The sequence below is a fragment of the Bubalus kerabau genome, chromosome 1 (genome assembly GCF_029407905.1).
Source record: "Bubalus kerabau isolate K-KA32 ecotype Philippines breed swamp buffalo chromosome 1, PCC_UOA_SB_1v2, whole genome shotgun sequence".
Classification (NCBI taxonomy): Eukaryota; Metazoa; Chordata; class Mammalia; order Artiodactyla; family Bovidae; genus Bubalus; species Bubalus kerabau.
Genome location: NC_073624.1, coordinates 168,712,726 through 168,840,499, shown reverse-complemented (window position 1 = coordinate 168,840,499; position 127,774 = coordinate 168,712,726). Strand labels below are relative to the sequence as shown.

Sequence of the window (127,774 nt, the reverse complement as noted above, 5' to 3'; positions counted from 1 at the left end):
TTTTAATGTGGCATATAAACCAAAGCAGTTGTCACCATTAACAATTTTAGTGTTTTTCTAGGGATGATAAGATGCAAGAATTTGGGCTCAAGGAAATCCTTTCATGAAAATATCTAACTATCTGAAGGCCTGTTGTGTCCATTTTTCCAGAGCACAGAGTGAGTGTCTAATTTGTGATATCCACCCTGAATTCCGCTCAGGGGATATTGAAGGTCAGCTGCTATAGAGGCTGCTATAGAGGGAACCTTTATGGTCATAGTTTGACCATGGTTTGGCAGCATTTCATGGCCATTTTGTCCCACTGTGCTGGGAATGCTTATTCCCAGGTCTGGTGAAGATTTCACCAATTTGGTCACTCAATGTGGTATTCCTGGACCAGGCCCATGAGTAGCAAAAGTCTCTGGATCATACTATCTTACTGGCCTCTTGGTCCAGGAAAATATTCCCTCTTGTTGCTTCTTCTCCTGTCTAGAGTCACATAATTACAACCATTGATCTCATATGGAACTACATGTCATCATTTTATCAGTGGCTCAGTCACGCACTTGGTAATGTAAGGGGCAACACTTTTTGAAATAGGCAATGTAAAAACAGTATAGCTAGCAGTAATAGTAAGATCATAAGTAAGAACTTAGGAACAGCCCAGTAAATACCTAAGTTATAGGTATAGCCCAGTATATACCTGTTATTTGACTTAGTCTGTTCTGTGTGTGGCAAAGTAGCCTCAGTTGTGTCTGACTCTGCAATTCTATGGACTCCAGCCCGCCAGGCTTCCCTGTCCATGGGATTCTCCAAGCGAGAATACTGGTGTGGGTTGCCACGCCATCCTCCAGGGAATCTTCCCAACCAAGGAATCAAACCTGCATCTCTTGAGTCTCCTGCATTGGCAGGTGGGTTCTTTACCACTAGTGCCACCTGGGAAGCCCCTGTCCATTTTATACTGATCCTTATTTCTTAGGGAAACTATGGTTGGCATTGCCCATGAGGCAAGCCTAGTTTATGAGCGTTACTAGATTGCTTATCCTTAGTATGATTTAATTGTTCTCAGCACAGAGGAGCCTTTACATTTAAATTACCATAAATCCATCCCATAACTGTGGGAGGTTTTATTCCTTGGTTGAAATTTTGTTTGTTTCTCTGATTGAACTTGAGTAATAGAGAAAAACTTATATTTATGGCCAAGATCAGAGAAGGAATTATTAATTGGTTGAGTGAGGGGATCTCATCTAGTAATACCAACATGACTAGTATTCTAGTAATGAATATGACTATAATTTTTCTTATTAAGATACATTTCCTAAGAGTCAACCAATTAGAGCCTTGGAGCGAAGAAATCAACCAAGGTAACCCAGAAGTGCTAGACTATTTAATTAGCCACAGACCCATTAGACTGATTTTTAAAACTAGCATAGGATCATGTCTATGATAGAAAATTATTTGATAAATATGCAAAGGTCAAAGAAGTGAAAAAGAAATGTTATAAAAAGTCATACAAATCAGGTCAAGATCTTTGGCAGGTTGTCTACTCCTGATGTCACCTTTTTATCCTCATGTGAGTGTAATTCTTCCTCTAAGTGTTGTTTGAAGGTGGTTTTGAGATCAGCAGTCCTCTCTATAGGTTAGTCCACTGCAGGGACCTTTTTTGAGGGGAAATTAATCCAAGAGTTACTTCCCTTCAGTTTCACTGTGTGTGAGCTAGTTAAAAGTACCTGATAAGAGTCCTTCTGTCCAGGCTGGTGATAGTGATAGCTTATACTGAACGGTGTCAGAGTCCCGATCTCTGAAGAAGACAATTTGGCTTTGGGACCAGAGATGAGGCTTCAGGCACTCAGAGCTTTGTGTGGCAAAAGTTTTATTACTGTGAAAAAGGGTTGGAGAAAGCTTCTGACATAGACATCAGAAGGGGCCAGAGAAAGTCTTATCAAGGCCTTATATACTTTTGCAATTGGTTACTAGCAATAGAAAGGTCTTACCAGACCCACTCCCACAACATACATTTTAAGATAACAAAATTAGTCAGAAGGTTCTTAAGGAGAAACACGTCCTCAAGCAAGATACTTTGTTGTCATATAACCATTAATATAACCAAACCATTAATAACCCAAAGAAAGGCAATGCCAAAGCATGCTCAAATTACCGCACAATTGCATTCATCTCACACACCAGTAAAGTAAAGCTCAAAATTCTCCAAGCCAGGCTTCAGCAATACGTGAACCGTGAACTTCCAGATGTTCAAGCTGGTTTTAGAAAAGGCAGAGGAACCAGAGATTGAAATGCCAATATCCGATGGATCATTGAAAAAGCAAAAGAGTTCCAGAAAAACATCTATTTCTGCTTTATTGACTATGCCAAAGCCTTTGACTGTGTGGATCACAATAAATTGTGGAAAATTCTGAAAGAGATAGGAATACCAGACCACCTGACCTGCCTCTTGAGAAGTCTGTATGCAGGTCAGGAAGCAACAGTTAGAACTGGACATGGAACAACAGACTGGTTCCAAATAGGAAAAGGAGTACGTCAAGGCTGTATATCATCACCCTGCTTATTTAACTTATATGCAGAATACATCATGAGAAACGCTGGACTGGAAGAAGCACAAGCTGGAATCAAGATTGCCGGGAGAAATATCAATAACTTCAGATATGCAGATGACGCCACCTTTATGGCAGAAAGTGAAGAGGAACTAAAAAGCCTCTTGATGAAATTGAAAGAGGAGAGTAAAAAAGTTGGCTTAAAGCTCAACATTCAGAAAACAAAGATCATGGCATCTGGTCCCATCACTTCATGGCAAATAGATGGGAAACAATGGAAACAGTGCCAGACTTTATTTGGGGGGCTCCAAAACCACTGCAGATGGTGATTGCAACCATGAAATTAAAAGACACTTACTCCTTGGAAGGAAAGTTATGATCAACCTAGAGAGCATATTAAAAAGCAGACATTACTTTGTCAACAAAGGTCTGTCTAGTCACGGCTATGGTTTTTCCTGTGGTCATGTATGGATGTGAGAGTTGGACTGTGAAGAAAGCTGAGCACTGAAGAACTGATGCTTTTGAACTGTGGTGTTGGAAAAGACTCTTGAGAGTCCCTTGGACTGCAAGGAGACCCAACCAGCCCATCCTAAAGGAGACCAATCCTGGGTGTTTATTGGAAGGACTGATGCTGAAGCTGAAGAAAGTCCAATACTTTGGCCACCTGATGCGATGAGTTGACTCATTTGAAAAGATTCTGATGCTGGGAGGGATTGGGGGCAGGAGGAGAAGGGGACGACAGAGGATGAGATGGCTGGATGGTATCACCGACTCGATGGACATGAGTTTGGGTAAACTCTGGGAGTTGGTGATGGACAGGGAGGCCTGGCGTGCTGCGATTCATGGGGTCGCAAAGAGTTGGACATGATTGAAAGACTGAACTGAACTGAAGGAAAAACTTGCCCTTGAGCAAGATGTATTGATTTATTGTATAATCATTAGCTCTGGGCTTAAAGAAAGTTCGTTTTAAGGATGGTTGTCATAACAACTCAAAACACAAGAAAAAACCTTTTATGTGACTAAGACAAAGGAATGGGGGGGGGGGGGAATTGTCCTTTTCTCCTCCTGGAGAGCCCGGGACCCCTTTCTCTTCTTTTTTTTTTTTTTTCCCTTTCTCTTCTTCTAGGGTCCTGGACTCCGTATCAACATACCTAAGAATAAACTCTCACAATAGTCCTTTGAATTCTTTCTTTTCCAGAATGTATAATCCTTTCGTGGCAGGTTATAAGGCATCTGATGTTCATCCAAAAATAGATTGCTGATATAAACTTTAGAAATAAACTTAAGAGTATCCCTTAATAGATTGGTTAAACTTTTTAGCAATATAAGGTAACAGCAAGGAACTAACTGGAAAGTGAGCCTTGGCAAACACAGGCCTTAATTTCCAAAGCCAGAATGCAATATTTAGTGAAACATAAAAAATTTTTTTCCATTGTGAGAGCATTAATCCTGAAGCCAAGGAAGGTTTTATCCCATCAAATAAAGGAGGTTTGTCAGGGGGCCAGAAAAAAACCAAGTAAATTTTTCATAACCCTAACTGATTTACAGCTATTGTTTACCCATTTTAAATTCCCTGATTTTGGAGTAGACTGCTGCCATGTTTTAAGGACATCAGGATAGCAAAAGTGTGACAATGAGGGGTTAATTTTTTTTAATTAATTAATTTATTTTAACTGGAGGCGAATTACTTAACAATATTGTAGTGTTTTTACCATACATTGACATGAATCAGCCATGCATGTACATGTGTCCCCCATCTTGAACCCCCCTCCCATCTCCTTCCCCATCCCATCCCTCAGGGTCATCCCAGTGCACCAGCCCTGAGTACCCTGTCTCATAAATCAAACCCTGATGGGCAATCTGTTTCACATATGATAATATACATGTTTCAATGCTATTCGCTCAAATAATTCCACCCTTGTCTTCTCCCAAAGAGTCCGAGAGACTGTTCTTTACATCTGTGTTTCTTTTTCTGTCTCTCATATAGGGTCATCATTACCATCTTTCTAAATTACATATATATGCATTAGTATACTGTATTGGTGTTTTTCTTTCTGACATACTTCACTCTGTATAAGAGGCTCCAGTTTCATACACCTCATTAGAACTGATTCCAATGCATTCTTTTTAATGGCTGAGTAACATTTCATTGTGTATATGTACCATTTCTTATCCATTTATCTGCTGATGGACATCTAGGTTGCTTCCATGTCCTGGCTATTGTAAACAGTGCTGTGATGAACATTGGGGTACATGTGTCGCTTTCAATTCTGGTTTCCTCGGTGTGTATGCCTAGCAGTGGGATTGCTGGGTTGTATGGCAGTTCTATATCTAGCTTTTCAAGGACTCTCCACAATGTTCTCCATAGTGGCTGTACTAGTTTGCATTCCCACCAACAGTGTAAGAGGGTTCCCTTTTCTCCACACCCTCTCCAGCACTTATTGTTTGTAGACTTTTGGATAGCAGCCATTCTGACCAGCATGAGATGGTACCTCATTGTGTTTTTGACTTGCATTTCTCTGATAACGAGTGATGTTGAGCATCTTTTCGTGTGTTTGTTAGCCATCTGTATGTATTCTTCGGAGAAATGTCTGTTTAGTTCTTTGGCCCATTTTTTGATTGGGTCATTTATTTTTCTGGAATTGAGCTGCAGGAAGTACTTGTATATTTTTGAGATTAATTTTTTGTCAGTTTCTTCATTTGCTATTATTTTCTCCCATTCTGAAGGCTGTCTTTTCACCTTGCTTATAATTTCCTTCATTGTGCAAAAGCTTTTAAGTTTAATTAGGTCTGATTTGTTTACTTTTGCTTTCATTTCCATTCCTCTGGGAGGTGGGTCATAGAGGATCCTGCTGTAACTTATGTCAGAGAATGTTTTGCCTATGTTTTCCTCTAGGAGTTTTATAGTTTCTGGTCCTACATTTATATATTTAATCCATTTTGAGTTTATTTTTGTGTATGGTGTTACAAAGTTTTCTAGTTTCATTCTTTTACAAGTGGTTGACCAGTTTTTTCAGCACCACTTGTTGAAGAGATTGTCTTTTCTCCATTGTATATTCTTGCCTCCTTTGTCAAAGGTAAGGTGTCCATAGGTGTGTGGATTTATCTCTGGGCTTTCTATTTTGTCCCATTGATCTATATTTCTGTCTTGTGCCAGTATCATACTGTCTTAATGACTGTAGCTTTGTAGTATAGTCTGAATCAGGCAGGTTGATTCCTCCAGTTCTGTTCTTCCTTCTCAAGATTGTTTTGGCTATTCAAGGTTTTTTTGTATTTCCATACAAATTGTCAAATTATTTGTTCTAATTCTCTGAAAAATACCATTGGTAGCTTGATAGGGATTGCATTGAATCTATAGATTGCTTTGGGTAGTATACTCATTTTCACTATATTGATTCTTCCAATCCATGAACATGGTATATTTCTCCATCTATTAGTGTCCTCTTTGATTTCTTTCATCAGTGTTTTATAGTTTTCTATATATAGGTCTTTTGATTCTTTAGGTAGATTTATTCCTAAGCATTTTATTCTTTTCATTGCCATGGTGAATGGAATTCACCTTAATTCCATTAGGTTTCCTTAATTTCTCTTTCTGTTTTCTCATTGTTAGTGTATAGGAATGCAAGGGGTTTCTGTGTGTTAATTTTATATCCTGAAACTTTACTATATTCATTGATTAGCTCTAGTAATTTTCTGGTGGTGTCTTTAGGGTTTTCTATGTAGAGGATCATGTCATCTGCAAACAGTGAGAGTTTTACTTCTTCCTTTCCAATCTGGATTCCTTTTATTTCTTTTTCTTCTCTGACTGCTGTGGTTAAAACTTCCAAAACTATGTTGAATAGTAGTGGTGAGAGTGGGCACCTTTGTCTTGATCCTGACTTCAGGGGAAATGGGTTCAATTTTTCACCATTGAGGATAATGTTTGCTGTGGGTTTATCATATATGGCTTTTATTATGTTGAAATATGTTCCTTCTATGCCTACTTTCTGGAGGGTTTTTTTTTTTTTATCATAAAGGGATGTTGAATTTTGTCAAATTCTTTCTCTACATCTATTGAGATAATCATACGGTTTTTATCTTCCAGTTTGTTAACTGGTGTATCACATTGATTGATTTGCAAATACTGGGTTAAGTTTTGTAGAAGTAGAATAAGCTTCATCTATGTGTGCTGTAATCTTTATAGATCATTGTGAAATAATATTTATTTACTATATCAAAGTAATAAAATATTTTAAAAACAAATATAAATCACTTAAAGGCAAAGAAATTCACAGTCTGTTATAAAAAGCCACACTACAAGAAAACCTTGTTCTCTTAACAAAGAGAGAAAACCAGATTCCCGTTTGGTGTCAGCTTATTGTTAACTACAAAATTTGTTTACCTAGTTAATTTCAATTTAATCTTGCAAAACATATTTAAAAAATAAATCTTGTAGAAGTAATACTTTTGCAAAGGCATCAGAGGTTAAACCATAGTCATCTGTAATGACAGGCTTAAGAAGACGCATTTGAAATCTGATTACAATGCAATAGCTTGGTTACTGCTGTGACATATAACACTTTAAAACAGCAGTTAGAATTATGACCGGCAACGTTTGCCAGGAAATATCAGACCTTTATGAATTTCATCTAATTGTTAAAACATCTGCATTAGTGATAATACCACACAGCATTCACTGTGAAACAATAGTTATTCACTTAGCCTAAGTAACACTGAAGGGTTTCAAAGGCCGTTCAAATCTTAAGAAAACTTGTACCATGTAAAGAACTCTTTTCTCAGTTTCCACTTTCCACAAACCTTCCTTTTACTTTCTATATCCATCAATTTTCCCAGTCAGAAACAGTCATCTGTAAGTCACACCTACTTCCTTTTTCCTTAATAAAGTGTAATTCCATTTCTCATATCTTATTTACCAAAAACATGCAACTAACTCTCTTTAAGCAACCATGAGCTGTCCTTTATCAGCTCTCTATAGATTGTTAAACATAGATCACCCAAAGTTCTTATCTTATTTGTATTTTTTTCTTAAAAGTCTCTTCACATCAAATTACTTTCCTTGGTGACAATTTGTAACAAATATAGCATCCTATTAGTGTATATTAAACCTAGGCACAATAAAAGTATTACACAGTGTTGATGACTGAAGACATGTCTCTATTGATTAGATCAAGCAAACAGAATAGAGTTCATTTACAAATGCACTCTTGCCATCTCCTGTTAGACAACTTCCAGTTTACCTTTTTTTCATGGACCTAACAATTCAGGTTCCTATGCAATATGGTTCTTTATCACATCAGACTTTACTTCCACCACCAGACATACTCACAACCAGGCATTGTTTCTGCTTTGGCTGAGCCTCTTCATTCCTTCTGGAGCTATTTCTTCACTCTTCTCCAGTAGCATATTGGGCACCTCCTGACCTGGGGAGTTCATCTTTCAGTGTCACATCTTTTTACCTTTTCATACTGTTCATGAGATTCTTAAGGCGAGAATGCTGAAGTGGTTTGCCATTCCCTTCTCCAGTGGACCAGAACTTTCCACCACATGACCCATCCGTCTTGGGTAGCCCTACAAGGCATGGCTCATAGTTTCATTGAGTTAGACAAGGTTGTGATCCATGTGATCAATTTCATTAATTTTCTGTGTGTGGTTTTCATTCTGTCTGCCCTCTGATGGATGAGGATAAGAGGCTTGTGTAAGCTTCCTAGTAGGAGGACTGAAGAAGTAAAGTGAAGTCTCTCAGTCATCTCTGACTCCTTATGACCCCATGGACTATAGCCCACTAGGCTCCTCCATCCATGGAATTTTCCAGGCAAGAGTCCTGGAATGGGTTGCCATTTCCTTCTCCAGGGGATCTTCCTGACCCAGGGATTGAACCCAGGTCTCCCGCATTGCAGGCAGACGCTTTACTGTCTGAGCCACCAGGGAAGCCCTGGTTGTGGGTAAAACTGGGTCTTGTTCTGGTGGGCAAGGCCATACTCAGTAAATCTTTAATCTGCTGATGGGTGTGGCTGTGTTTCTTCCCTGTAGTTTGGTAATGGAGGTAATAGCAGCCTCCTTCAAAAGAACTTATGCCAGCACACTGCAGCTCCTAGGACGGTTGTAGTCAGTGCCCATGATGCTGCAACAGGACACTGTACACTGTTAACCCACACCTCCGCCAGAGACTCCTGGGCACTCAGGCAAATGTAGCTCAGTCTCTTGTGGGGTCACTGCTCCTTTACCCTGGGACCTGCTGTGCATAAGGTTTTCTTTATGCCCTCCAAGAGTCTGCTTCCCTGGGGGTTCTCAGTCCTTTTGCCAGATACCGAGGTTGGAAAATCTGTTGTGAGCCCTGGAAATTTTGCAACAATGTGAGAACTTCTTTGACATAATTGTTCTCCAGTTTGCGAGTCATCTGCTCGGCAGCTGTGTAGTGGAGCTAATGGTGACCTCCTCCAAGAGCACCTATGCCACATGTCACGCCTCCCGGCTCTGCTGAAGTCAGAGCCCCGTCCCCAGGGCAGATCACTGCTGACCCGTGCCTCTGCAGGAGACACTCAAAGTCAGCTCTGGCGCAGTCTGCTGGGTGGGGGTGGGGGTGGGGTCGCTGCTCCTTTCCCTTGGTGTGTGTAAGATTTTGTTTTCTCCCTCCAAGTGTCTCTGGTGGGTCTGAGATTGGTTTTTAAACATGATTGTGCCCCTCCTACCATCTTGTTGCAGCTTCTCCTTTGTCCTTGAATGTGGGGTATCTTTTTTTGGTGGGACCCAACAATCTCCTGTCAATGGTTGTTCAGCAGCTAGTTGCGATTTTGGTGTTCTCACAGAAGAAGATGAGTGCAGGTCCTTCTACTCCACCCTCTTGAAAAAAAAAAAATGTAGGAATCAGTGAACTAAAATGGGCCAGAAAGGGTGAATTTAATTCAGATGACCATTATTTCTACTACTGTGGGCAAGAATACCTTAGAAGAAATGGAGCCACCCTCATAGACAACAAAAGAGTCCAAAATGCAATACTTGGGTGCAGTCTCAAAAATAATGGAATGATCTCTGTTCATTTCCAAGACAAATCATTCAATATCACACTAATCCAAGCTTATGCCGCAACAACTAATGTGCAAGAAGCTGAGGCTAACTGATTCTCTGAAGACCTGCAAGAACTTCTAGAAGTAACACACCCTCAAAAAAGATGCCCTTTTCATTATAGAGGACTGGAATGCAAAAGTATGAAGCCAAGAGATACCTGGAGTAACAAGCAACTTTGGTCTTGGAGTACAAAATGAAGCTGGGCAAAGGCTATCAAGGGAATATTTCATTTAAAAATGGGTACAACAAAGGACAGAAATGGTATGGACCTAACAGAAGCAGAAGAGATTAAGAAGAGGTGGCAAGAATACAGAGAAGAACTATACAAAAAAGATCTTAATGACCCAGATAGCCATGATGGTGTGATTACTCACCTAGAGCCAGACATCTTGGAGTGTCAAGTCAAGTGGACCTCAGGAAACACCACTAAGAACAAAGCTAGTGGGGGTGATGGAATTTCAGCTGAGCTATTTAAAATTCTTAAAGATGATTCTGTGAAAGTGTTTCACTCAATGTGCCAGCAAATTTGGAAAACTCAACAGTGACCACAGGACTGGAAAAGGTCAGTTTTCATTCCAAACCCAAAGAAGGGCAGTGCCAAAGAATGTTCAAACGAACACACAATTGCACTCATTTCACATGCTAGCAAGATAATGCTCAAAATTCTCCATGCCATGCCTCAACAGTAGGTGAACTGAGAACTTCCAGATGTACATGCTGGACTTAAGAAAAGGCATAGGAATCACAGGTTAAATTGCTACATCTGTTGGATCATAGATAAAGCAAGATAATTCTATAAAAACATCTACTTCTGCTTCATTGACTATGCTAAAGCCTTTGACTGCGTGGATCACAACAAACTGGGAAATTCTTAAAAAGAGAGGAATACCAGACCACCTTACGTGCCTCCTAAGAAACCTGAATACAGGTCAAGAAGCAAGTTAGAACTGGACATGGAGTAACAGACCGTATAAATGTATAAATTTGCACACAATTACACCTGTCCTTTTTACTTGTCCTTCCTCCTGCTGAGTCAGAGAATCAGCTTTAAAATAGAAAAGCTATATTTATTTTGCATAATACTGCTACAGCAATGGCTAAAAATAACTCTGATATGCTCTTAATAATTAAGGCTGCATACCCTGCTCTAATTGAGAAGTAATTCATAAACTAATTTGGATATCTGGGAACTAGTAACATGCAATAGAGCCTTCTTTCTTATTTTTCTCTCCCTTTCATCCTTTTGCATACTGTTTTAAAAGGCAAAACCCTGTGAAGTGATAAAGACCCTAAGTAAATAAAAATGGTTTGAAGGAAAAAATTACACATGCAGCTTTCTTCATATATAATTCATTAAAATCTTGATTTACAGGAAAGATAAGCTAGGAGATATTCAGATTATAATTTCTTTCTTGTAGTGCTCAATTAATTGTTATACTTCTATAATTTGTGTGTGTTTAGGAGTCCAGAATTACATCTATTCCTCGTGCTAAACCTATTTGATGATTGCTCCTGTTGTAGCTGTATTATTTATCCACTATAATTAGAAAAGCAACACTGCTTTCTCTTAGGAATATTTTTTCTCCAGGTGATATCTATATATCTAACTCTGTTATTCACCAGGAAATTATCTTGGTCTCTGACTGCTGCTGCTGTTTACTGGTGCTACCTTCAGCTTTACCACTGTGCAAGTATCAATAAACCACGATCACTGCATGATGAACATCATATATATGTTCCCAAATTTTACATGGTTCTCATGTACCTGTCCCTTTCACACATAACTGTCCCTTCTATCTATTGGCAAACGATACTTTTAACAGGTAGTTGATTTTTTCTATGGGGTCAAATTGGTATATAAATAATTTGTGCAGAACTAATCTTTTTACATTTTTTATCTCCTTCTTTGTCTCCCTCCCTCCATCTGTCCATCAACCATGTTCAATGTATCAATACTACGCTAATACTATAGGGAACAGAAAGAAGCATAAGACTTAATCTTGTCCTCAAGTATAGTTTACCATTGGGACCTCCTTGGTGGTCCAGTGGTTAGGGTTCCATGCTCGCCTTGCAGTGGTCCCAGATTCCATCTCTCTTTAGGGAACTAGATCCTGCATGCCAGAACTGAAAGAAAAACAAAAAAACAAAAAAACCCTATATTCTGCAACTAAAAAGATCCTACATGCTGCAACTAAGATCTGCAGCCAAAACAAATAAATAACTTTTAAAAGTATGGCTTACCATCCATTGAGGGAAAAAAATGTGCATATGTGCACATAAAAGATCAACAACCAGAATGCTGTATGATACGTCACAAGTAACCAGCACAAATCACACAGTCTAGAAGATCCAAGGAAGATATCTGGGGCTGGAATGATGTGATGTGTTGACTGAGTCTGAGGAATAGTCTGATATAAAGGGAAAAGCACAGGCAATAAATTGGAAGACCAGGTGTTCACTTCCACAACTGACTATTGTAACCTAAACTTAATTTCTCTCATCTGTAAGTTGGGAACCATGATTATAATAATACTTCTCTTCTACTTCAATTTATGAATCATACAATCAAATATGATTATATAAAGATGTTCTGAAAACATTAAAAAAATTCCAATCTAAGGGTGTGTTGTTTTAATTTTCATCACCTACCATAGTGTTTATGTTCAAACATCACTAATAATTAAGAAATGTTAAAAGTTCAATAGGAAGAGGGGAGCAATGCTGATATATATGTTATTTAATTGGGAGAAAAAATGACAAAATAAAAGACAGGGCTGTCATAAAAATATGACTTTTTTTAGGTACAATCCATACTATATTATACCTATACTTAATTAAAAGTTAATAACTGTTATGAATAATGTGGGGATAATGATAGGCAATACTTACTGAACTTTCACTATGTGCCAGGGGCTGTGCTAAGAACTTTTTATGTATTGTCTAATTTAATCTTCATAACAATCCTAAGACTCTATCATCATTGTTCCCATTTCACAGAGGGGGAAACCCTGGGTCAGAGAGATTTTCATTTGGCAAAGTCACACAGCTAGTAACAAGCACAGGGTTTGAATCTAGATCTGTCTAACTTCTAAGCCTCTATTTTTGTTTTAATTATTTATTTATTTTTGGCTGTGCTGTGTCTTTGTTGCTGCATGGGCTTCTCTCTAGCTGTGGCTAGGGGCTGTCTCTTGTTACTCTAGGGTGAGGGTTTCAGTAGTTGTGGAAGGTGGGCTCAATAGTTGCGGCTCCCTGGCTCCATAGTTGTGGCACACAGGCTCAGCAGCTCCGTGGAATGTGGGATCTTCCTAGATCAGGGAATGAACCCATGATTCCAGCATTGGCAGGTGGATTCTGTATCACTGAGCCACCAGGGAGGCCCTAAGCCTGTATTCTTATCCAGCAATTTTCATAACTTTGGCATGTCACACAAAAGGCAGTGATAAAGTCAGAACCAAATTGAAGTGCTTTGATGTACTTATTAAATCAGATAAGAAATTGATATTTAAATAATAAATTATTACAAGCAAAGGTGAAGTGAGGAATGAAGCTTTAGAAGGAAGAGAAAGGCCAGTGCATAGATGACCTAATTTGCCATGTATGACAATTTAAATTTGATTCTGTGGGTAATAAGGAGCCACAGAAGGTTTTAAGTACAGAAATGTGATCACTGCCTGCCTGGCATAGTGTTGGTGCTCCATACACACTTCATGAACAAATGAATGAATGGAATTTGCCTTTTAGAAAGACTGACCTAAGGACATTGTGAAATATGGTTTGGAGGGAACTAAGACTGAAAGTAGAAAAGCTCCTGTAAAAGTTTGGGAAAAGCAGCAGAGCTGTACTGGAGCTGACCAGCACTGGTTTGAAGAGGCAATCGTGTATACTTCTTCCCAACCTCAGGTTCAGTGACATTCAGTGGATGGTTTGAAACCAGCCCTGGTGGGGTTATCTACACCACAGATCTCAGCAAACACTACAGATCAGGGCTCTCTTTTTGGAGAGCAGATTTACCAACACACTACTGACCTGAACAAAAGCTACAGCAATGAGACAGAAGAGGAAAAAATACTTACTAGAGGGGTTAATGAAGTAGAATCAGCAATACCTATCATCAGCTGGTTGATGGGTGAGGAGGCTCAGTGAGGGAGATCACACAATGGTTTATCAGGTTATTGGCTTGCATGATTCCAACAGGATACTGGTGCCTCTTACCAAGAAGAGGAGTTCAAGAAAGGCAAAAGATAGTGAATTCTGTTCAGGAAAAACTGAAGTATTTGTGAAACATGATGGTAAAGATGTCCAGAAGACAGCGGCTACATAGATGTGAGAGTACAAGGAGAGGTATGGATTCAATATGATATATGGGAACCATGAGGCTGTAACTGATAGTGGAAGTCAGTTGGAACTGAAACACTGGGAGTAGATGAACTTTTAAAGCAAAATAAAGGGACAGAACCCTGAAAAACGCTGTGGTAAGTCTTCAAGTTTTATAAAGTAAATATACATAAAGCCACATGCTCTTTTGTACAAAGACAGTTTGGGTAAGTAGGTAGAATTATATTTTCTGTGTAAATACTGAATTGGGAATTAAATTATCACAGCAATGTATATGAGTCTTAAAGAATATTCACATCTGATAAAAACAGATTTATAGATCAGATTTATAAGAACTTTATAGCAAGGTTTATCAAAATGACACTTTAAAACAACAAAGACTTTAAATATTCAAAAAAATTTTTATATCTATCAAACATCTGAAAGAATAAAAACTCTAGAAAAATGTAAAGAAAAGTTGCAGAAATCAGCTAAAATGTAATTATAGGGAATTCTATCCTATACTTTTAGCTTGACATTGTAATGTAACTGTTCATTTCTTTGCCTCTGCCACTAGACTTCACTGGTGGTGAAAAGAAGGCTGTGTTTTTTATCTAAGTTTGTGGCTTTGTACATAATGTGTACTCAGAAAATAATCAAACAAACAAAACCCAACCCTGTCTCTCCCATGACAGAGTGAGAGATTTGGACAGATGACCTAAAAGGTCCCTTTCAATCCTGAGAATCTTTGAAGAGGAAGTGGTGATAGTTGCTTACCACTTAAAAGTGGGCTTGGTGGTCGCACCAAAGGGCCAGTGAAAGACTCTCAGCTCAATATGACACTAGTAAGAATTTTTTTACAAAACTATCCAACAGAGAAAAAGCTGTTTCAGGAAGTGGCTCTTTGAAATAAATGGAACCTGAGAGCTAGAAGTGTCCTTAGATAGCTTTAGATTAGGTTTTCCCAATCTTTTTTCATGCCATTGTCCACATGGAAAATGGGGGTACTGCACATCGATCAATATCTCAAGGCATAATTGTCACATGTTCTCAGAGCTTTGGTTGGGAAGACTGATCTTGTCCAACATCCTCGTCTGCAGTGGGGGAAATTAAATCTTACAGCGGGGAAGTGATATTTCCAGATCAAGACGTTAATGCAAATGATGGAGCTAGAACTCTAGTCTCCTCCCCACCAAGTAAGCAGTGTTGGATATCAAGTTTGACGATTAGGTCAGCGATAGTCTCAGTGGATGGGGCTATGGTCTGGATCTGTGTTGCTTTAAATGTGGTCCTATAACCACTGGCATCAGAGCTTGTTAAACCTTGAGGAACTTGTTAAAAAAGCTGAGACATGGGACCCACACAAACACTGAATCAGGCTCTGCGGCAAGGCCCGGGAATCTGCATTTTAAGGTTTGAAACCGTGATCCACCCCACCTCCTCTACGGTAATTTTGGACTATGCGCTCCGACTTGAACTGAGGGACTCTGCTGGGCGCATATCGCCCAGCAACCTGACCTCAGAGCAGCGTGGGCGGCACAGCTACCGCCGTTCTAGCGGTAAACTGTCTGTTACGTACTAGCCTTTCCAGTCGTCACAGACCAGCCAGGGCCCTATCCGTGTGAGGACACCGCCGTGCCTCCATCAGCCTCCTGGCCGGGCGGCTGAGCAGGCTGCCGGAGGGGTGGGGGGGTGGGGTTGGGACAGAGGCGGCTCGGCTTCGCCCCCTCGAGGCCAGCTCCCTCCGCAGGCTAGCTGGGTTGCGGTTTCCCTTCTCCGCCTTCGAGCGCCTATTTCTTCGTAGTCCCGCCCACCAAGGAAGCCAGTACAGCGCCTGCGCCTTCTACCTTGCCCCGCCTCCTATCTAATCGCAAATTAGCCGATTTCCCATAGTGCCTCGCGAGTGGCGGGCATGCTAGTACATCGGGTAGGCTCTCTCGGGGGTTTAAGGCGGCTTTGTTGCGGTTTCTCTTGTGCCAGGGCGCTGTAGGGAATTGGGGCCTGGTCAGTGCTTTGTCTGCGGATGCAATGGCGCTTCTCCGGGGCGTATGGGGCGTGCTGAATGCACTGGGAAAGTCAGGAGCGGATCTCTGCGCGGGCTGTGGCAATCGACTGCGCTCTCCCTTTAGGTAAGCCTGCTTGCCTACACCTTCGGAGGCGGAAGGGTTCAGGACGCCTTGGGGTTAGAATGTAGCCGCTGTTCTCCGCTTTCTGTCCCCCCTGAAATGGTCAGGACTGACTTGGCCCTGTGATTCCGACCTCGACCTTGTCAAGGGGATGATAGCTTTGAGACCAGGCCTTACTGCATCAGTACCCCTTGCCTTCCTTCCGGCCACCTTTCCCCTCCTCCCGTCCCTCCTCATTCTCGTACCTTGGAGCACCGGGTTCGTTGTCCCCTGCGAAGTCGCTCCAAGAGTCTCCTGCGTTCATCGAGCCATTGAGGCAAGGCCCAGGAGATGGAGATACATGCTTTCCTTCACTCTCTGCCCTTGCTAGGAGGTTAGGGCTTTGAGACTTCAGTTTTGCAAGCTCTTTCCCGTGGATAGGACAGGATTTTAAATATCATTAGTGTTTTTGCCGAAGGTGTTAGGTGTCAGATACGTAGCATCTTCATATCTTGCTTGGCATCTGTGTTCACATAATTATGAATACGGGTACTTAAATGTTTAACACTGGTTATTTTCTTTTTATTTATATGTAGTTTTGCGTATGTTCCAAAATGGTTTTCATCCAGCTTGAGTGGTTATCCAAAGAAGCCTATGACTTCATACGTTCGATTTTCTAAAGAACAGCTTCCCCTATTTAAAGCTCAGAACCCAGGTAAGGAGTTTGGGTTATATACTCTTCTCTGATGTAGTAAAGATGCTACTAAGCAGTTAAATTGCAGACTTGATTTTCAGTATCAAGGCATCTATTGAATGCAGAAACATAACCATTCTGTTTGATGGCCTGTAAAATAGATATAACATGGGACTGTATGAAAGCCACCTGCCAATGCAGGAGACATAGGAGTCGCGGGTTCAATCCCTGGGTGGGGAAGATCCCCTAGAAAAGGGAATGATGAGCCGCTCCTTTATTCTTGCCTGGAAAACTATGGACAGAGGAGCCTGGCAGGCCACAGTCCATGGATTTGCAGAGTCAGACACGACTGAAGCGCCCTCGCAGGCGTGCATAAGAAATCAGTGTACGCACAGCAGCAAGGTAACTTTACCAAATAAAAATGCTTTAAATGCAATTGAGAACTGCTGAAAGCTATTTTAAAAATAGCATGTAGAATGGAAAGGACTCAGAAAAGAGGATGAAAAAGCTAAGTTTGGGGCCTTGTGCCCATTGGCCCAGAGGACCATTGACGAATCATTTTACCTCTTGCTTAGCTCCTGCTTCTCCCACTGCAAATTATTAATAAAGTTGCAGTGAAATAATTTATGTGGATGTGTTGCATAAACTTTAAAGCTGAATACAGGTTATTGTTAATTTTAAGAGCTTTTTGACTGAAGGCCAGTTCTTGAATTTCTGAAAGATTTCCAGTTAGGTTTGTTGACTCCCTAGAAAGACGGGGTCCTTATTGGTGCTGTAGTGTAAAGATAGAGACCAAACTAGTAATGGCTGAGCTTTCCTTGTAATTCCTGAAGCTTTTTCGTATGTATTACCTCACAGGGCACTTAGGAAACCGTGAGGGCTGTAATAGGCATGTAAAGGGCTGGTTTAAGAGACACGCTTCAGTACTCACATCTTTTGAAATGTACGAGTTGAAACTAACAAGTGGTTTGTTAAATCATTTATACCTTGTCATTCCAGTTAAGATGGGAAGGAGATGGAGAAAAAGGATTTGGTTCTAGAATAATTTAGCTTGTTTGCAAACAATATTTCTCTAATTTAAATACAGGTGGTATTATATGAATCAAGACTATATTTTGTTGTTTAGTCAGGTTTTATGAACTTGGTCATTCCTGAAAGACTTGAAAAAAATGTTTTTGATTGAAATATGAAGTAGAAAACTTGTAGACAATGATTCCCCAATTGCTTTAACTTAGTAATCAATTCCTGAGGACCATTTTGGTGGTAAGTGATACTATTCCTTAATTTAATCATTAGATAATAGACTTTAACAATGTTAGATAAAATATTAAATTATTTATTGTACTTAAATTAGTTGGTTAAAGAAAAACTAAATCATTTTAAGTTGTGTGTGGTAAAATGTCTGTAAGAATACTTAATTTTAGAGCTAATGGATTATGCTTTCCTGAAAGTCTTTAGAAATTGATCCTGAGATGTAAAATGGTGATATCAATTTTTATTTCATTTCATAGATGCAAAAAATTCAGAACTAATTAAAAAAATTGCCAAGCTATGGAGGGAACTTCCTGATTCAGAGAAAAAGGTAAGCATATAAATTTTCAACATTGCTGACCAGTTATTTTGCAGGTAAGGACAACTGTTATGTCCTTTAAGGAACCAGATGCCCCAGAGGTTTTTTTTTTTTTTTTTAACGTTTGTTATCTCAAAGGAATGTCATACTTTCTCATCCACATACATGATGAGAATATGGATAAATGGCAGTGGTGATGAAGCGTTGGTTTTTGAAGCAATTTGAAGTTGGAGGCCAGTTGCTAGACCTTCACCTTGGATAACATATTTGAAGAACACGTGATTTATAAGTGGGATTTCAGAGTACATTTTCCACTTGGTGGTTCAGTCACTTTGCTGAAGTTATGCAGTTGTCCTTCCCTGTCAGGTGTGCTGTGTTTAATCGGCCGGCAATAGTTTATTACCTTCTTACTTGGATTTTTTTATAGATATATGAAGATGCTTACAAGGCAGACTGGCAGGTATACAAGGAAGAGATAAACAGAATTCAAGAACAACTAACTCCAAGTCAAATGGTATCTTTGGAAAAAGAAATCATGCAGAAACGTTTAAAAAAGAAAGCATTAATAAAAAAGAGAGTGAGTATGGTTGAAATAGTCTTTTCCTTTGGCAAAAAACTGAAATTTAAATATCTATAAATACAGGTTTGTTTTTTTTCCCTTATTTTGCTGATGTGGTAGAGAATGTACTTCAGTTAGGAAAAAACAGGATAGTTTCCTTCTGCCACTAGGACCACGTGCCTTTGAGTATATTGTAAACCGTTTTTGCTCCTTTTGGATGTGTCTGAGTTCCAGATACATAATTAGGACCGGTGTGAAAGCTGTAGGAACAGAGTTAGGAAACAGGAAAATCAGGAATAGCAAAAGTCTTGCTTCTGGGTCTTTTCTAGAGTACCTTACTGATTTGAATTGTTCTATGGGGGATGGTGAATTTGATTCTGAATATTGCTGAATGGACTGAATTCATTAACTTATCAATGTTTTAAAAATACCTATTGTAGCTAATAAAGTTAAAGTGCCTTTAGGATGAAATTCAATTTTTCCTCATTAAAAATCCCACATGGTTCAAAATTAGTGGCTTCCAATTTAAGGTATTAGTCCATATAAATTCTATTGTTTGACAGACTACATCTTTCCATACTATTAGGTGTGAGGTGGTGAACTTGCTGATCCAGTATATGTACCATAAAAAATGGTCATCAGAGCAAAAACTTACTTCTCTGAAAAATTAGATTCCAGCCTTTAATATGAAGTGATGGGATCTCTCTTCCTGATCCCTGTGTCTTAAGCCCTCCTAGCTCTTGGGTTGAGGACTCACCCAATTTCAAGTCAATGATAGTAATCTGAGACTGCTAATCCAATCAGTAAAAGGAAGCCAGAAAAAATAGGGATGGTATTTGGAGGGTGGAAAACTAGGGTTTATTCTCTCTCTTGAGTGTTCCCTTGCTCTTTAATGCACCCAGCTAGTACTTTGAGTGGGGAGGACCAGAAATGAAGATTGAGCAGATATAAGGAGTTTCTTATTCAGGTATTTCTGTTCCTTTCTCTGTTCTCCTCTATTCCAGTTCAGTTGCTCAGTTGTGTCCAACTCTTTGGGACCCCATGGACTGTAGCACGCCAGGCCTCCCTGTTCATTACCAACTCCCGGAGGTTACTCAAACTCATGTCCATTGAGTTGGTGATGCCATCCAACCATCTCATCCTCTGTCATCCCCTTCTCCTCCTACTTTCAATCAGGGTCTTTTCCAGTGAGTCAGTTCTTCGTACCAGATGGCCAAAGTATTGGAGTTTCAGCTTCAGCATCAGTCCTTCCAGTGAATATTCAGGACTGATTTCTTTTAGGATGGACTGGTTGAATCTTCTTGCAGTCCAAGGGACTCTCAAGAGTCTTCTCCAACACCACAGTTCCAGACATCAATTCCTGAGCACTCAGCCTTCTTTATGATCCAACTCATATCCATACATGACCACTGGGAAAACCATAGCCTTGACTAGACGGACCTTTGTTGGCAAAGTAATGTCTCTGCTTTTTAATATGCTGTCTAGGTTGGTCATAACTTTCCTTCCAAGGAGCAAGCATCTTTTAATTTCATGGCTGCAGTCACCATCCGCAGTGATTTTGGAGCCCAAAAAAATAAAGTCTGACACTGTTTCCACTGTTTCCCCACTATTTCCCATGAAGTGATGGGACCATATGCCATGATCTGTTTTCTGAATGTTGAGTTTTAAGTCAACTTTTTCACTCTCCTCTTTCACTTTCATCAAGAGGTCTTTAGTTCTTTACCTTCTGCCATAAGGATGGTCTCATTGGCATATATGAGGTTATTGATATTTCTCCCAGCAGTCTTGATTCCAGCTTGTGCTTCATCCAGCCCAGCGTTTCTCTTGCATGTGTGCTATATATATTGTAGTTGTCCAGTAGTGGTTGGATGTTCTTTTTTTTTCCCTCTTCAGTCTTTGTTTTCTTTACTTTCGGATTTTCAAGGATTTTTTTTTTTTTTAGCCATGCTGTGTGGCTTTTGGGATCTTAGTCCCTTGACCAGGGATTGAATGTGTGCCCCCTGCAGTGGAAGCTTGGAGTCCTAACCACTGGACTGCCAGGGAATTCCCTTTATCTCTAGCACTTCTTTTGGGTTCTTTCTTATGATTTCCCTCTGCTTACAATGCCTCTTCTTACAGGCTGTCTAGAATCCTTACCATATTAATCACAGTTGTTTTAAAATCCTGGTCTGATAATTTTGTATCCCTGCCAGTTCTGATGCTTGTTTTGTTTCTTTATGTTAGGCTTTTTGTCTTTTAGTATGCTTTGGGATTTTTTCTTGATAGTTAGACATATGATGTGCTGGGTAAAAGGAACTGCTGTATATGGGCCTTCATAATGTGGTAAGGCATGGGGCAGGGGAAGCATTCTACAATCTTATGATTAGGTCTTGGTCCTTTAATAAGGGCTTCCTTGGTGACTCAGTGGTAAAGAGTCTACCTGCCAATGCAGAAGATCAGTCGGGAAGATCCCCTGGAGAAGGAAATGGCTACCCACTCTAGTATTCTTGTCTGGGAAATCCCATAGACAGAGGAGCCTGGTGGGCTACAGTCCATGGGGTTGCAAAAGAGTCAGATATGAGTTAGCAATTAAAACACAAAAAAACCTTTAATGAGCCTGTAGCTTTGCGCTTAGGTGGTACAGGATGGCTAAAGTAAGCTGCAGTCTAGTATTTCCTTTCATTGAAGTCTTTTAGCTCTTGATAGTATAACAGCAGGTTAGGTTCTAAATGTTTATTTATGTGTTTATTTTTTATTTGACTGCACCAGATCATTAGTTGCAACACGTGGGATCTAGTGTTCCAACCATAGATTGAATCCCAAACCCCTGCATTGGGAGCACAGTCTTAACCAGGGGAGCACAGTCTTCCCCACCAGGGAAGTCCCAGCAGATTAGGTTCTGATTAACTAGTTTCCCTTGAGGGCAGGCCTTGTTAAGAATAATAAAGTACTCTGGCATTTCAAAATGATTCCTTTTCTTCCTGCTGAAAGCAAGAGGGTTTTTTTCCTTTGATGTTTACTCTGGGAATCTGGTCAAGTTCCTGGAGAAAAACCTCACAGTATTATGAGGCTTTCCTCTGAATGGTGGTAGCTCTCAGAGCTGTCCACATGGAGCTTCCAGCAGTTAGTCAGCTGTGGTTCAGTTTCCTCCACACCACTGGTTTCCATTCCTCTATCTGTTCCAGTAAGTCTCGACTCCCTGTGTTCACCTGTCTGTGTCTGTCTCTCCAATCTTGGGAGCAACAGTTTGCCCTGTGTCCCCTCTTCAGTGGATCCAAGAGAGTTGATTTTGCAGTCTGATCAGCTTTATACTTATTGGATGGAGTGCTGACTTCCAAACTCCTTACATGTAGAACCAGAAACTTGAAAGTCTGAGTGACTTTTCCCTAAGACGTCCATTTGCTCTCCCTGTTGGAATTTTTCTTCCCATTAGATTCCCAGTTCCAACTGCTGACAGTTTAGGTGAGAGGTGTGGGGACCAGGAAGTTGCAAGTAAAGCACCTAGAAGAAATACGTAGCGGTAGCTCTAGAAACAAAAGGGGAAATGCAGAGTTAGGTTGGGAAATGCCTCCTCTCCTGAGAGGTTCAGGGCTGAGAAAGTGATCTCTATATGTCAATCAGAGGAGCCCTGCTTATGAATGAAAGTTGGGTTTGTTATTGACTGTAAACCAAATTGCCATTAAAACCCCCATCATTTTATAAATTTCTGTCTAAGCTTAGAAACTCGGTAGGTTAGGATGGTGCCGTGTCCTTTGTGAGATAATGCGGCAAATGCGCTAATGTTCTTGAGCTGTCACGTGGAGGTACGTAGTGCTTTGTCCAAGAAGTGGTGCCTTACAAAGATAAAACAGTTTTTTTAATGTTTAAAAAGATTTTGTACATACTGCTCATTTATTCAGTTCATGGAGACCATGAAAATAATATGTAAAGAAAATGTTTCTGTATGAAAAGTAACTCATAAAATCTGTTAGAATTTTCAAAACAGTACTATCAAAAATTCTGATCCCAAGAGGGAACAATCGCATACTCATAATGTTCATTTTAAAGAATATTCTGTAATTCATGGTAGTGAATGAAGTTTCTCTAGGTAAAGTTAAGTATCATAGAGTTTAAAACTTTATCTCATCTTTCATTTTTTTTACTCAGGAGTTAACAATGCTTGGAAAACCGAAAAGACCTCGCTCAGCTTATAACATTTTTATAGCTGAACGTTTTCAGGAAGCTAGGGATGGCACATCACAGGTAAAACAAAACTCTGTATGTTTTAAAAATGTTTATTCTAGTTTTTAAAATAGTATAGACAGGAAACTTTAGGGGTGCAACCTCTCAAGTGCTGAAAAAAAGTGGTAAATTACTATAAAGAAATAGTATATATAAATAAGACCTAAAAATCCTTTTTCTTACCACATAAAATGTTTAAAATTTGAATGTGTATATATACATATTCAGCTATATATATACATAGTCAACTTTTTAAATTAAAAAACAAAATTTTCACCTTTATAGGAGTGTTCAAGTTCTGGAGACTTTTCTTATCCAGCACTTCTGAATGGTTTTACAATCACTGGGAGAGAATGAGAGATAGAGGTATAATGTTTCATGCTGGGATTTGAGTGTGGCTTCATGTTACGCCCTTTAAACATTTTTGGTTATCCCATGGTAATGAATGTATTATATTACACATATGAATGGCATCTATGACTGCAGAAAGAAGAAAAAAGCTTGTCATTCTTGCTGTGGCTTAGTCTTTCCTTTATTTCCTTTTTAGAGGCTCCAAATTGTCAGTTGTATTATTCCTCTTATAATATGCCACGGTAAGAAAAGTTGTCTGCTTGGATTCCTAATTCTTGTCAATGTGAGATGAAGGTTTTTGCCACTCTGATTCTTTGGGTTATTTAGATCTGTAGTTCATTTCACAAATCCTGTTGGACATATGATTAAATGATGTATATATGTAATGTATTTTTCTGGCTATATATGATTTCACTGATTACGTCCCTTGGGATTTTATTTTCCTTTTGAAAAGTAGTACCATTTTATTTAGTGTTGTAGGACATTGTAGGTTACTTCTGAAAAACAAAAAGGGGATCTTCTCGGATCAGGGATTGAACCCATGTCTCCTGCATTGGCAGGTGGATTCTTACCACTGAGCCACCAGGGAAGCCCTGGATTTTAAATTTAGTTTCCATGGCCCTACATTACTAAAATAGCAGGCCTGTTTATTTTTTTAGTTGGAATTTGCTCAGTCACTAACTTACCTTGGATTTCGTTTTATTAGTATAAGAAGGTTTTGTGTTAGAGAATCCTTCTGAATCAGTAGTTCTCAACTCTGACTGCATCTTGGAATCACCTCAGAAGCTTCCTGGCTGGCCTTTATCTCTGAAAATTAAAATTAATTTAATTATATCATTTTTATTCATGTAAAAAAGTGCATACTCATAGTTTTAAAGAATCAAACTGAGGCTTGTTATGAAAGATGCACGTTTTACTGTGCTTCATATTCCTTACTCCAGAGCAAATGCATCTATTTTAGCTGATTCTGGTAGGATTTACCTCCATATCTCTAAACAATATTCTTATATTGTTACTTCCTGATTTTTCTAAAATTCTAAGCATTACCTATATTTTAGGCATTATCTCTCACTATGTAAGATGAACATTTAACTCTATCTCATTGCACTGTTCACTCTTCTATCACTCTACCTCCCAATATAGTTACCATAATTTTGGATAGTTCAGTATTGAGTACTTAATACTATTATGTGTGCATGCTCATTTGCTTTAGTCATATCTGACTCTTTGTGACCCTGTGGACTGTGGCCTTCCAGGCTCCTCTGTCCATGGGATTCTCCAGACAAGAATACTGGAGTGGGTTGCCATGCCCTCCTCCAGGGGATCTTCCTGACCCAGGGATCAAACCAGTGTCTCTTAAATCTCCTGCATTGGCAGGTGGATTCTTTACCACTAGCGCCATCTGGGAAGCTCAGTGGCTCAGCCGGTAAAGAATCTGCCTGGAGAGGAGAGCCGGGTTTGATCCCTGGGTCAGGAAGAATCCCCTGGGGAAAGGAATGGCTACCTACCCCAGTATTCTTGCCTGGAGAGTGCCATGGACAGAGGAGCCTGGAAGGCTATGGTCCATAGGGTTGCAGAGGTGGACACAACTAAGCGACTAACACCTTCCGCACTTGGAGCGTGGGAGGAGCGCTGCTTTTCTGCTCCGCAAATGCTCTGTTGGTAGTGTCCTTTCCCATTGTCTTTGTCGCTGTGGGTTTTATGCCTTTAGAAATTTTAGTTGTTTAATTAAAAAACATAAATCACAGAAATGAATTGCTTACAGTTCTGAAGGTTAAAAGTCCATGATCAAGGCCACATCCTGGTGAGGGCCCTCTTCTGGTTCATAGCTGGCACCTTCTCTCTCTGTGTCCTCCCATGGTGTGAGTGCTCATTTAATGTGATTTTAGATAGCACCAGAAGTAAATACCTTCCCATCCCTTTAATTTTTTTTTCCATAAATTAGTTTTTTAGGTGAAAGATTATTTATGCATGCAGCTTCATAAATTATTGTTTAACACACGGAATATGAAACTTATGGATTAAATATAAGCAAAAAGATACATTATGAAAGAACTAAAAGCATGAAAGCAATTCTTTCCAAAGCTAAGAGAGCAGTTATTTAATGAGTAACTATCCCTGAATATACTAGATGTATTTATAAAGGTAAGCTTAAAATACTCAAAATAGGCTCAGATACTAATCTGGGTACCTCACTTTTTGTTGATAGGAAAACAAAATTCAGTGAAAGTTCTGGTCAGAATAGTGAAGTTAATAGTTTTAACTCTACTTCTTAAAATCACTGATGATATCCTCCTGCCTTTCATAGGCACTTTTCATCCCCCTCTCCCTCACATTCTCCGCCTGTCTCTCTCTCTTCTGTGCTCCTCATTCTCCACCCGCCCATTTTCCTCTTCAGTCTTTGCTCTCTGGTAGCAACACCACAGGCTGTGTGAGGTGTACTCACTGTCTCTCTGCCTCTCCTCCAACTGTGGGATTCCTGCATCCCTTTAATTTTGTAGATTAAAGCTCCCAAACCTAAGGGAGGTCATGGAGCTTTTTCCGGGTCACATAGCTCAGCTCAGCTGTGTAGGAGAATCTGTGCTGTGTGGCTCCTGTGATGAGAGCTGGAGCACAGCGCACAGGCATCAGAGCTAAGAGAGCACGTGCACCACGGAGGGGACGGAACGGTGTTTGAGGCGAGTCTGTGACAGAGGAGCTTATATTTTAATATTAATATCTTTGAATTCAAAAAGATAAATATCTGCACAAACAAAGGAACCATCAACAAAATGAAAAGTAATCCTACCAAATGGGAGAAAATAATTTGCAAATAATTTAGAGAACTCATATGACTCATTCCCCCACCCCAGAAGAAAAAAATCTGATTAAAAAATGGGCAAAGGACCCGAATAGATATTTTCCCAAAGAAGACATAGAGATGGCTAACAAGTATATGAAAAGGTGCTCAACATCATTGTCAGGGAAATGTAAATCAAAACTACAATGAAATACTCCCTCATATTTGTTAGAATGGCTATTATAAAAAAACAAGTATTACTGAAGCTGCAGTAGAAGGGGAACCCTTGTGCTGAAACGGTAACTCAGAGAGCACGTAGACACGAGCAACACGTTGGTGACTGCGCGGCTGCTGGCTGGGGTGGGAGGGTGGGACGGGCACAGGCGGTCGAAAGGCACAGACGCCAGTAATCACTGCACTGTGCACCTGAGCGTATTGTTACGTGTCAGTTACAGCTCAGGTTTTTGAGGAGTCTTTGCCTGTGATTCTTGATATCTGAGTGTGTGTGGTTGGAATGATTAATAAAACAGCATCTTTCTTTAATCCCTGAAGTCCCTATATCTGGTACTTAAATGTATATTGTTTTACAGGTAAAGCTGAAAGCTATAAATGAAAACTGGAAAAATCTCTCTAATTCTCAAAAGCAAGTAAGTAGTATGGTTTTAGTCCCAAATGCCTAGTTAGGATATCTGTGAGAATATATTAGGGCAAGGCTTGATTCATGTGAAAACAACTTTATATTACACAGTGTTTTAAAATCATTGTCATATTCTTGGAACCAGTTGGGCTTTTTTCTTTTGGTAGTTTTTGATTCCATATCAAACTGGTGTTTAAAACAGTGACCCTCGTGACTTGGTGTCATCGTACCCAGTGATGATCACACCCTGCGCCTGCTGCTTTTCCACACTCCAAACCCTGAAATTGTAGCAACTTCATTAATACTTAAAAACCTTTATCTCTTATCTGTTTCTCATCTAAGTTTTATCTCACAAGAATATTTCTTTCCAGCCCCCCTTTAACATATAGAATAGTAAAATAATTTCTAGAATATTTTTGGAGAGCATCCCAGAAATTAACTGCAAAGATTCCGCTAAAGAAATCATTTTAACAATTACACTCTTTCTCAGGTATATATTCAGCTTGCTAAAGATGATAAAATTCGTTATCATAACGAAATGAAATCTTGGGAGGAACAAATGATGGAAGTTGGACGAGAAGATCTTATACGTCGCTCAATTAAATACCCAGCAAAAAATGACCCTGAGAAGTTTTAAAATAGAAGATTGAGTTATGTTCATAATGGATAGACATAAGAAACCAACTAGGTCTCAATACCGGAAGCTGTTGTAAAATTAGAATGGATAAAGTTGGTGAACATTTATATTTAATTCCTTTTCTGTAGCCCATGGACTTCTGCCAGCCAATTCAATACATTTTGTATTGGTGTCTTGCTTTTGAAAACCCAAACAGATAAGAGTGCATGTGGAATTTATTTTGTGTTTAGGAACTACTGAGCATCAAAATAATCCATGCAATGTAGCAGTGAATCATTTTACCTTTGATAAAGGTAAATCAGACTGTGAAGTTTTTTTATATTTGGTGATTATGGAAAAAATATTCTTGTTTCCTTATATTATGGAAGCAGGAGTTTCCTATTCATAAGTATCTCAAAGTTTGTAGAAGCCATAGTGTTCTATGATATAACTGCATTTTTAAAAGATCATCCAGAACTCATGCTGGTAAATTCCAAATCCTGGGTATAATTCATATTATAATCAGAGTTGATGGTTGTACATTTGAGGAATTTCTGGTGTCAGTTGCAGCTTTTATAAAAGGGATAGATTTATAAACCTTTTCCTTATTATCTTTTTCCTAAATTAAAAACTAAAAAATTATGTACCAAATCTATGCATATTGTTTTATATTGCATAGAATAAAAATTATGTGTTTCCTAATTATGTTTTAAGGTGAAACATTCATTTTATAGCTTTCTGGGATTTTTGTTTGTTTTTTTAAACAAAGTAGGAGTTTGTATACTGAATTATTTTTTATCTTATGTAAATATATTTATCCAGAAAGTAGAGAACTTACTTGGTGTAAGTTTTAAAATGAGAGATCTAAAAAAATCATGTCTCCAAAGTCTCTCAAATTGGAACCTATAATTTTTAAACATTTGCATAACATATAAAAGCCTGTATAATAATTAATAGCCAGTTCTAGCCTAATGCGCACATCCAGCCCACTGCCTGCTTTTCATGGCCTTGTCAACTAAGAATTGTTCACAGTTTTAAATAGTTAAAAAAACTAAGCATACTTCAAGACACATGAAAATTAATATGAAATTCAGTGTCCATAAAAAAATGTTTTATTGGAACACAGCCACACTCATTGTTCATGGCTGTTTTTGTACAATAGTGCAGTTGACTTAGTTGCTAGGGAGAGGTGCAGCCTGCAAAGACTGACCCGTATAGTGTGGAATGAGATGCTCTTAAGTTACTTGCTGTGGCTCAGTAAAATACATCTTAACAGTTTTCCAGTTAGCATTTAAACCTTACACCTTCTAGCATTTGATTATCTTCTTAACAAGAGTCAAAGGTTTTCAAAATCCACACCAGCTTTTTGAGCAAAATATTCAACTGTCATCGTCAGTTCACATGAATTTATAACTCAAAATTTATATATTTACTTTGTATTTTGCAAAATATGCAAAAAAAAAAAAAAAAGTGTGTATTCTAGATCTCCAGAAAGAAGATTTTTGTAGTTTGTGGATAGAAAGTAAGTAAAAGAATCACTAAAAAATGACTTGTTACGTACTGAACTTGGCAAAGGTCGGGACTGTAGAGGAAACTACAGCTTTAAGAGGACTAGCCTAAGATTTAAATATATGGAGTTGTTTGAAGTTTTCAAGCAGCTTTCCTTTGTGAATGGTAATGCAGGACAAAGCCTGCCATTATGTAAATGACCCTTGGTCTGAGGCTAGAGTGTTCTGGGGAAGAAGAGATAGGGAAGAAAAGGACATTTGCTAGTGTCTCTCTCAAGCTTTCTCAATTAGGTTTCCAGGAGAGAATTAAGCCCTAATTCCCTATGGCTTCTAGAATGGTACTGATTTTGTACCAGCCTTAGGAGAATGGAGAAAATAATCACTCAAATAATTTACTGTATTCTGTGCTTCAGATGAGCCCAGGGAGCACATGGGAGTCAATGTTCATAATATTATAGAATGGGTGAGAAAGAGAAATGAATTATAAACTCCTGTAGCACAAATGTATAAAGCACGTCTTTGTACCTACCTTCCGAGCTCTAGGCATTTAGCTGCCTGTACTGTTTTACACCAAACACATTCAAATATCTTCTTGAATATACTGGGAAGTTCAGTGTCTACTAAGTTCTCATGTATATACTTCTTAATATAGGGAGGACACGTATGAAGCAGTAAAAGGAGATATAGCAAAACCGTTTTGTTTCTAAAAGGGTGTCATTGTTAGTACTTTAAATATTAGGATAATCTGATTTCACACCTTTCTTAATAAACTTCAGTACATGGCATACCATGTATTAAATGCCATCCAATTTAACAGTATATACAACTACTCTGTTATGAAGAATGAGAGCTTATATCAATAACCAGTGGCTAGGTGTGTAACCGGTGGCCATTCTTAAATTGACTGAACAAGAAACTAAAAGCTAAAGAATTGTGACCCGGGAAAAGAAGCTTAAGTGAGAACAGTGTTTATGCTGTCTGAGCAGTCAGTCACAGAGACGCTTGTGTTCACTAGAGTACCAATATTAGATTTTATAAAGTAGTTTGACAAGGGTGTGTGTAATTATTTTCTGATGTTTAAGGTATATGTGCAGATTCAGCCTACTGTAATAATGTAATTTTGCCATTGCTTTTGGCTAACTCCTTTTTTGGAAATGCCTTTTTTTTTTTCTTTTTTAAATAAGGTATATGCTTTTTTAAATAGTTGGCCATGAATGTGTATATTTACATTTCTGAATTAAAATGGAGTTAAAGTAACTAGCAAATTTTATTGATATTTCTGACATTTACTGTACCTGAAATTAATCACCACCAGATTGTGCTAAAGCAGCAAGAACTTCTTATATAGGTAAGTAATTACTTTCCATTATTTCTCTTAATTTTACCAGTCTTTTTACTGTAAGAGTACTCCAACAACAACAAAAAATACTCTCTTCCTTCCTTTTCTCTCCTCACAGCCACTATTCCTCTTCCTTTTCAAAGCACCAAGCTCTTACAGACAAATTTGAAATGTTACAAGTGCAGATAATATGTTTTGAAATTTTAAAGCAGTAATATTCTTTTAAATTGAACTTTTGGGAAGAATAAGAAATGAACATATTTATTATTATTTTCAATATAATATTTTCCAAATAGTAAAACTGTACAAAGTTAGTATCATCATTCTCTCACATTGTTCACAAATAAAATATTTTTGGTAATTAAATCCTTGATTATATTTGATGGGAAATACATAAAACATGAAACCATCTTCTAGCACATTAAAAATACTTAAAAAAATTTTTACTGGCTAAGAAACTACATACTTAAAATTGACTGTAAACAAAAATTTTAAATAGGCTAAACATTTAAAAATTACCCTAATGGCAGAAAGTAAAGAAGAACTAAAGAGCCTCTTGAAGGTGAAAGGAGAGTGAAAAAGCTGGCTTGAAACTCAACATTCAGAAAACTAAGGTAATTGCATCTGTTCCCATCACTTTATGGCAAATAGAAGGGAAAAAATTGGAAACAGTGACATGTTATTTTCTTGGATTCCAAAATCACTGTGGATGGTGACTACAGCCGTGAAATTTTAAAAGACACTCCTTGGAAGGAAAACTATGACAAACCTAGACAGTGTATTAAAAAGCAGAGACATTACTTTGCTGACAAAAGTCTATAGCCAAGGCTGTTTTTCCAGTAGTCAGGTACAGAAGTGAGAGCTGGATGATAAAGGAGGCTGAGCACTGAAGAGTTGATGCTTTCAAACTGTGGTCCTGGAGAAGACTCGCGGACTGCAAGGAGATCAAATCAGTCAATCCTAAAGGAAATCAACCCTGAATATTCATTGGAAGGACTCATGCTGAAGCTGAAGCTCCAATACTTTGGCTACCTGATGTGAAGACCTGACTCATTGGAAAAGACCCTGATGCTGGAAAAAATTGAAAGCAAAAGGAGAAGGGGGTGGTAGAGGATGAAATGGTTAGAATCCAAACTGTCCGATGAAATTCATCCACCTCTGAGCCCTGCAAAGAATTGCCTGTTGAGTACAGTGCTGTTGCATTTTATGGAAATATAAATTATGCATATTTAAAATAATATGAATAAATATTTGAAAGTTGTATATTATGCACGATGTTTGAAATAGTACAATATTAAAATTTTTAAAAATGGCTTGGAGTCATAGAATTTCAAAACACTCTTGAGAAGCAAAGTGAGGGTAGTGTTTGATATTACTATATGCAGTCACCTTTAACACAAAATTTAACTATCATGTGTCAGTTTCCTATATATGTTGTGTATGTGCTTTGAAAGTTTTGTAAATGATCTGCTGACTTGTACTACTATTTTAATGTTCAGTGTTGTTATAATTCAAAAATTTTTTTTAAAAATCAGCTAACCCAAATATTCATTTAGGAGTGGTGGTAATGCTTGTGCTGTAAAATATTTCTAAAAATTGGTAACTGGAACAGAATAATGTTTGTAATAAAATTTAATTCTGATGCACTGTTTAGTTGGATTGATAGATAATAGCTTGGGATACTTAGAACCTATGGAGCAGATTAAAGCAAAACTCTATCCTATTTGTAGATTGTGATTTTTTTAATATAAATTTATTTTAATTTGAGGCTAATTACAATATAGTAATTGTAATAAAGTAATATTGGTTTTGCCATACATCAATATGAATCTGCTGCGGGTGTACACATTTCCCATCCTGAATCCTACTCCCACCTCCCTCCCCATACCATCCTTTTGGGTCATCCCAGTGCACCAGCCCTGAGCATCCTATATCATGCATCGCACCTGGACTGGCGATTCGTTTCACATATGATATTATACATGTTTCAATGATGGACTCTGTGGGAGAGGGCGAGGGTAGATCTATGGTTTTTAAGAATTCTGTCTCTGGAACCCTCCTGGCAGTCCAGTGGTTAAGACTCTACAGTTCCATTGCACAGGGCATGGGTTTGATCTTGACCTGAACTAGACTCCTGCATTCTGCCTGGCACAGCCAAAAACAAAAAGACAAAAAGGAATACTCTCTGCACTTTTTTCCTATGGGAAAATTAGTACTTGATGAGTGAATCTTGTCCACTCCACTACTGTGTATTATATAATACATGGGCTTGTTGAATCTTGGTTTTAAAAAGACAGCTTCAAAAACCTAACACAACCTCTGTAAGACACTCTTAGGATGAGGCACTTAGAATATGGACTTTGTATTAGATGCTGTTTATGGTTAAATTTTCTAGGTGGGATAATGGTATTGTGATGATGTAAAAGTATGTCCTTAGAAGACACGGGATGGCACATGTAGGGCTCCGGTTTCCTCACAAGTGAAGACACATCAGATAAAGCCAGAGAAAGATACCAACATCTGGTGATTCCAGATGAAGTATGCCTGCTCACTGAGTCTTCTAAATTTTCTGTTGAAATTGTTGAAATATTTGGACAATTTTAAATATATTGGGAAATATATTGACCAAGAAAATGTTTATATTGCTTACTGAAATTCTTATGGCTTGGAAATCCCATTTGGGTAAAACATCAAATGGTTGTGCATGTTGGAGAGATGATACTTTTTTTCAGTTGTGCATTTTCACTCATCGAACAGTTTTGTGTATTGCCAATGTCAACCAAAAAAGAATGCACAACCTAAAAGTTGCGAGTTGTTTTATACAACAGACATTCTTAGGACTTCAGGCCTGGGAGGCGGCCTCTCAAGTAACCTTTGAAAAATTGCTCCAAGGAGGCGAGGGCGTTAGCTAGGATATACAGGGGTTTTGCACAAAGGGTAGATAGTCTGAATGACACAAAATTATTGTAAATTAAAGGAAAACCAAACATCTCAAGGAGTTTAGCGCTTTTCTAGGCATGGGAAGATAGAGGACTCTGGGCTCAAACCAATCCTTTGATATGCACCTCGGCTATGGGCCAGTATCCTGAGCTTCCTCAGGGTGCAGGGGGTGTGGTTGCAATCTGAAGGCTGCCAGAAGACAGGTATTCCTTGTTTCCTTTCTGGGTTCCCTTCAGTTCCGTTCAGTTCAGTCGCTCAATCGTGTCCGACTCTGGGACCCCATGAATCGCAGCACACCAGGCCTCCCTGTCCATCACGAACTCCCGGAGTTACTCAAACTCATGTCCATCAAGTCAGTGATGCCATCCAACCATCTCATCCTCTGTCGTCACCTTCTCCTCCTGCCCCCAATCCCTCCCAGCATCAGAGTCTTTTCCAATGAGTCAGCTCTTCTCATGAGGTGGCCAAAGTACTGGAGTTTCAGCTTTAGCATCATTCCTTCCAAAGAACACCCAGGACTGATCTCCTTTAGAATGGACTGGTTGGATCTCCTTGCAGTCCAAGGGACTCTCAAGAGTCTTCTCCAACACCACACTTCAAAAGCATCAATTCTTCGGTGCTCAGCCTTCTTCACAGTCCAACTCTCACATCCATACATGACCACAGGAAAAACCATAGCCTTGACTAGATGAACCTTTGTTGGCAAAGTAATGTCTCTGCTTTTGAATATGCTATCCAGGTTGGTCATAACTTTCCTTCCAAGGAGTAAGTGTCTTTTAATTTCATGGCTTCAGTCACCATCTTCAGTGATTTTGGAACCCCCCCAAAATAAAGTCTGACACTGTTTCCACTGTTTCCCCATCTATTTGCCATGAAGTGATGGGACCAGATGCCATGATCTTGGTTTTCTGAATGTTGAGCTTTAAGCCAACTTTTTCACTCTCCTCTTTCACTTACATCAAGAGGCTTTTTAGTTCCTCTTCACTTTCTGCCATAAGGGTGGTGTCATCTGCATATCTGAGGTTATTGATGTTTCTCCTGGCAATCTTGATTCCAGCTTGTGCTTCTTCCAGCCCAGCATTTCTCATGATGTATTCTGCATAGAAGTTAAATAAGCAGGGTGACAATATACAGCCTTGACGTACTCCTTTTCCTATTTGGACCCAGTCTGTTGTTCCATGTCCAGTTCTCACTGTTGCTTCCTGACCTGCATAGAGGTTTCTCAAGAGGCAGGTCAGGTGTCTGGTATTCCCATCTCTTTTAGAATTTTCCACAGTTTATTGTGATCCATACTGTCAAAGGCTTTGGCATAGTCAAGCAGAAATAGATGTTTTTCCGGAATTCTCTTGCTTTTTCAATGATCCAGTGGATGTTGGCAATTTGATCTCTGGTTCCTCTGGCTTTTCTAAAACCAGCTTGAACATCTGGAAGTCCACGGTTCACGTATTGCTGAAGCCTGGCTTGGAGAATTTTGAGCATTACTTTACTAGCATGTGAGATGAGTGCAACTGTGCAGTAGTTTGAGCATTCTTTGGCATTGCCTTTCTTTGGGATTGGAATGAAAACAGACCTTTTCCAGTCCTGTGGCCACTGCTGAGTTTTCCAAATGTGCTGGCATATTGAGTGCAGCACTTTCACAGCATCATCTTTTCAGGATTTGAAATAGCTCCACTGGAATTCCATCACCTCCACTAGCTTTGTTCGTAGTGAAGCTTTCTAAGGTCCACTTGACTTCACATTCCAGGATGTCTGGCTCTAGGTGAGTGATCACACTATCGTGATTATCTTGGTCGTGAAGATCTTTTTTATACTCTGTATATTCTTGCCACTTTTTCTTAGTATCTTCTTAAGTTCCTGCATTCCCTTAGGGCTCACCAATTAATGCTTAAAGGTGGCCATAACCACGGATGACTATGACGTCCTTTGTTTACTGATATGGCAGGCAGTATTCCATTTCTCACAAGTAATTCTGAGAAGCTGGCATATTTTATCATGATTACTACAATTGTGAACACCACCACACTGAACTGCTGTGCCTCCTGGGAGAAGCCCTATTGCCAACAGGTTTTCAAATTTTGCATTCTAGGTCTCTTCTCCCATCATTTCTTCCACCTGCGTCAGGATCTCAGCTAGAGGAACAGCCACCTCACATCCCCGTCCCTACTCTGATCGACGGTTTAGGTCTCACTGCCAGCTGGCACCCCACTCCAGTACTTTTGCCTGGAAAATCCCATGGACGGAGGAGCCTGGTGGGCTGCAGTCCATGGGGTCGCGAAGAGTCGGACACAACTGAGCGACTTCACTTTCACTTTTCACTTTCATGCATTGGAGAAGGAAATGGCAACCCACTCCAGTGTTCTTGCCTGGAGAATCCCAGGGACAGGGGAGCCTGGTGGGCTGCCGTCTATGGGTCGCACAGAGTCGGACACGACTGAAGTAACTTAGTAGCAGCAGCCGGCTTGTGGCCAGGACACCGCCTGCAGGCCAGATGTGGAAGTGCCCTTCAAGTCGGACAGGCGCTCTGGCGCATGCGCCGCCTGGCGCGCAGCCTCAGTCCGGTGCGGCGGGAACGAAGCGCTCTTGGGGGTGGCCGGTGCGAACGGCAGGTCGAGCTTGCGTGAGGGCCTGCTTAGGCCTTCCCTTTTCCACTCTAATAGGTCAGGAAAGATTCAGAGAGGCCAGCTAGTGCCTCAAAACCGCACCGGCAGTGGGAGACGGCGCCAGGATGCACATCTACGTTAGTTTCCTCCCCACAAAACCATCTGCTTAGTCTGGCGTTGTATTTGTCCCTACACTGAGCCAGAGGACATCACTTGCTGTATAACGTGGACTCTTACCACGGGGCACTTGTATTTCTAGGTTTCTGGGTGTTCCTTAAGGGCTCTGGGATCACAATTCAAATGAGTTATGGGCCTGGCCTGATGTGTCCAGCCTGTCTGTTTTCAGAAGTCCTGATTTGAATTTATTGAAAGACCTACCTGAGATGTGGGGGCTCTGGAAGTTGGATTCCTCAAGTAGGTTCCAACTAAAATGATTTTGTCCCTTAGGTTCAGCTCCTGGTTCAAAGCCGATCTTATAAGGTTAAGAGGAATCTCACCTGGAAAGTGGCTCATCCGAGTGGAGACCTCCCACCAGGACCGCGGAACCCATGAGGAACAAGGCCAAGAAAGCAGATCCTAAATTGGCACAACGGATAGCACAAAGTAACCCTTGTGCTCTCCAAGCCTCCCTTCAGACTGTGACAACCTGTTTGAACTGGAGAGGAGAGATGAACTGGGCTAGGCAAGGGGAAAATTTGCCTAGGACATTACACTTTTGAGGGTTTGAGAGAGCATAGTATGGGGGAAAGATATACCACTTACCACTAAGAAAATGTTATCTCAGACATTCTTAAAAGCCCTTGACTTATTTCAGATTCTCCACTCTTTGCAGTTCCTGAGGAGGCCTCACAACACGCCCCTTATCACATGGAGCACTGAGAGCTGTGTATGCTTCCTTCATCCTCACTTCACAGACACAGGAAGTGAGTGAAGGAAAGAGCTTCGTGGATTACTAGTTTCTGCCCAGCACGAAAGATGAAGAAAACTCAGCCCCAGAGGATGAATGTCCAGGTCATCCCATTCTTAGCAGCCTAGCCAGTAGTCAGATTTTCAGACACAGTTAAGTCAAACTTAGTTCCTATCAAAAGACTGAGAAACTACTGCCAACGTAGTTAAGGACCAAAAGATGTTTCTAAGGAGGACATTTCATCTAGCTAGTGTACGGAGCGTATAGGTAAGAGAACCAGGAAATGCAAGGCAGGTCAGATCTCTTGTGATCTATTCTTTCTCCTCCAGCCCCACTCTTGTTCTCTACATGTAGTGTCCTTGATCCCACAGAAAATAACAGATCTAAAGTGAGTTAATCTTTTTCTCCTTTGTTTAGTGTCTTATATGAGACTTTTTAGGGTGAGTAAGTTAGAATGGAAATACAGAAATAGATGAAAACCAACTTCAAGGATAATATACAGGAACACATCAGTACCAGGATGAAGTAATATGCAGAAATACGCAGGTTCTATGCTGTTACTATTCTGTGCTATTGTTGACCCAGTTTGTGTTTTCTCATAGTCATAGCAAAAATGCAAATATTGTTACATGATTTGTGTTGGCCCTTAAAGAAATCATCATGCTAATTCCTCATGAGAAGGTAAGAATCCTAAAAACAAGTTTCTTTCCTAATCTTCCTGTAGGTATTACAGTAAATAATCTTTCAGTGACTATGGGAAATGGGTGCAACCAGCTGCTGCAATTGCCCCTCCGGGAAGCAGCACTTTGTGTTGAAGGAGAGTCCAGTCAGTTCAGGTTTCCAGGGGATGCAAGACTGGTCTTGCAGACCTCTTTGGCTTTGGTATGTAGGCAATGTTGGCTCCTAAAATAAGTTGGAATGCGTTTATTCCTAGAAGAGTTCATATAGATTGTTACTATGTCTTCCATAAATGTTTGGCAGAATTCACTTGTACCGTCTGGCCTGTACTTTGTGTGGAAAGGTTGTCAGCTACAAATATTAGTTTAATAGGGCTATTCAGTTTTCTCTTTCTTCTTGAGTGAGCTTTGGTAGTTTGTACCTTTCAACAACTTTTTCTATTTCAACTAAGTTGTTGGATTTATTGGCATAATTAATAAAATTTTATGCTACTTTAGCCACACCCCACACATTGTTATAATTCAAAATATTTTCAGATTTTCCTTGTTATTTTCTCTTTATCCCATGGCTTATTTAGGAGTCATTAACTTAAATGGTGACTCTGTATCTGTTAGCAATTTCTAATTAAGTTCTGATCAGAGTGTATCTTGTATGATTTCCATTCTTTTAAATTGTTTGCAACTTTTTTTTTTGCCCATAACATCATAACATGTACACTTGGAAAGAATGTGTATTATGCTGTTGGAGTATTCTATAAATGTTAGTCAAGCTGGTTGATAATCTTATATATCCTGATTTTCTGTCCATTTGTGCTATCAATTACCAAGTGTTGAGATTGATAATTTGCCTACAGCTATTTCAATTTTGTTTTTATTTCATGCATTTTGAAGCTCTGTTATAAATGTATTGGAACTAGAAGATAACTGTTTTTCTGTTGGACTCACAACAGTAGAATGCAGGTCTGTCCCTAAGGGCCATTTGATTTCTACAGAGAAGAAATTTCTCATCTTCTGCTGGTTGACAGTGCACATGGGTTAGGGGAGGAGGACAAGTGTGTTTGGAATGAGGGGACTGTCCCAAATACAACTGAACATTAAGTTCACTGCTTTCCCTTTCATGTCTCATGTTCATAGTATTACGCATTTCTGAGCCTGCAGCCAAACTGGTTCCTTTTTGTCCTTAATGTAAGCCATATAAATGGCCCCTGCTTCTGCTCTGATACAATAGTTGTCTTTCATATTTCAGTTTTTTATTGAGACCTCCTATTTACTGGTGGTTTTTCTCTTGTTCACTTCATTGCTGTGGTTTTATAAATGTAAAGTTTCTAGCATTTTAATGCTGTCCAGAGAGATGTTCAACACAGCACATTTTCTAGTCCTTTCCCCTTACCTTTTTGCTTAGCTGACCAAACCCTGAATGACTTCTGTAGCGGCTGGAATCAGCTGCCGCACACTCCCTATGTATTAGCTTTTCCCAGCTCTATGTCTTGAAGCTGCTTGTCAGTATCACCTACTCCCAGGTACCACTCCAATGCCAGTTTTACTCTCACAACTACTTTAGGCATGTTGCTTTGGACTTTCCCTGGCTCTCATTACCTACTTTGCCTTCATGCTCAGTCATGACTCTTTTTTGCCAATGAAAGTACAGTAAGAAAGGTCATGAAGCTGCGAATGTGAACTTCCAAATTTCTCTCTGGCTGTGCTGGGTCTCTGTAACTGCACAGTCTTTCTCTAGTTGTGCTAAGGGGGCTTCTCATCGTGGTGGCTTTTCTTGTTGCGGGGCATAGGCTTGAGAGTGGACTTCAGTAGTGGCGGTATACACGCTTAACTGCCCCTCAGCATGTGGAATCTTCCCAGACCAGGGATCAAACCCTGTCCCTGCATTGGTGGGCAGATTCTTAACCACTGGATCACCAGGGAAGTACCGCATTTCTTTTTATCCCCTAACTCTGTCAGTGGTTTAAAAGATTATAATTTAGAAGTGTAACTGCAAGTAGTAATCATATATTCACCAGTATTCTGAACTTAAGATCTTAAACAATCCATATAGAAAGTAAAAGCACCTACTGAGTAGGTAAGAATTTTAAGAATTTAGTCTGTAACCTAGATTCTTTGCCAAAGGTCTTTGTTCAGGTACCAGTAAAGGACCAATTTTAGGACAACCCTTGAATTCTGAAAAGAATCATTTTGAAACACATCTGTTTTGTTTTTGTTTTTGTTTTTTTTCATTTTCACATGTCTGAAGTTGAGATGTCTTAAAAATTAACAAAGTGTTTTCTCTTTGTCAATCTATGGCATCTTTAGGACTTCATGAAATGTGAGACATGCCCTGTTCTTTCTGCATTTTCTTTTTAAAATAATTTTACTTTTGGCTGTGCTGGGTCTTCGTTGCTGTGTGGGCTTTTCTCTAGTTGCAGTGAGTAGAGGCTACTCTTTGGTTGCAGTTCGAAGGTTTCTCATTTGCTGTGGCTTCTCTTGTTGCAGAACACAGGCAATAGGGCATGCAGGCTTCAGCAGTTCTGGGCTCAGTAGTTGGGGCTCCTGGGCTCTAGAGCACAGGCTTAGTTGGTCCAAGCCATGTGGGATATTTTCAGATCAGGGATTGAATTCATGTCTCCTGCATTGGCAGGCGGATTCTCTATCACTGAGCCACCAAGAAGGCTCCTTTTCCTGCATTTTCATGCACAAGTTCCTTTTTCTGACTTTCCCTCCAAACTTCCTTACCACAATCAGCAAAATGCTTCCCAAGGACTCTGACCACATTTCAATTTTTTAAGAAAGCTAATGCTTAAAAGAGAACAATAAAAGCTAAACAGAGTTAAAAACATTGATAAATTAAGGTATGTATAAAAGGAGACTTGGAAAACAGGCTAGTTTATAATCATTTGAGACTTGGACTTTAGATCTACTCTCTGTACTCACTACACATGGATTCTTATGATCATATTTGGCTCTAAGTCCCAAACAGATTATACATATCAGCCAATTAGAAGACATATGTGACAAACAAGAGTCAAATCCAGAAGAGATGTTCACATAGAATCTTATGAGGCCAGGAGGAACTGGGAGGGATTCATAATTCTAGCACTCACCAAAGCAGAATCACATCAGTTGTGATACCATCTTATGGTATCCAAACTAGTGAGGGTATTATGCAATGCCAAAGCACAGATGCTCAGTCACTACCCTAATCATTCTATGTGGGCTCCTCTGAGTTGGAGTCAAATATTCTGGGATTGCCTCTTGAAGGAAAGCAAGTCTCAATCTGTCACCTTCCTCCATTTCTTATTAGACATTAGCTACATTTCCTCTAAATTTAACATGTCACTTTCCTGTTATCCATGTCCAGTTAACTGTTTCAGGTTAACTTTGATCAGGATGTACCAGTTATAACCCCACCTCCTCAAGGTAATAAATATTGCATCTATATTCCCCCCACCATTTTTTCATGTATGGATACTAGTCACTGGTGAATAACTAAACTATAGGTGACTAGGGAGCCTCTTAAGCATCACTTGGGGAATCAGTCATTGTTTAGAAAATCAGGGTTGCAATTAGTTCATTGTATAGTAACTTCTGCTTTACTTATGTATTCACTAAAAAACAATTAATTTTCTCTCAACTATTTTACAAGCTTACTGTTTTACCTTCTAGGAGATGATCCTTAACCCTCTGAGGTGTCCTAGCTCCACACCCCAATTGAATTATGTGTGGTAGAGTGCATATTTTAAGCCTTGTCATCTCAAAACATACTCTCCAAGCCTTCCTCAAGTTCCAAAGTGTAAATTTAATCAGAGAAGAGAGAAAATACAGAAAGAAAGGAAAAAAGCCAAGCAAAACAAAACAATAATAGTTTAGCCATTAAGTGAAGCAAGGACCTGTAATTCCTCTAGAATATAGATAATATTCTGAGCCATGTCATTTGAGCTGTTTTGCAGATACTGAAACTGCCACCAGATGCAAGAAGTTGTTTGCTGCCCATAAGCAAGCAGACCCCAGATGGGTTGATGATATTGACTCTTAATTGCCTCACCATCAACCAATGAGAAGAATGTCCATGAGCTGATCATGCACCCCACAGTCCCCTGTTCCTCACCTTATGTTTCTCTGAAAGCCATCAGTTTGGGTCTGATGAGCACCAGCTGCTTGGACTCCTTTGGTGCCCTGCAGTAAATGGTGCACTTCCTTTACAACCCAGTGTCAGTAGATTGGCTGTACTCTGCTCGGCCAAGAAGACCCAAGTGTGGCTCAGGAACAATGTTGCAAAAGCAAATGACTTTTGGGGGTTATAGCAAATATTAAAACATATTGTGCAATCATAATTTAAAGAGGGCTACTCAGGGCTGGAAGGAAATATGAAAAACACAAGGCACACGATTTGAAGAGAAAGCCAAAGTCCCAGATTCTCAGAGAGTGTGAACAAAGGAAACGTGTTCTGCTTAGACAAATATAAGGTTCTTGCACTTAGAAATGCTGAGTAGGATATGTAGCTCTAGTAACACTGGGTGAATGGCAAAGTACAGACGTTTTCACTCTACACATCTAAGCAACAAGAACAATCAATTCACTGTGTAGCATAACAAAGTGCTTGGTACTTAAATACCTTGAGTGAATGACTTTCAGTGAGGGAACATATCTGAATAACTCTTACTACATCCTGAGAATGTGAAAGTAAGAGTGATGTTAGAAATATTGAAGTCTTTGGAGTAAGAGCATGTGATTGAAGACCTCATTTAATGGGGATCTTTCCTGTGGACCCGCTGGTGGATGTGGAGGTTGGAGCTCTGGCTGAAGCCCTTCCCACATTTGTTGCACTCGTAGGGCTTCTCTCCAGTATGGACTCTCTGGTGGATGAGGAGTTTGGAGCTCTGGCTGAAGCCCTTCCCACACTTGCCACAGTGATAGGGCTTCTCCCCAGTGTGGACTCTCAGGTGGATGCGGAGGTCTGAACTCTGGCTGAAGCCCTTCCCGCACTCATAGCACTGGTAAGGCTTCTCCCCCGTGTGTGAACAGCGGTGGATGTGAAGGTTTGAGCTCTGACTGAAGCCCTTCCCGCACTCCCCACACTTGTAGGGCCTCTCCCCTGTGTGGATGCGCTGGTGGATGTGCAGGTTGGAGCGCTGACTGAAGCTCATGCCACACTCCCCACACTCGTAGGGCTTCTCGCCGGTGTGCACTCGCTGGTGGATGTGCAGTTTGGAGCTCTGAGTAAAGCCCTTCCCGCACTTGTCGCATTTATAAGGCTTCTCACCTGTGTGGACTGAGTGATGAATGAGCAGACTTGAACTCCTGGTGAAGCCCTTCCCACACTTATCGCACTTATAAGGCTTCTCATCTGCGTGGACTTCACGGTGGATGAGGAGACTTGAGCTCCTTGTGAAGCCCTTCCCGCACTGATCACATCTGTAGGGCTTTTCTTCAGTGTGGTCCCTCTGATGAAGGACTAGATCTGAGCGCTCACTGAAGTCCCTGCCACACTGACTACATTTGTATACTTTCTCTGAAGGGCGGATTTTCTCACCAGGGTGACCACCTGGGCTGGCGGTACGTGTTTTCCCACAGTCTTGATGGCTACAGGGCTTCTCCTCTGTATGAGCTCTCTGATAATGATGACTGGCCATCCGGGATTTCCAACCACAAACGTCTTTGTGGTTATAGTCAAAGGGCTCCAAGGATTCTTTCAACTGGCCAATATGGCAGACTGTCTCCCCTTTGAGCAATGGCAAGACCACTTCTTTCACATCAGCCACAAGTTTATCTTGAAGGTTCTCTGAACAATGCTCAATGGGAGGACTTTTTGCCCCTGTCAGTTTCCTCTCAGTGCTTTCTTCAGTTACAAACAGACTTTTGCTTTCCTGAGGATCCTGGGGCTCTTTCTTACAGAATGAGGAGTCCTGGGTGGCCATCTGGATTGGGACTTTCAAAGATGAATATTCTTCACTCTCCATGTTTTTTTAAATCATCACTCTGAAGAGTCACCACACTGCTTGTGGTTCCTGGAAATATTAGAAGATACTTTTCTCCACTTCTGACAAGTAGAAAGATCCAGTTCAGGGTTACTTACACCTCCCTGTGAATATTCACAATTTAATTCTGACTCCTCGTTACTGTACTAAGCCACCTCTTCCAAAATTTGCCAGCAGGAAGGCTCTTGAGGTAATAGATAATGTAAGTACTTTATCTTCATTTTCCACAAAATTTTCATTCAAGTCTCCTAGGAAACAAAGGGAATTCAGTGATAACAAACAAAATTTCAAGATTTCAGAGCTGCCTAAGGTAACTAGCAAAAAGTTCAGTCTTGTCCTTTACTCATGTCCTTTGGGTTAATGTCAGGAAGGGAGAGGGCTGGGTACACAAAACAGAAGTCTTGTCTCTGCTTTTAAGTACTGCCAATAAAAGCATTTGTACCTTAGCCTTGTAGAAGGCTATGAATCCCACATCCTTGTTATCCCACAATTAACATTTCATTCCATTTTATCAATTAAATGTCAATTAAAATAAAATGAAGTACTTGACTTTAATAAGTGCTTGGGATACAAAGAAGAAAATACAAATCCTTTTGCTTGATAAGCTAGAATCTACTGGGAAGAAAGACAAATAGGTCAACAATAATGCCACGTAAGTGCTTCTATATAGATGCATGCATAGCTAGTCATGGGGACATAAAAGGAAGGGCAGTTGGCTCAAACCTTGGGGAAGATTTCTGGGAGCAAATGTAAGGGGAAAAAAAGTGGAATGTGGAGAGAAAATATGACATGTTCTGGAAAAGTATAAGTAGTTTCTTGTGAAGGAAATAAAACAGGTAACAGTGATTATAAATACCATCATAAATGAGCAAGACTTTAAGGTGGAGAGAGAGCTGCTGTAGCAAATCAGGAGTGTGATGAGGAGGATGGTTACGGACAGAAAGGGAGAGATATGTTCTAAATCACATGACAACTGACTAAACTCAAAAGGGAAAGCAGGCCCCAAGCATGACCCTCAAGTCCCTTGAATGAGTGACGAGGTATGGGCTACTATCTCATAAGACAGGGGATCTTAATCTCCAAGGCTAGAGTAGGGAAGGGGACAGAAAACAAACTCGGAATCTCACTTTTTAAATTTGTGGTGCTGGTGGGATATTCTGTTCAGTAAGTGAAACATGTGGGTCTGGAGCTCCTGGGAGAGAACTGTGCTAGGAATATAGATTATAGACTTACTATAGATGGTCCCTGACTTACGATGGCTTCACTTACAAATTTTCAACTCTATGGTGGTGTGACAGTGATATGCCTTTGAATTTTGGTCCTTTCCTGGGCTAACAACATGCTGGACAAACCTCCCTCATGATGCTGGGCAATGGCAGCAGCTGCGGCTCCAAACAGCATGCTTCCAATCATGGTCTTTCACTTTCAGTACAGCGTCCAATGAACTACATGAGATACGCAACACTATTATAAAACAGGCTTTGTGTTAGAGATTTGGCCCAACTTTAGGCCAGTGTAAATGTTCTGAGCATAATTAAGGCAGGTTAAGCTAAGTTATGATGTTCAGTAGATTAGGTATATTAAAGGCATTTTTGACTTAAAAGTATTTTTCCATTTACAATGAATTTATGGGGATATAACCCAACTATAAGTTAAGGAAGATCTGTAGTATGTATGTTAATCAAAACAATTAGGGTAAAGATCCTTATATTACACTGAAATGACCAAAATAAGAAAACCCACAATGGTCTTGGAAAAAAGGAAAGACTGCCATTACTAGAATAAAATCACTAGGGAACTCCTTGTGATAAAGTGCAGATGGATGAGGTCTAATGGAGAAACACACAAACAAAAAACAAATGCACAGCTCAAATTACGTACAGAAAAAGGCTCCTGAAGAAGATGGAGAACGTCTGAAGAAGTCCAAGAAATTAAAATTCCAAGCTTAGAATCAACTATTCTGAAGTAAGAGGTTTGTTCTGGAAATAGGTTTATTATATCGTGCTGGGCATTTCTAATGTCTTGACTAGTTGTTGCCATTAGCAGCGCCACGGTCCCAACTACCCTCTTCCCCACAAAAAAATGAAAAACTAGGAGGTTAAGGGTAGTGGCCCCATATAAAGCTTCAGAAACAAACTGTGTGCAAAGAAGGGCTCCTAATAGTATGATCTGGGCTGAAGACAGCAGCATAAGTTGAGGAAACGCCAAACCTGCACAATGACAGGGCTGAGGTACAAAAAGAAGCAGCCGGCGCCACGTGTGCCCAGGATAAAGCCGCAAGCTGATCTGTGAGGCGGGATTTCTGACAAGAAGAACATCCCAGAGCTGGAAACTGAAGCAGGGCATGTCCCAGATAACATACTGGCCTTAAGAGGCAACCTCAAAAAAAGGGTCTACATCGTAACTCACCATCTGGATTCTTATTAGATTCATGCCAAGCCCAGTCAGCAGAGGTGTCCCCTGTGAGCTGAATACACGTGCACCAAGAAAGGGCTGAGCATCAGCTGAGGGTGGTGGACTCCAGTATCATGCTGCGAACATAGGACTTTCGGAAAAAAAAAAGAGACAAGAAACATAAGGAAACAAACAAGAAAGGTAGAAACTAACGTCAATAAAGAGAGGTGCAAACTCATGAAACAGTAAACAGAGGTAACAGAATTTAAAAGATTCATAGTGAAAATCCCAGAGAAATCTGAGGGGATATCACATCTAAAAAAACTACGACCTAATAATAAAATATAAACACAGTGCTATAAAGAATAATTAGAATTTTTCTAAATTAATAAAAAGATTGAAAACAATGATAATCATAATATTTGAGACTTGTTCAGACACCGAGTTGTGTTTGACTGCAGCACGCCAGGCTTCCCTGTCCTTCACTATCTCCCAGAGTTTGCTTAAACTCATGTCCACTGAGTTGGTGATGCCATCCAGCATTTAAGATTTACTGTCCTCACTTGGAGCACTCAGACAGCAAATGCATGGTCCTACGTGAGAAAAACTGTTAGGACACTCGCTCTGCACTGGAAGAACCACGGTTAAAATGGCCGAGTAATTTGTGTCATAGCTACTGTCAGGCAGCCTGATTCTAAGGTCTGCAGTCTAGATGGGTTGAATAGCTAAACGAATATCCACCTAAAATGAAGACTGAGGGGCACTCAAGGAATGCAAAGTAAAGGTAGACAGATGGATGACAAAAGCCTGCCTTGTGCGAGTTTGATGAATATAGTGCAGGCAGAATGAAGAGAAAGAAATGATCAAAGAATTAACAGGGAAAAAAATTTTCTTAGAATTCAGGAGTCAGGGCTCACTAAATGTTAAAAATTGTGAAACCTCAGGACTTCAACGAAACAAAAAAAACTCAAAAAACCCCCCAAAAAACCCAGAAAATGCTAAACGTATCTAAACAGAAAAGCCAAGTTATGTGCAAATACAAATGAGAATTATATTGACAGTGAACTACAGAACAGCAGTATTGTATACCTGAAGATAAATGAGCAATATCTTCTAATTTAGGAAATAAACTGACTGTAAAATTAGCCTTCTATCTCATACCCAAGTCAATCAGTAGACTGGCTACACACTTTTTCAGGTAAGAAAGGATTTTAAAAATTACTGAAACAATTATTCAGTAGTGTACGGTAGTAAAAATTTTTTAATTAAGAAAAAGATGACATATAAGAAATAGCAGTGAGCATTAAGAAATCAGTAAAATAGACAAGCTGAATCAACTGTTGATATACAAAAGAACACAGTAATTAACCAAATCAACCAAAATGCTCTAGAAACAGAATGGAAAGGGAAAAACCTCAAATTAAATATATTTTGAAAAGCAAAAATTAGTTGTAGGAAAGGGAAAAAACAAAAAGAGGAACTGTAATCTATGTATACTATTTGACTCTGCAGGAACAAGAGTTATGAAGTCAAAGCAATGTAAGTATTAATCACTGATGTGACTCTGACGTAAACTCTCGGGATGATGGGCATGTTGGGGGAAATAATGAAGTCAATACAAAATGTCAAATATTGATAAACTGAAAAAATAGCAGTATATCATAATATAATAAATTAAAACTAAAACTACCTGTTAACACTGGTTAAAAACCCAAAGCCCGCTGACACATGTTGCTTGTGAATGTAAATTGGTATCACCCCTCAAGAAGGACATTTTAACAATTATGTCTCAAAATCACAAATCTATGCACTCAGCAGTCCAGCTCGGGGGTTTTACTCTTCAGATTTCTTGGCACAGTTGTGAGTGCTACTTGCACAAGATTTATTCACTGCAGACAGCTTGTGACAGCAAATGATCAGAACTCGAAGTATAGACCCCACCTTTACTTTTGCCTCTCTGCACACCAGTCTCTTATCAAGCAGTCCCAGTGATACTGGGTAAATAAGTTCATACCATTGTATTGTCCCAATGGCTTCCCACTGAACTCAACACAAATTCACATTTTTTTACCAATGCCTTCAATGCCACGAATGAACCAACCCCCACTCTGTTCTTCCCAGACGCTTGCTGTGTTCTAGCCACACTCCTTCTTTTAGGTGTCTGGGTCTCCTCATGAACTATTCTCTTGCCTGGAATATTCTTCCCCTACCCAGTCACCTGTTTAATGCCCACTAATGCTTTAGGTCTCAGTTTAAACACCACTTCAGAGGCTTTCCTTGAACCTCTCAACAACACATTTATCACTCTTGTCCCATCCCATGCCCTCATTCTCTCAGAACACAATTCTCCATCCTTCACAGACTTAATGAATTCACAGTAACACGCTGTGTTTACTATAATGTCTCTTTTACAAGACTATAAGACATATTTCTTTGCTGCTAAACTCCACAGCAGTCAATTTTTAAATCTTGATTCCCTGGTGGCTCAGACTGTAAAGAATCTGCCTGCAATGTGGGAGACCTGGGTTCAATCCCTGGGTCGGGAAGATACTCGGGAGAAGGGAATGGCAACCCACTCTAGTATTCTTGCCTGGAGAATTCCATGGGCAGAGGAGCCTGGAGAGCTATAGTGCATGGGGTTGCAAAGAGTCAGACTCGATTGAGCGACTCACACACACATGTGTACATAAAGCAGTGGAGTATTAGATACATTGCTTTCCCTCCAGAAACCTGGCTGGAACCAAAGAAAATAAATCAGACTTGCAGATCTAATGGTTAAAATAAAAGTATACAAAAATATGTAATCAGGTAGGAGCCTGTGAGATATAAATTGAAAGTTCCGAGAAAAGAAGGAGATCGAGGACTTCCCTGTTTGGTACAGTGGATATGAATCTGCCTGCCAATGCAGGTGATACAGGTTTGATCCCTGGTCCAGGAAGATTCCACATGCCACGGAGCAGCTAAGCCATGCACCACAACCAATGAGCCCATGTGCCTCAACTACTGAAGCCCACGTGCTCTAGGGGCTGTGCTCCCCAACAAGAGATGCCACGGCAACGAGCAGCCTACTCACCGCAACGAAGAGTAGTCCCTGCTCCCTGCAAGTAGAGAAAAGCCGGCACACAGCAACGAAGACCCAGCACAGCCAAAGATAGATAAAATTAACAAAAAAAGGAAAAGAGAAGGAGATGGAATGGGGGTGGTCGAAGATCTCACACAGGTAAATTACTTCAAATAAAATCTTAACAAACAGAATTCACAAGAAACCAGAACATGGCAATCAAGGGCCCCAGAGCAAGGAAGCATGGAGACCTCAGGAAAACAGGCTTAGCTGGAAAGGAGGGCGACCGTCGGGCAGCAGAGAATAACGCTCTGTAGTAAAAGTAGAGCTTGAAAGGCTCTGAAGGCGAGGGGGAGTTTAGAGGCTCTACCCCAGCAACTAAAGGTGATGGGCATGGAGAGTTCTCCATTATCCTACAACCCTCAACTTGCTCCAGCTGAGAGAGCACATCGGAGACACACAGGTGTGGGTGACTGTGCAAAAAGAAAAGCAGTCTCAAACTCTGGCTTATAAAGGGTGGACCACGTACGGTTTCTTGGACAATTCTCCAAGTAAGGCTACCATTCTCCAGTTCTCACCAAGTAAAGCTCTTTAGGGTTTTCCAGGTGGCACAGTGGTGAAGAACTCACCTGCCAGTGCAGAAGATGCCAGAGACATGGGTTGGACCCCTGGGTCAGGAAGATCCCTTGGGGCAGGAAATGGCAACCCACTCCAGTATTCTTGCCTGGAAAATTCCACGGACAGAGGAGCCTGGCGAACTACAGTCCATGGGGTCACAAAAAGCTGGACATGACTGAGCACACACACACAAAGTTCTTTAGCTGCTTAGAATAATCAAAAACATCCTTTTCTGCCAAAAAGAAATTAAGAAAGTGATTCCTCAACTATAGCTCCTGGGGCCCCATCGATATTTAAAACTGAAGAAACAGAGACTCCCAGGCACTGGTGTTCAAGTTCATGTTCTTACCCACTGAGGCCAAGTGGCTGTAGTTCTCCAGCATCACAGCTCTGTGCAGCTTCCTCTCTATAGAGTCCAGCAACCCCACTCTTTCTTGGTGAAGTCCACAGAGGCATCCTTGAATGCTACTGGTTCCTAAAACATTAAGACATTCCTCCTCAACTGACAACCATCTGAACAAATGCCCCAGAAGGAAGGTGAGGTTGGGAGCACCGGAAGAGGGGAGAAGGATACAGAGGAAGGGTGCAGTTCAGGCTGATCTCAGTCTAGTCTGGATGGAGAACCTTTCCTTTCTCATTTCCTTGCTGGGCTGTCCTTTTGCCTCGTTCCTACTATTATCCTGATAACCTTAACACTCAGGAGAACGATTTACCCAACATGCTAACCTCACATTTCTTAATCTCTTTAATGCCAATGATCTTTGCCTCATTTCAAACTCAGGAACCACAATTAGGGCCATTTCACTATTTGGATCACTCTGTTTTTGAAATATTATCTCAAAATGCACACCTTAAAAACATCTTCCTATTTTTTCTTCTCTTCCTCCCTCACATCTATTTTACCAAGATCATCATCCTTTACTCCTCCCTTTTTCCTCTCAGCCAAAGTATACTTCTGAGATCAATTTTTCCCCTAGTCATATAAATCATATGTCCTTTCTTCTTCTAAACTACGTAGTCGAACATTCCTAGAAAAAATAAAATAGCACATTTACCCACAACCATAGAACACCCTCCTTAAGTATTCCCAAACATTTATCTCTAGTCCTAATCTTTCTTCTCAATTCCAGGCTCCAACTTCCCATCTACACTTGGATGTCTAAAAGGCACTTAAAACATACCAAGCCCCAACAGAATTTTTTTTTTTTTTTTAATCTTTTGGCTGTGCCGCATAGCATGTAGGGATCTTAGTTCCCTGACATAGGATCAAACCCATGCCCCCTGCTTTGGCAGTTCGGAGTCTTAACCACTGGACCACCAGGTAAGTCACCCCAACAGAATTCTTGCTCCCACAGTCTCCATCAGTATCTGCTCTTCCCTTGTTGTCCCCCAAGTGCCACACAACCTACTAAATTGCTCAAGCCCAAATCCCAGAAGTCCTTTTGATTTTTCTTCTCACTTCCTCACATTTTATTCATCACCAAGTCATCTCAACTCTGCCTTTAAAACATATCTGAAGCCACCCACTTCTTTCCAGCTTGCACTATTATCATTACAAGTCCCAGCTGTCGTTAACTTTCCACCTACACCAACCTCCTAAATTTGTCTTCCCCCACATGATGAATCTTCCACACAGCAGAGAGGGTGATCTTTTAAAACACGTACCATGCCAGGCATGAAACTCTCCAAAGGCTTTTCCATGCACATGGAATAAAATCCAGACTCTTCATTCTGGCCTGCAAGGCTTTACAGACTGGGGTCCTGTCAATTCTTCAAGCTCAGCCTGCGTCCTTCCCCCCTTACATTTCACCTGGCTTCTGTGACCACACTCAACTAATCTTTAAATCCTCAGCAAACAGCAAACCTGACTCAAAATCTAAATGACAAATATTTATTTATAAATTCACAATTAAAATCATGAAATGATACAAGTAAAAGAGAAATCTCGAGATCATCCAACTCGGCACTCAATTTACAGATGAGAAAACTAAGGTTCATAACTGCAAAGTGACTCATTCAAAGTCACAGAGGAAGAGAAGGGTTAAATGGGACTCCTACCTTTCAGCAGAATCAAGGACAATGTCTGGTATACAGAAAACAATAAGTACTGATGGAATGAAGTCCTTTCTTTAAATTAAAAAAATTATTAACATATGCCAGGATCTCAAAATGTCACTGTTCTAGCAATCCCCAACTTCATCACAGTGCATAATCATTAGGGAAGAGATAGAAGAAAGAAAAAAAAAAAAGAGCACAGGTTCTTATGTCAATCTTTGCTGAAGTTCTCAATTATATTCAAGACACAAATATCATGCTTTCAATACTTTGAGGCAGCTTACCGTCCTCTAAAGAAACTGATTTTTATAAGAACTCATGGTACCTTTCTATAGATGTGGATGTGAGGATGGTTTTTGCCAACCAAAAAGATGGTCTTGCCGGTGGTGCTGTTAAGAATTAGTTTGTTTCCCCCCCCACCCCTTAAAATCCAGCCTGTATGCCTGAAACACTATAAATCAACTATACTTCAATTTTTTAAAAATCATCTAATATTAAAAAAAAAAAAAACCCAGCCTGATATTTTATTCAAATAACTCCTGGTGTGATGACCTGTTTAGTTACAGAGAAGAAACAGCACGAAGTTAGAAAACATGGGGTTGACTTCTGACTTTGCTGTTCTCTGCAATAACACACACGAATTCTGCTCCCTCAGAATTAGAGCTCTCCTCTGTAAGATGATGGCACCAAGGCAGAGAGCTAAGAGGGGCTTCCCTGGGGGCTGGCTAATCCCTTCCTTTTCAAACATTCTATGATACTAAGTGTCAGTCTTGACGTAGCTTTCTAGAAGTGGTTTTGTGCAGACAAATGACAAGCTTTTTAAAACAGCCTACGTGGTAATTCAACAATTCATTGTACCAATTAAAATGTAGATACGTTGATAAAGGGAACAAAACAAGCAGAACTCAAAAGATGAGCAACCCATCCTATCTACCTTAGTGATGCTCACATCAAGTATGCAGAGAAATACTTCACAATAAATACAATAAATCTTTGGGTTGTACAAAGATCAGAGATAAAAAAGAAGTGAAATTCTCCTTTCAGGTGGTCTAGGGGAATGTTGCTTAGGAACCTTTAATTTTTAAAGAACACCACAGATAATTCTGATGCACAGCCTGGCTGAGGAGGATTTCTGGGAGTGACATGGTAATTACTGAGATGTTATGTAACACATTTTCTCATGTCTTTAACTCAAGTTTAATAAATGATTATTGTTAATGTGCATACTTTTTTCCACACACATCACATGCTCATGAAGAAAAGCACTGCAGTTTATAATTCTATTTGCTTTCCTGAGACCACTTAGCACTAGACTGAACATGTAACAGCTTTGGATGACTTTCAATGTCAGAGAAATGTCTGGCAGGAAAAGGCATGCTTCCAGAGATTGGACCAAACATGCTGTGTGAAGTCTTTCAATAAAACAGCATAGCCCAGTCCTCTGAGGAGTGAATCAAACTCAAGGAGGCAGGGTAGTTCAGTGAAAACAGGGGTAGAATTTAAAGTCAGCAGATTGTGCAGACCCAGGTGACATCATTTGATAGCTATATGCTCTTAGTATCTTAACGTTCCTATACTGACATTGATAAACACTATATGTCTCACGCCTAAGTCCGACAAAGTAAAAAAAAAAAGAAAAAAACAGAACCAAGACAGGACCTGACACCAGATACACACTCAGTTAATGCTGATGTCCTTCCCAAAAAAGAAAGGATATTTCCATTCTCAGAGAAGAGAAACCCCAACTCACCTGGAACTTGGTCATTTTCTCCTTTCAGGAAGGACAGATTCCTGGAAAAGGGGAGTTAAGGGAAGCGAAAGAGCCATGAAAATCAGGTCCACTTTGCTGGACACAGACTAGCCAGTCCAGCAAGACTGCCGGGGGAAAAACGTTATCAGGTCCTGTTGCCTTTACACACCCTCTCCTGGGATGCTTTTGCTGTCTCTTCACGCTGCGCCTCCCTCGCCTCTCTCCACGGGGCTCTGGATCAAATAGCCCAAACCTCCCTCGCAAACCCATGAAAGTAAGAAAATCCCACTGCCCCCAGCAGCTCTAAGATGTGCCTACTTCCCCAGCCGTTGCCCTAAAGTTCTAGTTAGAGCAATAGCTCTCCGGATGAATGTGTCGCCTCTCGGAGATATTTCGGCTGCTCGAGACGCCTGAAAGTGACTCTATCGGGGATGCAGGGGCTCTGACGCAATCTCTTTTCAGCGAGGGCAGGACTGTGGGGACGGGAGGGTTGGTCCCTCACAGGGGCCCCTCTCGGTCCCCTAACGTCCACCGAAAACCTCCTTCGAATAAGGCCAGTCATCGGCGTGTAAAAGGCCGGTGTGGCCAACTGCGAAGCTCCCAGGCCGGCCAAGGCCGAAGCTCAGGCAGTAGAGAGGAGGACCCCTCGGAGCCACTGCCGGCTCAGAGCTTGGGTCCGCCTGGTCTCAGTTGATCACCGCTATGTCTGGGGAACGCAGCGCCGGCCGCGGCGCGCGGACACACGTGCGGCCCTTGATCGCACCTCCGCCAGGGCGCGCGCCCTCCCACGGCCACCCGCCAGGCTTCCGGGCCCCCGCAGCCCAGCGCCTCCCCCGGCGACACTCCCACGACTCAAACGCCAGACGCCTCTCAGCCGGCTGCGCAGGCTGCGCTGCTTACCAGGCCTTTCTCACCTCTCACGTGGAATCCGATACCTGGAAGCTCAGGACTCGTGATACTGACCCGCGCCAGCGCCTAGGGCCCCGAACTACAAGTCCCAGAAAGCCGCGGGAGGGCCACGCCCACTTCCGGCGCCATTCCCGGGGCTTTGCCAGAAGCTGCGCTGGAGGGTAAGGTGCAGTTCCCTGTAAAGTGTTCTTTGAAATTCGCAACTAGTTCCTTCAAGTTATCCTCATATGTGGTATTTTCTTTATTTCTTTCTTGTATTTATTTTCAGTTCAGTTCAGTTCAGTGCAGTCGCTCAGTCGTGTCCGACTCTTCGCGACCCCATGAATCGCAGCACACCAGGCCTCCCTGTCCATCACCAACTCCCAGAGTTCACCCAAACTCATGTCCATCGAGTCAGTGATGCCATCCAGCCATCTCATCCTCTGTCGTCCCCTTCTCCTCCTGCCCCCAATCCCTCCCAGCATCAGGGTCTTTTCCAATGAGTCAACTCTTCGCATGAGGTGGCCAAAGGACTGGAGTTTCAGCTTTAGCATCATTCCTTCCAAAGAAATCCCAGGGCTGATCTCCTTCACAATGGACTGGTTGGATCTCCTTGCAGTCCAAGGGACTCTGAAGAGTCTTCTCCAACACCACACTTCAAAAGCATCAATTCTTCGGCGCTCAGCCTTCTCCACAGTCCAACTCTCACATCCATACATGACCACAGGAAAAACCACAGCCTTGACTAGACGGACCTTTGTTGGCAAAGTAATGTCTCTGCTTTTGAATATGCTATCTAGGTTGGTCATAACTTTCCTTCCAAGGAGTAAGCGTCTTTTAATTTCATGGCTGCAGTCACCATCTGCAGTGATTTTGGAGACCCAAAAATAAAGTCTGACACTGTTTCCACTGTTTCCCCATCTATTTCCCATGAAGTGATGGGACCGGATGCCATGATCTTCGTTTTCTCAATGTTGAGCTTTAAGCCAACTTTTTCACTTAAGTGCTACTGGGGGAAAAGAACGGAAATATCACCTGCAATTTCTTTCTCTTTAAAAACATTCTGAAATGAGTATCCCCCTTCTCACCTCTGAAGTTCGTTCATTTAGCAAACATTTGAGATCCTGCTATGTTCCAGGAACTGTCCAAGACGCTTACGCAAAAAAAAATCACCGTGGATGTTAAATTCTAGTGAGATCTCCCACTAGAGCAGTATACAATTTTGATAAAAGGTATAGTGTGTTATAAAAGTTTTATGTGTTATGGAAAAAGCGGCGTTTAGTCGGGGTATTGAAGGTGTTGGGGATGTGTGGATTGAGACATGCTGGAACAAAGACTGAGGAAAGAAGGGAATCAGTCAGTTGTGTAATACTCAGGGGTTCGAACTCTTTCCTAAATGTACACAGACATGATTGTACAAACAGATACACTTTTTAAACAAAAATGGGGTCATACTGTGTATGGTAGTACTGTGTATCATTGATTTACATGGAAACCTTGCTGCCTGAGACCCTTTTAGTTGTTAATGCCTTCAAAGAAATGGCACCATAATTCTCCCCAGTGGTGTCTCCATTATTTTCACTCCTCACTGAGTGACACAGGGCGTCTCGGTCTCTCCAGAATACTTTCTCTTCAGATTTATCCTGGGGGTGAAAGAGCTGTTGCCTAGACCTCTCCTCTGTACCTTTCCCCTTCCTGATGTATTAGCTTCCAATTGCTAGTGTAGTAAGTTACCACACATTTAGTGACATACAACAAACACAGGTTTATGCTCTTACAGTTCTGGAGGTCAGATATCTGAAATCAGTTTCACTGAGCTAAAGTCAAGACGTGGACACTGTTGGCTCCTGGAGGCTCCAGAGGAGGATCTGTTTCCTTGCCTCTTTCAGGATATGTTATCGCCTATATTCCTTGGCTTGTGGCTTCTTCCTCCATCTTCAAAGCACATGACTCCAGTCTCTGCTTCTGTCAACACAGTATCTTCGGGGCTGATTCTTCCTGTGTCTGTCTTTTGAGGACTGATGTGATTTACATTAGGCCCACCTGGTCAATTCAAGATAAATCTCTCCACTTCACAACCTTTAATCACATTTGCAAAGTTCCTTTTGCTGTATAAGGTAACAATCACAGTTTCTGGGGATTAGGACATGGAGACACTTTTGGGAGGCCCATGACATGTGGAGAGGCTCCTCTTCAGGGATACTCTCCTACCTTTTGTCTGAGGAACACAAACTATCTCCCCAGGACTCACTGCTTGCTGATTCATTGATTCTATCACTCTTGCTCTGATGCTCATGCCTTCATGTTCTCACATCCCTCCTAACCCAGTTTAAAGATAATCGCCCATCATTATGATCAGTCTTTTGCCCCATCTTACCTGGTTTTATTCTCCTGATAAAACATTGAATCTAGTTGAATCCAGCTCCCTGCCTGTTCCATACTTGTACCTGTGTAGCAGATGTGGCCTGAGAAAAATGCAAGGCTCTGATGATTGGTCTCACTTTCAGTTTATGAGTGCTAAAGTCAAGTGGGCCCTTAATGCTGTCAAACTATCCTATTACATCTTCTTAGTCCATCCATCCTCCTCAATGACTATCTCACAGTTTTTCCTCTTTCTTCATACCTCCAACAACTGCTTCTTCCATCTTGCTCACAAGTGATGACTTGCTTTCTATGGGAAAAGAGAATTTTATACCCTCACACAAGTGCATTTACCCGCATCTCTCCATTGGAGTCTGTATGCTCTACTTTCCATTCTGAATGAACAGCCCCCATTTCTGTTTAAGAAAACCCTCTGTTTGTCCCTGAATCTTATCCCTTTTCTTACACATGAAGGCATTCTCCTCTCTCATCTATATGAACAGTTTTCATTCTATAAAAATTTGGGAGGTCTTAATTTGTGGCTTACATCTTATGCATGTTAAGGTCTTGGGATCCGGGGAAGCACTAGTTAGGGAGCACCTGAGGCTTTAGATCTTATCTGGGGAGCCCTTGGGTGACACACAGAAAGAAAGGGGAAGACACGTCCATTTCCTTCTGGGTGACCTCCTCTGGGCTTGCAGTCCAGTGTTCATCCTTGCCTATGAGCAGCACTGTGGAGTAAGGGTTCTTCCTCACTCTTAAGATGAAGTCACAGAGGATGAGAGAAAGAGAGGCAGTGACTTGCCCAAGATTCTGCTTCTGGCAAATGGCCAAAGCCAGGGACCAAGCTCAGCATACTGCGTACTGAACTGGGGTCACTTCCACTATAGCGTGACTGTTGCCTCCTCTTTTCAGGGCATCACAACTGAATAGGTCAGGTGAGAGATGAAGAAAGGAGTTTAGGACCCCTTGGGCCCTGCCTCCAGTCCAACCTGCTGGGGGATTACTCCAGACGAAGGTGGGCGCTGGCAGATGCAAGTCTGCCATGCTGGACTGCCTGGAAAGCTGGAGAAACCACAATTGGAGCTCGAAAGGGGAGTCCAGGTTTCCTATGTAGATATGAGCCCTGTCCCCAGCAGGCTGGCTCCTGACTGGAGCAAGGGCACACAGAGCTGCCTCCTTCCAGATCTTTGTAAGTTCAAAAAGTGTCTACAGCTCTAGTACCCAAACTGTTGTCAGGATGTTCTCAAGAGCCATGGAAATGGGGAGGGTGATAAGGAGGGTCTCATCCAGTCATCTTCAGTTTTCAGACTGAAAACTGAGGCCCAAAGAAAAGAAGAGACTTGTTCAAGGGCACCCAGGCAAGCAGCAGGGGCAGCAGGAGAGAAGTTAATCTTGCCGAGTAATAAAGGGCTCTTGGTGCTGCCCTGTGAGGAGCCCAGGGAAGATGGCCTCAGGGCTGCCGAAGCCCACTGTTACAGCGTACATACTACTAGAAGCGGCTCGGTGTCATTCCTGCATCTACTCATCCAGACGTGCTCAGTGAGTATACTCAGTGCATCTAGTCACGCGAAAGGCTGTCTCTCCACAGCGCTTGCTCCACCAGCGATGGGAATGAGGAGAGTTTCAGTGGTTTTCAGCATTATGAATCCTCTCTCCTCCCCCATCAGCCTCTTCTCCCTGACTGGGCTGTTCCTTCATTTCTCACCTTTATTCATACTCCACCTGTCCACTTTTTGAAAGATGCTGGGCACAGCCAACTAAGTCCTCTAATAAGTAGGTAGCAACTTAAAGGGTGTCCCCCTCAATCCAAGGTTAAATGTATCATAGGGTATCCCAAAATATCTAGAAATCTTAAAACTAAAAAAACTGTGGCTTTTTAGATATTGTATTAGGATAAGAGAGATGTTTTTTAGAAAAGATCTATATGGAATGAATAGGGTTGGGTTGCCAGATTTAGCAAATAAAAATATAGTATGCCTAGGTAAATTTGAATTTCAGATAAACAATGAGCAATTTTTAGGAAAATATGTGTCCCCTGCAGTGTTTTTTCTGAAATTCAAGTGTTACTGGGTGTCCTGTATTTTATCTGACAACTCTAGAGGAGCGGTATGCTTCCCACAACTCCTGGAAAGACTAAGTAGGTAATTGACCTCCTGTAAGCCAACCCAACGGAGAAGGCAATGGCACCCCACTCCAGTCCTCTTGCCTGGAAAATCCCACAGGCAGAGGAGCCTGGTAGGCTGCAGTCCATGGTGTGGCGAAGAGTCGGACACGACTGAGCGACTTCACTTTGACTTTTCACTTTCATGCATTGGAGAAGGAAATGGCAACCCACTCCAGTGTTCTTGACTGGAGAATCCCAGGGACAGGGGAGCCTGGTGGGCTGCCGTCTATGGGGTCGCACAGAGTCGGACACGACTGAAGCGACTTAGCAGCAGCAGCAGCAGCAGCAAGCCAACCCAAAAGATGTGCTAAGCCCTGCCTTCAACTCAGTCACATACTACAGAGAAAGAGGATCTGAGGCTAGCCGCCCAAAGCCCCTCAACAGGAGGAGACCTAACCAGCCTCTTCTGGCTCACCCTGTCCTCTGTCCTCTCTTCATATTTAGTGAAAATTCACACTTTCATTTCAGGAGCCAACCCAGAGCAGCTAAAGGGAGGGGGTGTGGATGAGACAGTCTGGGTTCAAATACAGGTTCTGCCAAGAGAAAACTGCACCATCATGAACAAGTTTATCAGTCACTAAGCCCTGATTTCTTTCTCTTTAAAATGAGGCTCACAATACTCGCCTTTTTGGCTGTGGTGAGGACTGCATAAAATAACGTGTAAGGTACTTATCGACATGCGTGCTCAGTCACTTCAGTTATGTCCGACTCTTTGCAACTCCGTGGACTGTAACCCAGTGGAGTTCTCTGTCCCTGGGGATTCTCCAGGCAAGAACACTGGAGTGGATTGTCACGCCCTTCTCCAGGGGATCTTCCCAACGCAGGATTGAACCTGTGTCTTTTATGTCTCCTGCATTGGCGCGGGTTCTTGACCATTAGCACCACCTGGGAATCCCACTTAGCAGCGACCTTGACAGGAAAAGTTAGCTGTGCTGTTCTCATTATTGGCCTCCAGGTGGCAGCAGTCACTAGGGACATGGCCTTGGATGTTTTGCTCACAATTCAGGCCTTGCTTGTCATGTGAAAATACATAGTGGAGAGAAGCCTTAAATGTAATGAATGTGTGAAAGCTTTCAGGGATAACTGAGCTGCCTTGGAACATCAGAGAATACATACTGGTGAGAAAGCATATCCTTGTAATGAATATGGAAAATCCTTTTGGAAAATTCCAAGACTTATTAATCATCAAAGAATGCAGACAGGAGAGACACTGCCACTGTACCAGATGTGGAAACTCTTTGAGGTACAGTGTATGCTTCCTGGGCATCAGAAAACTCATAGTGGGGATAAAGCCTGTCAACATAATGATCATGGGAAAGCCTTTATGAGGAGCTCAGCCCTTATTGAACATTGGAGAATTCATACTGAAGAAAAACCCTATCGCTGTAAGAAACATAAGAAATCCTTCAGGCGTAACTCTGGCCTTGTTGAATATCTGAAAATCCATCCTGGAGAAAAACCTTATGAATGTAATGAATGTGGGAAGGCTTTCCCTCAGAATTCAGGCCTTAAATGATATAAGAAAATTCATAATAAAATTCAGAATTTGAGCTATCAAATGTGGTTTGGTAAATCATGCAGAGATAGTTTATTTCTTTTTGACCATAAAAGAGACATTCAATAAATCCCATACTTAACAAATGTATTCTGTGACCCTCTGTCCTGGAAAACGTCTCACTAGTGATGACATTCATTGCAGTGTTTACTACTATCTGGTTTATACCAGTGAAATATTTGAAGAGCCTAAATGTCTGTATGGAAACATTTACTACAGAATGCTATGTAGCACGGAGAAGGCAATGGCACCCCACTCCTGTACTCTTGCCTGGAAAATCCCATGGATGGAGGAGTCTGGTGGGCTGCAGTCCATTGGGTTGCTAAGAGACAGTCACGACTGAGTGACTTCACTTTCACTTTTCACTGTCATGCATTGGAGAAGGAAATGGCAACCCACTCCAGTGTTCTTGCCTGGAGAATCCCAGGGACAGGGGAGCCTGGTGGGCTGCCGTCTATGGGGTCGCACAGTGTCGGACACAACTGAAGCGACTTAGCAGCAGCAGCAGCTATGTAGCAAGTGAAAGCAATGAGGCACAGGTCTATTTACAATCATAGAACTATCTACATGATACCTTGTTAAGTTAAAAAAGCAAGTTGCAAAGAATTAATATTGTATAAAAATGGCCATACTACCCAAAGTAGTCTACAGATTTAATGCAATCTCTACCAAATTACCCATGACATTTTTCATAGAATTAGAACAAGTAATCCTAAAATTTACATACAACCACCACAGACTCAGAATTGTGAAAGCAATCTTGAGGAAAAAGAACAAAGTTGGAGGCATAACCCTCCCATACTTCATACAGTGCTACAAAGCTACAGTAATCAGAACAGAACGGTGTTGGCACAAAAACAGGGATCAGTGGAACAGACTAGCGAGCCTGGAAATAAACCAACACAACTATTGTCAATTAACCTTTAACAAAGGAAAGAAGAATGCACAGTGAAGAAAAGACCGTCTCTTTAGCAAGTGGTGTTGAGCAGGCAGCACAGTCGATGCAAATCAACGAGGTTAGAACACTCCCTCACACTGTACACAGTAATACACTCAAATGGCCTAGAGGCTTCGATGTAAGACATAACATCTTAAAAATCCCAGAAAAGAGCATAGGCAAAACATACTCTGATACAAATCATAATAATATTTTCTTAGGTCAGTCTCCCAAGGAAAAAGAAAGAAAAGGAAAAACAAGCAAATGGGATCTAATGAAACTTTGCACAGTAAAGGAAGCTAAACAAAAGGAAAAAAACAATCTATGGACTGGGAGAAAATATCCGCAACCGGTATGACCAACAGGGGCTTAATTTCCAAATATATGAACAGTTCAGACAGCTCAATAAAAAGTAAAAGCCCAATCAAGAAAATGGGCAGGAAACCTAAACAGCTATTTCTCCAGAGAAGACATCTAGATGGCCAACAGGCACGAAAAGATGCTCAGCATTGGCATTTATTAGAGAAATGCAAATCAAGAATACTGTATGCACATATATGCATGATAAGTGAATCACTTCTGTCGCGCAAAGCAGGAACTCTCTGCATGAAAGCACAGCCACTTTTGACACACTTGGTCACAGCATCTCCATACACTGTACAATGTTTTGTTTGCATTTCAGTTTCATTTTTACCGTTCTTGAAATAATAAAGCATAAGATGCTGAAAAATATTGCTTTTTCCCTTCTGTCTTCAATATTAAAATGGCTACACAAAAATTCACTGATGTTGACAAGTTTTTAAAAAAGGCATACTGATATGACAGCTATCACAATACAGTCTAATAAAATTGCTCTGAGTGAAGTTACAGACGACTAAAGCACTGCTAGATCCATCTTATGGGAAAAACCAAACAAACTTGTTGGCCAACTCAAAACTTCTTTATTTTGTAACTTGGATTGCATCTGTGTTAGCTGATCTAAACCTTACCTCCTGTTTTGTCAAAGGGAATGTTTATTTTTAAACCTTGAGCTTTCCTGTGAACCATAAAACATAGTTTCCTGTTTTTATTTAATCAGTATTAAGTTGCTCCCTAGACTTTTCATTTTTTCAAAATAGTTTATCCTTAAGAAATATCTTAATATTGCTGTATAGCAAATAACCTGAAAATTTAGTGGTGTAAAACATATCCTTTAATTTTTTGCATAATTTTCTGTGTTTGGAAGACACAGAACTAGCGGGTTTCTCGTCTAGTTTTCATGAGATGCCATCTGCGGCTTTAGTCCCTCTGTAGATTCTCCTGGGCAGGCATCTACTATGGCTCGCTCACATGGCTGAGAGTTGATGCTGACTGTTGGGAAGTAAGGTGAACCTGTCCACTGGAGCACTTACATACTGTTTGTCCAGCAGAGTGGCCTTGAGATAGTCGGGAGTTTTTTACTTAGCACCTGGTTGTCTCCAGAGTAGGTGTCCTGAGAATCATGCAGAACTTTTCAGACTTTTAAAGGGCTTTTTAGACCTGTTCTGGGAAGTCATGAGCATCACTTCTACCATGTTTTGTTGTTTGAAGCTGCCACAGGCCTACCTGGATTTAAGGGGAGATGATATGGACATGAGATGGGTATCAAAGAACTTCTGGGCAGTGTTTTAAAATTATTTCATTGTTAAACTTTACATACACTATACTTTATCTATAAAGTGTACTTTACATATCTACATGCATGCATAGGTTCTAAGTGTTAAGTTCAGTTTTGACAGCTGTATAGACCCATGCATCTATCACCTGAAGGATAGAATATTTTTTCTTTGTGAGCTTGCCTTGTGCTTCTTTCAAGTAAGTCCCTCCCTCATGTCCATAGAGGCAACCACTGTTTGATGTGTTTTAACACAGATTAGTTTTTTTCTATTCTGTGAAATCATATAAATGGAATTATGTATTTTTGTGTGTATGTTTGGGTTCTTTCACTCAACACAAATTTTTGAGATTTTTTTTCTATGTTATTGCATTTATCAGTTTTAAAATTGCTGAGTGGTATTTTATTATATGACTGTACCATAGTTTATTACCTTGCCTGTTATTGGACCTTTGGGCTGTTTTCAATTATAAATAAATAAGGATGATATGAACATTTTTATATGCATCTTCAAATATTATCAGGGTACTTTAGGAGCAATATTGTATTACTGTTGAAACCCAAGGGGTGTCCCTGGTGATTCAATGGTAAAGAATCCGCCTGCCAGTGCAGGAGATGTGTGTTTGACCCTTGGATCAGGAACATCCCCTAGAGAAGGAAATGGCAATGGTATTCTTGCTTGGGAAATTCCATGGACAGGGGAGCCTGGTGGGCTGCAGTCCTTAGGGTCGCAAAAGAGTTGGACATGACTGAGCAACTAAACAATTCAAACCCATAGTGTTTCTATGTTCAAAGATCTTTTGATAAAATTTGCCTATTTTCTGTCAAGTTTCTTGGGATTAAGGAGCCTCCAGCCTATTAGGATCTACTAGAGGAAACCTATAGTTTATAAAAACCTACAGTTTATAGGATAAAGAAAGAATGATAATCTTATCAAGAAAACCATTCTATTTACATCATTAATAATTTTAATTACATAAAAGCTCACAATGAAAATTTAGAGATAGCTAAATTTAAAAAATAAAAACGGAAATTCTCCCTTAAAAGTAACTTGTCTTCTCTAATATTCCTCAAATCTCACTACTAAAGGTTAAAACAAGTTAATAGATTATCCTTCCAAATTTTCCTCCCTTGTGTCCATGCGTGTGTGCAGGTAGAGGACTGTGCTGTTGGAGGACTGGATCTTCATTACTGACTACAAATCAACTTAGTAACGAGGACACTTATGCCCTTACTGGGCTTACCAGGTGGCCTAGTTGGAAAGAACCTGCCTGCCAGTGTGGGAGATGCAAGAGTCATAGGTTTGATCCCTGGGTTGGGAAGATCCCCCGGAGGAGGAAATGGCAACCCGCTCCAGTATTCTTGCTTGGAAAATTCCAAGGACAGAGGAGCCTGGCAGGCTACAGTCCCAGGGGTCGCAGACTCGGACACAACTGAGCGACTAAGTGCACACACACGTGGCCTTACTGGGTGATTCTGAGATATTGCTACTGCTGCCAAAGGGGGGTGAAAGTCATCGTATCTCTTCCCAACCTTTAGATACTTTTCTGCTCTCTGGCTATAGGCAAGTAATCTCTATCCTAGTTAGGAGTGGAAGACTGAAGTGATCCACAGTGCAGACTTAGAAAGGATTCTGTTTTGTAAGGAAAGGTTAGAGCCTCTGCTATGAACATGGGTGATTTGTTAGAATATGCTCTGGAGGCTATCATCCAGATAATACAGTGTTCAATATGAGGAATTATTAAATTTGCCTCATAAATTCTGCCCACTGGTCTTGGTAAAACAAAATTAATTTGAATATGTAGAGAAGAAAAGAATCTTGGGATTGGTAAGGGGCTGCATTTTTTGAATAGGCCAGTGGTGTCAATTGCAAATATAAAACCTGTATCTGCTACATAAATCTCCAATTGTGTACTAAATTAATGGAGGTACTTTGGGAAATCAAGTCAAAATAAATGGACAGAAATTATGAACCATACGTGATAATGATAATAAACAAGACATTTATTTTTCATACTCATTTGGGGGGAAAAAAGAAAACTCAGTTTGCTCTACCCAGTGATGGTCTTTCTGAAGGAGTCTCCATTCATTCCATAAAATTGGATAGGCTGTTTAATCTCAGATGATTTTATGCTGTTAATTCATAAAGAGAACTTCCTCTGAAGAGAGTGGTTACAGGGTGAGCCTTTGTGAGCAGCTTCGCTGGTGCACAGCCAGACTCCCTCTCTGAGTGAAGCTTTTCCCACACTGGCCACACAGATAGGGTGTCTCTCCTGTGTGGATTTTGCCGTGCAGAACACAATTCCCCCTGGTGTGGAAACTCTTTCTGCATTGTGCACAGGCATAGGGTTTCAGGCCTGTGTGGACTCTGATATGAACAATTAAGCTTCCTTTCTGACTGAAGGCTTTTCCACACTGATCACATCTATAGGGCTTCTCACCACTATGAACTCTTCTGTGAACAGCAAGGTTACTTTGATTCCTGAAGCTTCTCTGACAAATAGCACACTCATAGGGTTTCTGTCCCGTGTGGAGTCTTTCATGAACGGCCAGACTACCTCGTTGACTAAAGCTTTTCCCACACTCCTTGCACTGATAGGGCTTCTCTCCTGTGTGTATTCGTTGATGTGTAACAAGATTGCCTTTGGCCCTAAAGCTTTTTCCACAATGGGTACACTCAAAGGGCTTCTGACCAGTGTGGATTCTCTCATGTAATGTTAGACTACCCTTCTGCCTGAAGGATTTTCCACATTCCTGGCACTCATAGACCCTCTGTCTCACTCCAGGTGAATCTTCCTGTAGTGTCTTAGAATCTGGGGATTTTTGTTCCAGCTTCTCTCTTCTGAAAGAACTCTGGAAATCCCAGCTTGAGGATCCTGTGGCCTCAGACTGATCATATTTGTGGTGGGCTTCTGTCATCACATCTGGTAAAATGAGAGGGAAGTCATGTAAGATGCACCAATATGCTGAGTGAGAAGAACAGGGAAAAAAGAAACAATGCTTTGAGTGCTTATTATGTGCCAAATATTATACTATAAACTTTGCATAGATAATTTAATCCTGAAAACAATTTTTTGTTACAGTTAAGGAAATGAACGTATAGGGAGGTTGTCAAAGATCACTTGGCTAGTTAAGCACAGAATTAGGATTCTGACACAGGCATGCCCTGTAACAGTGTACTGCCTCTAAATCTAGTTTAATTTAGCTTCCCAAATAGTCTTGTGTATAGACATGATTATCTCCATTTTACAGATAAGAAAACAAGCCAGAAAAATAAAACTATATAAGATCACATTTAGTCCCATACCGAAGTTTTATCTGACACCAAGACAGGTGTGGATCCAGGTTGTATGGGGCCTAAAGTTTTAAATTTCGGAGAGATTCCCATTAAAAAGCAGTATAAAAGAAGGGATAGGACCTTGAAGAGACCAGTGTAAGGGAAAGCTCCTGAAGCTTAAGTTTTATAGGCTTCATGAGAAATCTACCTCTGCTCTAGTCTGCTCTTCCTAACAGTGGAGTAGAGTAAGCCTATGCTGTCAGGATATATGTAGCAAAATCCTAGGTACTTTCCATCTATTAATTTTAATCACTGCAGACCTGCACGATAGAGCTTATTGTCCCATTTTGCAGATGAAGAGCCTGGTACTCAAGAAGGTTAAATGACTTGTCTGATACCACAGATCCAGTCATGGCAATCATAGAATTTGATCCAAGGAATTTTCCCCTTTAAAATCCATGCTGTTTCAATCTGCTAAGCTATGGTGAAACTGAAGTCAGTTTTGGTTTGGAAGTTTTTCTCAATCCTTCCTATGCAGATATTGACAGTACTTCCCAACATTGCCCTGTATATGAGCCTCCTACTGCACTTTAAATATGAGTCCATTCATCACTAATAATAGTTTCCTTGGAGTCATCCTAGGTAGATTTCAACTTGTTCCTCTGTCTTACCATTTCTCATTAGTGACTGTGCTGAGATTTAAAACTGCTCATTCATTTTCTCAGATACCACCTCCATATCAAGACTGTTCCCTTGCTGTTTCTAACTCAAGCTTGTAGGCTTTCCCTGTAACCCCTAAAAATAGTGAGCTTCACCAAAGGAACATCTTCTCTGCATCCCCAGCCTGTTGTCCAGTGCTGAGAACAGGGACACTGATTATTGTGACTTGGCATCCCAGCAATCAACAGACTCACTGAAAAAGGCTACATTCTGGGCATATCTTCCATGACAGTCCAGCAGGGTAGCTGTTGGAAATCCAAACATGTCCACTCCTGCTGTATGAGCTTAATCACCACCTCTTCATATGATTCTTCCATGGGCTGTACTTGAGTACCTAGGGAGGGAAAAACAAAAACAGGAATGGATAAGAGAACCTATAAGTGAGAACAGTCAAGAGGAGCTCTGGTTTGGGGTATGAGTGAATGGAGGAAATCTTGTTTGCCTGATACAATACCAGTCATCTATAACATAACTGCTAAATGGGCCAAGAGGTACCATAGCTACTTATAAATGAGTCCAGGAGGAAGCAAGAAGTGCAAAAGCAGAGAAGACAAAAAGCAAACATGTTTCTCTTCCTGCCAGTGCCAAGAAAATGGTCCTTACTATTTGTACCTTAACTTTCGCACGGGATTGGAATCTTCCACTTCCTTCCCCCGCCTAACTGCCTGCTATTTTATCCTCCAAGTTCCAGAGGAATTCAGAATATAAAAAACAACATTTCAGCCTTAATAATTGGTTCTGTGATTGAAATGTCTGACTCTCCTCTCCAGTCCCCTCTAGATTATTAGGACAGAACAAGAGCTTTCATATTTCCTTTTAGCACTTCTTTGGAGGCTCTTCAAGATATGAGAATACTGGTTCTGAGGAGGCATACTACTTGTCAATTCTTGGAAAAAGAAGAACTAGTCCAGATTCCAAATCCAAGTAACTTGCCCCAAGTCCCAGAGCCAGTATGGAGTCAAGGTGGAGCAAAGGTTCAAATCCAAGACTTCTTGGATCCAAAGCCTATGTCTAGACTAATCTTTACTTTCTCATCACTAAAAAGTGAATGGAACAGAGCTTGACCAGACTTTACTATTCTTCCAGATCCTAGGAATCCTCCTGCTCCATATTATCATTTTCTATTTTGGGGGGGGAATATTCTTATTTCTGGACCCTAATTACTGAATTCTTATACTTAATGCAGTGGTTCAGTGTGTATAATCTTTGTTTCCCTCTAACATATCCCATGAACACGCTGGCCTCCTGATTTAATGAAATTAGCAGTGTGATGCTACAGTTCTTTGTTAACCCAAGGATCTGGTCTTCTTGACAGCTGCACTTTCTGTTACACGTTGTGATGACTGTAGAGACATTAAAAACTCTAATTTGAAAGACTCAGCTCCAGTTTGCATTGCAAGCCACAAAGCAATGCCCTATTGGTGTCAGGACATCATAGCACCATTCACTTGGAAGTCCTAGGTGTTACTGATGAACCACACATCCACCAAGAGTCACTGAAAAGTACATAGGTACCTGCTGCCCGAGGCTGGACCCTGTCCTTGGTGAGTCAGCAAATAGTTTGCTCAGAACACCTTGGATAGAATTTCCAGCTGTGCCTCTCCACATGCTGTGAGATATTCAAGTAACAGCTCAGCTATGTTTCAAGAACCTCCTGATTAATGAAGGGAAATTTCCATATTTTTCTCCATAGATTCCACAGGTGTGCGGAATCAAATTCTTGAAGATTCTGTAGAAAGACACTTTATAATAGAAAATAGTGTTTTTTCCTATCAAGAAAGCCCTTATATCCTGCTCACAATGAGGCTATGAGAGACAAATCCTACGCTCTGTCTCCCCTTAACCGACACTGGGGAAGTAACCAAACAGCCCAGACCTATTCACTACTTAATAAATGCTGTAATATCCAGTAGCTTCTGGGAGGCTCAGAGAGTCCAGCGTGAAGGGCCTCTGACATGACCTAACAGACCTAAGGCCTAAAGTTGCGAGTCCTCGGTGAAGGACCAGGACGGGGGACCTCTGCTGTACCCGGGGCATAGTTTCAGGACTAGGCGATTCTGGGGAGGGGTGATTCTTTTCCCCGCACACCGGAATTCACTTTGTCCTTTCCCATTTCCCCACTCAGAGGAATTTGTGCTTTCTTTCACCCAGCCTAGAGACTGCACTTCCCGTCTCCATCTTCTGAAGCCCTCCCCGCGGGCCCAGAGGCACAGCTGCCCGTGGTCCCTCCCGCGTCTCCAGCTGCGGGGCCTTCCCGCACGCCCCGGCCCGCCTTGCGGAAGAGGGGCCCCTGCTCCTCCCCAGACTCTCTGCCATTCCCGCCTCAGCGGTTTCCCCACCCGGACCCGCGCCGGACCTCAGCACCCCGCTCTCCGGTCCAGCTAGACCTTGTCTTGCGGGCCGCAGACCTCTCGCCTCGCAGCTGGCCTCTCTTGGGAGGCTCCAGGCTGGTCAGGCCTGCTCAGGGACGCGAGGGGGTGGGGGTCGGAGGCGGCGGCCTGAAGGCGGGGCCCTGCCTCGTCTGGGTGTACTGACCCAGCCAGCGGCCTCACTCACCACAGCCGCGCGCGCCCGCAGACAGACAAAGGCCGGCACCGAGCCCTTAGGAACGCCGGCGCGAGCGGACCGGACTACAACTCCCAGGAGGCTCCGCGCGAGCCCTAGCCCCGAGCCTTGGCGGCCCCGGCTTCCCCGAGCACTGTGGGAAACGTAGTTCGGCGATGCGACCCGCCGCTCGGGCTCGGCGGGTCTAGGCGAGCCCTGGGCGCTCAGGTCACTCCTGTTTGGACCGAGTAAGAGGCGCCGACTTGTTCGCGGTCGTAGAATGATGACCAAGAGCGCCAAATGGCCACTCAGATTAGCCAGGCATGGGATGGCAGCTTGGTGAAGCCATCCTCCGAACCAGGGTTCTTGCATGGCATTGTGGAAGGGAAGCGTTGGGAAGAAATGAGTTGATCAAGCCCGGAGTGCTTAGGGTTTTGTGTCGAGCAGTTTCCTGAGCCAAGACTAAGTGTTCTGAAATTAGAGTTCTGAAGCAAGGAGCAAATATTTCAAACGAAGTCTGTGGGAGAAGAGAATTTGAAACACCACTGGAGAACTCCAAGACGTAGTGTCGGAGAAGGAAATGGCACCCTACTCCAATACATGGAAAGGCCCATGGACGGAGGAGCCTGGTAGGCTGCAGTCCATCGGGTTGCTAAGAGTCGAACAGGACTGAGCTACTTCACTTTGACTTTTCACTTTCATGCATTGGAGAAGGAAATGGCAACCCACTCCAGTGTTCTTGCCTGGAGAATCCCAGGGACGGGGGAGCCTGGTGGACTGCCGTCTATGGGGTCCCAAAGAGTCGGACACGAAAGAAGCGACTTAGCAGCAGCAGCTTGGCAAAGATAATACAAGCTGGAATCAAGATTGCTGGGAGAAATATCAGTAACCTCAGATATGCGGATAACACCACCCTTATGGCAGAAAGCAAAGAGAAACTAAAGAGCCTCTTGGTAAAAGTGAAAGAGGAGAGTGAAAAAAGTTGGCTTAAAACTAAGCATTCAAAAAACTTAAATCATGGAATCCAGTCCCATCACTTCATGGCAAATAGATGGGGAAGCAGCCGTGACATTAAAAGACGCTTGCTCCTTGGAAGAAAAGCAATGACCAACCTAAACACCATATTAAAAAGCAGACATTACTTTGGCAACAAAAATCTGTCTAGTCAAAGCTATGGTTTTACCAGTAGTCGTGTATGGATGTGAAAGTTGTACTATAAAGAAAGCTAAGTGCCGAAGAATTGATGCTTTTGAACTGTGGTGTTGGAGAAGACTCTTGAGAGTCCCTTACTGCAAGGAGATCCAACCAGTCCATCCTAAAGGAAATCAGTCCTGAATATTCATTGGAAGTACTGATGCTGAAGCTGAAGCTCCAATACTATGGCCACCTGATGCGAAGAACTGACTCATTGGAAAAGACCCTGATGCTGGGAAAGATTGAAGGCAGGAGTAGAAGGGGATGACAGAGGATGAGATGGTTGGATGGAATAATTGACTCGATGGACATGAGTTTGAGTAAGCTCTGGGAGTTGGTGATGGACAGGGAGGCCTGGCGTGCTGCAATCCATAGGGTCGCAAAGAGCCGGACACGACTAAGTGACTGAACTGAACTGAACAGATATTTTGGGGTCTTTCTTTGGTTTCACTAATGACCACCAGAGGGCACAATAAAATAAAAATTTTTTTCCCTTCCCTTTTCTTTGCTGAGAAGTCCTGGATGAGTTCTGGGCTGTTTATTTGACAGGCGATTCATGGGGTCGCAAAGAGTCGGACACGACTGAGCGAGTGAACTGAGCTGAACTGATGGGGTTTGTGGTGGTGGGGGCGGTGGAGTGGAGGAAGAGCCAGGCTGCTTAAATGTTAGTTTCAGAAGGGATCGAGGAGATTTGGGTTTGCCCACCTTCCATTGGACCTAGTGCATGAGTGCTTGGTGGTGTTTGACTCTTTGTGACCCCATGGACTGTAGCCCAACAGGCTTCTCTGTCCATGGAATTTTCCAGGCAAGAATAATGGAGTTGGTTGCCATCTCCTTCTCCAGGGGATCTTCCTGACCCAGGGATCAAACCCATATCTCTGTGACTCCTGCATTGGCAGGTGGATTCTTGACCAACTGTGCCACCTGCAGATTTTTTACAGTCTGAGCCACCAGGGAAGCCACCAGGGAAGGCCACCTTCTGTTGCAGGGAACATCAAAATGAGGATCCTAAAACCCTGGCGGGAAAAGAAAAGAAAATGACATAATTTATAGCAGGAATTAGTAAATGGATATAATTTCCAGGAAAAAAAAATAATGGATTTCTGAACAGGAAAATCTGCTAGCTCAGATTGCAGTTGAAGTTCACTCCTGGAGCACCAGAGAGGGGGGGGATTTTGCTTCTCTTCTTTGTGTTGAAAGTGCTTCAGAAACTCAGAAGGGCAGAATTAACCGATTCTAACTCATCCATGCCCCAAGAGGGCAAACAATCCTTCCAGAATAACAGTGCTAAATTAGAAAAGAAATTTATCAAAGTTCCTTTCCGGCCCAAAGATTTTTTTTGAAATCATTAAATAACTTCCAAAGGCCATCTTCGGCCCTATGGTAGAAAGTGTACCAATATAAAAGTCACACACCTGTCATAAACCCATCCTTTTGCGACTTTGGACAGATCACTTCAAATGACTCAAATAATGACAACGATCTTGCTTGTGTCATGGAGTGGTGAAGGTTAATTCTGGTAGTAACGTTTTGCTTTTTGAAAACATAAGACAGTCAGTGTATGTAAGGGTTTCATGTTGCCCAGGGGGCCTAGAACTAGTCTCTCTCCCTTAGACCTCCCACAGGGCTGTCAGTATGCAGTTTATGATCCTTACACCCTTCTCTGCTACATCAGCAAGTTATATACATGTCTCCTCTTGACTATGAGAGCAAGATCTTGACCCGGGGCATTTGTGAACCTCTATTCCTGAGCAGTGTCATACATGTTCAGTTCAGTTCAGTTGTTCAGTTGTGTCCGATTCTATGGACTGCATTACACTGGGCTTCCCTGTCCATCACCAACTCCCGGAGCTTACTCAAACTCATGTCCATCAAGTCAATGATGCCATCTGACCATCTCATCCTCTGTCATCCCCTTCTCCTCCTGCCTTCAATCTTTCCCAGCATCAGGGTCTTTTCCAATGAATCAGTTCTTCGCATCAGGTGGCCATAGTAGTGGAGCTTCAGCTTCAGCCTCAGTACTTCCAATGAATATTCAGGACTGATTTCCTTTAGGATGAACTGGTTGGATCTCCTTGCAGTCTAAGGGACTCTCAAGAGTCTTCTCCAACACCACAGTTCATAAGCATCAATTCTTTGGTGGTTAGCTTTCTTTATAGTCCAACTCTCACATCCATACACGACTACTAGTAAAACCACAGCTTTGACTTAGACAGACCTTTGTTGGCAAAGTAATGTCTCTGCTTTTTAATATGCTGTCTAGGTTGTTCATAACTTTTCTTCCAAGGAGTAACCTTGGAAGACATCTTTTAATGTCATGGTTGCAGTCACCATCTGCAGTGATTTTGGAGCCCCCCAAAATAAAGTCTCTCACTGTTTCCATTCCTTCCCCATCTATTTGCCATGAAGTGATGGGATTGGATTCCATGATCTTAGTTTCCTGAATGTTGTTTTAAGCCAACTTTTTCAGTCTTCTCTTTCACTTTCATCAAGAGGCTCTTTAGTTCTTCTTTGCTTTCTGCATGTCTGAGGTTATTGATATTTCTCCTGGCAATCTTGATTCCAGCTTGTGCTTCATCCAGCCCAGCATTTCTCATGATGTACACTGCATATAAGTTAAATAAGCAGGGTGACAATATACAGCTATGATGTATTCCTTTCCCGATTTGAAACCAGTCTGTTGTTCCATGTCCAGTTCTAACTGTTGCTTCTTGACCTGCATACAGATTTCTCAGGAGACAGGTCAGGTGATCTGGTATTCCCATCTCTTTAAAAGTTTCCAAAGTTTGTTGTGATCCACACAAAGGCTTTGGCATAGTCAATAAAGCAGAAGTGGATGTTCTTCTGAAACTCTCTTGCTTTTTCAATGATCCAGTGGATGTTGGCAATTTGATCTCTGGTTCCTCTGGCTTTTCTAAATCCAGGTTGAACATCTGGAAATTCACAGTTCATGTACTGTTGAAGCCTGGCTTGGAGAATTTTGAGCATTACTTTGCTAGCGTGTGAAATAAGTGCAATTGTGCGGTAGTTTGAGCATGCTTTGGTATTGCCTTTCTTTGGGACTGGAATGAAAACTGACCTTTTCCAGTCCTGTGGCCACTATTGAGTTTTCCAAATTTGTTGGCATACTGAGTGCAGCACTTTCACAGCATCATCTTTTCAGGATTTGAAATAGCTCCACTGGAATTCCATCACCTCCACCTCCAGTGGCATACATGCAGCAGATACTCAAAGAATATTTAGTAAGGGAGTCCATGAAACTTTGCTCAGTAATACCAATGACTCTTCTCTTATTCTAACCCTAGAGTAGCAAAGCATACAGATTGGGAAAAACGTGTCATCAGTCACTGTCATGGTGATATATGTAGAAAATCCTGTAGAAAATAAAAGTAAAATCACTAGAAAATACTTTGAATTTTGTATGGTCACAGGACACAGTCAGTTAACAATTGTATTCATACATAATGACAACACAGAATTAGAAAATGAAACAAAAGCACTTTTTATAATAGTGTCAAAACATCAACTATCTATGAAGAAATTAACAAAATACATACAAGATCTCTATACTAAAAGCTGCAAAACACTGCTGAGAAAAATTAAGGCAGACCTAAGTAAGTGGAGAGCTATATTATGTTTATTGATTCAGTTAAGATGGCATTTCTCTTGAAATGGACTTATAGGCTCAGTGGAAGTCCCAGCAAGACTTTTTAATTTATTTAAAAAAATTATTTTATTTTTGGTTGCGCTGGGTCTCCATTGCTGCACCTGGGTTTTCTCTAGTTTTGGAGAGCAGGCTTCTCATCGTGGTGGTGCCTCTGTTGCAGACACAGGCTCTAGGCTTGAGGACGTCAGTAGCTGCAGCAGGAGAGCTGAAATGTGAAGGCTCAGTGGCTGTGGCGCCCGGGCTTCACAACTGCTGCTGCTCCGAGGCATTTGGAATCTTCCCAGACCAGGGATCAAATCCACGTCTCCTGCATTGGCAGGGAGATTCTCACCCATTGTGCCACCAGGGAAGTCCCCAGCAAGACTTTTTAAGACGTAGACAGCTGATTCTAAAATTTACAGAGAACGGCAAAGAATCTAGAATAACTACAGCAATCTTAAAAGAGGAACAAAGTTAGAGAACTTATCTAACCTGATTACAAGAGTTATTATAAACTAAGTAATAAGGAGAGTGTTTATTGGCATGAGAATAGACAAACCAATGGGACAGAATAGAGAGTCAAGAAACAAACTCACACAAACAGTCAATGAATTTTCTACAGCAGCACCAAATCAACCCAATTGGGAAAGAAGTTCTAATAAACACAGTGTTTAACACTGAATAATTGTACTTAAAAAAAAAAAAAAGAAACTCAATCCCTATCTCACTACATACACAAAAATTAAGTTGAACCATAGCCCTAAAAATAAAAACTAGGACCACAAAGTATCTACAAAATTACACAGGAGATTGTTTTTATGACTTTGGAGTAGGCAAAGTTTTCTTAGATAGGACAGAAAAGCACCAATCATTGAAAAATAATAAATTAGCCTTTGTAAAATATTTCTATTAAAATGGGAAAGGGACTGAAAAGGACATGAATAGACATTTCTCCAAAGACCATCTACAGATGGCCACTAAACATACAAAAAACGCACACATCACTAATCACTAGGGGAACTGAAATCAAAACATATTGAGGTACCACGTCACAGGCAATAGGATGGCCATTATACACACATTTATGTCAAGGGTTTTGGTGAGGATGTGGCAAAACTGGAACCCTTGTGCACTGTTGGTGGAAATGTAAAATGGCACTGCCATTGTGGAAACGATACGGCACTTCTCAAAAAAGTCAACATAGCAATTCCACCTCTGGGTAAATACCTAGAGAATCAAAGCACGGACTGGAACAGACATTTGAATACCAATGTTTATGGCAGCATTATCCACAATGGCCAAACATGGAAACATGCCCATCCATGGATGAATGGATGAGCAAGACGTGTGTATACCTGAAATGGAATATTATTCAGCCTGAAATAGGAAGGAATTCTAATACATGCTACAGCATAGGTAAGCCTTGATAACCTTGAAGCCAGTCACAAAAGGACAAATGTTACGTGATTCCATTTATGTGAGGTACCTGGAGCAGTCCAATTCATAGAGAGGAATTTGAATGGTGGCTTCCAGCAGCTTCAGAGAGGGAAAAATGGGAAGTTACAGTTTAATGGGTACAGAGTTTAGTTTGGGATGATGCAAAAATTCTGGAGATGGATAGTGCTGATGGTTTTACAACAATGTGAATGTTTATTCCATGCCACTGAGCTGTATATTTAAAAATGGTTAATTTTGGCATGTATATTTAGCTGCAATAATACAGAGAGTAAGAAAAATTTCATTAACACTGTGTACATATTTGTCATCACGGAATTTGTGAAGGCAAAGGCAAGCCACAACTTCTGTGATGCGTCTAAAGGACGCAGCAGAGGCTAATGTGTGTCTTTAACGGCACGCCCAGCGTGTTCCAAAGTTCCTCAGAGGCGCCTGCGCTAAACACAGCCACCTAACGCTTCCTAGGAGCTTGCTCTGTGTGTGGACCCTCTTCCAAGTGCTCGATGGGTGGAGTAATTTTTATTTATTTATTTGGTTGTGCTGGGTCTTTGTTGTGGCACGCAGGATCTTTTAGCGGTGGCCTGTGGGATCTAGTTCCTTGATCTGGGATTGAACCTTGGCACCCTGCACTGGGAGCTGAGACCCTTAACTACCTAACCATCAGAGAAGTCCCTCTATGGGTGGTGACTTGTGTTTCCTCTTCACAGCTTTAAGACGCAGGTAATTACCCTCCTGAGGAAGGGGGTTAAATCAGGGGAGCCATGGTGATGAGCATGCCACAACCCCCAAGGCAAGAAGCGGAGCCGCAAAGCCTCTGTGGTCCAGCCCCAGGCTCATACCTCTGACCACTGGACACCCTGTTTCCTGCATATCCCCTTCCAGCTCCCTCTGCCACTCCTCAGGCACTTGCGGTCCTCTTCTCACGTACAGGATCCCGTCTGTTTTGAGGACGTGAACACCGCGGGTCTGCGCCCCCAGCTCTTCTGGACCGCTGCTGCCACAGGAGCCCTTGTGGGCCACCTGACGCTTCTGGAAGCAGACAGAAGGTCAAGCACTCTAACCTGCTTGTCTTCTTGGGAGACTTGTTCTTTCATATATCCTCTCTTGTTCCCAAATGTTCTTTCTTTTTTCAGAAAAAGATGTTTTGGGGATAAGAACAATACAAAAACAGAAGAATACTGAAACAAAGAAGAAAAATTTGTTACTAATTCTGTCAAACAGAATTGGAGAAGGAAATGGCAACCCACTCCAGTGTTCTTGCGTGGAGAATCCCAGGGACGGGGGAGCCTGGTGGGCTGCCGTCTATGGGGTCGCACAGAGTCGGACACGACTGAAGCGACTCAGCAACTGTCAAACAGAGAAAAGCATCACGCACATTTCTGTTAAAGGCACAATGTGGTCATAGTGGTAAATAAAAATTGCCCATCCAATCAAATGGATATTATTAATGATAACATAATCATCCCCACACTGTTGAACATTTAAGATGCTTCATATTTGCAATTTAATGTTGGGTGGTATTCTAAAGCCTACACCCCCTCCTCCCCCAATTAGGATAATTTTACACTCTTCTCTTGTTGAAGCAGCTTCTGTTGCTGCCCTTCCCTTCTGGAGGTCCCTTAGAGGTACTCTTGCCCACTTAGAGATTTTGGATCCCCCCAGTAAGTTGGTCTCAGAGACTCCCTGTGGCCAGAAGTCACCTTGGAGCCCTTCCCTGCCTGAAAGTCTCTTGGGCTTATATGTCAGTGGATGGAAAATGGGCAGCCACAGCGGACCCCAGAAGCAGCGGAGCACGTGTTGCCACACAGACACAAATCACCTCCTTGAGCAGCCTCTTGGCTCAGATTTGGTACCCACAGTTGGCAAGTTGGTGTGCCCTCTGGACATCTTGTGGTCTGTAGGCCCTGTGGAGGGTCCCAGAGGAGCTCGCTGAGCCCAAGTGAGCGTCTGTCACACAGTGATTTCCAAGAATTAAGAACGATGTTACTTAGAAGACCGCTTAGCAAGTGCTTTATAAAGACAGATGCGTTAGCAGTGGAAGCGCGGACGCCCGGCGGGCTCTGAGCACTGCCCTCGCCGGGCGCGCTGACGACCGCAAAAGGGCCCGCCGTGGACCGAGACGCGCCTTTCCTGGACGCTTCCAGCAGGGGGCAGGGCAGGCACGTTTAGGAACCTCTTTCCTGACTGCACCGGGCTTTACATTGCAGAATCACTGAAAAGGTTTGGAACGCACTATCTTTATTTATGAACTTAAGTTTATTGACTTTCCAAACAGAATCATTCCATCCCGAAGGAATTCTTTTAAAAAACAACAGCATGTGTTACGATCAAGTGGATCCGGTGGAACTTGCTTGCTCACCTTTCTTTGGACTTCATCCCACGGATGTGACATCCAGAGCGCGGGTGGGGTCCGGCCTGTGGGAAACGGCAGGGGAGGTGGATTCCTCCTGATGCGGCCGCTTGAGGGTGCTGATTAAACAGACTCGCAGATAGGGGGAAATGCGTTTGTAGTGGTCCACAGCTCCCAGTTAGACTTGGGCATGAAAGAAATGTAAGTATTTTCCATAATTCCAATCTAATTTCTTTCCATTTTATGCCTAACTCAACCACTTCTTGGTTAATTCTGCCTAGTTAGTGATGGTTCAGCCATTTTAGATTTAAAACTGGCTGGCACACCCTCACCTCACCCTTGGGTTGACTATAGCTGGGAGGAACAGGCCTGGCTACCACTGCACACGTGGTCCCATGGGGGCGGCTGCGTAGAAAGTGCTGATGGGTGAGCAGGTGGGGGCTCCTCCCTTCCTGTATGGATCAGAATGGATTGACCACTGGCCTGTGCTTTCTGTGCCAGAGGTGTTACGTGCCCTGTGCGCAAAGAAGGCAGTCTTCACAACATGTCTTCCCAGAGAAACCTCATATTCCTAGATAGAAGCTTCAACATGGAAGTTTAGTCTGGAGACGAGGAGATGGAAACTAGTTTTTAAAGCTGATCAAGGGCCTTGACACTCATGGTGGACATGGGGTTGGGTGAGCCACAATACTCAGCCCTGCCCGCTCAGCATTCCTCTCCTGAGGTCCTGGAGAACGCTCACACTACATCCCCCACACCGGCCTTTGCCCACAAAGGACCCATTGTCTCTGCACCAGAGTGCTGGTGCTGAGCTGCCCCGTGCACCTGTCATAACACTGGGATCTGCTGGCTCTTCCTTGGACAATTGAGTAACCAGATCTGGGTCTGATGTTTGCACTTTCTGCTTGACCCCTACCCCTGGCCTGACAAGGGGCTCTCTGCATCCCAGGTCCCGTGAATTCCAGCTGACAGGCACCTTAGGCTTCCCAAGCCTTCACTGTGCCCACACCTGTTTTGCTGTGGGAACTCTTGACCTGGATTCACAACCTGCCTGGGAGCACTGCAAATGTCCAGAGACTTGGGGGCAGGGAGAAATAAATCACCCCCTGTTTCTTCTTTCCCTGCTTCCCTAGAGTAAATGGCAAAGGTTTTTGTTTTAAATTTGGAATGGTGGACCCTATAGTCTTTGAAAATATCCCATGATCTCATTCTCTGACCCTTTTCCCTTTTCATTTTGACACCTGGGGATTTGTTGCTAAGTCCTGAAAGCCTGGAGCCATGTCATCGAGTATCTTCTAGTGTTGCGTGCTTTTCCTATTACACTTTACATGAGCAGAACCAGCTCTTTTGCTTTCACCTCCTGTTCTCACTCCAGCCTTTGGGTCAGGGGATCGCACATTCTGATAGTAATGCTGTGCAAAAAGTGTTCATTTCACTGTCACATAACTTCTATGACACAGCAACATTTTGTTGTGTTGTCCTCTAAGAAACAGAAAAACCAGGGCAGGATGAGGCCGGGTGTTGGCCAAGGTCAGTGAAAAAGGTGAGCCTCACTCAAGTTCTTCTGGCTCTCTGCACCAAGTCTTTTCAGAATTAATAGAACCTCAGTGCTATGTGGACTGGCTGTGGCTTAGAAGGACTGTCATGCAATATGCTCGAGTCGGCAGGTGCTCATGGCCTCTTCCCCTCTCTGTCTCTCCAGGGTCTCTGAAGGCAAGTTGGTGGGACTCCCATTTACCTGAGAAGGGCCTTCTGCAGAACACCTTCATCATAGGTGAATCCTTCAGACACTGAACGAGAACAGCAATGAGATCTCTTCTTTCCTTCCTTCCTTTCTAGAAAGGAAAGGAAGCTGTGGAACAGAGATCTTTTCGTCATTTGTGTGACATCTTCTGGGATTCCTGTGAGTTAGTTGCTTCCCCTTCTATATTTCCCAATCCCAGGGCCACTGCTTAAATTGAGCAAATGATCATTGCAAAACTTGAAGTGAGTGCTATTCTAATTCATGATCGGGGTGGATCTCTTTATTACTATGATTTTCCAGCAGATGGCAGGAAAGTGTCATGAAGAGCAGGCGCCTTGTTCTCATTTGTGCGGCATCTCTGAATTAGCAGTGGATGTGCCCTTGTTACATCTGAGCTGGTGCCATAGCAGAAAGACGGCCACCATGAGCAAGACCTGCACCTTGGTGCCCAGCTGAGGGAGCGGGGTGCCAGGGCCTCCCTTCCACTGCAGCCAGATGGGGCCAGGGCAGTGAGGTCTGGTCCTCAGGAATGTCTTGGTAGCTACAAAGCCTCTTCAAGACATATGATTTAGTCCAGAGTTTCTCAAACTATGGCTGATGAGCCAGTCCAGCCACTGTTTGTTTTTGTTTGGCCAGAAAGACAAGGATGGTTTTTATATTTTTAAATGGTTGGAAGAAAAATCAAAAGAAAATGATATTTTGAGACATCAGAAAGCTATATAAATTCAAATTTCAGTATCCACAAATGAAGCTTTTGGCACACAGCCATGCTCATTTGTTTACATATTGACTCTAGCTGCTTCTGACCTTCAATAGCAGAGCTGAGAAGTCATGACAGATGCCACAAAACCTCAAATATTTTTCTCTGGCCCTTTACAGAACAATGTTGCCAACCCCTCAATTAGTCCTTTGGGACTTGCATTGGCTCCAAGCTATCACTGTATTTTTGGGTGTGCATATCTAAGCAGACGGTGAGCCAGGGCCAGAATGGGGCAGGAGACCCAGGGGCTGCTGATGCGTGGTGGGTTCTGGAGAACCTTGGGAGTTGGAGATTATGGGTCCTATTCCAGGCCATATTACCCTATCCAAAGGGAGCAATGCTTTGGGGGAAAGTGATTTCTCCTCAGCCCAAGGCTTGCCTGCAGTTGCTACAGCCCTAGTTTTCAAAGGTGGGTTTTTGTTTCAGTATCCCTGTCTGCCCATACACCAGCCATGACTCCTGGACCCAGCAGAAGACATCCAGCCTTTCAAATGCCTTTGGTGACAGATTTGAGTGTCTACTGATGGCTTGTGCATGCTAAGTTGCTTCAGTCGTATCGACTGTTTGTGACCCCATGGACAGTAGCCTGCCAGGCTCCTTTGACCATGGAATTTTCCAGGCAAGAATACTGGAGCAGATTGCCATTCCCGTCTCCAGGGGATCTTCTCGACCCAGGGATGTCTCCTGCATTGGCAGATGGGTTCTTTACCTCTAGTGCCACTGTGTCTCAACCCTGCATAAACTGTCAGGTGATTTCTAGCAAAGTGTAACGGAGAGCCTCCATGACCTTCTGGATAATAAGGTGGAGCTGGATGTACACAAGAGCTAGCCATACTCTGAAAACCTAAACTTGAAGCCCTTGGGTTCTCTATAGAAACATCTTCAACAGATCAATTCAGTGAAAGTAATTTCCGCAACCCAGCAGTTGACTTCCTGGGCCATGTTCTGTTTGAAATAGATATGCTTATAGGATCAAAGATGCACCATCTGTCAGGAAGCCTGGTTGTCTTCACTTTCAAAAGATATCCAAATTTCAGTTTTGCAAGATAAAAAGAGTTTGGGGATAGATGATGGTGATGGTTGCACAATAATAAGAATGTTTTTAATACCACTGACCTGTACACTTAAAAGGTTAAGATGGTAAATTTTATATTATATGTATTTTATCACAATAAAAAAAAATGTAAAACGGAAGTCCAGAATCCAACCACTTACCTCCTCCTCTGCTGCCACTTAGTACGAGACACTGCTATTTCATTCCTAAGGATTATTCTAAGAGCTTCTAAACAGATTCCCGTCCTTCACCCTTGCTGTATTATAGCCTCCTCTCAATGGAGCAACTGGAATGATCCTTTTAAAATGTCAGAGCACTCAAGGACCTCTTACGTTCAAAATCTGCAATGCCTCTCAGCTCCCTGAGAACAGAGCTAAAATCCATCCCGCTGTCCTGACCTCCTTCCACAGTCTGGCTCCTGCATCTCTGTGACCTTCTGTCCCTCCCTCATTCCAGTCTCTCCCCCATGGACTCCTTGCTATTCCTCTGGGACACCAGGCACGTATCCATCAAGAAGGTTCATGCTTTAGGGTAACTCTTGCTGGAATATTCCTCCCCAGATGTACTCCTTCGAGCTTTTGCCTAGATATCGTTTTCTCCGTGAGGTCCAATTTGACTCTCCTTAATACTCAGCCTTTCTCCCCACTCCCTTGTGCTGCTTTGTTTCTTATACTATAGTGCTTACTTCTCCCTTCTGGCATCATATATGGTTTGCCTATTTGTTATCCACTGCTTATTCTTGCTCGAATGTAAACTGCATGAGGTTAGGCATGTTTATTTATTTATATTTTTTTGCATTGGCTTAAAATAATATCTGGAACATTGAAGGTGCTAAACACATAGTTTTTTTAAATATAAATTTATTTATTTTAATTGGAGGCTGATTACTTTACAATATTGTATTGATTTTGCCATACATCAACATGAATCCACCACAGGTGTACACATGTTCCCCATCCTGAACCCCCCTCCCACCTCCCTCCCCATAGCATCCCTTTGGGTCATCCCAGTGCACCAGCCCTGAGCATCCTGTATCATGCATTGAACCTGGACTGGTGACTGATTTCACATATGATATTATACATGTTTCAATGCCATTCTCCCAAATCATCACATCCTCGCCCTCTCCCACAGAGTCCATAGACTGTTCTATACATCTGTGTCTCTTTTCTAAATTCCATATATATGTGTGTTAGTATACTGTATTGGTGTTTTTCTTTCTGGCTTACTTCACTCTGTATAATAGGCTCCAGTTTCATCCACCTCATTAGAACTGATTCAAATGTATTCTTTTTAATGGCTGAGTAATACTCCTTCGTGTATATGTACCACAGCTTTCTTATCCATTCATCTGCTAATGGACATCTAGGTTGCTTCCATGTCCTGGCTATTGTAAACAGTGCTGTGATGAACATTGGGGTACACATGTCTCTTTCAATTCTGGTTTCCTCAGTGTGTATGCCCAGCAGTGGGATTGCTGGGTCATATGGCAATTCTATTTCCAGTTTTTTAAGGAATCTCCACACTGTTCTCCATAGTGGCTGTACTAGTTTGCATTCCCACCAACAGTGTAAGAGGGTTCCCTTTTCTACACACCTTCTCCAGTATTTATTGCTTGTAGACTATTGGATAGCAGCCATTCTGACCGGCATGAAATGGTACCTCATTGTGGTTTTGATTTGCATTTCTCTGATAATGAGTGATGTTGAGCATCTTTTCACGTGTTTGTTAGCTATCTGTATGTCTTCTTTGGAGAAATGAAGATGTATGTCTGTTTAGTTCTTTGGCTCATTTTTTGATTGGGTCATTTATTTTTCTGGAATTGAGCTGCAGGAGTTAGTTGTATATTTTTGAGATTGGTTGTTTGTCAGTTGCTTCATTTGCTATTATTTTCTCCCATTCTGAAGGCTGTCTTTTCACTTTGCTTATAGTTTCCTTTGTTGTGCAGAAGCTTTTAAGTTTAATTAGGCCCCATTTGTTTATTTTTGCTTTTATTTCCAATATTCTGGGAGGTGGGTCATAGAGGATCCTGCTGTGATTTATGTCGGAGAGTGTTTTGCCTATGTTCTCCTCTAGGAGTTTTATAGTTTCTGGCCTTATGTTTAGATCTTTAATGCATTTTGAGTTTATTTTTGTGTATGGTGTTAGAAGGCATTCTAGTTTCATTCTTTTACAAGTGGTTGACCAGTTTTCCCAGCACCACTTGTTAAAGAGATTGTCTTTTCTCCATTGTATATTTTTGCCTCCTTTGTCAAAGATAAGGTGTGCATAGGTGCGTGGATTTATCTCTGGGCTTTCTATTTTGCTCCATTGATCTATATTTCTGTCTTTGTGCCAGTACCATACTGTCTTGATGACTGTGGCTTTGTAGTAGAGCCTGAAGTCAGGCAGGTTGATTCCTCCAGTTCCATTCTTCTTTCTTAAGATTGCTTTGGCTATTTGAGTTTTTTTTTGTATTTCCATACAAATTGTGAAATTATTTGTTCTAGCTCTGTGAAAAATACCGTTGGTGGCTTGATAGGGATTGCATTGAATCTATAGATTGCTTTGGGTAATATACTCATTTTCACTATATTGATTCTTCTGATCCATGAACATGGTATATTTCTCCATCTATTAGTGTCCTCTTTAATTTCTTTCACCAGTGTTTTATAGTTTTCTATATATAGGTCTTTAGTTTCTTTAGGTAGATATATTCCTAAGTATTTTATTCTTTTCATTGCAATGGTGAAAGTTTTTTTAAAAAACCTGTTTATTTTGTATTGGGCTATAGCTGATTACCAGTGCTGTGATGGTTTCAGGTGAACAGCAAAGGGACTCAGCCACACATATACAAGTATCTGTTCTCTCCCAAAGCCCCTCCCATCCAGGCTGTCACGTCACACTGAACAGAGTTCCATGTACTATGTAGTAGGTCCTTGTTGGTTATCCATTTTAGATGTAGCAGTGAAAACACATATTTTTTGACTGATAAACTAAATGAATTCTAAGAAGCAAGCCTTCTCAAGTACTGAAGCTTGTATTTGAATTATAGGTACCTCACCCACTAACAAATTAGCTGAAAAAGTTTGGGTTTTGTCTTAATGGGGCTCCTAGTCAGGATCCATGAGGCAGCTTCTTTAAGTGAGGTAGATACACTTATTCTCCTTGTTAAACAGAAGAGGAAACCAAGGCAGCCCTAAGACTTGAACCTAGGGTGTTGGCTGGACACTCTATTTTTTAATGCTACACTGTACAGCTTTTCCTGCAGTGCACTGGAATTTGAACTTGTCTTCTGTCCAGTCAAGGTCACTTCTTGCCTCTGTCCTATTTGACTTTTTCCTTCATTGAATCCTTCCTGTATCCCCACTTTTCTGGGACGGAGTACAGATAATTTTCTACTTCACAGGCAGGGAAACTGAGTTTTCAGTACTGTGATTCTAATCACAGTGTTAGTAGGTGACAGAACTGACCCCAGAACCTAGAAATTTCCACAGCTGAATACACGTGCTGTGCTGCCTTGTGTGCTGCTCTTCATTCTTGCCAATAAATTGGATAAAGATATGAAGTGGATGCCAGTTAGACCAACAACAGTAATAATTTGGGTGGAGGGTGGGACGTGAGTGGGGAGAGCCCCCTGGAAGATGGCTGGGATCAAGAAAGGATACAGAATCATGGGGGATAGTGGAAGGAGCAGAGCGTTTTCAGCTTTGAGAGAATTCAGGGGGAGGGTGGGGCATATGAAAACCCTCTTTCAATATTTGGGTGTGTGTGTGGAGGTCTTAGATTGCAGGAGGTTCTGGAGAGATGCCATTTTAGGGTGAGGGACAAAAGTCTCTGAACTTGAGTTTTCCTATAAGTGTAATGAAGGCCCACTAAGGCCCATTTTGCAGAGTTGTGTTAGAAAGTCATTATGAAAGGCAGCCAGCAGAACTCCTCACACCCCGTGAAAGCCTTCTATCATGAGTGTGGTTGTGAGGCAATTGTGATAAAGATGACAATCTACAAGTCTGGAAAACCACTTTGGCAACTTAGTGGGAATGGTTTCAAGGATTAGGTTAGAGGACATGGTGTGTTCTGTCATTCTACTCTTGGCTGTTTTATTTCATTAAAACCAATTTAGTTTTTGTAGAGACCAGGGAACTATATTCCATATTTTTGTGTGTGTCTATGTATGTGTACTCAGTCATGTCTGTAGTCCCCCAGACTCCACAGGTCTGTGGAATTGTTCAGGCAAGAAGACAGGAGTGGATTGACATTTCCTACTCCAAGGGATCTTCCTGACCCAGGGATCGAACCTAGGTCTCCTGCATTTCAGGTGAATGCTTTACTTACCGAGCTACTAGGGAAACCCCAATATTTTGTAATAATGAATAACAAAAGAATATGAAAAAGAATATCTATTTACTTTATCACCGTGCTGTACGCCTGAAACTAATACGATGTTGTAAATCAGTTATACTTCTATTACAAAAAGGGATTAAAAAGGAAATTTAGTTTGGGTTGCCAACCACAACGTCTGTGAAATTTTGGACAATTTCATTTATCTTGAAACATAGAATGGATGTAATATTATTTTCTGTATGACAGAAGATGTAGCTAGGATGATTGGAACAGAAATATTTGTTGCATTTAGATGGTTACATATAACACTAAATATTCTATCACTTGTTCCTTTCCAAAAACATGTGGAAAAATGAACAAAAAACAACTATGGCATTACAGCATGACAGGGTCAGGGAATTTTAGGAATGGAAAGGACATTAGAAATGGGGTTAGGGTGAAATTCAATGTCTAGATGAAGGAGTCAGAAGTCCCACCAGAGGCCCTTTCTGGTGGTCTGTAGCAGTTGCCCATCCTGCTAAAGTGTCACATTTGGCAAGCACTCCTGGAAAATTAGCAAAGGTTTCAGTCTTTTTCAATTAAATTCCATGATCCTGTCCCTTTTGCCAACCTGATGTTAATTTGCCTCCCATTACTGTACCTTCAGTGGTTTTCCATTTCCTTCAGGATGGACTCCAAAGGAATTCACAATCTGGCACCAATATACCTAACACTGTTACTTCCCCTAACATGTCCAGTCTTGGCCTGAGAGTGAGCTCAGATTTCTGTGATGGGGCCACAGGGTTCTGGGGCTCGAGACAAGGGGCCAGATGTATCAGCAGAGGCATTGTCTTATCTTACTTGCCCTGGGGTTCTACTCTTACCTCTTTTCACACTTCAGTGCAGTGGAGGGAAAGGCAATGTTTTTAAACCACCATGAATCTCTGTGAATCCAGGCAAGATTAGAGAAGCGTGTATGTAGCAGGCATTCACTAAATAGCAAACCCCACAATGGATGGTCTTTTGTAATGTAGGAGAGGCCTAGTATGTGCTCGTCTATTTGATCTTCACATGAGAACCCCTCCTGTAGCTAAAACAAGTACTTCCATGTCACCTGCCTGCCAATCCAAGCATGCCTGCCCCTACTGCCCCTCCTATGACAATACTGTCCTCCTTCCTTTGAGTTCAGGCTGGCACAATGTGTGCTTAAGGTGATTCTTTTCACCAACCCCTTTTGTATTATTTTTGTCACAAGGAGGCTTGATTCAAACAGAGGAAAGAAATGCAAAACAATTCATTTCAGAGTCAGATAGGTGTAGTCAGATAGGTGTGGACTGAAATTTCACATTCAGTAGAAATTTAATGTGAGCTACAAATACAATTAAAACATTTCTAGTGTCAACTAAAAAGGTAGTCACAATCTGAAAGTAGAGAATTATTTTATTTGGTGGGAATGTTAGGACTCCATGCTCTAGAAATAGCATTTCAAGTGGCCCTGGGAGACTGCTCTGAGAAGGCAGAAGACAGTGTCAGGCTATATACAGGTTTGCAACAAAAGAGGCAGGCAGTCTGAACCTCATAGGTTTTTGTAAGGAAAATCAGATATCAAGTTAAGGAGTTTAGCGCTCTTCTATGTCTGGGAAAATGCAAGAGTCTGGGATTATCGAAGTCATTTCTTTCATATACATCTCAGCTATCTGGGGCCAGTGTCCTGTCTTTTTGATTTATCACATCCCCCCACCCCCAGCTCCTCAGCAATCACTGTGAGGGTTGGTGGCATCTGCTGGATCGCAGGCATTGTGTTCTCTTTTGGGAGTTCTCATTCACGTTTGGAGGTCTGGAATCACTGATGACTGTTATATCCTTGTTTATTGATATGGTAGGAGATATTCTATTTCACAATAGTAATTGTTAAAATTAATTAAAAATATGTTTTATTTGACTCAATATATACAAAATACTGATTCAACACACAACATTAAAAACGATCAGAAATATTTTCTTTCCTTTTTTTCTGTTTCGAATTTTATAAATTTGGTGTGTCTTTTATACTCTGAGCACATCTCAATTCAGACTTCCTTCACTTTTGGTGCTCAGCAGCTGCTTGTAACAGTGGCCAGTGTTGACACAGCAGGTCTGCAGAGTCTTACGGCTGACCAATGTTAGTCCTAGACGCATGTGGATCTGAGTGTGAACTCTGACTTTGCCCACGAGAGGCTGTCCAGACTTAGAAAGCCTCCTTCACTTTTAGGAGCCTCAGTTTTCTCACTATAAAATGGTCATATTAGTTATTGCCTCATAGGGCTGTCCTGAAGATAAAAATGAGACAATACATGTTCTGGCAGAGTAAAGGTTAAGTAAGTGTTAATTGCTGGTACCATTCCAGCTGGATTTTATTTTATTTTTCGGTTTTCCCAGTGAGTTTTATTTGGACCGACCTACGGACAGAGTACTCTTGCCTGGAAAATCCCATGGATGGAGGAGCCTGGTGGGCTGCAGTCCATGGGGTCGCTAAGAGTTGGACACAGCTGAGCGACTTCACTTTCACTTTTCACTTTCATGCATTGGAGAAGGAAATGGCAACCCACTCCAGTGTTCTTGCCCACAGAATCCCAGGGACGGGGGAGCCTGGTGGGCTGCCGTCTATGGGGTCGCACAGAGTCGGACACGACTGAAGCGACGCAGCAGCAGCAGCAGCAGGGACGAAGAAGGCCTGCACCTAAGAGAGGGTTAGCCTCTTGGTGGTGAAGCCTGGCTTGTGCTGGTGATGGAGGATGGGGTGGGGCAGCAGGAACTTGATCTGGCAGTCGTGGAACTGCTGGTCTGCACACTTGCTGGCTGCGACCTCCTCCACCTTCATGACCTGGAGTGAGTGGGCCTGGGCATGGTGCCACGTGCACAGGAGGGCCGGTTCCAGCTGTGATTAAGTCATAGCGCAGCCAGATGCGAAAGTTCTTCACCGGCGGCGGCGATTTCCCTGTCCACAGTAGACCATTTCCCCTGAGGACCTCATCTTCCTCAGCTGAGACACAAAGTACCAGAAGCGGGACTTGGCAACATCGTGCTCAGGCACATACATTTTCACGTGCCCGCGATAGAGAAGCGGCCTGCGGAGTCTGAGAGGCAGGCAGGCGTGGCCCTGCCGTCTTGTACTCTTGAATTGTGCCTGAGGCCTTCATGGCGCTCTGTCCGTGCTCCCTGCCACCCCTGAAAAGATCTAGCTAGATTTTGAGTGTTTATATGTAAGACAGTGGTGTTACATTTTCTTGTATCAACTTCATTCCATAATCTGTGGGTGATGAAGGCAAGTTAACTTGATTTGAGCTCTTTAGTTGGTGGACATTCTTAAAGTACGCATCTGTGAAGTTGGTTTTAAAATTTTGTTTCTCTTGAACATTTTATTATGAAAATATTCAAACAGAGAAGTTGAAAGAATTATACAGTGAACACCTGAATATGCAACTATCAAGAGTCTACAGTCAACATTTTGTTTTACTTGCTTTATTAAATACCTATCCATCTTTCTGCTATCCATCTATAAATCCATCTTATTTAACTCTTTTGCATTTTTATAGTTATTGGAGCTGTTGTTCATATTATAAAAGTTAAAAAACCTACTAAGATACATTAATTATGAGTGTTTTTGCATATCTTTCAGGAAATTGCCAGGATAGTGAAAACAAAGATGTAAGAAGTCAAATAATTTGAATAATACAATTAATATAATTGATGTGCTCTAATAGTTAATAAAAAGATACATATTCTTTTTCAATATCATGTTCTTTATTTATCAACACATTTTGTTGTTGGTAAGATGTTACTGTACAAATGTTTGATATGGTCCATTTGTTTATTTTTCCTTGTGTTTCCCTTGCCTGAGGAGACACATCAAAAAAAAAAAAAATATATATATATATATATTGCTAAGATGTGCCAAAGAGTGTACTACCTATGTTTTCTTCTAGAAGTTTTATGGTTTCAGATCTTACATTTAATAAGTCTTTAATTCATTTTGAGTTTATTTTTACAGATGGTGTGAGAAAGTAGTCCACTTTGGTTCTTTTGTATGAGGCTGCCCAGTTTTCCCAATACCACTTCTTGAAGAGGCTGTCTTTTCCCCATTGTATATTCTTGCTCTTTTGTTATGAATTAATTGACTGTATAAGTGTGTGTTCATTTCTGGGTTTTGTGTGTCCCTTAATTACTATACAGATGATCTTACTACTTTTGTCTTTTGTCTTATCCTAACATTTAAGTGGTTGTTCTAGTACCTTTACCCTATGTTTGCCTTTACCAATAAAATGTTTTCTTTTGTAATTGTTATATTATTAGTTGTGGTCTATTTTTTTCGCCTTAGAGAAGTCCCTTTAACAGTTTTTGTTAAGATGAGTTAGTGGTGCTGAGCATTTTTGGTCTTTTTCTTGCCTGTTAAACGCTTTCTCTCTCCTTCAACTCTGAATGAAAGCCTTGCTGGGTAGAGTGTTCTTGGTCGTAGGTTTTCCTTTCATCAGTTGGGCTGTGTTGGTCCTTTCTGTCCTGCAATGTTTTTGCTGTAAAGTTAGAGAACAGTTTTATGTGAATTCCTTTTTATGTAACTAGTTGCTTTTCTCTTACTCCATTTAAGGGTCTCTCTTTATCTTTAATTTTTGCAGTTTTAATTATTATGTGTCTGTGTGAGGATCTCTTTGGGTTCATCTTGTTTGGAACTCTCTGTGCTTACCAGACCTGGATGTCTGTTCTCGCTTCCAGATTATGCGATTTTTTTTTTTTAGTTATTATTTCTTCAGATAAGTTCTCTGTCTCTCTCTCCCTTCTCCTTCTGGGACCTTATAATGTAAATATTAGTATGCTTGATGTTGTCCCAGAGGTCTCTTAAATGCTCTTCATTTTCTAAAATTATTTTTTTTCTTCTTTCTGTTCTGCTTTAGTGATTTCCATCACTCTGTCTTCCAGTGTGATGATTTATTTCTCCATATCATCTTAGTGAAACTTCTTGTGTATTTTTGATTTCAGTATTGTACTCATCAGCTATTTTTTGATTCTTATTTCTATTTTCTAACTCTTTGTTAAGCTTCTCTCTGTTCATCCATTTTTCTCCCAAGTTTGCTGAGCATCTTTATGATCATTACTTTGAACTTTTTATGGGTAGATTTCTTATCTCTGCTTCTCTTAGTTCTTCCTCTGAGGTTTTATCTTGTTCCTTCCTTTGGAATATATTCTTCTGTAGCCTCATTTTGCCTAATTCTCTGGGTTTATTATTGTATGGTAGGTGGGTTGGTTATGTTTTTTGATCTTGCAGAAGTGGCCTTGTTTAGATCTTTGTTGGCTTCATGGACTGTAGCCCACCAGGCTCCTCTGTCCATGGAATTTTCCAGGCAAGAACACTGGAGTAAGTTGCCATTTCCTACTCCAGGGGATCTTCCTGACCCAGGGACTGAACCCATGAATCTTGCATCTCCTGCATTAGCCGGCAGGTTCTTTACCACTAGTGCCCCCTGGGAAGCCCTCTTTATTTTTTTAAATTGGAGTATAATTGCTTTACAATGTTGTGTTAGTCTCTGCTGTACAACAAAATGAATCAGCTATATGTTTACATATATCTCCTTCCTGTTGGATCTTCCCCCACACCCTAGGAGACTTCTTAGGGGACCCAGCAGCATTCTCTATTCTGGTCACCAGAACTATATTCTCTAGCAGTTTCCCCTGTGTGGGCCTGCTGCAGGGCCAGGGGGATCCTGGGTCTGGTGCTGGTCCACTGGTGGAAGGCTCCTTGTCCCAGGGTTGGCTGTGGGTTTTGGGGGGCCCCAGGCTAGTGCCAACTTGCTGGTGAGTGGGACCAGTTCTTGGGTGGCTGGCTGCAGGGGTTGTGGGGGTCCCTGGGCTGGTGCTGGCGCAGTGGTAGAAGGTGTCAGGTCTCTGCAAGGCTAGCTGCTTGGCCTGGAGATTTCGGGAGTGGTGCTGGCCCTCTGATGCTATAGGCTAGTGGGGAGACTCCAGAAATTTCCTTGTCAACACCAGTGTCTTCATGGTAAAACGAGTTCCCCCAAATGGCTGCCATCGTCTATCCACAGTGGGTGTCCCAGTTACCACCTGCCTTTGTGAGGCTTTCCAAGATCAGCAAGTGGGTCTGACCTGAGCACGTTTTAAATTACTGCCTCTGCACTAGGATTTGGTGAGTGTTTTGTGTTCCCTTTAGGAGCAGAGTCTGTCTCCTATAGTTCTCTGGCTCATATATACAAGCCCTGCTGGCCTTCAAAGCTGGACTTTTCTGGGGCTTGTCTTCCTGGTACAGGAGGCCCAAAGCTTGGGGACCCTGATGTGAGGCTTAGACTCCTCACTACTTGGAGAGAACCTGTGCAATTGTGATTATCTCCCATATGTGGATCACTCACCCAGGGGGATGATTCTTGACTGTACTATGTCTCCAGCCCCTTACTCATCTAGTTCTAGTTCCTTTTTTGTATTTTTAATTCTAGAAAATCTTTGTTGCCAGTCCAGTTTGTCTTCATGAATAGTTGTTTTATAGATAGTTGTGATTTGGTGTGCCTGTAGGACGCCCACAGGCATTTTGGCCATACCTCTAAACAACTTTTGACTACAGAAAAAATCTATTAGAAAGTAGAGTGTATTTAAAAGTGAAAATTAATAGCATGAGTTTGATGTGTCTAAATGTAACTCAAGAAGAGTGTTCTTGCTTTTATTTTTATTAAAAATTTTTTCTCTGAACACAAAGAAAATGAGATTTTAATTCCCTGATGAGGAATTGAACCCATGTCCCATTTATTACCCAAGAGGGTAATAAATGCCTTGGGGTTAAATTAATGTTTTCCATAAGCCCTGATTCTCTGAGTGATTCTGCCTGTCATTTAAAAAATATCTTATTCTATCTTCAGCTCTTTATTTACATTTTGGGAATATTCATATTGTTTTTGTGAATTTTAAATAAAAAGGTTCAGGGGCCATAGCTAACCCCAGGCTAGAAGTGGAATAGAAGTTCCTGAGAATCCAGGGGTGCGGGCTTCTGTGCTGATAGCACACAGCGTCCAGGTAAAGTGTGGAGTCTTAAGCACTGGATTCAGCAGGGAATTCACCCTCCCTTAAAATGTATTTATTAGATAAGAAAAAATAAGGCAAAAAGTCAAGAAGGTAAAAAACAAAAACAAAAAGCCAAATTTAACAAAATAAATAAAAGTAGTGGGAAGGACTAATTAAACACAGAAAGTACAAATTAATGAAGAGAAACGGAAGAAAAAAGATGATTCTTTGAAAATACCAAAACAGGCCAACCTCTTGACAGTAGTCAAGAGAAAAAGAGAAGACAAACATTAGCAGTGAAGATTGAGAAACTCAGTGTGCTTCGTGAAAGTTAAGAAATTTTAAAAAGAAGAAACCCATGGGAATTCCTTGGTGGACCAGTGGTTAGGACTCGATGCTTCCACTTCAGGGGGCATGGGTTTGGTCCCTGGTCAGGGAACTAAGATCCCATAAGTTGGGAAGCATGGCCAAAATTTAAAATAAAAAAAAGAAGAAGAAATCCTTTATAAAAGCTTTTAAACAATCTAGATGGAAAGAACAAATTCTGGGAAATTAAATTTCTAAAGTTGATTTAAGAGGGTACAGAAATTTCGCCAAACTAGGGCAGAAATGTAAAAAGTGATCCAAAATGTGTACTACTAAAGTAGTCACTATCTTTCAAAGACAGTGAACAGATAATGTCTATTATTTAATCTGTTCCAGAACCCAAAGATGAAACAGTCCTCATCTTTTTCTAAACAGTGAACATAACTCTCATCCTACATTAGATTAAAGAACAGCATTAAAAGGGCAACGTATAGTTAATCTCACTCATAAACAAGGACGCAAAATCACATTTGAAATGTTAGCCGATCAAACAACAAAGCATAGCCTGGTGGGGTACAGTCCATGGGGCCACAAAGGTTTAAATAAAGAAAGAATAGTGCGTTCTGATGAAGACTGGTTTGTTCAAGGCATGCAAGGATAGTTCAACAAAAAGAAATCTGTTTTAACATTATTCACCCTGTAACTAAAGTGGGAAAAAAGTAACTTTGTGATGTCCCAGATAGATGCCAGAAAAAACATTTTTGAGAAGCTGTAAAACTCTTCTCTGAGAGCCACCACGGAGCACAATTGCTTGACAAAGTAAATTGATGCCACTAAACAGATGTGACAATGACCCGTCATTGTTCCCAAGAGGGTAATAAATGCCTTGGGGTTAAAGTAATGTTTTCCATAAGCCTTGATTCTCTGAGTGACTCTGCCTGTCATTTAAAAAATATCTTATTCTATCTTCAGCTCTTTATTTATATTTTGGGAATATTCATATTGTTTTTGTGAATTTTAAATAAAAAGGTTCGGGGGCCATAGCTAACCCCAGGCTAGAAGCGGAATAGAAGTTCCTGAGAATCCGGGCTTCTGTGCTGATAGCACACAGCCTCCAGGTAAAGTTAGGAGAGCTCTCCTTCTGCGTGGAAGAATGTGAGCAGAGCCCCAAACCATACAATGCATGCGGTCAAGCTTTGACCTTTCTCATTATGTGGAATTGCTGAAGCATTCCTACAAATGGTGTTTTAATCATAGCATAAGTTATTAATTTAAACCAGACAAAAGTGCCCTTGGGGAGTCTTCATTCTGTGTAGGAGTTTTTATAAACTTCCATGATTTTTCACCTAATTCTCCCTTGTTTACTTTTGTTGAGACATTGGCAGTGTTTTATAATTTAGGCTTTTTCACCTTTGGAAATAAACCAGGCTTGTTTAAAAAAAAGAAGTTTTGTCAGAATTTTGGATGGATTGAGAAAACCGTGTAATTTATGAAATCAGGACTGCTAATTTGAGGAAGTACAAAGGATGGAGTGCAGCCCAGGCCTGGGTCAGCGTTGGGCCTTCTGACCCCGGATTGGTCTCAGGCACAGCAAGTCCGCAGCCTTTTGAGCCACATCTCCATTTTGAGCCCAGTGGAATAATCAACCTGGATTTTCATGGTACTCAGCACAGAAACACTGGGCTGAAAGGGATCACAGGAGAAACCAGTTAATCTCTGTGGATCAGCAAATGGTTTCCAACAGAAGAGCCTGGTGACCATCCTTTGGGCAAAATTCATTCCCTTGGATGTGGTGAATTTCCCAGAGGACCAGCAATTGTGTGTCATGAACATTGTTAGTTAGCTATTCAGTGTTTGCCTCTTGAAAAACCCACTCAGGTAGACAGCAGACCCAATGGTTAACTATTCAGCATTTACGATTGCCCACATTATCGCTTAAACTTTTCCCCTTTCTGTTTTCTACCATTTGGGATGAAGCTGAGGACCCAACCCCGTTCTTGCTGTGGACTTGCACTAGCTCTTGCCCTGACCGTGCTCTCTGGGGTGGGAAACTAGAATAGAATACTTGAAATAGTGGGGCCTCCGTTAGTCGAGAATGAAGAAGCATGTAGCAACCAGACTGCAGGCATAGGGAGGAGATGGAGCTCACACTGTGGCAGAAAGATACAAACTTCATCTTCATGACATCAGAGAGTCCCTGAGTCAACCACTTCCGGCGCTGTCTTAACTCCTGGACCTCCAGTTCTGTGTTTTAATTGTTTTTGAGCCAGGTTGAGGTGAGCTTTCTCTTACACAGAGTGAGAATTATTCTCTGTAATTTTCTTTTTTTTTTTTTTAAATGTATTTATTTGACTGCATCTGGTCTTAGTTATGGCAAGTGGGATCTTTTGTTGTGGTGTGAGGGTTTAGTAGTTGTTGCAGGTTGGACTTGGTTGCCCTGAAGCATGTGGGACCTTAGTTCCTGGACCAGGACTTGAACCTTTGTCCCCTGCTTTGCAAGGCAGATTCTTAACCAGGGAAGTCCCTTTGTAATTTTCTGAGTGTAGGACTTTTTCTACTTCCCTTTTGATGCCTCCTTACTTATAATCTTAATATTACAAATCTCTCAAACTAACCATTTCTTCTTTTTTAATAGTGTTTTTAAGCCCCCGATCATGTTATAGTCACTAATATACACTGTGCATTTACTCTTTGTTGGACACTCATAAGCATTTATTTGTTCAGCATTTCATATTTATGAATTTAGAAGGAGTTTGTCTTTTAAAAGTTTGGCTTTTACCTATAACGTATTCTCCAAAAGGAATCAGTTCAGTTCAGTCACTCAGTTGTGTCTGACTCTTTGCAACCCCGTGGACTACAGAATGCCAGGCTTCTCTGTCCATCACCAACTCCTGGAGCATGCTCAAACTCATGTCCATTGAGTTGGTGATTCCATCCAACCATCTCATCCTCTCTGGTTCCCTTCCCCTCCTTCCTTCCATCAGCATCAGGGTCTTTTCCAGTGAGTCAGTTATTCACATCAGGTGGCCAAAGTATTGGAGTTTCAGCTTCAGCATCAGTCCTTCCAATGAATATTCAGGACTTATTTACTTTAGGACTGACTAGTTTGCTCTCCTTGCACTCCAAGGGACTCTCAAGAGTCTTCTCCAGCACCACAATTTGAAAGCATCAATTCTTTGGTGCTCAGCCTTCTTTATGGTCCAACTCTCACATCCATACATGACTACTGAAAAAACCATAGCTTTGACTAGACAGACGGACCTTTGTTGGCAATAAATATTTCTATTATTCCCAGTGTGGATAGGCTTAAACTCTATGTATGTATTTAAAAACAGCACTTACTATAAGCTTTCATTCGATTGACTCTATAATGCTTTTAGGCCAAGGCTGTCATTTCCACATTTTAAATAGGACTAAAGTGGGGAGGGGGCTTCTCTAATGACTCAGTGGTAAAGAATCCACCTGCAAAGCAGGAGACACAGGAGACTTGGGTTCCATCCCTGGGTTGGTAAGATCCCCTGGAAGAGTAAATGGCAACCTGTTCCAGTATTCCTGCCTGAAACATCCCATGGACAGATGAGCCTGGCAGGCTACGGTCTATAGGGACACAAAGAGTCAGACCCAACTGAGTGACTGAGCGAAGTAGGGAGAGATGCCCAAGATCACATTGTTAATGACAGTCTGGACTCAGGTGCAGTCAGTTCCATCCCAAGGACTGCGCACTACATGCCTCCCTGTGCAGATCTTCCTGGATACTATTGGCTGTTGCTGTGTGTCTCTCCAGGAGACGGCACAGGCAAGCTGAGCAGAGAGGTGAGTTTTATTATGAAGATTTGGAATTGAAAACATGACTAACTGTTAGCGCCTCTACAGGAGTATTCTGAAATACATGGCAAAGTGTTTCTGAATCAAGGACTGATTATATGTTATTTTAATCCTTTTCATCTTAATTTTTATGTTATTTGATGTGTTAAAAACATATGTTGGAAGAAACACATTGAAATCTTCTAGGAAAAAAAAAAAGGCAAACTGGGACTTCCCTGGCAGTTTAGTGGTTAAGAGTCTTCTGCTTCCAATGCAGAGGGTGAGGATTTGATTTCTGATCAGGCAACTAAGATCCTATATGCTGCTGTGCTGCAAAAAAGAAAGAAAGAAAGAAAGAAAAAACCACCCAGGACACTAGTTTGTTCTATTTTATCCTTGTAATTCCTATTGGAGTTATTTTACCTGTTGGCTAGTGATGTTATTTGGGCTGGAACCACAGTGAAGGTTAAATGTTCTTCATGATTTAGCCTCCCGTCAACATAATATCAGAGAAGGCAATGGCTCCCCACTCCAGTACTCTTGCCTGGAAAATCCCATGGGCGGAGGAGCCTGGTGGGCTGCAGTCCATGGGGTCGAGAAGAGTCGAACACGACTGAGCGACTTCACTTTGACTTTTCACTTTCATGCATTGGAGAAGGAAATGGCAACCCACTCCAGTGTTCTTGCCTGGAGAATCCCAGGGACGGGGGAGCCTGGTGGGCTGCCATCTATGGGGTCGCACAGAGTCGGACACGACTGAAGTGACTTAGCAGCAGTAGCAGCAACACAATATGGCCCTCCTTGTGCCTTTTCCTGTCTTCCCCTACACCCAGCCCCACCTCCTTGAATGTTACATTGTGTTGGCTAAACAAAAATATTTATTTATGCCTTTGGTAGCAAGCAGATCTCTTCTAAGATGAGCTGGCAACCAAGAACAAAGGGCACAACTTGGTTTCTTTAAAAGACTGTTTATTCCTCATTTATTCTTTATTTTTCAGCAATAAACAAACACACAAATACACAAAATGAAAACCTGAGGCCAAGGAGAAGGCCCAACCTGAGCTGCCTCACAGATGTCGCGGTAATGTGAGTGCTTCTGGAGCTCCCAGGGAGGGAAGGTATCAAGGGCGGCCTCAGGCGAAGCCTGAGATGAAGTGGTCCAGTTTTGGTGGCTGGTGGGAAATTTTCATTTTCTCATGTGGGTGTAGTCCGGGCATGATGTCCAAGAGCCTGGGCCACCAGACTGAGGGGGCAGGGGAAGGGCACGTCACTCTCGGCGTGTTTGTGTGGCTTCCCGCCGTGTTGCGCACCGACTGTTCTCTCTGGCACCGTGTTTGCCCGGCGCCATTGCTCCTCCTGGCCTCTCACTGACCTTACGCGTTGTTTCCCCATCTCTTCCCCACACCTTCTCAGCCCACAATTTTTTCTAATATTTAGCAAATGCTTTTTCACATCAGTGAAGTTATCCTGTTTACACATATATTTTGACTTGTGGAAATGCCTGTCTACAATTTGAATCTATCATAAGCACTATTTTTTCAGACTACTGATCCAAAGGGGAAACCCAAGAAAATGTGGTGGATAGAAATGGAGGTGAAAGGAGTTGAGGATTCCCCAAAAAACCACTCTCATCCACAGTTTTCTATTAATACCGTATATTTACTTTCCTTTGCATTTGTTCCTCTTCTGACTTACAGATTTTCTGATGCTTCATTTTAAGGAGCTCTTTTACAGTTGGATTTAATTTTTTTTTTTTTTTTTTTTGCAAGGGAATTCATGACTGTGGTTCAAAATGATTTTTCCTGGTACATCAAAATATGATCTTTTTAGTTGCTGTTTTTGTTTAAAGCCATGGTAACATAGTTGAATTACTGTTGGGAGTAGCCATTTCACAGAACGTTTAAAAATATTGAGCCAAATCTGTTTGACATAACACTTTACAATACTAGGATTAAATCCTGTTTGACAAATGTTTTAATTGATGAAAAGTGAAACTTTGGGAGGAATGTGGAGGAGTTTCTCCTGGTGGCCCTGTGCCTGCTGTCGGGTGCTCTCATGGCCGTAAGGAGCTCTGGTCGGCAGGAGGTTACTGGCAACCAGAGCTGCCAATTTGGCCTGTGACTTCTACAGTTTCCTGAATCTTTCTGTGCCTCTGCCTCTCATGCCTGTTGGACAGGACAGGACATGGCTACTCAGGGCGGCATGACTTGAATGAGCCCTTGCTGAGAGGGCAGAGAGCTTGAGACCCTTCCCCAGCACACAAGTCCCCTGCACAACTAATCAGTCTCCTATTCAGAATTCCTTTGGTGCTCATGCTTTAAGTCCGTAACAAGGTAGTTGTTACTGGACTCAAAGTTATTTTATTTAAAAATTAACATACAGGAAGTGTGACTTTTGGGGGAGTGTACAATTGTGTGAGTTTTAACACATGTATATATTCAACGTAGTCAGATTGCAGAACTGTTCATCACTCCAGAAACTCCTTCAGATCAGTTCAGTTCAGTCGCTCAGTCATGTCCGACTCTTTGCGACCCCATGAATCGCAGCACGCTAGGCCTCCCTGTCCATCACCAACTCCCGGAGTTCACTCAGACTCAAGTCCATTGAGTCGGTGATGCCATCCAACCATCTCATCCTCTGTCGTCCCCTTCTCCTCCTGCCCCCAATCCCTCCCAGCATCAGAGTCTTTTCCAATGAGTCAATTCTTCGCATGAGGTGGCCAAAGTACTGGAGTTTCAACTTTAGCATCATTCCTTCCAAAGAAATCCCAGGGCTGATCTCCTTCAGAATGGACTGGTTGGATCTCCTTGCAGAAACTCCCTGGTGCTGGTCTTTTACAGGCATACCATTCCTTCATCCTTGCTCCTGGCACCCACAAACTGTCTTCTGTCACTGTAATTTTGAGAATGTCATATGAATGGAATCACAGAGTGTGTAACCTTTGAGACTGGTTTTGTTTACTCAACATAATACCTTTGAGATTCACCCAGGTTGCTGTGTGTATCAGTAATGTGTGTCTTTTATTGCTAACTAGTATTCCATTCTGTGGGTGTACTAGAGTTTGGTTATCCATTCAACCATTGAAGGGCATTGGATTATTTCCAGTTGTTAGTGACTCTGAATGGAGCAGCTATAAACATTCATGTATAGGTCTAGTTATGCTTAAGAAGTTCTGTTTTAAGATCGTTCATTTAAAGAGCTTCCTTTCTGTGTATTATTGCTTCCTGTTGAGATTTTAAAAGATAGCTGTAAATTCTTTGACATTCTTCTCACTGAGAGGTGGTGTCTATGTCCCTTTTTCTTGAATCTGAGTGGGCTGCTATGAACAGTAATATATAGGAGAAGTCAGGCTATGACTGAGGTCTAGGTCTGAGACTAGGGCTGGTCATAAAAAGCCACACATTCTGCCTTATTTAACAAGAACAGCCACTCTGGAATTCTCTGTCACCATTTGGGAAGTCCAGATACTCTGAGATAGCTCTGTTGGAGAGGGCAGGTGTGGGAGCTTTGGCTGACCATCCCAGCTGAGCTTTCCCCCATCTCTTCCAAGTTGATAGATGTGTGGGTGAAGCCGGCTTGGTCCTGTCAAGAGTCACCTGCCACGTGAACACCATCGAGTGAGTGCTGCTATGCCACCGGAGCAACCAGCACCCGGGAGCACTGCCACACTTCTGAGCCAAGAGATCAAGGGGGTGACACAGCGGCCTTTGTTTGTGCCCACTAAGTTTAGGTTTGCTTGATCCACGGATGTGAATGACTGGAATGCTATATAATGAATATTCATGCTTCACAGAAACAAGGCTCGTATCTCTTACAAACCTAAACCTTTGGACACAGTGCTCATTTTTATTTTTTGAAACTCTGATTTCCACACCGTGCTTGGCAAAGTCCCTTATAAACATTGTGTGATGGTGATGATGAGGAATTGAATTACATTGGAATTATCTTGGTGGTAAGAAAAGTATCTGTGTGGGTCCTCAGTCGTGTCTGACTCTTTGTGACCCTACAGACTGTAGCCCACCAGGCTCCTCTCTGTCCATGGGATTTCCCAGGCAAGCATACTGGAGTAGGTTGCAATTTCCTTCTCTAGGGGATCTTCGTGACCCAGGGTCTCCTGTGTCTCTTGCATTGGCAGGCAGATTCTTTACCAATGAGCACCTGGGAAGCCCAAGAAAATAATCCAGTAGCTGTCAAAAGCTATTAAATGTGTTGCTCATGGACTCAGCAACTGCAGCATCTGGAAAGGGAGGTAAAGGACCCTCCATCTTGCGTCCATAGCAGGCGAGTGGGCGGTGAGTCACCAGTGGGGAGGCTCCCAGTGGAGCAAGGACTTGGAGCCCAGTGTCTGATTTCTGGCTCCAAGTGATCAATCAAGGCCTCTGTTCACAAATGTGATTAGGTCACATAGAACCACCGGGTGGCTCTGTAAGCCAACAGTGCTTAAGGAGGGGTCTGGCCAGGCAATCAAAGGACCCCAACCCAAATAGTTAATGCAGAAAGCAGAAGCATCTCTATTCAGTTCAGGTCTGTGGTCTCAGAAGGTGTGTAGGAGCCATTGCTTTGATTAAACACAAGTGTAGGCAAAGCAAAGAGCAGCAAGAGAATAAAGAAGTGTTTTTGGAAAATTAAAAAAAAAGCCCCAAATGGGCCAAATTAAAGCAAAACCCACTAGAAGTAATGAGTGACAAACGGACTCTGAAATCTGAGGCAAAGAGTAGAACTTGAGGGACCCTTACAGGTCAGAGCAAAAAAAAAAGGTGATGGAAATTGTAGGAAAGAAGATATAAAAGAGAGAAAGTAAAAAGAGTCGTGTTTTATTCATGCATTTGTTGAACAAAGATCTGTTGAGGCCCTCCTCTTGGTCTCAGATTTGGGGCAACAAACAAGGAATAAAAACAGGGAAAAAATTCCTGGCTTGCTTGGAGCTTGTGTTCAGTGAGGGATAGAGTGGGTGGGAGAAAGAAAACAAATGTATAAACAAGTAAAAACTTATCAAATGAGAGAAAGTGATCAGTGCCCTGGAAACACGGAGCAGAGAAGCAGGAAAGTAGAGGGGCAATGAGGAGGGAGGGAGCTGGCCATCTTAAATCAAGTGGTCAGGAAAGGCCAACTGCGAAGGCAGCCTGAGCAGAGGTCTGAAGGAATAAGGTATCCAGCCAGGAGTAGACATGGGGGAGCTCGCTCCAAGCAAAGGAGGCAGCCTGTGAAGGCCCCCTGAGACTGGAGCCCGAGACCTTGTGTGGTGGAACTGGGATGAATCCCGGCAGAGGATGTAGAAGGAGTGGGGTGGGGTGGAGGTGTCAGTGATGAGAGACTTCAGGCCACGGTTAAGTATTTGGGTCATTTTTAAGGAGTTTGAGAGAGAAAAGTATTGAAGTATTCTAACAAAGGAGTGGCATGGTTTCATTTAAGCTTTAGAAAGCGTGTTCTGGCTGTTGTGTTGTAATGAGATTTGGGGAAGGGCAGCTGATGTGAGGGCAGAAGCAGAGAAGAGGGAAAAGGCCGGCGTAACGATTCAGGGCAGGGAGGGTGGCACTCTGGTGGTTTGCACGGGCCTGAGAGTGACGGAGGTGATGAAAAGTGGCCACATTCTGGATTTACTTTAAAGGCAGGTCCAACAGATCGAATTGGGAAGGAGGAGAACAGGGCCTTCAAAGATGAATGAGATTTGGGCTAAGCAACTGAAAGAAGTTGCCTTTTACTGAGGAAAAGAAGATCTAGTGGACACTGGGTTTTTTTGTGGAGGGTGTGGGGAAGATAATCAGGAGTTTGCCTTTTAAAAAATTGAATTATAACTGAGATACAATATGGTATTAGTTTCAGGTGTACAACAGTGTTTGATACTTGTACACATTATGAAATGATCGCCGTGAGAAGTTTAGTTACCATCTGTCCCCATACAGAGTTTTACAGTATTATTCACTGTATTCCCTCTGCTACACATTACACCCCTGTGACTTATTTATTTCACAGCTGGAAGTTTGTGCCTCTCATTCCCCTTTACCTATTTTGCACTCTCCCCTCTTCCCCTCTGACAACCACCTGTTCATTCTCTGTATCTGTGAATCTCTTTCTGTTTTGTCCTGTTTGTTCATTTGTTTTGTTTTTTAGATTCCACATACAAGTGAAATTTGTCTTTCTCTGATTTATTTCACTTAGTGTAATATCTGCCAGGTCCATCCATGTTGTCACAAATGGTAAGATTTCATCCCTTTTTTACGGCTGAATAATATTCCAGGAGTTTGCTTTTGGATTTTCCAAACACTTTTCAACATTTGAGAGAAGCTGTCTGGTACACTTATTGGAAATGTAAGAAGGGAGCTGAGGTGAGAAGTTCAATGGGAGAGGAGTGTATTTTATGGATCATTAGTATATAGGTGATATGTAACCTGGGAGAGTGGATGAGGTCCTTCAGAAGTGAGTGTTGGCACATAGGCAGAGATGAAGGACTGAAGTGCACGTCTGGGCCAGAGACACACAGCACGGGAGGCTTAGAGGGAGCTCCCAGTGGCAGGGAGACACGTAGGGGGCCTGAGAAAAGTGTGCAAGGGGGTGGGGCAATCACCTGTATCAAATACTGCCAACTCTAGTACGATGAGGCTGGAAAAGTGGCCGTTACTGACCTTGTCAAAGTGGTTTTGGTGAAATTGTGGGGCAAAGGTTAACTGTGGCACAATGTCCAAAGAGAGAACTTGGATTGTGCAGAGTTGGGGAGGGGGCAGTAGCTGGAGGAAGATGGGGCTTCTTTTTTAGTTTTTATTGTCGTAAAATACACAGAACATGAAGTTTACCATTTTGAGTGTGCAGTTCACCGATGTTGCATACATTCGCACTGTTGTGCACCCATCACCACCGCCCTTCCCCAGAACTCACCTCCCAAACTGAAACTCGGTCCCCACTACACAGTAAGCCCCGATCCCACTGTCCCCCCAGCCCCAGGCAACCAGCACTCTCCTTTCTGTCTCTTTGACTCCTCTGGTACCTCAGATAAGGGAAACTGTATAGCGTTTGTCCTTCTGTAAGCAGATCATCTCACTCAGCATAATGTTCTCAAGGTTCATCCATCTTGCAGCATATGTCAGAATTTTCTTCCTTTTTCAGGCTGAATAATATTCTATTGTATGAATAGAATAGAATAGAATAGAATAATATTCTATTCTATTCTATTGTAAAATATACCATATTTTATTTTCCCATTCATCTGTAGATAAACACTTGGTTTGTTTGCACTTTTTGTTTATTGTGGATAATGTTGCTATGAACACGCATGTGCATATTTCCAAATATGTCTTGGAAACCTTGCTTTCAGTTCTTTTTGAAGCAGAACTGCTGGATTACAAGATAATTCTATTTTTAATTTTTTGAATCACCACTGTTTTCTACAACAGCTGCATCATTAAAATTCCCACCAGCAGTGCATAAAAATTCCAATTTATCTACTTCCTTCCCAACCCTTATTTTCTGTTTTTAATTTAATTTAATTTTTTGAGATAGCCATTCTAATAGGTGTGATGTGGTAGGGGGTTTCTTCTTAAGACAGATAAATTCTACCATATTTGATTTTACTGCAATAATTTAATAGAGAGGGGAATTAGAGGAGGCTGAGGAGGTTTTCAGGGGTGACTGAATAGACAAGAGTACATTCACCAGATGGAGAATGGTCCTTAAGAACTCAGAGGCAGGATTTGTGGCCGAATAGATGGACACATATGCAGATGGGTGGGAAACCTCATCTCATTGCTTCTGTCTTCTCAGGGAAATCAGAAACAAGGTTGCTATTATAGAGTAAGCATTTGAGAAAAGTGCTGGAATTTGGATGAGAAAGGAGAGGGAATGAGTAGCCATTCAGTTCAGTTCAGTTCAGTCGCTCAGTCGTGTCCGACTCTTTGTGACCCCATGAATCGCAGCATGCCAGGCCTCCCTGTCCATCACCAACTCCCGGAGTTCACTCAGACTCACGTCCATCGAGTCAGTGATGCCATCCAGCCATCTCATCCTCTGTCGTCTCCTTCTCCTCCTGCCCCCAATCCCTCAGGAGATCCAAAGCGTGAAAGGTCCAGAGACCTCAGGAGGGTTTATTTTTAAACAGCCCTGAGGACCCACCTCAAGAAGTCTGTGGTCACTAATTTGGAATGCCACCCATCTCTCCCAGTGCCATTCAGCTGCTCAGGGACAGGCAGTGAGTATACAGAGAGTGGGATTAATGGGTGAAAGTGAAGATGGAGGGAAGGAGTGTGAGGTCCTTCAGGGCAAATTAAGGAAGTGCTTCAATAGCAAGTCCAGTTTCAAGCTGGGGTGAGGGCAAGAGGGTGTGAGTATAGGACCACTGGAGTCAGGGGCACTGTGGGGAGTTGGGGGCAACGGGGGTCTGAGACCCAGGGATGAAAGGGGATGAAAGTCTGGGAGGTGAGCATGACCTGGCCAACTTGATTTTCTTGGCTGACTCCTATAAGGAGAAAGAAGTCCCAAATCACTCCTGCAGCCCCAGTCCAGCCCTGGTCACTGAGTTGTGAGCTTGGGGGAAGAAGAACCACAGAGGTTTGGAGCCCACTCTTCCCTCTAGTTAATGTTGGCGTGCAGGTTGCGAAGGGGCTTACCCAGTAGCTCAGTGGTAAAGAATCTGCCTGCAATTCAGAAACCTCAGGAACTGTGGATTCAATCTTTGTGAAGATTCCCTGGAGGAGGGCATGGCAAGTCACTCCAGAATTCTTGCATGGAGAATCCCATGGACAGAGGAGCTTGCTGGGCTACAGTCCACAGGTTGCAAACAATCAGACATGACTGAACGACTTAGCATGCACACAGGCTGCGAAGGGTGGGCCACCCTTGAGTGGCCCATCTTCCTTTCAGTCTCTGCAGAGAGTGTGCACAGTATGCAATTATTGACTCCTTTCTAGAAAGCCTTTTCAGGGAAGAGAGAACCAAGACCTGGATCCAAGGCCTTTGCTGTCTCGTGTGGTTCCTGCCACATCCACGCTCACGGGGCTGTCACCCAGTTGCCCTTCTCCACGGCCACTGTGCCCAGTTAACTGTCTCATCGTTCAGGACTCTTTTCAGGGTAAACAGGTTCATCCTGTGGATTGAGGGACATTAGAATGCGGTGTCCAGATATCTTACAACTTCTGGTCTTTTGAAGAAGAGATAAGTCAATATCCACCAGGAAGCCAAGAGCCACTGGAGAACTGGGATTTGTATTTACCTTTGAAAGTCAACCAGAAGGGCTTTTTGCGCTCCTGGTTGCACACGCGGCTAGCTGGGCGGCGCTGTGGGAAGGAGCTGCGCTCTCAGCTCTGTCCGGCAGGGGACGCTGTGGGAGAGCAGTGTGACACGGCCCCGTTGCCTTGACCTTGACCGGGTCTGTGCACGCTTCATCCACCTGCCTTGCTTCTCTGTTCAACTTGACACCGCAGGCTCTTTCCAAGAGCAGCAGTTCGGCCCCTCGTGCTCATTTCTGCCAGGAGCTAGTGACAGAATTTGGTGAATGTGTATGGTTGATGGAGGGCAGGATTGCTGCGCAGGGATCACAAGCAAGGCCATGCTTGACGCCCAGGTGGGAAACTGGTAGATAGTGGACTGGCTTGATCCTGCTGCACAGCGTGTGGTGCCTGCCAGGTGCTAGGTGGGGGTGGCCCCAGAGGAGGTGAGGTTCCTGGTTCTCTCGCTGAGTCCTGAGCAGGAGACGCCTCTGCAGCAGGCCGTGCCGCTGTGACCCGTCTGTCTGCTGGGGTCTGTCGTCACGTCCCAGGCAGGGAAGTGCAGACAGAGTAACATCTTAACACCCTGCGCGCTCTACTAACCCGCAGTCTTTCAGGCAAAAGCGTGGCTGGTGGTCTTGGAGTAGGGAAAGGAATCATTTGTATGATTAAAAAAAAAATTTATTTTTCCCAAATTGTGGTAAAATGTACATGACACAAAATGTACCTTTTAAAAAACTGTTTTAAATTTCAAAATGTACCATTATAAACCACAATTCCACAGTAATAAATGCATTTTCATGGTTATGCAATCATCCCCATCATCCATCTTCACAACTCTTTTCATCTTTCAAAACTGAAACTCAATGCCCATTAAGCAATAACTTCACATTGGCTCCTCATCCCCACCCCCACCCCTGGCAACCACCATTCTACTTCCCATCTCTATGAATTTGACTGCTCTAGTGCTGTAGACTGAATGTTTGTGTCCTGACAAAAACTCATAATTGAAACCTAATCCCTAATGTGGTGGTATCTGGAGGTGGAACTTTTGGGAGGTGATTAGGTCATGAGGGTGCAGCTCTCATGACTGAGATTAGCAGCACTGTTCAAAAAAAGAAACTAGAGAGCTCCCTTGCCCCTTCTGCTATGTGGGAACACAGTGGGAAGAAAGAATTCTGTGAACCAGAAATTGGCCTGACCCCAAATGAGCCAGCATCTTGGACTTCCAGCCTCTAGAACTGTGACAAATAAGTTTCTGTTCTTTATAAGTCACCTAGTCTGTGGTATTTTTGTTATAGCAGCCTAAATGGACTGAGACATTTAGGTACCTCACATTAGTGGAATCATACCATATTTGTCCTTTTCTGTCTGGCTTATTTCCCTTAACATAGGGTCTTCAGGATTCACCCATGTTATATGTTAGAAATTCCTTCCTTTTTAAGGCTGAATAATACTCCATCATATGTATATGCCACATTTCATTTTTCCATTCGTTATTCATTCATCTGTTGATGGACATTTGGATTATTTCTATCTTTTGGGTATTTTTAATAGTGCTGCTATGCACATGGGTGTAAAAATACCTGTTCAAGTCCCTCTTTCAGTTCTTCTGGGCGTATATGCAGAAGTGGAATTGCTGGATCCAATGGTGATTTTATATTTAATATTTTGAGGAACCAGCATATTATTTTCCACAGTGGAAGTTGCATGATTTTTTGAAAGTGGCATATATTCAACACATTTTTAAGGTAAGATTTTGAACCAGATGATTACTAAAAGTGGGTGAAGAGATGTAAGATTCTGGGAAGATGGTCAAATAGTGGCATTCTCCTTTGTCCTTACTTTTGTCTGCTCCAGGCCCATGCCTCTGAGGTCAGCTTGGCACCCATCTGGAAGCCAGGAAGGGGCCCAGACCCAGTCCTGGGAGCCTGGGACCCTTTCTGATAGCGTGCACTTACTTTTTTCCCACACTGGTCTCCCTCATTCTCTAAATAGCTCTCACACCAAGTGGAATGTTTTTTGTTTGCACTGGAGTGGGAGGAATTCTTAGGAGGACACTGAAAAAACGACTGTAGACTGACAGCCCAATAAGAAGGGAGGGGTCATTTCAGCTAGAATTCGGGGGCATGAGCTCCCAAAGGTCCTGGACCTGTTTTCCAGGTGAAGGAACAAATATTGCTGCAAGGAGAACGTGGAAGAAGATATTGCTTCTTCCTGAAGATTGTGTCTACCAATTCTGGAGGAGAATGCCATCGGAATTCTTGTGTCCCTGGAGCCTGGGGCCCCCTGACACCACTGCCTACGCACGCGGATATGTCTCGTGTCCTCCCCGCATCTTAGACGACCCGGCAGCTCTGTTTTCTTCAGGCTACTGAGGCTAACTGGGAAGTTTGTCTATTTAGTATTTGCTGTGTTGAAAGAGAGGTGGGGGTACAAGATTAAGAAACCTTTAAACAAAACTTTAAGGAGAGTTATCTCACCATAACTCGAAACTGAACACTTGGACGCCTGGTAATATAAGTCTTGCCAATTCCCATTACAACACAGATTGCAACACGCCTCTCTTCTCGTAAATGTGTTTCTGAGGTCACTCCAGCTCTACCAGATCCCCCTCTCCCTTGACCTTTTGCCAATAGACAACTATGAATTTGCTTTCCTCTTCTTGCTCACCTGAAGCCAAGGGCTGCTCAGGGATACAGGAGAGCTTTACTATTTGTTCAACGACTGGTGTGTGGTCTTTTTGCTCCACTGCACACAGGGTTCTGTCTGGCAACGTTTTCTGTCTTTCAGAATGACTGTTCTACCCATTCTCACTCTCCTCCATCTCCTCTTTCCACATCTCTCACCTTATGTTAGTGAGGGTTCCTTCAGCTTCTCACCCCGAAACCCACAAACAACCTTCCCCATGGTTCTCGGGTCTTGGAAGCAAAGGCATCGTCCTCTCCTCCAGGGATAATTCCTCCATCCTGAATCTTGAGGCCTCGCCACTTTCCTTTAGATACTTCGTTTCTTCTTGTATTCATCCCCTTGCTTTCCTGAGTCCTCAACTTTTCCTTCTTGCGTCCTTCCCCACAGATTATGAACATGCACAAGCTCAAAATACCCATAGCAGCCCAAAGGGGAGAAAACACAAGCGCTCTTGCTCCGAAGCCTGTGTGAAATTGGTCTTATCTTCTCGGTCGAGCTCCTGGCAAGAGAACCCTGCATATCTCACTCCCTCCCCATCTCTCCTGTCGTGACTCAGTCTTGCTCTGACTTCCCAAGCTCCACAGGAACCAGGACAGCAACCATGCCCCAGTTATCACAGTGGGTGGCAGATTTTCAATCCATTCTTCACCTCTTCTCTTTCCAGAATCTGAAAGTGTGATGCTCCCACTGTTTAAGAATCCTGGTGCTGCCGGGCAAAGTGGAAAGGGCATGTGCTTTGCAATAAATGGGAATCACAGCTCGTCCACGTAATAGCTGTGTGACTATGGACAATAGTGTGACTACAGTCACTGAGAGCTGAGACTCAGTTTTCTCATTTGCAGAATGGGGAAGGTAGCGTCAGCATCGGGGTGGACTGATGAGGAAGACCTAAAGCTCCCTACTACTGATGACTGTGTGCAGCTCGGTCGCGCCACTGTGTCTGACTCTTTGAGCCTCCATGGACTCTAGTCCAGCAGGCTTCTCTGTCCATGGGATTTCTCAGGCAAGTCTCAACCAGAGGCATAACTTTTGGTTCTGGGTCCTCAACCCTCATGCTGGGGTCATGCTTCATGCTTAACCCTTGTTATGGAAGGTCTTTGGAATCCACTCTCCTTTGGTAGGTCCTGTAGTTTTCCCCTTTCTCTATTAATATTGCTTCTTCCTTAGTTTAATTCTTCAAGATCTTGGCCTTTGCATGAGACATTTCCTCCCTCTGAACTGCCTTTCTCCTTTCACCCATTCAGCAAACCCCCACCTATCTCCCAACCCCTGCTCATGTCCCTTCCTGGACTTGCTGGTCACCCCCATGCTTGTTGCCTCCCTTGTCGCTAACACATCACATGTCTTTCATGAGTCAGGACCCGAGTAATGGGAGCCAGACCTGGCAGCTCTCCAGTGGCCGTGGTTCCTAGCACATGTGTGGCATTCATAGGGGTTCATGACATGGATTCATCTCTAGGAAAATATGCCTCTGAGTAGTGCATTTACCTCGAGCAACATTCAGTAAAATAAGCATTATCGATAAGATAAAGGCATTCTTTATGGATTTTAACCTGTGATGTTAACATCTATGATAACCTTATTGGTTGAGGATGAAATGGAAGCAGTTTTTGATGAGCTTCTGGAATCACCAGAAGGCTGAATAAATGATGTTCATGTCCTGAAGTCCAAATCTTTCTGCTGGGGGAGAATTCTGTGCACCAAAGGCCCTATCTGGTGGTGTGAATGGTGCACGGTGAATGGCGAAGCTGGGATCTGGGCACTATTCTGTGCTGGGGAAGCAGGTCCTTTCTCACTCACTTTGTATTTAATGCTTTTTGTTTTCTGGGTTTAGTGGTTGTTAGCTGCTGCTAAGTCACTTCAGTCGTGTCCAACTCTGTGCAACCCCATAGACGGCAGCCCACCAGGCTACCCCATCCCTGGGATTCTCCAGGCAAGAACACTGGAGTGGGTTGCCATTTCCTTCTCTTCTTTAGCTGAGAATATAAAGGCAATAGGGAGAATTGCAGGCCCTCATTTTCTCTGCTGGCAGAACTTTCCCACCAGGATAAGGGAACTGCTCTTTTTCTCTTTAGAATGATTTCTTGGGCCTACCTAAGCTCTTTCTCTGTTTTTTATTTCTGTAAGTGGCATTGTCTTGGGAGAGCATTGACCTCTCCTTGCACTCATTCAGTCAGTCCTGGAGAAACCTCCATCCTGTCCATTGGCCTTACCTTTGCAGGTCAATGGCTTTAACCATAACTGGATGTGCCCTGTCTCACTCAGTTCAGTCTGCTTTGCACATTGCCACAAGAACGTCATTTGAAAGTCTTTACTGACTCTCTTTTGCATATGAAGTAGCATTCATACTTCCAGGTGTGGAGTTGCAGGACCCACCACCATCTGGTTACAGACTGTACTTCAGTCCCTGCCCCCGAGGAGGCGCTTGCTTTCCCACCCCACTGTATAGGGTCCTCTCATCTTCAAGTCCTACCTCAGAACTCAGTTCCTCTATGAAACAGCTCTGCCCTCCTCAGAAAGGCCTGCTCTAGAATTATTTATGGGTGTGCTTTAGCTCTTCCAGCAGTGGGAAGCCTCAACAGCAGCTGCTGCATCTTATTAATTTTTAATGTCCCCATGGCAGCTAGTACAGGCCTGAGTGTGTGTGTGCATATGTGTGTGTGCGTGTATATGTGTGTGTGGGCATTGATTCTCTAGGCTCAGTCCTTAAACCGTTGAAGAAAATCAATTCTAACTCACTGTGTTATTCCAGATAAATTGGAAGGCTCTCAACACATTTTTCTACAATGCAGCAATTATTTCCAAAAGAAAAATAGTATCATTCACACTTGCTCTTTCCATTTATAATAGGAGGAGGGTTTCCTATGAAGTTTAAAGGTAACTGATTTCAGGAAAGGAACCTATTGTATTGGTAAAATTACATTAAGCTGAGAGAATTTTGTTTCAATTTATTTTGAATTAAACATCTAGAAATAAAGAAGCATAAACGTTTCATGTTTGTTCTACATTGCGGGGTAGACATATCCTATGATTTCATTGGTCTATTGTGGTTTAGTTAAAAAAGACACACATCTTTTAGAATGTGTATCTTAGTATGGGTTGTGTTCTGAAATAGAAAAAGGGAACTGTCCCCACACAAACGAATCCCCCAACAGGCCAAGCGGGAGGCTCTGCCTCGCCTGCCTGTGGAGCGCCCGTGCTCCCGCACATGGGCACCCCACCCACCTCTGCGGGCCCCATGGCCACAGTGTGGCCCGGCTGCTGGTGGCCGGGAGGCCCTCGCTGCTATGCCTGTCCAGCCTTGGAGGGGACTGGCGGTTACTCTTTCGGAAAAGCAAGTTGCATTCTATCTCAGACCTCCCAGGGGCTGGCCCCACCCTGAGCCTCTGCTCTTGTGCCTTCCTCACGTTGGTTTCTCCTGTCAAAAGAATTTCTCTAATGCCTGAAAATCCCTATTTCACCTCCACCGCACATAGCTGCTGCTCTCTGAGAGGTTTTAATGTCCATGTGAAATGCGAGGATAAGATTTGAGTTTAACAGAATCGGTTTTCGTGACATGACTTTATCTGTGATATCAACACTTGGCTCAAGCTATCTGCCCTCAGCAGAGTTGCAGTCCTGCTCCCTCCACCGTGGCCGCCTCTCTGCTCCTTCTCCATGCTGCCTTCTCCTCCCTGAAGTGGGGAAGGGAGAGCATGGCCACAGAAGACCAGGCTCCTGTCATCCATGTTAGCAAATCTAGATGAAAGAGAGAATGTCCCTTTCTTGGGTCCCAACCTGTCCCCTGTAGGGCAGGACTCTGGCCGACCGGGCTGGGGCCTGAGCCCACCAGGGCACTGACCTGGCAGAAACTGGTCATGTGCCCGCAATGGTCCACCCTCAAGGAATACAGGTGTCCTTACCAGGAAGAGAGTAGGGCTGTGGGGCAGAGAAGGACAAATGTATGCCATGCCAGCTATGTCCTACAAAATCTATTTCTCAGAGTCTTGGTATTCAATTTTTTCTTTTATTTGTTAATGAATGTTTTCTGTAATCTCTTTTAACAAATTATTTATTTTTAATTGGAGGGTAATTTACAATATTGTGTTGCTTCTGCCATCCATCAACGTGAGTCAGCCACAGATATCCATATGCCCCTCCCTCTTGAACCTCTCTCCCACCTCCCACCCTATCCCACCCCTCTACCTTGTCACAGAGCATGGGATTTGAGCTGTGCATCACACAGCAAATTCCCACCGACTATTTTACATATGGTAATGTGTATATATCAGTGCTGCTCTCTCAATTTGTCCCACCCCCTCCTTCCTCCAATGTGTCTGTTATTTATGTCTGCGTCTCCTTTGCTGCCCTGCAGGTGGGTTCATCAGTACCATCTTTCTAGATTCCATATATATGTGTTGATATATAATATTTGTTTTTCTTTTTCTGACTCACTTCACTCTGTATAATAGGCTCTAGGTTCATCCACCTCATTAGGACTGACTCAAATGCATTCCTTTTTATAGCTGAGTAATATTCCATCATATATATGTACCACCGCTTCTTTATCCATTCATCTGTCGATGGACATCTAGGTTGCTTTCATGTCCTAGTTATTGTAAACAGTGCTGCAATGAACGTCGGGGTACATGTGTCTTTTTTAATTCTGGTTTCCTCAGGGTATATGCCCGGTAGTGGGATTATTGGGTCATATGGTAGTTTTATTCTGGTTTTTAAAGGAATCTCCATATTGTTCTCCATAGTGGCTGTATCTCTTCAGTTTTTTCAAAGAACATTTTGTGAAATTATCGACTTTAAAATGGGGGCACTAGAGGCTAAAAAACGTCTCATTTCTCCACCTGACAGGGCTGGGCCACCACAGGCTCACTCCGGGCGTCTGAATGACGGGCGCTTTTCAGGGAAGCTCCTCTGACAGGGTGCACCTTTTCAGGGGCACCTCTGTGTGCCCCTCCACAGGGACCTGAGGTGCTGTCGTGCACAGTTTGAACCCAAGCATTCTCCAGAGCAGAGTTGGAAAGGAGAGGGGGACATCCACAGGGCTTGTTTTTCTGTGGTGCTCAACAAGTGAGGCACTTTTTTTTTCACCATTTCAGGCCAGATGAGTCCATAAAAGCCTCGTTCTGTGCTGACCCATCTCCATGAGGTTCCGTGGGGGATCTGGCCTCCCCCACCCACTGCCGTGCATCTCATAGAGACCTGCAGGCTCTCACACCCGAGACTGGCGGTCGAAGTCAGTCAAAAAGTGCCTGAGTGTTTACTTCCGAGTGTGTACGCATCCTGCTTTTGTGTTGTGTCCATGTGTGAAAAAATGTGTGCTTTGCATGTCTTTACATGTCAGGATGTGCTCTGTGTGTGTTTTCGTGGGTCTGCATTTGTGTATGTGCATCTCTGTGGTGCTTGTGTGTATTTGAGGGAAGATACGTGAGCTGAGTTGATGTTTATGTTTAGACTGTGTTTGTGGGTGTATCTGAAGAGTTGGAGGAACAACATTCCTTGAGTTACATTTACTAATTTCTTCCTTGATGTGCTTAATTTATGAAGTCGCCAGCTGCCGTCCTTCCCTCTCCCCCCAGCCAAGCAGGAGGCGGTTTGGTCCAGCTGTCATGCTGGAATGCATTCTGCTCTTCTTGAGCATGCTTTATTATTATTATTTTTAAAGCTCTTGGAAGGCCTTGTGAGAGAGGTGCTGGGAGTTCATCGCAGATTATTTTTAATAACAGAATCCTAGAGGGAAATGGAAAGCTGTGTTTTATTGGCAAGCTGTCTTCTCCATCTCTAAAGTAAATAAGACTCCATTTTCTACTTTATTTAATGTGTCATCCTTCCCTCCCCCTTTTAATCATCCTCCAAATGGACTCATGAGGTCCAAACCGACAGGCACAGAGCCCTCCCCGTGAGCTCGCCTGTATGGGGCCCTGCTCGAGAGAGGGTGCATCCAGTGGGGCACAGATCCAGTCTGCTGGGAGTCGGGCCCTCCCTGGGTCACAGGTGGCCTCCTCCCTGCTTAGAGTGGCCAGCCCTGGACCCTGGTGATGTGTAAAGCTTGGGAGGAATCAGAACATGATGGGTGGAGGGCACCCTGTGATCTAGAGAAGCTTCTGCTAGGCTCTGGTGGCAGCACCAGCTGCTAGTCATTTCAGCTCAACTCACTTTGATCCAAATAAGCACAGAGAGCATCTGCTCACTACCTGGCATTCTGCTAAGTGTGCATGCGTGTGTAAATGAAGGAAAGTGGACACCTCTGCTACTCCTTGAATATGTCCATATGTTGATGCGACCCAAAGCCCAACTCTCTAGGCTGCAGTATGGACCCTGCCACATCTGTGAGTCTCACTGCCCTCCGGAGCCACAGCTGTGTTTAGTGAGAGCTTTTCTGCTCTGCCATGGACGTGGAAGGGGAAATCCTCTCCACTGGCGTCTGCAGGTCCACACCCAGCAGGCACGCTTTGATTTCTGCTGCCTGCAGCAAGGTTGTGGTGCCACTGGCCTGGAGGCCTGCATCCCAGCCTTACGGCCTGCATCCCAGCCTTGCGGCCTGCATCCCAGCCTTGCGGCCTGCATCCCAGCCTTGTGGCCTGCATCCCAGCCTTGCGGCCTGCATCCCGCAGCTGCTCCCACTTCTGCTCTCCTTCTCATATCTCTGCACAGCTGGCCTTCTTATCCACACAGGACTGTCCCCCCAACTTCAGACTCCCCAGGACACTCAGCTTTTTACCCTTCATGAGCTTAGTAAGAAGTTTTTTTTTTTTTTTTTCCTGAATAGAGAGGAATTTTGAGTAGTGCCTCGATCTGCCTGAATACATATGTAAAGCTGACAGTCAGGTAGGAGTCTGTTTTCAAACTGTTGATGTGGAAGGTGTTAGTCTGAAGGGGAAGAGCTTGTGTTGATTCTTTCAGGAAACTCTTCCCTCAAAGTTTCCAGGATTCTAGGAACCACTGGTGAGGAGTTAATACACTTGTTTCTCCAAAGCCTCTCTTTGCATCCTTCCCCTTCCTCTTCCCTCCTCTTCTTTCTTTCTTCTCTTTTCTCTCCTATCATAAAATTGTTACAGCGCTTTCCTTGTGCCAGGACAAATTCCTGAGGCCAGATCACACATTTGGAGCACTTACAAATCACCCAGGCTCAGTAACCCTTAAAATTGCTGAGTGTCTGGGCTCCAGGATCAGTGCAGGGTGCTGAGGGACTCTTGAAAATAATATGGATTTGATCTTCTGTCTTGGAGCTTCTGCGACATCTGACAAGGTAGGAAGTCACAACATTTATCCAATGTAGACGTGGGTTCTTGGCATGCGGCGGGCAGCTTGAAGGAGGGGAAGGAGAAACACAGAAAGTGTGTGTTTGCAGGTGATGCCACGTACCTCCCCACCAGCCCATATCTCCACCTTTCATCTGACGTCTTGAGCTGGGGACTTAGGGCACTCCGCGAAGTCTCTTTTGCTGCTTTCACGTGCCTCTAAGGTGTGTGTAGAATATGCTACAGAATAACTCGTTGCAGTTGGAAACAATTCTTTAGGAAAGAATAATTTCTGTAGGAAAGAATTATTCTTTCGTGAAAACACATGCAGAATCCCTCTGTCCCGGCTGCTGTAGAAGGTGGGACGAGGGCAGTGTTTGAGCTCTGAGAGACGCTGTCACCCGCGCGCCGGGAGCTGGGGGGCTGGCTGCACTCGTGGCAGGCTTGTTCCCAGTTTTCTGGAGTAGAACTGGGACGGGGAATTTTTTTTTCCCAAGGCCTTACCCTTTAGGGCAGGAAAGGGAGGGCGGTGTGGGGCTGACCGCGCATGCGTGCTGAGACAGCCAGGCCAGCCCAGTTCGTGGCCTGGTAGGTGATCCCAGAGCATCCCTGGCTTTGCTGCGCTTCGTCCGTTCTCCTAGCTTCTTTTCCCTAATGACCTGGGCGAGGAAATGGAGAGACTTCTAGACCTTCTCTGGCCTGATGTCCTCAGCCCTTCTGAACTGAAGAACTAGGCCTGAAACAACAGGTGTCCCGGGGGCAAGGCTTTTGGTCCTGCTAAGAGTGAGAGCCTCGGGAGCTCGTGGGGCCAGAGCCTCATGCGTGGAGAGGTTGTGGAGGATTCTTAGGGCTTGGCTAGGGTGTTTGAGTCTTGCATCCTGCGGTCCTAAGGTCTACCCAGCTTATTGGTGGCACATCTGAGCTCAGCTTTTATCTGCCTTCTCCCTGAAGGAAGGTGCGAGAGCTCAGGATCCCAGATGGCCCAGTATCAGTGCTCCATGGAGCCCTGGACCCCTGACTCCCACAGCTGACTCAGCCACGGCAGCCTGCCTCACGTGCTGGACTCATCTCCCGCCCTTCATACAGGCCATGCCTGTGCTTTCGCATGGCTTTTGACTGCTCCTTCTCTCTTGGGATTTTTTATATCCCAAGGCCTGACCTGGATCTCAGCCTGGTTCCAGAGTAGCTTCTGGTCCCAAACATTTCAGTCCAAGCTCTTCTTTTGTTTGTGTTCCTTCCTGAGAACCTACCAGGAGCCAACTTCTAGGCTCTGTGTTTTGAGAGCATCAAGGAGAATGAGACTAGCTGTGACCTGAGGCTGTTTCAACCCTGAGTAATCTCTCTTCCACCTTGTCCTTAAAATATACATGAAAGTAGAAAAAAATGATCAAAAACAACACAAAAAACCCTCACAGGAACACCGTCAACAATCACTAGCCTTGGGAGGGATTTCCATTATCTTCAGCAACAATGAGACAGCTTCAGAAGCACAATTGATGACATTTTCATTGTTAGTGGCTCAGTTGGCTAGAGGTGAGTGAGAAGAGGCCTTGGTGATCCCCTCCCCACCAAGATCTGAAGAAGCCCTTGAACCCAGCAGGGTAGTGAACAGTACCTGCCCCATCTCCCCTCCTGCCCATTGCCATCTGGGGGAGTTTACGGGGGAAGGCATGTTGCACCAGTCCTGAAAGTTGTGGTTTTCACAGGTTCAGTGCTGCTGGCGGGCTGAGGGAGAAAGAGAGCCGTTTCATCTTCTGTGCCTTATACAGGGTGGAAGAAAATTAAGCCCCTTCCCATGTTTACTGGGGCATTATGCAGGAGAGCCTGACCATTCTCAGCCCACCACGTGAGTACCCGACCCCAAGCACTGCCATGTGGATGGGATATGAGCCAATTTTGCCTTCCAAGTTTAGCTCTCCAGGGGGCATTCTCCAGGGAACTGGGGGATCAGAGGATGGGCAAAAATGGTAAAATTTTGCTACATCTCTTCTGTCAACAAGATCTTGTGCAAGATGAATATACAACAAAAACCAAAAAAAAAAAAAAAAAACAACCCAACCCAACCGAAAACCAAACCACTAGGGAACCAAGAAAAAAGTTCTAAACTAAATATACTGACTCCATTTGAAAACACAACTTTTGAAAAAATATTTTTTAGGAGGAAATAAAAAGTGATTTAAAGATCTATATTTCCTGTTCTCGATGGGTTATTAGGACGTATGAAATTGTTAGAAGAGATCAGCCTGATGACAAACAGAGCAGGCTGAGGCGCGAGCTCAGATAAACGCACAACAGAGATGTTAGGAAAGGCTTCCAGGAAACGCAGCAGGAGAGCCTAAGCCTCTGTCAGTGGCCACAAAGGGAGGAACTGAACCGTCAGAAAAAATGCTATACTGTTAAGGGCAAACTGAAGTTCCTTTTCCAGAATTCATTGAAAAAGGACAAAGGGATGGAAATAAGAAGAAATACAAGAGTTACAGAGTCCAATAAAAGTACATCAACCTTTGAATAATATGGCTTATTGTGAGGAAGAAATATAAGCAGTCAGAAGAAGCAATGATCAAAGGTATAATGTTTGAAAAATTTTCTCATCTGGGAAAGATGTACTTCATAGATAATAATCAATAATGATATCTAAAGGCATTTCTGTTATTCAGAAAGGAACAAAACACCAGTCAGGATAATATTAGATTATTCATTAACAGCAGGAAATAGAAAACAATGGAACGTCTTCTGAGTTTTCAGAGGAATCATGTTTTATTACCACCAATTTGAACTTTATATGTTAAGGAAATAAAAACGTTTTTATATGTAGGGTCTCTGAAAATACACTACAGCTTATACAGTACTGTTATAACTGTAAGAAGAATCAAATGGGAGAACCTGGGGTGGGGAGGTCACTGACACGTGTCTGCATGTCAGTCTGGATGAAAAAGCCAGAGGTCAAAGTGGAGGCTGAAGACGCATGATAAACACAAGCTGTCACTTGGTCACAGTGGCCTGACGCTTGAATTCCTGATGTTCTCAGTTGCACAGTCGTGTCCGACTCTCTGTGACCCCATGGCCTCCAGGCTCCTCCAGGCTGCTCTGTCCATGGAATTTTCCAGGCAAGAATACTAGAGTCGCTTGCCATTTCCTACTCCAGGGGATCTTCCTGACCCAGGGATTGAACCTGTGTCTCCTATACTGGCAGGTGGATTTTTTACCACTCAGCCACCTGGTAAGCCTGATACGTGCATGTAAACTGAGTGATATTTCCATCACTGAGTGATAGGTGCAAGTAAATTGAGCAGGATATCTGAGCTGGCATGATTTAGAAGCCAGGGGTGAAGACAGAATTTCTATTTTTATGAGGTACATATTCTTTTTTAAAAAAATTAATTAATTTTTTATAATTGGAGGATAATTGCTTTACAATATTGTGTTGATTTCTGCACACATCAACATGAATCAGCCATAGGGACACAGATGTCTCCTCCCTCTTGACTTTCTCCCCTACCCGTACCCCAGCCCATCCCTGTATGTCGTCCAGAGCATATGAGACACATATTTTAAAGAACACACTAGAAATTGATAAGCTGATTTTTCAGATTGTGATGAAGTCACAAAGAAAAAAACACAAGGCCACTGATGAGGAGGAATGGAGTGAGTTGGAAGGCTACTTGCTGAGGAATATTCAGGTTCTCTTTTGGATGTGCCAATTTGGAAAACCCAGCCAGGCAGTTGGGTATGAGTCTGGAGCTTGGGGGGAAGTCTAAGCTATTAAAATCACTCTGAGTGCTTGTGGATGATATTTTAAGCTGTGGGATTTGCTACCTACATCAATCTACCGTTTAGAGAAGGGAGAGGAGGGCCTGGCAAAGGAGGCTTAGGAGGGGCAAGCAGTTTGGGAGGAGAGAAACCAACAGAATTTTTTCAGTTGGAAATGTATTCAATGCTTGGCATCTAGTAGCAGAGGCCAACCTTAACAATGGCTGGAGCCACATAGAAGGTGTTTCCCCACTGCCGTGGGAAAAGTTAGACTGTGCCCAAGGGAAACATGGTGGGTTGCTCCACAGACCAGGGACACAGGCGTCCTCTGTCTAACTTTCGTCAGCTTGAGCCCACAGCTTCATCTTTGAGAGTCTGTGATGGCTGCTGGAACTCCAGCAATCACATCTGTGTCCTCACACCTAGAAAGAGGAAAGACAAGAGAACAAGAGAGGCTCAAGCCACTTGTCAGTCTCTTCTAACCCACTTGCTTAGAATTTCTATTCTTGACTTCCACTTACATCTCCTTGGCCACCTCTGTGTCAAGAGAGGCATTCAGTTTTTCTGAATACGCTTCAGAAACACTACAATTTTTCTGACTCAATATCCTCATCTGCAAAAAAATAGGGATTTCTCCATATATTTTCAGTTCAGTCACTCAGTAATATCTGACTCTTTGCGACCCCATGGACTGCAGCATGCCAGGCCTCCCTGTCCATCACCAACTCCTAGAGCTTACTCAAACTCATGTCCATAGAGTCAGTGATGCCATCCAACCATCTCATCCTCTGTCGTCCCCTTCTCCTCCTGTCTTCAGTCTTTCCCAGCATCAGGGTCTTTTCCAGTAAGTCACTTCTTCACATCAGGTGGCCAAAGTATTGGAGTTTCAGCTTCAACATCAGTCCTTCCAATGATTATTCAGGACTGATTTTCTTTAAGATGGACTGGTTGGATCTCCTTGCACTCCAAGGAACTCTCAAGAGTCTTCTTCAACACCACAGTTCAAAAGCATCAATTCTTTGGTGCTCAGCTTTCTTCCTAGTCCAACTCTCACATCCGTACATGACTATTGGAAAAACCATAGCTTTGACTAGATGGACCTTTGTTGGCAAAGTAATGTCTCTGCTTTTGAATATGCTGTCTAGGTTGGTCATAGCTTTCCTTCCAAGTAGCAAGCGTCTTTTAATTTCATGGCTGCAGTCACCATCTGCAGTGATTTTGGAGCCAAAAAAAAAAAAAAAAAAGTCTGACACTGTTTCCACTGTTTTCCCATCTATTTCCCATGAAGTGATGGGACCAGATGCCATGATTAGTTTTCTGTGTTGAGCTTCAAGCCAACTTTTTCATTCTCTTCTTTCACTTTCATCAAGAGGCTTTTTAGTTCCTCTTCACTTTCTGCCATAAGGGTGGTATCATCTGCACATGAGGTGATTGATATTTCTCCTGGCAATCTTGATTCCAGCTTGTACTTCTTCCAGCCCAGCATTTCTCATGATGTACTCTGCATATAAGTTAAATAAGCAGGGTGACAATATAAGCCTTGATGTACTCCTTTTCCTATTGGGAACCAGTCTGTTGGTCCATGTGTAGTTCTAACTGTTGCTTCCTGACCTGCATATAGATTTCTTAAGAGCCTGGGCTGGTGGTCTGGTATTCCTATCTATTTAAGAATTTTCCACAGTTTGTTGTGATCCACACAGTCAAAGGCTTTGGCATAGTCAATAAAGCAGAAGTAGATGTTTTTCTTGAACTCTTGTTCTTTCTCGATGATCCAATGGATGTTGGCAATTTGATCTCTGGTTCCTCTGCCTTTTCTAAATCCAGCTTGAACATCTGGAAGTTCACGGTTCATGTACTGTTGAAGCCTGGCTTGGAGAATTTTGAGCATTACTTTACTACCGTGTGTTTCATTATTTATGGGCTTCCCTGGTGGCTCAGTGGTAAAGAATCCACCAGCCAATACGGGAGATGTGGGTTCAGCCCTAGGTTAGGAAGAGCCCCTGGAGAAGGAAATGGTAGTCCACTCCAATATTCTTGCCTGAGAAATCCCTTGGACAGAGGAGCCTGGTGGGCTGCAGTCCATGGGGTCGCAAAAAAGTTGAACACGACTTAGCTACTAAACAACAACAACCTTCATGGGTGCATTTATTTATTCATGAACCAAATCAAGCATTAACAGTGAACAGATGGGTTAGTGCATCTGGGCCTGGTGGCTGGGACTGTGTCCCTATTCCTGATCGCTGAGCACTGACCATATGACAGGCTGGGTGCCAAATGCTCCGTGTAGAGTTACACTCAGCATTACTCCATGGGTGGCTTTTGTCCCCATTTGTTGTGTGAAGACAGCAGCATGCCTCGGGGGTGAGTCCAGGGGTGATGTCGCTGTGCAGTGGCAGGCGGCGTGCGGCCCTGCGCCGTCCCTACCTGTGGGGCCTGGGCAGGGAGCAGACTCCGCAGACCTGCTGACGACCGGGACAGCTCCACGCAGGGTGCAGGAAGTGCCAGAACAATGAACCGCTGCAGCCTGGAGGTCTGGGCACGCCCCTAGACATTTCCCCTGTGTGTTCTGGAATGTTTAGTATGGTTGACCTTGCCAGTGATTTATGAAATACCTTAAAAATAGTTTTTACCTAGTGATAAAATATGGCTCTGATTCTTGTGCATACAATAACCATTGTACTTGTTGATGACTTCAGCTATAGTTGTTTGAAATCAGTATTATATTCACCCAGAACACATAATAAAATAATTTCCCTGGTAAGCAACTAGTTTCTGAGAAGAATTTCCTCTAGTGGTATAAGAAAACCATTCCTGTCTTACCCTTAAGAGGTGATGGATAAAATTATCCTGATTACAAAGAAATTATTCGTTCAGTAGAGAATGCCTGTGGACTCTATTGTAGAGATGTGCAGATTTTTCTGAGTCTGACCTCATTCAGCTCTGGCAGCAAGGATCACAGGCATACCTGCCCTGGGATGCCCCCTGACATGACCGATCTGAGGATCCCCCTCCCCATGCTGCCCCCCACCCAAATCAGGCTTAATCTGGCTGTGGCCTTGACCTTAATCATCCTAGCTCTTCTCAACATATAGAGGACACCTGATTTATAGTGTTTAAATTTCTGTTTCTCATTAGCTGGCATTTCCTTTAAGTCCCAAATGTCCTCAATTTTTACATTATCAGCAGACAGAAAGGTGGCAGCCTCTCATGCCAGCTCCATTCTGCATGTGGGGTCAGGCTAGACCCTTCTTGCCTGTCACACGGGCACTCTGAGAGACACTCCATGGAAAGATCCCCTTGTTCTCTGCACAGAATCAGTCTCGAGACTGGAAAAGAGAAACTGCTTGTGGTGTGGGTGGCCATGCAACGACAACACTCAAAGGCAAAGCTAAGTGAGCGCCCGCTTTGTTTCCATGGACTCGTTAGCAAGCATAGGCAGTGGAGCCAGACAAGGCTGAACTCCAGATTCTAACCCTGCCAGGCACTGGCCTGTGATCCTGGGCAGGTCACCTAACTTCTTCAAGTGTATCTTTCTAACTTTTTAAAAATAAGTTTTCATTTTAAGGGTAGTTTTAGGTTCACAGCACAATTGAGAAGTAGGTTCAGAGATTTCCCTTTTCCCCCATCTACTCCCATACAGGCGTAGCCTCTCCTACTATCAACATTCCCCAGCTAGTCCATTTGTTATAATTGATGAACCAATGCTGATAAAGCTCCGGGAGTTGGTGATTGACAGGGAGGCCTGGTGTGCTGCGATTCATGGGGCCACAAAGAGTCGGACATGACTGAGTGACTGAACTGAACTGAACACGGATACATCTTTATCACCCAAGGTCTGTAGTTTACATTAGGGTTCACTCGGTGCTGTACGTTTAATGGGTTTGGACAAATGTATAATGATATGTACCCATCGTTGTAGTATCATACTGGTTAATTTCATTGCCCTAAAAACCCTCTGTGCTCGCTCTCTCTCTTTCCCTCACCTGGCAACTACTGATCTATTTACTATCTCTCTTGTTGTTCAGTCGCTAAGTCGTTTCTGACTCTTTGCAACCCCACTGACTGCAGTGTGCCAGGCTTCCCTGTCCTTCACCATCTCCTGGAGTTTGCTCAAACTCATGTCCATTGAGTCAGTGATGCTATCCAACCATCTCATCCTCTGTCGCCCCCTTCTCCTTCTGCCCTCAATCTTTCCCAGCATCAGGGTCTTTTCCAATGAGTTGACTCTTTGCATCAGTTGGCCAAAGTATTGGAGCTTCAGCTTCAGCATCAGTACTTTCAATGAATATTCAGGGTTGATTTCCTTTAGGATCTACTGGTTTAATTTTGCAGTCCAAGAGACTCTCAAGAGTCTTCTCCAGCACCACAGTTTGAAAGCATCAATTCTTTGGGGCTCAGCCTTCTTTATGGTCCAACTCTCACATCCATACATGACTACTGGAAAAGCTACAGCTTTGACTAGACGGATCTTTGTTGGCAAAGTGATGTCCCTGCTTTTTAATACGCTGTGTAGGTTGGTCATAGCTTTTCTTCCAAGGAGCAAGTGTCTTTTAATTTGCTGTCACCATCCACAGTGATTTTGGAACCCAAGAAAATAAAATCTGCTCCTGTTTCATTGACTTTGGAGCCCAAGAAAATAAAATGTGCTGCTGTTTCCACTTTTTCCCCCTCTATTTGCCATGAAGTGATGGGACGGAATGCCATGATCTTAGTTTTTTGAATGTTGAGTTTTAAGCCAGCATTTTCACTCTCCTCTTTCACCCTCATCAAAAGGTCCTTTAGTTCCTCTTCACTTTTTGCCATTAGAGTGATATCATCTGCATATCTGAGTTTATTGATATTTCTCCTGGAAATCTTGATCCCAGCTTATGATTCATCCAGCCATATGCTTAATGTCCTCTGCATAGGAATTAAATAAGCAGGGTGACAATATACAGCCTTGACATGCTCCTTTCCCAATTTTGAACCAGTTGTTCCACGTCTGGTTCTAACTATTGCTACTGTCTCTGTAGTTTTGTCCATTCCAGAATGTTATATAGTTTGTATCCTATAGTATGTAGACTTTATATATTGTTTTCTTTCATTTAGTGATAGTCACTTTAGGTTCCCCATGTCTGGATAGCTTACTATTATTTTTTTAACACTGAATAATAGTCCAACATCTGGATGTGCCATAGTTTACCTATGCCCTCACCAAAGGGCACCTGGGTTGCTTCCAGGTTTTGGTAGTTACAAACAAAGCTGCTGTAAACATCTCTGTGCAGATTTTCAAGTGTCCCTTTCTTCACTAGCAGCAACACAGGGATTTGGGAAACATTAAGCTGGATAAGACACAGACAGCCCCTAACACAATGCTAGGTACCACTCATGCTTCAAGTCCCTGTTCCCGATCACTACTCTTATCTTTCCCTCTCCTGTACTAATGACAACCTGGTGAAGATACTTCGCTATAGATGGGCTTTAGGTTTCATTTACTGGGAAGGGAGGGGGATGGAGTTTGAAGTAAAGAGACTTTCCAAAGAAAAAGAACAAAAAATGACTGTGTTACTCAGGGAAAGAGAATGCTTCTCAGAACTGAACAATGTGTTGAGGATTTTGGGGGTATGGAAGGAAGGGTGACAGGCCATGAATAGTTGTAAATCATGCACAAGGAGGTTATCTATTCCTGGGATACCTGTGTACCCTCACGACTCTCAGAAGTCTGAATCACAAGTCCTATAAACTACAATCATGGAAAAAATGACAGTCAAAAGAAACTTCACCTCATGGAAAAGGGATATAAGGCCTCTGAAGCTTAGGGCTGGGGTGGCCTTAAAGTGGCCTGGACAGCTGACATCCTTCTGCAGTGTAGACCTATGTCCCTGCACATCTGTGAGGAGTGCAGTGTGGTAGGAAAGGCCTGGGATTTCTAGGTGGGTAGATAGGAATGAGTTCCAGTTCCAGCTCTGCTTTGTGGCTCTGGGAAAGTTATATAACCTGTTTGATTCTCAGCTCAGAGATAGCATTATAATCCCTATGTGTGGAGTCATGGTGGGGGCCAAATGAATAATATTTATGAAATATTTTGGGGAATGCACAGTTGTGGTAGTAGATAGTTTATTTATTTATTCTTTTTTGCTGCTGCTGCTGCTAAGTCACTTCAGTCGTGTCCGACTCTGTGTGACCCCATAGACGGCAGCCCACCAGGCTCCCCCGTCCCTGGGATTCTCCAGGCAAGAACACTGGAGTGGGTTGCCATTTCCTTCTCCAATGCATGAAAGTGAAAAGTGAAAGTGAAGTCGCTCAGTTGTGTCCGACTCCTAGCGACCCCATGGACTGCAGCCTACCAGGCTCCTCCATCCATGGGATTTTCTAGGCAAGAGTACTGGAGTGGGGTGCCATCGCCTTCTCTGATTCTTTTTTAGGTAGTTTTTTAAAAATTTAATTATTTGGTTTTTGACTCTGTGGGTCTTCACTGTGCATGTGGACTTTTCTCTGGTTAAGGCAAGTGGGGGCTACCCTTTAGTTGGGGTGCACAGGCTTCTCATTGCGATGTCTTCTCCTGTTGCAGAGCACGGGCTCTAGAGCACTTGGGCTTCAGTGGTTGCAGCACGTGGGTTCAGTAGTGCTGACTCCTGGGTTCTAGAGAACAGGCTCAATAGTTGTGGTGCACAGGCTTAGTTGTTTCACGGCATAGGGTGTCTTCCTGGATCAGGGATCGAACCTGTGTCTCCTGCCTTGGCAGGCAGATTGTTTACCACTGAGCCACCAGGGAAGCCCAGATAGTTGTTTTTATAGCAGGCCATCTGGAAAGCAGAATTGGCCTGGGCATTGCTTGTTTTGTGGAACCACTGTTTTAGGCAAACCAGTCCCACTGTTATAAATATGTCCTTAGTTCAGTTCAGTTCAGTTCAGTTCAGTCACTCAGTCTTGTCCGACTCTTTGTGACCCCATGGACTGCAGCACACCAGGCCTCCCTGTCTATTGCCAACTCCTGGAGCTTGCTCAAACTCATGTCCATTGAGTCAGTGATGCCATCCAGCCATCTCATCCTCTGTCATCCCCTTCTCCGGTTAACATGTCCTTGACCTAAGCTGAAATCAGTCTCCTGGTGAAAGTGAAAATGAAGTTGTTCAGTCGTGTTCGACTCTTTGTGACCCCATGGACTGTAGCCTAACCAGGCTCCTCTGTCCATGGGCTTCTCCAGGCAAGAATACTCAAATGGGTTGCCATTTCCTTTTCCAGGGGATCTTCCCAACTCAGGGATCAAACCCAGTTCTCCCGCATTGCAGGCAGATGCTTTACCCTCGGAGCCACCGGAGAAGCCAGTCTCCTGGTTCAGTTCAGTTCAGTCACTCAGTCGTGTCCGACTCTTTGTGACCCCATGAATCGCAGCACGCCAGGCCTCCCTGTCCATCACCATCTCCCGGAGTTCACTCAAACCCATGTCCATCGAGTCGGTGATGCCATCCAGCCATCTCATCCTCTGTCATCCCCTTCTCCTCCTGCCCCAATCCCTCCCAGCATCAGAGTCTTTTCCAATGAATCAACTCTTTGCATGAGGTGGCCAAAGGACTGGACTTTCAGCTTTAGCATCATTCCCTCCAAAGAACACCCAGTCTCCTGGTGGCTGAGCTGAAAGCAGTTCTCCTGTGCACACAACATGGGACAAGAGCACATCCAACTCCTGTTGCGTGAGATATTTGAGATGTTTGGCAGTGATGACGGCTTCTTTCTCTGCCTCAACCATGCCTTCTCCTGGCTAAAGTGTCCTCAATGCCTCTAAATGTCCCTTTCTGTCATTGATCAAGCCTGAGATCAAGAACTAGAATTGGATAGATGACAGCAGAGTTACTTATTCACAACAATATGATAATAGCAATTGTATCTTGTCATTACAGAGTATTTTCAGCAATGTGTTCCCAACATATATTATTGCATCTCATTTACTTCTCAT

General features: G+C 42.6%; 3 protein-coding genes, 1 long non-coding RNA gene and 1 pseudogene across 25 annotated transcripts; 1 reads left to right on the top strand and 4 right to left on the bottom strand.

Annotated features, from left to right (window-relative positions):
- Positions 1 to 9,236: 9,236 nt before the first annotated feature.
- Positions 9,237 to 11,992, bottom strand: LOC129641888 (uncharacterized). Its single transcript, XR_008709499.1, has 3 exons — positions 11,838 to 11,992; positions 11,618 to 11,720; positions 9,237 to 9,371 (listed from the first exon to the last, which is right to left on the bottom strand). It is a non-coding gene; the product is annotated as an uncharacterized LOC129641888 (long non-coding RNA).
- A 3,778-nt stretch (positions 11,993 to 15,770) lies between these two features.
- LOC129622077 (transcription factor A, mitochondrial) lies at positions 15,771 to 37,114 on the top strand. 15 transcript variants are annotated; one of them, XR_008699832.1, is made up of 9 exons: positions 15,773 to 16,039; positions 16,612 to 16,730; positions 18,221 to 18,291; positions 18,707 to 18,856; positions 22,964 to 23,059; positions 23,586 to 23,631; positions 26,759 to 26,815; positions 30,245 to 30,277; positions 31,109 to 31,991. XR_008699832.1 is itself a non-coding variant. In XM_055539029.1 (8 exons), the coding sequence occupies exons 1-7, from the start codon at positions 15,939 to 15,941 to the stop codon at positions 26,779 to 26,781; spliced, it is 606 nt and encodes a 201-aa protein (XP_055395004.1). In that variant the 5' UTR covers positions 15,773 to 15,938; the 3' UTR covers positions 26,782 to 26,815; positions 36,256 to 36,612. The 15 variants fall into 15 exon arrangements, 10 of the variants coding, with proteins under 10 accessions (XP_055394980.1, XP_055395004.1, XP_055394995.1 ...); XR_008699826.1 differs by lacking the exons at positions 23,586 to 23,631; positions 30,245 to 30,277; positions 31,109 to 31,991 and adding exons at positions 36,256 to 36,411; positions 36,641 to 37,114 and having other exon boundaries at positions 15,771 to 16,039; XR_008699825.1 differs by lacking the exon at positions 23,586 to 23,631 and having other exon boundaries at positions 27,296 to 30,277; positions 31,109 to 31,914.
- A 1,484-nt stretch (positions 37,115 to 38,598) lies between these two features.
- On the bottom strand, positions 38,599 to 54,239 carry ZNF239 (zinc finger protein 239). 4 transcript variants are annotated; one of them, XM_055538981.1, is made up of 6 exons: positions 54,151 to 54,239; positions 53,237 to 53,277; positions 49,781 to 49,906; positions 48,826 to 48,850; positions 45,768 to 45,903; positions 38,599 to 43,606 (listed from the first exon to the last, which is right to left on the bottom strand). In XM_055538981.1, exon 6 carries the CDS (start codon positions 43,338 to 43,340, stop codon positions 42,126 to 42,128), a length of 1,215 nt encoding a protein of 404 aa, XP_055394956.1. In that variant the 5' UTR covers positions 43,341 to 43,606; positions 45,768 to 45,903; positions 48,826 to 48,850; positions 49,781 to 49,906; positions 53,237 to 53,277; positions 54,151 to 54,239; the 3' UTR covers positions 38,599 to 42,125. The 4 variants fall into 4 exon arrangements, with proteins under 4 accessions (XP_055394956.1, XP_055394947.1, XP_055394951.1 ...); XM_055538972.1 differs by lacking the exon at positions 48,826 to 48,850; XM_055538976.1 differs by lacking the exon at positions 48,826 to 48,850 and having other exon boundaries at positions 54,137 to 54,218.
- A 10,213-nt stretch (positions 54,240 to 64,452) lies between these two features.
- Positions 64,453 to 69,458, bottom strand: ZNF32 (zinc finger protein 32). 5 transcript variants are annotated; one of them, XM_055538969.1, is made up of 4 exons: positions 69,131 to 69,285; positions 68,290 to 68,428; positions 66,969 to 67,108; positions 64,453 to 65,743 (listed from the first exon to the last, which is right to left on the bottom strand). In XM_055538969.1, exons 3-4 carry the CDS (start codon positions 67,036 to 67,038, stop codon positions 64,950 to 64,952), a joined length of 864 nt encoding a protein of 287 aa, XP_055394944.1. In that variant the 5' UTR covers positions 67,039 to 67,108; positions 68,290 to 68,428; positions 69,131 to 69,285; the 3' UTR covers positions 64,453 to 64,949. The 5 variants fall into 5 exon arrangements, with proteins under 5 accessions (XP_055394944.1, XP_055394945.1, XP_055394943.1 ...); XM_055538971.1 differs by having other exon boundaries at positions 64,480 to 65,701; positions 68,290 to 68,503; positions 69,131 to 69,280; XM_055538970.1 differs by lacking the exons at positions 68,290 to 68,428; positions 69,131 to 69,285 and adding an exon at positions 69,310 to 69,360.
- Positions 69,459 to 88,542: 19,084 nt separating this feature from the next.
- On the bottom strand, positions 88,543 to 89,002 carry LOC129658039 (60S ribosomal protein L18a-like; annotated as a pseudogene).
- Between the last annotated feature and the right edge of the window lie 38,772 nt (positions 89,003 to 127,774).

Coding starts and splice junctions, on each gene's coding strand:
- LOC129622077 (XM_055538996.1), top strand. CDS start 15,939: ATGGCGCTTCTCCGGGGCGTATGGGGCGTGCTGAATGCACTGGGAAAG. Junction 16,731..18,220: donor ATTTAAAGCTCAGAACCCAG/GTAAGGAGTTTG, acceptor TTCATTTCATAG/ATGCAAAAAATTCAGAACTA. Junction 26,816..27,295: donor TCTCTAATTCTCAAAAGCAA/GTAAGTAGTATG, acceptor ACTCTTTCTCAG/GTATATATTCAGCTTGCTAA.
- ZNF239 (XM_055538981.1), bottom strand. CDS start 43,340: ATGGAGAGTGAAGAATATTCATCTTTGAAAGTCCCAATCCAGATGGCC.
- ZNF32 (XM_055538967.1), bottom strand. CDS start 67,038: ATGTTTGGATTTCCAACAGCTACCCTGCTGGACTGTCATGGAAGATAT. Junction 65,744..66,968: donor CCAGAATGTAGCCTTTTTCA/GTGAGTCTGTTG, acceptor CTTCTCACTCAG/CATATTGGTGCATCTTACAT.